This window comes from Ceratotherium simum, chromosome 25 (assembly GCF_057802395.1).
Source record: "Ceratotherium simum simum isolate JZ-2026a chromosome 25, ASM5780239v1, whole genome shotgun sequence".
Lineage (NCBI taxonomy): Eukaryota > Metazoa > Chordata > Mammalia > Perissodactyla > Rhinocerotidae > Ceratotherium > Ceratotherium simum.
This window is the reverse complement of record NC_141924.1, coordinates 18042974-18187152: the sequence shown is the minus strand read 5'-3', so window position 1 is coordinate 18187152 and position 144179 is coordinate 18042974. Positions and strand designations below refer to the sequence as shown.

The 144179-nt window shown below is 45.7% G+C and overlaps 1 protein-coding gene across 1 annotated transcript; it reads right to left on the bottom strand.

Annotated features, from left to right (window-relative positions):
- Window positions 1-65825: 65825 nt before the first annotated feature.
- On the bottom strand, window positions 65826-136674 carry NUAK1 (NUAK family kinase 1). The gene is made up of 7 exons (XM_004418057.2): window positions 135605-136674; window positions 103489-103609; window positions 85842-85993; window positions 82968-83033; window positions 71968-72087; window positions 69995-70127; window positions 65826-67004 (listed from the first exon to the last, which is right to left on the bottom strand). Exons 1-7 carry the CDS (start codon window positions 135857-135859, stop codon window positions 65851-65853), a joined length of 2001 nt encoding a protein of 666 aa, XP_004418114.1. The 5' UTR covers window positions 135860-136674; the 3' UTR covers window positions 65826-65850.
- Between the last annotated feature and the right edge of the window lie 7505 nt (window positions 136675-144179).

Below are 144179 nucleotides of genomic sequence, written 5' to 3'. Positions count from 1 at the left end.
GCACATAGATTCTAAAGACATAAAGACACAGGGCTGTGTTATCAGGGCCCAAGAGCAGGAGTGCAGGGGAACGTCAGATCATTCTGGAATTGGTAATAAGAAAGCTCTTAGGAAAACAGGCAGTGTTTTATGTCTCTCTCTCTTCTTCTCCTTCCATCATTTTCCAGTTCCAAATTCCCAGGGAAAGGCTGTAACTGGCTCAGCTTTGGTCAAAAGCCAACCCCTTAGTTCACTCTACTGGACCAGGGGACAGGAGACTGCTTCGCAGACCCGACTTCCAGGTAGTACATGAAGCTGAGAAGACTCTGTAAAAGAGATCAACCACAAAATATAACTAACATTCTGACTCCATTGGCAAGGCATGATGACACATCAAATAAGTGGTAGAGTCAAATGTTTTCCAAAAGCTCCAAGCAGGGAAAGATAGTCAGGGAAGACTTCCTGGAAGAGGTGATCCTTGAGAGCCTGGCAGACTCTGGATGGAGGCAGAGGAACTGGAAAAGTATTTCAGGAGAAGGGAACAGCGTGAACAAAGGCCAGGAGGCAAGATAAATGAAGTTAAATTGGTCATTCTCATTTATCTTTTGATATTCTCCCATTTAGTCTCATGGTTCTTTATTGTGAAGTCATTTTTTTTGGTAATAATCTGTTTAAGGATTTGAAAGCTTGCTCCCCGTTATCCATCCTCCTGCTCTGTGTGGGTGGGCAGCAGTGGGCGCCTGGCCATAACTGGCATCGTCTACAGGGTCCAGGCTGAGGGACTAATAAGTGAAGCCATTTTTTGAGAAGATGTTGAGGCCATTTGTGAAGATTTCTATAGCAAGAGTGTTTCCAATCATGCACTAGTGGGTCAACCAGCATTTTTTTTAATGACATAAAATACAGTGGAATAGAATATATCAGAATTCATTGCAGGAAGTAAGGGTAAAAATTGCTTTGTGAAACTTTTATTTCAGTCGCACTGACACTAATATGTGGGTCATGGTCACAATATTTAAGAACATTGCCTGAATCAGACTATCCTTTTATTAACTTCTACTCCCAAGGAAATGGATTTACGGGAGAAAGTAAGCTGGTGGTCAATGGTGTTAACTGGAAGCTTTCCTAAGATTTGAAATGCAGACAGAAGAGAATCTTCCAGCTTTTGGTTTTCCAGTTTAAAGAGGTGCCAAAAATATATGTCATGCTAAATTATAAAGTGCTTCTCTTACCTTCCTCTCCTTCTCCATTCTCATCCTCCTTCTATCCATTAATATGTCCTTCATTATGGGCAAGACAAAACAGAAACAACACAGGCTGATATGCGATACTGATGCGTGGAGTGGACAAGAATTTGCTGCTCACCAACCTCTACGTGGATTCCTCTGATGGGCTCGTTTTGGAAATGCCTTAACAGTGACTGATCATGAGACTTGAACTGTCTCTCTAAGATACAAAACAACCAGACCTCCCTCCCAACCGTGAACAGATCAACCCAAATCTTCAGACTGCCATGCCAAGCCAAGCATTCGAGTTCACCAGGCTGCGCAGGGTGAGCCAGCCACTGATTAGCAAGCTAAGCAAATTCCCAGGGCTCCAGCTACTAAGATCCAGCAGATCCTGCCGCACTCTTCCCCACCCATGGAAAGTTGCCTTGTTTGGGTCACTGCAGAGGCCACTGAACAAATGCCCAGTTGGCCCGTGAGCCACGCCTTGATCACTTCACTGTGGGAGGTCAGTTTCCTTTTTCCCTAAGAATCCAACATTGAATTTCCCAGCCCCTCTTTTCTCATTATATAATCCAGCTGTTTCCTGCAGCCGTCTGCTGGGATGAGAGCACTGGGCTGGGAGACCTGGCTCCAGGACCAGCCTCCAGCACTCTCCAGCCATAGCTCAGTTACAAATCCTCTGTCCTCTTGGAACTTGGTTTCTTCATCTGCAAAATGGAAGAACCCTTCATTGCCTTTGCTACAGGGCTATGGAGAGGATCAGGTGGCACGACAGGCACTTAAGGGGAAGTGGCACTTAGAGCTGCTGCTCCTGGCTGCAGTCTGGTGGGAGTCTGAGGGGTGGGGATGAGGGAGAGGCCGAGGCTGATGCTCAGATGAAATGCTGACCCAATGATACCTTTATTCTCCTTGGCCCTTGGCCCACCCACAACTTTCCCAGCTATCTTGCCACTGCCGCACCTTAAAACCACCCAGCAAGAGACGGGGGAAACTATTTGTTTCAGTAAAGCCCTCAGGTCCTCCCTCTGAAACCAGAGCTTCGGGGAGAGCAGCGAGTGAGCGGTGACTCAGTGTTTAGTCTGTGGCATTTCGTGTGCACACGACTGCTCAGGAGAGTCTCGCTAACCGTTCGAAGGAGGCTGTGTGGGAATGAAGCACATTCAAAGGGCAGCTGAGCCCGGGACAGCTGAGGCTGAGATGAGATGCTGGTCCAGAGTGAGTGAGGATGGAAAGGTTTAAAAGGCTGCCCTGATCGTGTGAGCTGGGGTCGGGCATGGGTTGGGCTGGGGTCAACTGGGATGGCCATCCAGGCAGAGGCTTCTGGAGCCAACGTGAGGCAGTTGGGCAATCAGAGAGCTTCTTCCCCAAAGGATCCCTGGAAGGGAATGTAAACAGCAGACTGTGCGTGGTCTCCTCGGGGCCCCATGAGTGACTAAAGCTGAGGAGGGAAAAACTACTGGCCCACCTCAGGCTTCTGGTCAGACCCCCCACCTTGAACCCTGGGGGCAGCCAGGGATGATGCCCCCACATCTCAGCCATTCCAGAAGTGGAAAATACTACATGAGAAACATCTGCTCCTCTTCATGGGAGTAAAATGGCCTCAGCGTGTGCTTCCCTGTTTCCTCCTCATGCCTCCCCTCTCCAATCTCTCTTTCCTCTTGACTTTTATAAACATAAAATGTGATTCCAGGACTTGCAAACCAAATCCCAGAGATATCTGGGCGGGTTTGCCGTGGGGTTCATTTGCTACCATGAAGGCCCGCCTGAAGAGAGGGAGGGAAGGAACAGGGGGCAGAGAGCATGCTGGAGGTGTGAAAGGAACCCAGGCAATGAGGGACAAGCTAGACTCTCACCTGGGAGACGTCACCACCTTCTCAGCCCACGTGCTTAGTGAGAGCTGTGGATGCTTTGATTTGTCCCTTCCTTACACTGAAACCTCCTCAGCCCCAAGCCGTGACTTCCACCTGCACCTTATGTCGTCCAAAGCTTACTGCCAGGACCCAGCAAGTCATAAATAATGGTAAAATCAAGAATACCTAGTGCATGTTAAATAGTAAAATAAATCAAGTTAACTAGACATCTTCCCGCTTTCACTGAAGGGACCAGGCACAGCAAAAGCAGCTCTTCCCGGCTGGCTACAGCTACTCAAGCCATGCATTTTGACCAACATTCAAATTAGATCAAATCTGAACACTCATAATTATTTTCTTCTAATGTTATTGGGAAGTCTAGCTACTCTCTCAGGTTTCATCTTTTATCTCTCAGCCCATATACTGCATAAGAGACCAGAGATCCTCGTGCTGATGTCTTCTGAGGAGTGTCCTGTTGATTCAGAGATTAACACGTGGACAGGGAGTGGTGACTTGAACAAACAGGTCCCTTGCTTACTGCTCTAGATATGGTGGGACACATCCAGGAATAAAATAGTCTTTGTGTGAAGGAGAGAGAGAAGATGCTCAATCCCTTTTCTTCATAACACATCATGTTAGCATTGCCTGACATCATAGTATATACTTTATATGTATCTTCCGGCTCCTTCACTAGAAGGTAAGCTCCATGACGGCAGAGGCCTGGACCTTTAGGGTTGATTGCTCACCACTGTATCCCCAGTGCCCAGGACAGAGTCAGGCACATAGTAGGTGTCCAGGGCATATTTATTCAATGAACGGATGGTTGAGTGAATCTCTCCGATCATACTGGATCGTGGAATGACAAGTGAAATGTCTAACCATAGGAATACAATGGGCACAGACATGCATGCACACCCACATGCAGGGGACACTGAGGGTTTGTGAGTAAATATGATAATGATAATATTAATGCTGATAATAATGGCTAAAAGTCATGCCTTTCTATGCCAGGGACTGTGCTAAGCATTTACAAGCATTGTCTCAGTCAATACTCACAATGTCTTACCCTATTTTAAAGATGACGGAACTTTCAGAGAGATTAAGTATCTTGGCAAAGTCAAGGCTAAGTTAACAGCAAAGGCAAGACGTGAAGTCGTGTCTATCTGCCTATGAAGTCCATGCTTTTTAACCATGATACTTCCTCAAAGTCACCGTCTCATTCGGGCACTCATTTTGTTCAGCAAAACGTTGTTATATGATTATTTGACTTCTTGTGGGTGCCTTATGTCCATCACTAAATTAGACCTTCCTAGAGTTAAGGACTACATCTTATTTCCTTATTATATTCCAAGCAGAACCTAGTACTATGACCTGCACATAGCAGATACCCAATATATGTCTATCCAATTAATTAATTAACATAACCAGAGAGTACAGAACAAAAGAAAAATCAACTATAGGTGACACTCAAAGAAAGAAAGAAATGACAAGACAGAGGTGTCAAAATGGCCCTACCAGGCTGGAAACCTCTCCGCAGTAGGGTCAAGTTTTATTCCTCTTTATATTTTTAATTGTTCACAGAGTTCTTGGCATCATGCCTGTTGCATGAATTAAGAAAAACTGGTTCACAACCTGGGGTCTCACAGAGTAGTAGAAATGAATAGTCTTGAGGAATATTTTACCTAGACTTTTGAAGGTTTTAATGGATAAGACCCTGTGTGATGTCTAGCATAAAGAAAATACTCAAAAAATTCATTGAATACATCAGTGGTGGTCTCATAGTAACTGGCACTGTTATCTGACGTGAAGTGAGTATTCAACAACTGGTTACTAAATTGCATGATGAAATGATTTTTGCTGGTCTAATAAAAATAATTTCCATTTATATAGCCAAGCACTAACTACTTTCCATTTATTATCTCAGCTAATCCTCATATCAACTCTATGGAGCAGGTATTATTATCTGTTTTTTACTGATAAACAAACTGAAGCTCAGAAGGGTTAAGTAATTTGCCTAAGGTCCCACAGATATAAGGAATTGAATTGTTTGACTCCAAAGGTTTAGCCATGATGCTTGGTCCTGCCCTGTCAGCTCCTTCTGGCAGAGGCACCATGTCCTAACAACATGATGGTCCTAGGAAATCCCTACGCTCCCTGAGCCAGCTGCCTGGGAAGAACTTCAAATACATGACAGTGTCTTAAGGTGGCACTCAGTCTCTGACTTCCCCAGTGGCCCACAGACAGAATCCCCCATGTTCTTCCTCCCTTGCAGTAAGAACTTTGAGGCTTGGGTAGAAACACAAAAGAATTGAGGGCTCTTGGTCCACATGGGGTGTCCAATATCCAAGTTCTTTGCTTTCATTATGTAATTTCAGTTTCTCGAAAGCACGTGAAGTAGATGCTGATTTTATTCCCAGATTATGGAGGAAGAAACTGAGGCTTAGGAAGGTTGAGTTACTTGTCCAAGGTCACACAGCTGGTAAGTGGCTGAGCTGGGTTTCAAACTCAGGTCATCTGGCTTCCCAAGCTCTTAGCCACTATGACTCCTTTATTTACATCTTATAGTGTCCAGAAACTAGCAGTTAAGACCTTACTATTGATATAATAATTATAATCATGGCAACCACGTAGTGGGTGCTTACTGTTTGCTAGGCATTGTTCTAAGGGTATATTCCATATTTGATCCGTCTGCCAGTGCCATAGAGTGAGTACATTAGCCACATTTTACTGACAATACAATGGAGGCTAATGCAAAGAAATGGTAGATCTGGGATTTGAACCCAGGCCTGGCTAATTCCAACAGGTGGATACCTCCAGCATCTTTCTGGTATCCATGTCCTTAATCGTTAAACTTTCTGGTGTTCTAAACTTTCTATTTTGACTTTGCTTCTGCCTTTGCTACTCTCTATGTCTTGTACTATGTATTTCTTGGGAAGTACAGTCAGGAAGATTACAGGAAAATACCATCACTTGATGTTGATGCCTCTACTTTCTACCTTGTACTGCACCTATTGGAGGTAGCGCTGGGTTTCTGCCCTTTTCTGCAGAATCATCAGGGTTACACTCTCCCAAGGACTTTAAGATAGACGGACATTGGAAAGATGCTCCTGCTCCACTAGAATACATTTGGTTAGAAAAAGTGTGTGATGGGGCATAATCTCATTAACGAGCAGAATGGCTTCATCAAGTAGAATCTGTTTGAAATCATCCCTTTAACCAACCACCAAGCAACAGAAAGAGAAGTAACATATGTGCAGAGTAAGCAGTGCAGATGCTAAATGGAATGCCCTTTAGCGTGTAGGTTTAGACCCTTTCAAATTATGTTGCAAAACATATAAAAACTTGTTGGAAATTGAATAATTCAAGGAGATGGCTCTAGGTGTTTTCCAGAAATAAGCATGTTCCGCTGTTATCATTAGAAGCAACATTGTCAGAGCGAGTCTTACACGTTAATTGAGCTGGCAAATGCTCTGAGTATAATTTTAGCAATCAAGAAATGATGGTAATAATCTCTAACATCTGAATGAATTTATGGTGTGCAATACTTTTTTTCGCATATATTGTGCTGCTTTGTCCTTAACACAACCCATTGAGATCTACAGGATTGCCATTTAGATACAAGAAAAATAAGGTTCGGATTTTAAGTTTCCTGAATTCAAATCTATTGTTTGTTCTATTACTCTTAAATGTAATAATAATAATTTAGGAAATTAAGCCAATGGCCTGGGAAAGCAGATATACTCCCCCCTCCACAATTCTGCCTGGGCCTTGACCGATGTATTGGTTTCTTGTATTTCATAAGAGATGATGAAAAATGAATTAAACGCATACGGTTCCTCCCTTCTGGATGATTACAGTTAGATAAGCAATAGTGCTGCACATCTAAAGAGTATGCATTTATTCACTCATCAAATACAAGGACATAGGGCTTTGCTGGCACATACGGAGACTTTGCACAAATTACAAAAAACTGCTTCATTCTTTGAGCTGATGCAACTCCAGGCGAAGACACGGCTGCTGACTAGCATGGCACTGGTGGGATTTTAGCTCCTATTTGCCACCCTGCCACTCGGCCAGACACCTTTGTCCAGTGCACATATTGCCCAACCAGAGGCAAAGATTCACACTCTAGAGGAGCAGAAGACATATATAAATGGATCATTACAGCAATGCAATAAATATCATAAAAGCAATTTGAGAAAGGCGCTACAAGAGGGTAAACTAGGAGTTTTTTCAAAATTTCACTTTCAAAACTGTTGTTGAGGTTTGAGAGAGCTCAACTAATAGTGTCCTTTTTCCCTGCCTTTGAACCAGCTGAGAGATAAAATTTTAAAATAAGGTGATATTAGAGAATGTGACTTTAGGTCTATGGGCAAGTAGATTTCTTCATACTAAACCCTAGAATCAGACCAATTTACCCATCTGGTCAGTTGCAGGCAATGTTGGATTTTCATGGCATACAACCTACCTGGACCCTCACTGAGGCCTGGCCAAGTCAAAGTCAATTTTTGGAGAAGCCAAGCAGAATGTGTGCTTCCTGCAAAGTGGGTTACATACCAGGGAAAGAGGGAAGGAAGGATTGAGACACCCATTCCCAGTTCCTTAGCCCAAATTCACCAGTCAAAAATTTGAAAGTCTGGGAACTATAGCAAAGCTTCTCCCACATGGAAAGAAACATAAGGAATGGGGAAGAATTTCCCCTCTACCACACTCCCCTTTTAACAAATATGATGATGTTATCCATCTCTATTCCCAGTACTAGACCACGAGCAGAGACCATGTCTGTTCCACTCTCATCCAGGACCAATCACAGTACTTGGCACAGTACATAGTAGGCAGTCAATAAATATTTTTTGAAAAAATAATGATTAAATGTTGACTGAAAGCTCAGAAAAGTCTTCCAGAAAGGAAATTTGAGTAAGCTTTAAAGAATCAGCAGCCAAGAAAAAGCAGTGATTGAGGGGAATTGCAAGTAGTTCAATAGAGACAGTAGGATCTGTGAAAAGGGAAAGACAGAAGGTGACACGGGAGAAGCCAGATCGTAAGATGTCTTCTGTGACAATCAAACGAATATAGGAATACAAAGAAAATTACACAAGGATGAGCCATGGATTAGTGGAGTTATGTCTGGGTTAACATGACAGCAGTTGACACCTTACAGATATGCCTCCTCCAAACCTAGCCTATTCAAAAGCCTGTGGAAATGTACCCAAAGACAAAAACATATTCAACAGAGTGAATAAAAGATAAGCAAAAGTTGTAAATTACAAAATTTCTGGAAGTTCCACCATCCACTTTATGGAAAGGGATGCCACTGTAAAGCACATTCTAGAGCCTTGTCTCATATGTTCTACCTTGAACCATAGTAGCAGACCCCCCAAAAGGCAGAATCCAACACTCTGACTCACTCACACTGCCTCTCTCTGCAGGACCAAGATCTAAAGAAAGAGGTGTCCCTGCCCCAGCTAGCTGGAAACTGTCTTCTGAGCCAGCCAGAGCCCTGATATCCATCAAACATGTAAGTGGAGGTGTGCATGCAGTTGTATATTTGAGTGCAGAGTTCAGATGAGAAGTCTGGGATGGAGATTTAAATTTCAGAGTTTTCAGCACGTGAATGGCAAAAACCCATGAAGCTGGATGGGATTATCAAGGGAAGGAGTGTACTAGAGAAGAAGACCAAGTCCGATTCTTAGGGCTCTCCAACAATAACAGAAGCGAGGCCAGCAAAGAAAACAGAAGGAATAGCCAGAGGGATAGGAGTAAAACCAAGAGGCTGTGGTACCCTGGAAGCCAAGTGAGGAAGTAAATCAAGGAGAAGAAAGTGATCAGCTGTGTAATCTGCAATCAATAGGCCAAGTAAGATAAGGACGAAGAACTGAGCATTGGATATGGTCTCGGGTTGGGCACTGGGGACCCTGACCACAGTAATTTCAGTGGAATGATGGGGCAGATTGGAGTGGGAGGAGAGGAAGTGGAGACAGCGTAGACAACTCTTCGAAGGAACTTTGCTGCAAAGGGAAGCAAAGAACAGAAAGACTTGGGGAAAGCAGGGTCACAGGAAGTTCATTTGCTTTTAAGATGGAAGGAATAACAGCACGTGTATATGTTTGTGTCTTTGATCTAGCAAAGACCAAAGACTAATAATGCAAGAAAGAGAGCGGAGAACTGATGGAGATATCCTGGAGTGACTGGTTTTAGATTGAAGCCCAAGTAGCACAAGTATAGTGAGAAGAGGGCAAGTGAAGAGAGTGGGCATGGATGCTGGTGTGACGTGGACAGGAGGGTAGAATTGTCATAGATTAAAAATTGGGTGTGAACATGGACTCTAGCTAAATATATTAATGTACATGTGAATAACCACTGTACATATTTTTACTTAAAGCCCAAAACTACCCTGAAAAATAAGATTTAGAAGGTTTACAGAGAAAATAATAAAATAATAGTAGTATAAAGAAGCAGCAGCAGCAGCTGGATTTATAACATCAATTTAAAGTTTAAAAAGACTAGAAAGTGAGTGGTGAGGGGAGGCAGAAGACGAAAGTTAAACAAAAATCCTCGTGTATTCAAGGATTAACAGTAATTGTTTGTCTCTCAACTCTTATACTTAGAGAAATATAGATTTCAAGACATATTTTATCATCTCAAAAACAACAAAACCAGTAGCAGAATATAGCACAGGATTCTTGCTCTGTATTCTACTATATCCCAAATAACTACTGAAGATAAGTACTAAACAAAATCATCTACATCACCTGGAAAAAGTGAGGTGAAAGGAAGTAAGAGTATGTAAAAATCAGAAAGCATAAATAAAATGACACAAGTAATACCCAACCACATCAGTTATATATAAATAAAATAAATGTATTAATTAAGCCTGTTAAAAGGCACAGACTTTTAAGGTGCATAAAAGAGAAAAAAGTATTTAATTATGTGCTGCTTATAAGAGTTTCGCCTAGAAGAAAATGGCCTAAGATGGTTAAAAACAAAAAGATGAATGAACATATTGTTGACCAATTGACTTGCAATGCCTGGGCAAGGGCAGGTGGGAGAGTCGATTCACGAGCCCTCAGTTTGACATCTAACTCCAAGGAAACTCATAACTACATCCGATAAAATCAAATTACCACGGTTGTTACTAATCTTTCCGTCTCTCTCCTGGCTCCTTTCTTTGATCCCTAATGCCACTGTGCCTCTTACCTGCCCCCAGGACCCTGACCCACCTGGGCATGCTGTCATTCATGAAGGTTACAGTTGAAGCTCTTTGACTTAGAACTTGGTATCAGTCCTTTCTTGTACGAGGCCATCCTCCCGTCCTAGCACTGTTCTCTTTTTGCCACAAAGGATCAATCAAATGTGTGGAAGTTGTCCAGCCCTTGTTTTTTCCTACAAACCAATCTGCTAAAACATTTTCAACCAGAGCCCCTGTGTCCTCAGATACACAGGCAGACATGAACAAAGAAAAAGCTGGGATGCCAATAGCCATACCAGATAATGCAGAAAGCAAAGAAAAAGTGCATTGCACATGGGACAAAGGGGGTCATCTTAACCTGACACAAGGTAAACTCCATTACAATGAAATCACTAATTTTTATGGACCTAGTGACAGAGCATCAATACTCATAAGGTGAAAACTGCCACTGCATTATCTCAGTCACTCTCATTTCTATTTGTACTGCGACAGCCTGCCAGCTAGTGTCCTTGCCTCCCCTCTTGCCCTTCTCCCTACTGATTTTTAAATGCAATCTGACCCTGCTAAGAACCTTAACTAGTTTCTATCCCCTCAGTATAAAAGGCCAAATGCCTGAGCATAGATGACCCCTATGATTCCTTCCCCCTCCCTCTCCCTTCTCCCAGCCTCATATCCCACTGTCCCCTGAACCTAACCTCCCCTCTGAACTACAGGTGGTTCCCGGGACCCACTTCCCTAGTTTTCACCTCTATGCCATTGTGCATGTTGCTCTTTCTGCCTGTGATGGACTTCTCAGCCCTCATTTGTCTGGAAAATTCTCACTCATCCTTCACAACCCCTCAGGGATATTTTCTCTTCTAATACACCCTCAGGCTGCGTTAGGGGGCCTCTTTCCCACACAGCCTCCATTGTAGCACTCAGCATCCTGTTATTTAGCTGCTTGTTCGTCTGTAACCATCACTGAGCCGTGATTGTCGGGGCCGTGACAGCAAAGGTTGCACCTTGTGCTGTTCCCTTTTGAATGCTCAGCACCCAGCACCAGTGCCTGGCACCTGTCAGGCCTTCAAAAACGTTTCGAGTAAGTGAGTGAATGAATGAAACACTTGGAAGAGGCAAGGACAGAGAACTAGAGAAGGTCTTCCACAGGAGACAAGAAATGGAGTAAGACCCCATTAGAGAGAAGGGGAGAGTCAGTAGCTGAGGCCCTGGTGTTCTATGAGTCTTTTGTTGGGGAGAGGAGTGGAAATTTTCCAGGGTGAGCGGGACAGACCCTCAAAAGGATGGAGCCAAGCCAGAATACTCTGGCAAATGAACCAAGTATTTGAAATCAGGACACCCTAAAAATCCAGGAATTCTGATCACTTGTCCCTATAACCCACATGGAACAGATCAAAGCTGCACCCAGAATGAGGCACCAGAATTTCAGAGAGCTCCATTGGAGAAGCAGAGGTTAAATAGCTAAACAGCCTATTTCAGTTTCATTTTTCCTTTCAGGGGACATGAATCATTCATGAGATTTGTAAATTTGAAGAGAAGCAGACACCCCCAAGCATTCACTGGGTAAATAGGGACAGGTTCTGTCACCCTGTGGCCACCATCATTGCCATCCAGGATCATAATCATGAGGCTTCTACTGAGAGCATGCTGGAGAACCTTTGTGCTCCTTCTTCAGGAAGAAGCCCACATTCCTAGTCTCTGCATTCCCCCGGAGAGCCCTGCCCCACCCACCCGCCCTCCTTCCCATCCTTCCCCCTCCCTACACACACACACACACACCCCCCCACACACACACACACACAACACCCAGCCCCACTCCTTCCCAACACACAAACAGCTGTATTCTCATGATTGGAATGACACAAGGTCTGTTTATTTTGGGTTAAGAAGAAAATGTTTATAATTCACACAGTCAATGAATGGTTTCCCAGCAACTTTTTGTATAACTATTGTGAAATAATATTTTCTCTCTCTCATTCGCTCTCTCTTTTTTTCTCTTTCTCTCCTCCTTTTCTCTTTCATATCGTCTTCCTGACCACCAAAGTTTCTTTTCTGTTTTAAGTAATGGAACACGTTGAGGGTTTGCTCAAAACTGGGAATCTCTCCCTAGGAAAATACATGTGAACACACACATGTTTACTCACAATTCTGTACATACAATTCAAGGAATTCATAGAACCCTGAAACCTACCCACGGAACCCAGTTAATAATCCTGTCCTATACACAGGTAACATACCATTAGTTTGATCTCTCCCTCATCCAGGCAAGAAAAAAAAATGGCCATGGGGTGGATATCCCTGAACAAAATGGATGAACTCAGCTCACTTCACACTCTTTCTGCCACCCACCCCCCACCCCCAACATGACACAGTCTAATCCCAGAGCATCTGTGCTCCTGCCCAGCAGGATCTGATCTGCCTGCCTCTCCCTGCATTCCCCCAGCTAGCCGGCACTTAGGAAATGCAAACACACTTTATGACGGCCTGAGAAAAATGCCATTAAGATAAGGCACCTCTAAGGCCTTCCAAAGCCAAAGACGAATGGCATTGGTGGTCTCCTCACCAGGCTTCATCCCGCAGGCTCAGCCACCACTGGGTGTTGACCATCAGTGAATGGCCAAGAGTCACCGCCAAGTGCAGAGGCTGAGCTGCCCTCCTCTCCCTCGCCCCTTAACACAGCCAAAGGTTGATTTCATTGCTTCATGACACCCAGGGGCCTCATAAATGTCAGCTGGACTAGGGATAGCCTTAGGTCCCTGACCACTTCAGCATTATCAAGTTGGAACATCTCCTTGATCTAGTCGTTTACAAAATGAGAAACAAATGGGATAAAGGAAGATATGAACAATTATCATTTAGTGCTTGTTGTGTGCCAGGCACTGGGTGAGATCCTTCTTTAGTCCTCATAAACAACCTTCTAGGGTATCACTTCGAGGCGTCACTACGGTGTGGGGATTAAATGGGCAGCCTCTAGAGACAGAGTAACCCGGCTGAAAGCCCACCTCTACTGCATACCAGCTGTGTGACTTTGGACAAGTTGTTTAACCTCTCTCTGTCTCAGTTTCTTCACCTGTCAAAGGAGAATAATAATGTTTAAAACTATCTCTGTTGTAGGGTCACCACGAGGATTAAATAAGCCACGTACATCAGACATTTGGGACAAGCTCTGGCAATAGTGAAGGGCCCAGTGAAGGCAAGCCACTGCCGCTCTTCCCAGTCTACAGATTGGGAAACTAAGTCCTAGAGAGGTGAAGTGACTCTCTCAAGCCCTCACTCCTAAACTGCAGCTCTAGCACGTGATTCTAAGGCCTGGGATCGTAACCGCTCTGTGATGCTTCCAATCTTTCTTGAATGTCAAACCCTCTGAAATGATCGCCTTTTTAAAATCAGTTTTTATGACACTGCATCACTTCTGTGACATTCCTACTAAAACTGCAGATCTTCATCTTGCTACAAGGAAACATCAGATAAACCCAAATCCAGGGCCATTCTCAAAGAAAAAGGCCCATATTCTTGAAAAATGTCAAGGTCATCCAAGACAAAGCCTGAGGACTGTTCCACATTGAAGGAAACTAAAGAGACGTAATAATTAAATTTAACACACGATCTTAGCTTGGATGCAGAACCAGAAAAATGTTTTTTTTCTTTTGCTATAAAGGACATTATTAGGTCAATTCACAAAATTTGAATAAGGTCTGCAGGTTAGAAATAGCATTATATTAACATAAATTGCCTGATTTTGATCACTGTAAGAGAATGTCCTTGTTTCTTGGGGAAATACATGTTGAAATATTTAGAGGTAAAAAGACGTCATGTCTGCAACTTCCTCTCAAGTAGTTCAGAAAAGGAAATGATAATATGTATATATAGAGAGAGAATGATAAAATAAATGTGGTAAAATGTTAACTTTTGGGAAATCTAGGTGAAGAATATCCAGGAATCTTTGTGCTACTCGTGCAAGTTTTCTATAGATCTGGAATTACTTCAAAATAAAAATGTTTTGAACAAAGAAACACAAAGAATCAATCCTTTCACTGTCAATAATTGCTCCTGAGCATACAAAGTGTAGAGAAGAATTGCTCTACAGGCTCACCTCTAGACACAGCTTCATTCCAGAGAAGGCTTCCTTGTTGACATTAGCACAGTGGATTTGCTTTTCCAAGAGAGAAAATACTCCTAAACCATCCATTGGGGGCCTTGTATAAAAAGAGAGAGCTTTTAAAATTAGAAGATGTCGTTCTGTCTTGTCCAAGAGGACATAGCAATTCCTCATCCCTCCCCCCACTTCTAAAAAATGTCCATAGTTACACTCATCATTTGACACCCACTCACAAAACCCTTTTTTGTCTGCCAGATTTTCATAGGCTTCCAAAGAATGCGGTGAATTTGTTGTTGCTGAATGCGGTTCTTTTGCGCAAAATTTCTCCACCCCTTTTTCCATCCACACTTTCATCATTCATGCCCTTTTCTCCTGTAGGCCACTTAAAAACAGAACGAGAGAGTGAGGGCAGCAATGGCAAGGGCTAGAGGGAAGGATGCAGTTCACTGAGTCAGCAAGCATTCATTGAGTGAGCACCTACCATATGCTACCAACTGGGCGAGGGACTCAGCAGGGAAGGAGGCAAGAGCTTGCACTGGAAAAGAGAAGTGGGAGCTGCTAATCAAGGCTTGCAGAGGGTTGCAGAAGGGGAGGTAGAGGGTGCTGGGGGTGGGGTGCATGTAGAAGGGGAGCCAACTTACTCTGCCCACATCAAGGAAAATTTTACACCTGAAGGAGGACTACATGTTAGATCGGAGAGAGTTGAGTAGGGAGAGGGGAGGAAAAAGAATGCTTTTCACTCACAAAAATAAACATCCATACTTTATTAAAGCAAAACAAAACAGCACTGTTGGTGGGATTGTAAAATGGTGCAACTGCTATGGAAAACAGTATGGAGGTTGCTCCAAAAATTAAAAATAGAATTATCATACAATTCAGCAATCCCACTTCTGGGTATATACCCAAAAGAACTGAAAAGCAAGGTCTTGAAGAGATATTTATATACCCATGTTCATAGCAACGTTATTCATAATAGCCGAGAGGTAGAAGTAACCGAGGTGTTCATCAATGAATGAATAGATAAACAAAATGTGGTATATACATACAATGGAATATTATTCAGCCTTAAAAAGGAAGGAAATCTTGTCACATGCTGCAACATGGATGAACCTTGAGGACATTACAGTAAGCGAAATAAGCCAGTCAAATTCATAGAGACAGAAAGTAGAATGGTGGTTGCCAGGGACTGGGAGGAGAAGGGAATGGAAAGTTATTGTTTAACGGGTACAGAGTTTCAGTTTTACAAGATGACAGAGTTTTGGAGATCTGTTTCACAACAATGTGAACATACGTAGTTAATACTACAGGGGGCTGGCCCAATGGCATAGCGGTTAAGTTCCCACGTTCCACTTCAGCGCCCTGGGGTTTGCTGGTTCGGATTCTGGGCGCAGACCTACTCACCGCTCATCAAGCCATGCTGAGGCAGCATCCCACATAGAAGAGCTACAACTCTACAACTATGATATACAACTATGTACTGGGGCTTTGGGGAGAAAAAAGAAAAAAAAAAGGAAGATTGGCAACTAATGTTAGCGCAGGGGCAATCTTCTTCTTCAAAAAAGAGTACTACTGAACTGTACACTGAAAAATGGTGAAGATGGTAAATTTCATGTTATGTATTTTTTACTACAGTAAAAAAAAAAAAAACACCTAATCAATGAATTCTCGCTCAAATCCAAGTAATCCCTTTCAAGCAAAACATTTACAGGGATGATGGTTATGACAATGTCTACACTGTTAGGTGCCATGATACTGTTCTGTGTCTAATTCAGCCACAAGAGGCTGAAAAGTGACTTTGGCAATAAAGAATTAAGATACATTTATGTAACTGGTTGATTCAACATGCTGGATTCAGTAGGGTGCTAAGCAGAGGACACCTTGAGTCTTTCAAAACTTCCCTAGAAGCTCACGGTCCACCCCCAACCTTTGAACCCCTAGATTAGGGTTTGGCAAACAATAGCTCATAGGAGAAATCCAACCAGCTGGTGTTATTGTAAATAAAGTTTTATTGGAACACTGCCACACTATTCATTTCCATATTGTCTGTAGTTGCTTTCATGCTACAAAGGTAGAGTCGAGTAGTTGCAACAGAGACCCTATAGCTCACAAAGCTTAAAATGTTTACTATCTGTCCCCTTTACAGAAAAATTTTGCTGACCCTGCCATAGACAATATCTTGGGAAGAGCCCTTAGCTTTTCTGATTACTATTAGCTAACTAACAGTCTCATTTACCAGGTAACAAAAGTCCAGCCCAGTCTAATATCGAAACCTCAATTTCTCATCCAAGTTAAGATTCTCCCTCATACCCTGGCCCCTCCCCACCACTCAGTTCAAACCACACCCCAGCTAGGAAGCTTCTAGTGAGGAGGTGGGACGGAGGGGGGCTGACTTTTCTATCCCTTGCTCCAGCCCCTCTCTTACTTGCTAATGTTGTTCCTGGTCCCTCCAGGGTGGGGGCAGAGCAGGAATGAGAGGAAGATCCTGCTGGGTTAGTGCTGGCATTGTGGCCATCTGTGTGACACTTGTGTGGTTGTTGGACCCTCTCCTTGGTACTTCCTGTTGCACCATTCTCTGCCAAAGATGACCCACTATGACTGACTTATTACCACCACCACCTTCTCCCATACACCCCACACAGACCTCACCTTGTCTTGCAGTTCCGTGAGAAGGGTGAAGCCTTCCATGATGATCTGGTATGGCTTTCCCATCCCTTCCCTGCCACGGCAGCCCTTGCCCTTTGCTGTCCTGCCACATACCACTCAAGCCAGCTTCTCACCTTTAAACTTCTCCAGCTCAGAGTCTGGCAACAGTCCCTAGATCTCCCAAAACATCTAAGCATCCCAAAGTTCTCCCAAGAACTCTCTAATTACCTTCGACTCTGCCCAGAGGAGGCCTAGAGTCCATGTGTTTGCACAGCTCAGCCAGCGTGGAGGTGGTAGGGATGTATTTGTCTCTTTCCTGGTGGACCTCCCTGTTCTTTGTGACAAATTTTCTTTAAGTCCTCTTGGCTTAAGATGGGAAGGGAAACTCCTGGTCTCTGACAACTTTCTACATAGAAATCTTCCCTCTCCATCTTTTCTTCATCTCTCTCACCTTCTCTTGAACATTGGCTGAAGTGAGTGATTGCTACAGGTCCCAGAACTGGCCTGGGACTAATCCTTATGTGGATGGTCTAGCACAGTCGTTCTCAACCAGGAACAATTTTGTGCCCCCCTCTTCTTCGTTCAGGGAACATGTGACAATGTCTGGAGAAATTTTGGTTGTCACATCTGGAGGGGCACTACCGGCATCTAGAGGGTAGAGAGGTAGAGATGCTGCTAAACATCCTACAATGAGCAGGACAGCCCTTCATAACAAAGAATTATCTGGTCCAGAATGTCAAGAGTACCAAGAGGGAGAAACCCTGGTCTTGTGCTTCCCTTTTTATGATATTGGGGGAAGTGGAGAGGTGCCTATAGTTCTCAGGTTTGGGACTTTAGTCAAGAATAGAAAAAGTCCCATTAGACACCCTTTATTATTTGTATTAAGAGCTCCTGAGGGAGAGTGGCTCTAGGCTGGATTAATCCAGCATCTCAATGATGTCTTCAAGGAATTTTTTTTTTTTGGCTTCTTTCCACTGTTCCATCCTCACTGTGTTGTTCTATCTGCTTAGGCTGGCTCTCCTCATGTTCCCAAGATGGCTGCTCTACCTCCAGATCTCACCCGCTGACCAGAAGTCCAGGGGCAGAAAAGGGAGTGATTCCTCCTTATCTTTTTAATGCACAAGGATAGCCATTCCCAAACCCCCAGCTGATTTCCCCCTCACGTCTCCCTGCCAGCATGGCCTCCTTGGCCACACTCAAACCTGCAGGGCGGATGGACGGACAATAGCTTGACTTTCACCAATCATGACTCATCCCTGGGGCTGGGTGAGGGCCCAGCCTCTCCAGAACAGCACAGCCACAAATTACCTAAAACGAAATTGCTGTCCTGGTAGCAAGGACAAAGCAGGAAGGATGGCTGTTGGGTAGGAAAACCACAGTATCTGCCACATCCTGATCCAGTGTTTCTAGCCTTCTCCTCACACAGCTCAGACAACTTGATTTCACATAGAGGCTATAGGGCAGTGATTCGCCAACTTAAATGTGTATCATTATCACCTGGGGACAGAAGCTTCTGTGCTTAGGACCCTTGTAGATTTTGCCATATGTACCATTTCATCCAGCTCTTCATTTGCATTCTTTATAACAAAACAGCAATCGTTAAGTATAGTACTTTCCTGAGCTCTGTGGATTGTTCTAGTGAATTATCAAATGCGAAGGGGTCCATGGGAACCCCTGAATTTGTAGCCAAGTCAAACAGAAGGGTGAATAGCCTGGGGACCTGACTTACAGCTGGCATCTGAAGTAAGGGCAGTTGTGTTGGGGACTAGACCTTTAGCTTGTGGGATCTGAGTCTAACTTCAGGTAGTCTCAGACCTGAATTGAATTGTAGGACATCCACTTGTCAGAGAATTAGTGTTGGAATGCACTCATATAATCACGACAACAGCTTTATCATCATCCCCATTTTAGAGATGAGATACTGAGAGCGGTTTCATGTTCCCACGATCACATAGGAGGAAGCAGTAGAGCCCAAATTTACATTCAGATTGGTTTTCCTCAGAGCCTGAGCTCTAAGTCTGGGTGACAGTTTAGCACAATGCCAGGAGGTACCATTTACGTTTGTACATGCGAACAATGCTCCTGCTCTTGTGCAATGCGTAGCCCTGGAATCATTTCCCAGTGTTGGCCAAACTTGCCTGATCATCAGAGTCACCTGGGGCATTTATTAAAAATAGGGATTCTCAGGCCCCTCCCCTAATGATTCTGATTCAGTAAGTTTCGGGTGGGGCCTGGGAATTTTTATGTTGAACAAGCTCCCCAGGTGATTCTGACAATCAGGCAAGTTTGGCCAACACTGTACTGTGCTGCATTGACCAGCCCCGCACTCAGGTGTATCCACCTGCCGTATAACTCACCTTTCTGTTGCCCTGTTCTTGTCTGGGTACCTGACACATTTCTGTGCAGAGATTCTAAGAGCTGGATATAGTCTTTTCCAAGCTCCACATTGTTGCTCAGTCTTACAGTGGAAGAATTTTAATGAATCAAGCAATATGAATCCAACTCAGCATGGCCAAATCCAAACCCATCAACAGCCCCACTCCGGCTTCCTGCTCTCCCTCCTACATATTCTAACTCAGCAAATGACCCACCATCCACCCAAACAGCAGAGCCGGGAATCTTTGGCACATCCTCTCTCTTCTTTCTCCTCCAATCATTTCCTGGTCACCGTTTCCTAGAGATTTCCTCCTCCTACATAATGCAAATCAGCCCCTCCGCTTGTTTCCCACTGCCTAAGTGACACCCACTCCACTTTGCACCCAGACCAGCTTACCAACAAGGCTTTCTACCTTCATCCTTTGCCCCTCGCCCTATATATGCCACCTCACAGGAGTCACATCATATATTCCAAAGATGCTTACAATAATATCTCCCATCTCACATGTTCTTTTAGAATCTTTTAGAATCTTGCCCCTACTCCATCAGGAGGTAAGGATCTAATACCACATCTCTTGAATATGGGTGAGCTTTTGTGACTATTTCAATCAATAGAGTACGCAGAAGTGCTGATACATGACTTCCGAGGCTAGTTCCTAAAAGATGATTCAGATAACACTTTGCCCCCTATAACACATATACTTGACACCTTCAGTCTCCAACTATGCCTCCGTGTCAGCCATCAACTGTCCTGGGACTGCCATGGGGGAAGGAAGCCCAAACTATCCCACACAGGGAGACCCCGTGGAATGCTCTGAAACTACACAAAGAAAGAGAGATGTCTGACCAGCCCCCAGCTATTCCCAGCCTGCACTATTCCAACACCAGCCTCTATCTAGCCACAACCACAGGAGAGACCCCAAACTAGAACTGACCAGCAAGGCCCTTCCTAAATTCCTCACTCCCCAAAATCATGAGAGAGAACAAAATTATTGTTTTAAGCCAGGAAGTTTTTGGAGTGATTTTTTTGTGCAGCAATAACTAACCAGAGCCCCATTCAGTGGGCACACAGTGGCCAGAACTGTGTGAAGCAGTGCTACTCAAAGTAGGGCCCAGGTGCCAAGAGTGAACTGTTGGTTCCCAGTCAGTGTGCATATTGAGAGTAAGTGTTTAGAGGCTTTTGACAGGGTGATTTTATGCTTGTTGCATCTAATCATAAAAAAATTTGGACTTAACGTTTTGTCCAGATTTGGAGAGACCTGGGTTCAAAGAACAGAGGGGAAACCACTTTTGATTGGTTGGTCAGATACATCCCCTCTTGGAAACTGCACTGCATTAAAAGGATGAGGAGAGGCTGTGGGTAAGGATTGGGAGGGGAAAGAGCACCAGGCAGAGGCAGTAGTATGAGGGGGTCCCTATCTGATGCAAGAAAGAGCAGCTTGTTCATGGGATGGAAAGAAAGCAAGGTGCCCTTAGACAGGTACTCACCTTGGGAATCCCTTCAGCTGCAAGTAACAGAAACCTCTACTCCAATGGCTTCAACACATTGTGATTTATTTTTCTCATTGTAGCAGAATCTTGTTTCTGACACTTCCATATCTTTGGCACTGGACACTTCCGTGCACACCGGCCAGTCTTCCAAATGCCAGAACTTGCAGCTCTTGGAGGGCTTTCTCCAAAGTTGCAGGTCACTCTGCCCCTGGGTGGGATAAGGGCATGTTCTACACTAGCTCCCACAGTGCCCCAGCGGGATGAAGCTTCAGGTGTCCACGAGGAATTGTACTTCATAACTCACCCTCTATTGTCTTTCTCATCATCCTTGCCTCGTGCCCCCTCTGCCTTATCAGCATTTCCTGGGATCATTTACTAAATAAATTACTTCTATTCTGTGAAGCTAAAGCGGCATAAGCAAGATGGAGAATGGTAGGTAATCATGCTAGAGAAGTAGACAGTGACCAGAGATGCTGAGAGGTGGGGACTTGCCTAAGGACACTCAGAAGTGGTGACACAGCTGGAATTAGACACTGCTCCATCTCCTTGGGCTGCATTGTGCTTACTAAGAAGTCAAGAAGCAAAATTGCAAACTTCACGTTGCCTCCAAGCAATCTTGATGAATCTTTCTACAAATGACCTCACCTGAATTCTTCTCGTGGCTTCCTCCCACAAAGCAGTGCTCATCTCAGAGCATTTCTGATACTGAGGCTATCAGACCAAAACCAAACAATGAAAGGACTTGTAGGAGCTGGGAGTGACCCTACCAGTATATCCATATCAGTCAACTTAAAATGGAAAAAACAGAGCACTTGAAGTCAAACAGACTCTGCTTAGCAGATGCCTCCTCCATTTATTAGCTGTGTGACTAAGGGCAATTTTCTTAACTTCTCTGTGCTTCCTCTGTAAATATGGGTCTGCTCATAATGCTACTCTGCAGGATCATTTCAAAATAAAATGTATAACCTTAAAAAGTGCCTAGGTCCTGCCTGACCCCCAGGAAGTGCTCAGTAATGGCCAATGTCCTCTCATCTCTTCCCACACACTCTCTCTTTCACAACAGAATGCAAGATCAAGTCAAGATGTATTGGCCAAATAATCAACTCCATTTGTCTGGTGTTTCTCAGCCCACTTGCTTCACATGATTATTTCTATGAGGCTAATACCTCATTACAATAACACTGCACTCTAATACCAGTGGGCTCATAAACAGAGGCCCAACTAAAATAAAACCATTATAATCATGGCCCAGATTTAATCACTGGCTAGTGGGCTCCCCAGTGGTTTGACCAAGAGCCAGGCAATAGTCAAATAATCAAACAGCAGATGCTGGGATAGCAAATCGGCTTAAATTTAAACAGTGGCAGAGACCCAAACGACAGTGGGGAGAAAAGAGGGATGAAGGGGGGGTGGGGTGCAGCCTTGCACAATGTTGGAATTTCCCTTCCACAGCCTCCCAAGTTAATTGGCCCATAAAATAACCAGGCTGGTTAATGAATAATAGGCTCGTTCCTGAGAGGCACCTGGGTCAGGCAGTCGCTCGGGTCCTGCTGGCTGTTGACTCTGCTCTTGAGCTGAAAGCGATCCCCAGGGTGACGTGAAGACAGAGGTATTATGATCTCTGTCCTACCGATGGCTCCTGGGCACTCGGCTACTGAGAAAGAGGATCCTGAGTCACAGAACCAATAGTGAGAGGGAAGGAGAGGCAGATCAGTGTGGGGGTTCCTGAAGGTTATGCAATTTGGGGGCTCTCTTTGAGAAAAATAAGACAAAACTCTACATATAAAACATGCTCAGCCATCCAATACCAGCTGGAATGAAAATGTGGTCGTCCCAAGCCCACCCAACCCAAGAGGTGTGAGGGAAAGGAAGTAGAGTGGAAACAGACAGCAGCCTTAGCCCTGCAGTTAAAATATCTCACAAAAACACGCGGCCACGTGAACACGAAGCTAGGGCCACAAATGACAGGCCCCAAAGCTTCATTGGCTTCGTGGTAAACCCACCTCAAATGTGGAACTAAGACCGTGAGTTTTCCACATTTTGCTTCCTGATGTGATTCCATCAAACCAAGAATCCCGGTGCTACCTAACTTCAGAGCTGGCTGCCGCTAGGAGCATGGCCTGACCAGATGTGGTGAGCAGGTCTGAGTACATCTGAGGCTAAATGTCTGAGGACTCATCAGACTCTTTCCAAAACCAAAACAGCAGGGCTTTTTGATTCCCCCAGGCTGCAGTTCTCTCTGCTACCCGCAAGAAACTAGGTATTTTAAAGCTAGGTGCTTCATGAAATAGGCAGACGTCGAAGCCCAGATCCTTCCAAGGAGCCCGAACAGTGAAAGAGAGTTGTGGTTTAGACCCTCACTGGGATAGGCTGTCAGTGGCTGAAAGCATCATAGTTAAGAGTGTAGGTTTTTAAATTAGATTTGGCTCAAGTTCTGGTTCTATGACCTTAGGTAACTTAACTGCCTTCAACCTCGGTTGCCTCTTATATAAAATTGAGGTAATGATAATATCTGTTTCATAGAGGTGGAAAAGGTTAATTAAGATAATTCACATAAAGCACTTAGCCCAGTTTCTGACCCATAATCATAGGAGACTGAGATTCACCAGGACTAAGAATCAATCTATCCTCCCTTCCTATTATGGACTGAATGTTTGTTTCCTCTCAAAATTCATATGTTGAAGACCCAGCCCCCAGTGGAGGTAGGGCTTTCATGGAGGTAATTAAGGTTAAATGATGTTGTAAGGGTGGGTCCCTGATCCAGTGAGATTAGCATCCTTATAAAAAAGACACCAGAGAGCTCTCCACTGTGTGAGGACACAGGGAGAAGGCAGTGGTCTTTAAGACAGGGAGAAGGTCTCTCACCAGGCACCAATCCTGCCAGACTTTGATCTGGGACTTCCAGCCTCCAAAACTGTGAGAAAATAAATGTCTGTTGTTTAAGCCATTCTGGTATTTTGTGATGGCATCCTGAGTGCGTGAACACAGTTCCACAGATCATTCCTCCCTGTAGATAAAATTAGTGGCCAGTAGATCCTGTTGTCTTTTGTTTTCCAGCATAAATAACATCTCCAGTTTCCTTAGTATCCTCATAAGAATAAAATGTCCAGGACCTTTACCAGCTGGGGGAGTGTCTCCAGGATCCAACCAAATAGATTGGATCTAATAGATTGATGAAATATGTCAACGGTCCTCTCAAATATTTGCATCCAACATTGAACTTCCTCTTCCCAACTGTGATCAGATCGGAAGGAAGGAAACATCCAGGAACACTTTAGGCTGAGTTCTCAGAGTCGCAAGAAAGAAATAGAAATAAATAACTTCCAGTGACAGCCTTATTGCAAGGATCCTTGGAAATGTGAGGTAGAAGAAGAAATCAGCACACTCAACATCAACAGTACAATAACCTCATCTTATTCGTTCTACTCTGAGATGGCTTCAAAGCAACAGAAAATGTTACCTACCAATATTCAGAAAGCAACCTAAGTTGAAGGACCTATTTTCTCTAATTGAGCCAGCATTTGTTCTTCCAATTTTGATTGTCCAGGATCCCTCCCATCTGGGGATGCACTCCTCCCCCACTCCAAGCACTATCTGGGGACTGCCAATCCCCCCAACTCAAGCTACAGGGATGGGCCAGTGGTCCAGATGGCCAGTCAACACTTATCTCTCCAGCCGCAGTGATTGGACAAGAAATGGATCCACGACCTGAGCCAAGCAAATCAGTCCTCACTGAGATTTTTCTGCTAAAGCAATCTGGGAAGATGACTTCCCATTTTGGGGGTTCTTGGGAGAATGTGAAATGATGGCTTCTAGTGGTCATCTTCATCAATAACAGGGAGTTAACTTGTCTCTAGAAGGAGAAAATGAAGCCAATGCAGAGAGGGAAAAAGAGCAAAGAGATGAAGAAAGAGAGGATACTCTAAAGATGGTTGAGGCCTGGATCCAGCTATGCCTGAAATCTATTTGGACATCCCAGTTATGTGAGCCAACAAATTTCACTTTTTCCTTAACCTAATTTGACTTGGATGTTTTCTGGATTTTTTTTTTCTGTCATTTTTATCAAAAAGAATCCTAATACACTTCCCATGACGTACGATCTGTCTGGACATTTTTGGCACCATTCGGTCAAGTCACTATTGGGCAGCATTCTCCCACATTACCTCATACTCAAAAGTGGCCAGTCTCTCTTGCTGCCTCATCTTCTGGCTTTCCAGTCCCCAGCTGCCAAGTGGCACAGGTGGTATTGTGCCTGCAGACCTGTGCAAAGCACACTGCCCACATCAGAGCGTTTCAAGCAGGAGAAGCTGAGCTGGGGCTGCTTTGCCTAAGTCTGTTCCGGGCACCTTCAAACCTGCAAATGCAGTTATCTAAGAGAAAGTTAGTGGAGTCTACCAGCTGCATATGTTCAGCAAAACGGAGTGGTTGGAGTTTTCTTGTCGCCCAAACAGGCGGCTTTTAAAGCTGGTACCGTGTGTCCAGTGTTTGCTCTGGAGAGAGATGCAGTTTGTCTGTCTTGGCTCGTCTGTGTGCCAAGGGGAGGCTGGGAGAGGAGGAGCCAGCGCCTCTATCCACAGGACACAGAGAGATGAAGTCAGCTTGATGTGAAGAGTGTCCAAGCCCCGTGACACGGGGCCGGAGGGCACCGGCTTCTGGGGGAAAGACATTCACACAGCTTTGTTTGACAGCCCAGTGCAAACGAAACTGGGCCACTCCTGGTCCTCCACGTCACCGCCCCCACCTTGCTGGTGACAGCACACCTGGGAAACAAGAAACCAGAGCTTGATGGCATTTCCTTCCCTTTTGACCGGTGAGGGGCTTTCACAGATGTCAGCTCATTTGAAATCTCGAACCAAGCTTGAGGACAGGGGGAGGGGACAGGGCAGGGGTGAGTCCCTTCCATGTTTTACGTGGGGAGACAGAGGTTGAGAGAGATTACATTGCTTTCTCAAAGCCGCACTGTCAGTCCTGTGCCTCAATTTTCCTGCCTCAGCCTTTCCCAGCTGTACCTCATCTTGGCCCATGGATCCATCCACCCCCAAAACCCATGAAGGCTTAAGCAATCTTTGCCACGTCCTGCCTGACCAGCCTGGACTGAGGCAAGAATTTCTTCAGTACACACACACATTCTTACACGTATACATACACAGACAAGCATACACTCATTCACATGGTCACATGCATGTACACATATACTATACATTCATGCATATATGCTTATCACAAACACATACGCAAATGCCCACACAGATACAAAACAGGAAGACCCCCACACACATTCACCTACAGTGGAGTTAGTGCACTGGCACCCTCCTTAGGCAAGTTCACAATACTGACCCCCAGAACTCATGCCTGCTTTTCTCCATTGAGCTGAGCCAACCAGCGTGCAAATCGCTCCCCTAAACCCGAAGATTCCAGTGATTTCATCCAGATCAGGATCCGAGTTTTTTTCTTTACTTACAGCCTGTCACTGATGCTTAAGGGCTACAGTTCTGTCATGACAGCTGGCACAAAATCTGTCACTAACATATGTGGAAATGCAACAGAGAGGAGGTGTGATCCAGTGGAAGGACCAGGGACTCATTCGCTTATGCCAAAGTTAGGCAAGGAGAGAGCACAAATAAGAAACCATGGTCCATATTCACTGAAATAGATGACAAATCCCAAATAAATATTAACAGATAAGATTTAGCACCATAATAAAAGAAATACAAGAATCATGAAGTAAGACATCCATTATTGTAATTCACTACATTAACTCATTCAAAAATATTTATTGTATTATTTGAACATTTACTGTTTGCCAATGTAGTGTTGGCTCAAGTACAGAGCAGCAGAACAAAACAGATGGATGAATATGATTAAGCCTACAAATACATTAATGGAACAGGAGATTCCAGAGACAAACCCTTATATAGGGATATACTTTAATGATAAAGATGACAATTTAAATCAGAAAGGGAAAAGACTATCTAATATGTGGTATTGACACAGTTGCTCATTTATAAGAGAAAAAATAAAATTAGATCCTACTCAATGCCATTCAAAACAATAGATCCCGGATGCATTAGACTTGAACATAAAAACCAAAACTACAAAGTATGCCCCGTAACAAACGAATTCAGTTATAACACGACCAGTGATGGGCGATTGATTCTCATCTTCAGCACGATAACACAAACCTCATATCTTAAGTGACAATATTTTGGGAACCCCCTTTCTAGCAGTACAATGGGGTTTTGTAGACTAGAAGAGAACATAGGAGAATATTTGTACAACCTCGAGATGGGGAGAAGGACTTTGTAAGCAAGATGCAAACCTCAGAAGATATCCAAGAAAGACTGACAGCTGTGACCACATCAGAATTCAAATTCCCATCAAATTAACACCAAGTGAAAGTCAAAGTGAAACAAACAATCCAAACATTTTTCAATAAAGAAATCACTAATAAATTTGATTACATAATTTATCATACAGCCATTTTATGGAATCTTAAGTAGTCATTACAAAAAATGATGCAACATTATGTGTACGGGTGTGGAAAAATTTCCAAGACATAGAGCTAAGGGTTAAAAACAAGTTACAAAACTGGCTAGATAGATAGCTAGATCCCATTCATGCTTAAACAGTGTGTGTGAAAATTATTACAAGACATCATAGAAAATGGACAACACTCCTCCATAATGAGCTAAGTGTTGTTGTCTCTGAGGAGGAGAATGGGGTCAATAGATGAGGGATGAGTTTCAATTTTCTACCTATAAGCTTCTGAATTGTTGAGTTTTTACAAGAATGTATGCGTACATTTCATTTGTGTAATATATGAGACAAAGAAAATCATAACATTTAGAAGCAGATCATCGTGCTGTCGTCCTGGCTCCAATGTATATCAGCTTTGTGACCTGCGGCTATTTGCTCAGTCAAAATGGAGCAATAACACTTACCTTACAATCACGTTATGAGCACTGAAAACAATAAGTTATAACTACTGTTTATTGAGCACCTACTCCGTACCAGTCTTTTTAAATGCTCAATTGCCTTTTAAATACACGATCACGCTGAACTGGAGTAGCAGCCTCATAGCTATTGTAAGTGTTTTGCATATAAGGAAACTGAGACCCAGAGAGGTGAAGTAACTTGCCCAAGGTCACAGAGCTGGTAAGCAGCAGAGCTGGGGGTAAACCTGGATAAGATCAATGCCAGTTCCTCCCATGTTCTCCGCTCAAGACCCTTTCTTTTTCTCTCTGAATGGTGGTGCTTACACTGGGCTTAGGCAACACCCCAGAATAACCCTTAGACCAGCTCCAGTAGAGCCCCCAGCCTAGACCCTGCAGAAGGGGGACCAGGAATTACTGACTCATCGCCGCCGCCGATTGCTCACAGACAGCGTCTGGCAGCGCCCATCTCCCACTTCCTCTGAAATAGATAACGACAGCTATTTTAGCCTGAAATGCCACTGGCATGAACACATGAAGAGTAATATGTCTGGACTGAAAAAAACCCCTTGTAAAATAGCAGTGAGAGACTTGCATTGTAAAACCCCTTACTCTGCCTCAGCCAGCTGGGCCCCCCACTCTGGGGACCCCCAGCCAAAGAAAGGTGGGGAAGAAGAGAAGACCAAGAGACAGGTACCACAGACAGTAGGGTCTAAGAAGAACCTTCACCGGCAGAAGCTGAACACATGTTTAAGACCAAGGCATGGCTAATTGGATATTTGAATTTTTTGCAGCAGGGGACATAATCTGTGAACCCAAAATTTTCTGTAAAGTCTAATATACCCACAAATGTTAACTAGCTCCTCTTACAGACTTTTTTTGTGCCAGGAACTGCTCAAGGAAGTTCCACAAATTAGCAAATTTAATCCCCACGACAACTCAATTATTACCCCAATTTTCCAGACGAGGAAACTGAGGCACAGAGAAGTTAGGTAAGCTGTCCAAGGTACCAAAGCTAGTAAGTGACAGGACCAGGCAGTCCGACTTCAGAGCCCGTGCCCTTAACAACCACTCCACATGGCCTCTCAAACACTCGGCATAGGGGAGTTGTTTGCAGTGAAGTCAATGGAGGAGCTGAAAGTCAGGTCCGGGTTGATGTGCAGAGAGATTAGCCTCAAGGCAGAAATGGCCTTGAGAATGTCAAGAATACTCAGAAGTCTGGAGAAGAGAGTTGGATTGCTTAGGGAATGGAATGAGGTTTCAAGCCAATCTTATCTGGATCTCAAGGGTTCCAGAGACCCAGCTGTTGTCTGGGTTGTGTTTGTGAACGACTTTACCACTTCCTCTCCCGAGATCTCTCTGGGAGTGAAGAAGGCCTGATGTGGCTGGGTCTGGTGTCCTCCGCTCCTGGGCAGCTGGGCCCCTCCCTTCCAGGTCTCCTTTCAGGCCCCAGTTCTATTACACCCTGGTCCTTGCTTGGTTGCCTTGGGATTTAAAGGATCAATCTCAACTCTGCCCCACTGCTCTCAGGCAAAATACATCTAGAACTGTAAATACAGAAGTCAGCTGGAGGATGAACTGCCAGCTGTGCTATTGGTATTGCCCGATTGGAGAACATGGCTGATACTCTCTGGCTAATGGGTTTCCTACGACATCCCCTAAGTCTAGCCCAGGGCTGTCCAACAGAACTTTTTGTGGCTATTGAGCAACTGAAATGTGGCTAGTGCAACACAGAGAGTGAATTTTAAATTTGTATTTAATTGTAATTTAAATAGCTACATACTGTACTGGACAACTCGGCTCTAGACCTTGGAGCACACCCCGTGAAGAAGAGTCAGCCACCATGGCGGCAAGAAGGGGAATAGCTGCCTAACACCAATTGAATCTGTGTTTGTTTCCTATTGCTGCTGTAACAAATTAACAAAACTTAGTGGCTTAAAGCAACATAAATGTATTATCTGATGGGCCTGAATGTCAGAAATCCAACATGTATTTATTTCACTGAGCTAAAATCATTGTGTCACTCGGCTGTGTTCCTTTCTGGATGTTCTAGATGAGAATCTGTCCTGCATTTCTTGGCTCATGATCCCTTCCTCCATCTTCAAAGCCAACAGGATAGCTCTTCAAATCTCTATCTTTCTTCATCACCTTCCCTCTTACAAGGACCCTGTGACTACATTGGGCTCACCCATATAATCCAGGATAAGCTTCCCAACTCAAGATCCTTAACATCCGTAAAGAAAGTCTTTACAAATCACGTCTGTAAAGTCCCTTTTGCCATGTAAGGTAGCATATTCAGAGGTTCTGGGGATTAGGACGTGGACATCTTTGGGGATGGGAGTCGTTATTCTGCCTACCACAGAGCCCTATACTAGGACAGCGAGAAATGAACTTCCAGATCTGCCTCTAAAGCCTGCCTCTGTGCCTTGATCCAGAGGTGTTTATCCCACCGGGGGCTGGAGTTGGAGGATAATACAGGGCCAGCACGCTGCTCAACTCTAGGAGATGCCATTTGCTCCCTTTGTGCAGTGGTTTTGCAGTGCAGAACCTGAGCAGCTGTATGTGGGGACTCTGTGAGAAAACCTCTATCCTACAGACAGGCTATCATGAAAAGATAAACAGAGGTAAGGTAAGCATACACATTCAGGTCTTTCTCTGGGTTTGGCCAATCAGAATAGTCCCTCTTCATCCCTTGGGGGAAGATTCAGTGAGCAAAAAGTAGAGAGTGCATTACTTCCAAATATGTTCACCTCCTGGAAAATGGGGCAAAAGTTCCTCGTGGAAACATGAGGATAGGGGAAGAAGTTTCTCCTAAAGTGCAGTCTGGCTTAAAGCATCTAGCTACTAGCTGGCTGGAGTAAAGATTCCTCCCCACACCACAACACATGCCCAACACCTCCCCACCCCCAAGTGCTCCCTGGACTGATGCAACAGAAGACTGATAAGACCAGAAGTCTCTCATTGACTAGGCTCACCACTTACAAATGGCCCACAAAAACGTCCTGTGGGCATGGCCTTTCCCGACTGTGGAGGACCGAGCAAAGGCAGCATTCTTTACATCTCTCTCTGCCTTAAGCCAGGTAACCGTACCCCACTCCCTTAAAGAAGAGGATTTGTCATTTTAGCCACAATTCTCCCGTCTACCCAGTTACTAGTAACAACCAGAATTTTTCTGTCTCCATCCTCACACGGTCAGGGAAGCCCCAACTACCACCAGATTCCCCCAGTGAGTTCTGGGAGTTCTCAGGGGGGCTCAAGTGTGCTCACCAATGTTCCTCCCAGCCACCAGGTAGCATCAGTCACTTGAATCGTGTCCTCCCAAAAAACTTATGTTGGAGGCCTAACACCCAGTAGTACCTCAGAATGTGATATTATATGGAGAGAGAGTCTTTACAGAGGTAATCAAGTTAAAATGAGGCCATTAGGGTGGACCCTAATTCAATATGACTGGTTATATTGTCCTTATAAATATGTCCTTATAAAATGTGTCCTTATAAAATATGTCCTTATAAAAAGGGGAAATTTGGACACAGAGACAGATACACAAAGAGAGAAGGTGATGTGAAGAGACACATGGAGAGGATGGCCATCTACAAGCCAAGGAGAGAGGCCTGGGACAGATCCTTGCTTCACAGCCCTCAGAAGGAACCAACCCAGCTGACAACTCAATTGTGGACTTCCAGCCTCCAGAACTGTGAGACAATAAGTGTCTGTCATTTAAGCCGCCCAGTTTGTGGTATCTTGTCACAGCAGCCCTAGCAAACTAATACAGGACCATCTTAGCTCATTTTCAAGTTTTGGAATGAAACTGATCACGAGTTTCTTTTTCTTTCTTTTTTAACTTGGCACATGATTTGAAATCTGTCTACCACCTGGGGTTAAATGAATCGTGGTATAAGAGAAACCTTTGCAGCTACAGCTACAGAAAAATAGTAGTACAGCAAGCTATTCTCATCTGTTGTTAAATGAGAATACTGGCTACATCACTTACTGCTGTGCCGTCTTATCTAAACTCTCTGTGACTCAGTTTCCTCATCTCTAAATTGGGGATGATCATATTAATACCTACCTCATAGTGTTATGGTGAGGATTAAGTAAACTAGAACATACAAGACATTAGAATAATACCTGCACATAGAAGGTCCTTTATAAATATTAGCTATTACAATTAGTAGGACAGTTGATTCCACATTTGTGAAAACCACTTACCTGTTTACATACATGTAATTTATGTCTATATATCTGTATCTATAAATATTAAAAATCCTAGATAAATAACAGTGATTAGTTTTGGATGATGAGCTACAGGTGATTTCTATTTTCTTCCTTTTGTTTATATTTATTAACTCTTCTACAAGAGGCAAGTGTTGTATACGTAACACATTTTTACAGATGTTTTTATTACTTTAGAAATGTGTCTTCTGACATTCCTAAAATTATATTGTAACACAGCAACACACAAGGGGTTGATTGATAGCCAGTTTACAAAAGAACATTGTCAACCCTGTGACCTGGCCTTGAGTTTTTGGGGAGAGAGAGTGTCAGGGAGAGAGAGATCTGCACATTTGCCATTGGCAGGGCTCAGCTCTCCCTCATGTTCTTGGTCTGATTAGCATGGGGAGGGAGGTGTGGATAGAAAGGGGAAGGGCCCATAAACCACAACCCATGAACAGAGAGAAAAGCCAACCCCTGCCAATAGGTGATGTGACTTTTGATCACTGATCCCTCCATATATGAAGTGTGTCTACACTAAGAAGTTCTCAATTATTTCTTCACTTACATTCATTCTATTTGTGGATTCAAGAAACGTTAAGCACCTACTACACACCAGATCCTGTCTTAAGGATAAAAAGAGAATTCAGATGTGGTCCCTGCCCTCAAAATCTCCCAGCCCAATGCTGAAGACAGATGACAGATGCTGTGCCATGCGCGGTGACAATACCAAGAGCTCAAGCAATGACACACACAGGACAAAAAGACCCTCAGGAAGGCCACCCAGGCCACAGAAGCTGCGGGCAGAGTCTCTTCTCAAGAACTCCCCCAGAGCCTGCTTGGCTGATGCTGAGATTTTATGCCTCATATCTCATAACCCCCTGCACCCCCAACCCAGGGCAAGAGTCACACATTGCCCTTGACATTTTGTTCTCTGATATTTATACAACCAGCTGAGGAGACGACTCAGACATCAAGAACAAAAGCCTTCTAGGCCCACAAAGTGCAAGCATCCCATTGTTTGACGCAGGTATACCCCTGCCAGGTTAAGAAGAGCTAATAAAAAACATTTGTAAAGCTCTTTGCAAATTTGATAAAATGCATTGTAAAAGATCCTGGCTGACATTGAGAGATATGTAACTGTTCCATAACAAGCAATCGTGATTGGATAGCATTCTATAAAGTCACTCCAGAATCGCAAGCCTCAGGCCAAGAAAACTCTGCTGTTTCTGTCACTGTCTCCCACGGCCCTGCGTGCCCCCCACAGGCTGAGCCGTCTCCCTCTAAAAGCCCCATGGGTTGCATTCTTTGCAATCTGCCCTGCCTGGTATCCTCAAGACGCCTCCAAGACCCAGGAGAGGCTCTGAAGCTAAGGCAGGGCAGAAAAGAAGAATATTTCTGAAGCCTGGGAGGGAGGAGATTAACGAGTCCTCAGGACCACCAACATCACTGCCACTGTCACCATCATCATTCTCTCCTTCAGGAAAGTTTATTGAGCGCCAACTAGATGCTCAACACTGCTAGGGCTACAGCATGAGCAACAAGGGGAGGTTTCTGCTCCCGTGGAACTTCTGTCCTCGTGGAAGAGAGACAATAAAAAAAAGTCAGAAAATTCCAGAGAATGATAAATGTTATAAAAGAGATAGAACAGGGTGATGTGGTAGACAGGAATTTGGATGAGAGACCTCAGATAAGGAGATGAGAGGAAGCATCCTGGGAGGTGAGAGCCTAGTGATAAGAAGGGGCCACGAGGCTGAAGATTCGTAAAGAGAGCTCTCCGTGCAGAGGGAACAGCGCATGCAAAGGCTCTGAGGTGGGAATGGGCTTGGCATATTTGAGGGGCTGAAAAAAGATTGCGGTGTGCACTGTGTGCAATAATCCACAGGGAGAGGATAGGAGACGAGATGGGAGAGATACAAGGGGCCAGATCATGTAGGGCTTGTAAACCACAACGAGGAGGTTGAATTTTGCTCATAGCTTTATTGAGCAACTATTATAGTCTGGGCATTTTTTTTTTTTCTTTTTTTACAGACACTATCTCTTTAAATCCTCATGGTAACCACAGAAAGCTGATGTAATGACCACCACGTTATAGATGAGAACAATATGATAGAGTGAGGTTACAGGATGTGTTTTCTAACCCACAGTAAATGACAGAGCTGGAATTTAAATCCATATTTGTCAAACTCCAGAGCCCATGCAGCTAACCACTACATCATGCTGGTAAAAGAATAGGATTTTAGCGGTCACAGTGGCCCTGTGTGTTCCCCTCTCCTCCCTCCTCTTCACTCTCCCCCACTGCGTGTCCCTCCTCATTCCCCCTGCTCTTTCCCTCAGGCATCTATGGTATGTGAACAATTTGAGAGCCAGGGCAAGACAGTCTCCCTGAGCCGACATGACTCTCAGAGCCCAGGACTCTGCATCAACAGGCAATCCTGAATGTTGAGGGGAACCTTCCTTCCCCTCCTGATGCTTCTTCCCAGCAGCGGCAGGAGGTCCCCTAGGTACCACTCTCAGCATCTCTGCCCGCACTCTCACCTCCCCCAGGGAAGAAGGGGTGACTTAACCTGATTGGCGAGGTTGACAGGAAGCCCTTCTCCCTCCCCTCCTCTCACCTCTGCTTTCCTTCTCCTTGTGACCATGTGGCCTACATGGGACACCTCTTCTGCTCTCCCACTGGTAGCAGGCTCTGACCTCACTGGAGTAGGTGGTCCCGGGCTGCCTGTGTCTGCTGAGTAAATCTGTCTATTCCAAGGTTAGTATGAAGATGCCCATGAGTCTGCCATCTGATCCACAACCAACTCACCTCCCACTGCTTTTTGAGAAACAAATCATGGGGGAAATACTTGTAGGGAGACAATTAATGTTCAAGGGTGTGATGCCATTATTAGGCACCCACTGCATGCCACCACCATCAATGAGTCTCTGTTTAGGTCCCCGGAGCTGTGGTTGGCACATGGGTAACAGTTGGGTTAATAATCTTAGCTCCACTCCTCTCCCTAGGTTATTTTGAGAAGCAGCTGAAAGAGAACAGTGAATGGCAAGGTGGTCCACAAACCATAAAGCTCTATTGATAAGGCTGAAGGGAGGAGAACATGATTAATATGAAGATCCTGGGAGTACAAATAGGATGTCAGAACCAGGAGTAGCCAGAGAGTGTGATGAGGAGAAGGCACGGAAAGGGGATGAGGGGCAGCATCCCCTCAGCAGCACGTGGCAGAAAGAGCAGGGCCTTCGGAGTTAGAGAGACCTGGGTCACAAGCTTGGCAGCTCCATTCACCAGCTGTGCCTTGGGCGAGTGACTTAACCTCTTGGTCTAAGTTAGCTTCAGTTTCCTCATCTGTGAAATGGATCAGGCATCTGTTCTGCACGCCGGGCATCCATGTCCTCCTTCTGGTAACAGCCTCCTGATTTTCCTTGTGGAACCACCTGCCTCCACTCTCAGGCCATGTCATGGAGCTGACCTCACCCTCAGGTCCAAGGTGGGCATTTGACAGAGACCTGAACAATCTGAGCATGAAACTCCCATAGCCACAGTGGGTTGTTCAGAAATGGACATGTGAATCTTTTCTCATTCTGAGATCTTTATTGAAACTCTCTTCTCAGGAAGAGAGAATCTCTTCAGATTGTGAAGCGAGTAGATTATAAAACTGGAGCTGCTGAAAGGAAAATTATCATAACAGGCAGACTGGTTAAGAAGCAGATCCAAGCAATGGAGAAAATAAGACTAGGACTTGATGACATTTTATGAACCCCTGGATCTAGCCAGACCTGAAGCCCAAGACTCTTCCAGTGAAAATAAATGAGTTATCTTTATTTTGATGAGGCCAGTTTAAGATATCACCTGTTACCAGAAGTGCCAACTAATAGAGCATTCAATTTAACAATATATTTCAATTGCTTAAAGCCATGCCTGGCACACAGGAGCTACTCAATATCTGAAGGCCATTATTTTCAAGCTCACATGACTCCACCTTGGTGATAAGGCCTGAACCAAAGGTCTTAAGAAGGCCTGTGTTATAGAACGCAAAGGGGACACTAGCCCTCCTCTACAGCTCTTCCTCCTGCAAGGAGCCTGTGAAGTATCTCAACCTAACACTACCTGCCACAATGAGGCAAAAGTCTTACCTCTTCTCATGCTTCAAAGCGGATCCAGTGGCTTCCTCCCCCATGATATCTAAGCCAGGGTTTCTTTTTTTTTTTTTTTTATAATTTTATTTATTTATTTTTCCCCCAAAGCCCCAGTAGATAGTTGTATGTCATAGCTGCACATCCTTCTAGTTGCTGTATGTGGGACGCGGCCTCAGCATGGCCGGAGAAGCAGTGCGTCTGTGCGCGCCCGGGATCCGAACCAGGGCCGCCAGCAGTGGAGCGCGCGCACTTAACCGCTAAGCCACGGGGCCGGCCCATAAGCCAGGGTTTCTTAACCTTGGCAAAAATTGGCATTTTGGACTAGATAATTCTTTGTTGTAAAGGCATTCCTGTGCATTGTAGGATGTTTAGCAACCTCCCGGGCCTCTACCCATTAGATGCCAGCAGCACCCCCAGAGCTGTGACAACGAAAAATGTCTCCAGACATTGACAGATGTCCCGGGGTGGGGGGGGGGATTCATCCCAGTGGAAAACCATTGATCTAGACCAAAGTCAAGAACGTTCAGTCCATTGAGTGACCTTGGTGGTGAAATGTACAACCCAAAGAACCCAAAATTGTCAAGGACACAGCAGTGTGAGGTTTGGAGAATTTCGTGGACAGCCTGGAAATGCAAGTTACATGGTAGTGGTGAAAGCAGCAACATGGGTAAAAAATGAAACAAAGCTTCTAAAGGCGATGTCACCGTCATCATCACTGTCGTAACGAGCCAGCGTGCATTGTGTGCCACCAGGCACTCTTCACTTGTTGTCTCTCTTCATCCTCACCACAGCCCCATAAGAGGAAGGAACGTTAGAGATAAATCACAGACGCGTAAACAGAGGTCTAGAGAAGTTAAGTAACCTGCTCATAGTCACACAGCCAGCAGGGGGCAAGGGGCGTGCCTGGGATTCAAACGCAGGTGGTCTGACTTCACAGCCCACATTTTTAACCACAGTACCATACTTAGATTTTGTCTGAAATTACATCAATTGAGTGCTGAATTTATTTGATAACAATCAGAGGTGACATCAAAGGAATTCCTGAGATATAAGCCTAGATAGATAGATGAGAAATAGACAGATGATAGATAGATGATACATAGATAGATAGATAGATAGATAGATAGATAGATAGATAGATAGATAGATTAGATATAGATAGTTGATAGATAGATAGATAGATAGATAGATAGATAGATAGATAGATATAGATGGATGTAGATTAGATAGATAGATAGATAGATAGATAGATAGATAGATAGATAGATAGATATAGATGGATGTAGGTTAGATAGATAGATAGGTAGATAGATTAGATAGATATAGATAGTTGATATATAATAGATAGATAGATAGATATAGATGGATGTAGATTAGATAGATAGATAGATAGATTAGATAGATATAGATAGTTGACAGATAGACTGATAGATTAGATAGATATAGATAGATAGATAGATAGATAGATAGATAGATAGATAGATAGATAGATAGATAGATAGATAGATATAGATGATAGAATCAGAAATATGGAGGCAGAAAAGGTCTCAGACATTACTGAGGTCTGTGGTCCCATCCTGGAGACCAAGTAGGCCAACACTACTTACCAGATGCTGATTAGAAGCCCTGATTAGCCATCAAGGCCATCATAAGAATTCCTAAAATGTCATTTTATTATATAATCAGAAATATTTATACATCTGAATCATAAACCACAGGAAAAGAAAATTGATCATTATTTAACAAGTAATCTGTTCAGAAAACAGTACCTTGCAAAACATGGAGAGAAAAGAATTTAGAAAAAAGGCCCCAGGCACTGAAAAGTGTGAGACCCTGCTCCAGTCCAATCTCGCTGCTTCTAATGAAAGTGGGAAATTTTGGGAGCCAAGCTGGAGAAAACTGTAAAAGGAAAAACTCAATTTTCCTCAATTCATAGTCCTGAGGACACTGTCAGAGGAAGATGTGCTCATAGAAATGTATTTCTTTTTTCTAACTATATGTGGATTAAGCTTTCCAAAGAACTTACTCTGGCCAGCTAGTTGGCCAGCCTTTCTAGATATGGAAACACATCTACAGAAGATATGAAGATATCTCTATTTCTCTATAGAGACACCCGTAGAGCCTCTTCAAACGATCATGTGACAGCAGGGGATGTGGAGAAGGCAAAAGAACAAAACCACCAGCCTTCTTCATCCTACTCAGACTTGGGCAAGAGTAGGAAGAAAGGCTGGCTTGGCCATTTCGCACAGACCATCCACGTGACACATGCGCATTCACAGGAGGAAACGAAAAAATCCTGACTGTGGTCATTGGCTTTTTTACTGATCTCCCCTCCAAGACTGTAACCTCCTCTTTGTATCTCCACTGCTCAGTGCCTTTCTTGCTATGCAGTAAGCACTCCATAAATGTCTGTTGAATTAATTCATCTTTATAGACTAAGGCATTAGTCAACAATGATGAATATGGCCTTTAAGGACCACGGTTCAAATCCTGGCTCTTAGTGGCAAACTCTGTGACCCCATCTAGGCTTCAGTGCCTTATCTGTAAAATGAGTAAATTCGAAAAGTAAAATGTAGAAATCTATGAAATGAAATGAAAAAGTAAAAATCTATGCCCTGTTGCTGGAAAGGTACATGATTACAGACATTTCAGAGAGCCATCTGTCAGCCCTGAGTGAAATTAAATGTGTATATGTCCTTCTGGGTACATAGATCCCAGAGAAATTCTAGTTTATAGTAATGGGTGACACTAGGCGAAATAACAAAGTTGAGTGTAATGAATGTGGTCTACAGAATGCAGTGCAGCAAAAGAAACAATGTACTATACATCCCTAGAGCAATGTGGATAGATTTCAAAGGTGCGGTATTAATGTGCAAAACAAACAAGCAGCCAAAAACACATGAAAAGACCTACAACCTCACTCACAATAAAAAAAACGCAAATTAAATCTATACTGAGATACCATTTTTCACATATAAAAATATAGAAGTTTGACTTTATTGGCAGGACTGTGGCTTAACTGGCATCTTGTACGTTACAACATGTAAATGATGCAATCCCTATGATGCGGAAATATAAATTTATGAAAATATCTCATAAAGGGATATAGCATTTGTCCTTTGATCCTGCAAGTCCGTTTTTGGGAATCTACCCTCCCAAATGCACCTCCACAAATTCAACATATGTCCAGGGTTATTTACTGTGGCATTGTCTGCAATAAAAAGAGAATGGAAGCAACCTAATTTCCCCACAGTAGTAAACTGGTTGAAGAAACTATTGTACTTTGTCACAACGGAGTACTATGCAACCGTAAAAAGAAAGATCTCTATGCTGACTTGGAGTAACTCCAGGATACATTGTTCAGTGAAAGAAAAGCAAGGTATAGAACGCTGTTTATATGTGTACTACAATTCAAGTAATGAGAAAGAGAAATAACAATATGTATACATATATATGGATATGTAAGCATTTATTTTTGCCAAAAAAAATTTTGCTGGAAACATAAACCAGAAACCAATAATAGTAGTTACTCTTATGGTTATGAGGGCCAGAAATAGGATGGAGGGGTATGGAAAGGAGATATCTCTGAGGAGCATTTTTAATTTAGTTTGTCTTTTGAACTATGTGTTTTACATATTCAAAAAATAAATTAAACCAAAAAGAGGGAGAAAAAAGACAAACCCCAAAATTGAAAACAAACTTTTAAACACAATATCCTAACTATTCATCTTTAGTGGAATATATTCTAAGAACAACAATAAAAGAATTTTGCAGAGAAATCTTAAACTTCACTCAGTAGCTTTATTGTTAGTAATAATATTTGTATTAAAAAAATAGTATTGAATGAGAAAATAAGGAAAGAATAAGATTTATAGCACAATACCATTTGTGAAAACTAAAAACACATACACTGGCAATATTTTACAATAACACACCCATATTTAAGGATATATATATCTATATCTATCTACATAGATATAGATATATATATCTATATAGATAAGGATATAGATATAGATATAAAGATATATCCTTATCTCCATATATATGTATAGGTCACGTTAGAATGAATACCTATTGTTGGGAGAGAGAATGGGCACGGGTGTTTAGGAAAAAGGGGGGAAAATAAAATGAGAGAGTCTTTGCCAGAACTATTGATGGCAACATGCTATGAGCTGAGAGGTATGATGTACCAAATTCTCTGATCATGAGGGGAAAAGTATACAGATATTAAATAAATCAAATGAATGGACTGACTTGAGTAACTGCAGAGGTTTCTCCTAGCTCTAAATTTTAAATAAAGGAAAATTGAGAAGACCATGAGCAACATAATTGCATTCTTTTCTTCCGGAACCCAGCACAATGTCCGGCTCATAAGAGGTGCTCAATAAATGTTTACTAAATAGATGCATATCAGTTATGAATTGCATTTGACTGCTGCTAAGACAGACAGGACATCATAAGAAAGAAGTTTATTTCTCTCATACACAAAAGACGTCTAGAGCCGGGCAGTCCAGGGCAAGTATGGCGGCTCCATGCTCATTAGGGACACAGACATCTATCTTTCTGCTCCCCTGACCTCATCCTATGGTTTCTGTCCTCAAGGTCACATCTTGGTCCAAGATGGTCTAAGATAGCTGCCAGAGTGCGAGTCATTTCATCTACATACAGGCCAGATGATGGGGAAAATGTGAAAGACCCAAGGCAAGGAAGAAGAGTATGTCTCCTTCCTTTTAAGGAAAATTTCCAGAAGCACCAAACACTTGTGATTTCATTTCATTTGGTCACACCTAGTTATAAGGTTGCAGTAAGGAAGGCTGGGAAACATAATCTTCTAGATAATGTGCCCAGCTAGAAATTAGGGTTTGTTACTGAAGAGAGAGAGAGAGAATAGGAGTTGGGAGGGCAGCTAGTCGTCTGCCACGGGAGAAGGAAACTTTTTAAGCACAAACCAGGTGCTAGGTATTTAACGGACTCTTTACACATATTATCCCACAGCCATATCACATGGGACACACTTACACTAAAAAATTATTTGTTGTTTATCTGAAATTCAAATTTAATTGGGTATCCTATATTTCTATTAGCAAAGTCCAGCAATCCTCCACGCTCAGGATGTGATAAAGGCCAGCAGGTGACCAGGAGGCTGTATGGCTTAGTGGTGAGGCAAGCAGACTCTGGAGTCTGAAAGCCAAGTTCAAATCCCCATTCGCGATACAAGCTTGAGCAATTTCTTAGTTTCTTTCTATGCTTCCGTCTCTTCAATGAGACAATAGTCTCTATCTCTGAGGGTAGTTGTTAGGATTGGATGAGTTATGTGAGCAAAATACCTAGGACGGAGTGTGTCTAAATAGATACAGGAAATGGGTTTTGGACAAAGGACTCTGCCCATCAGCTTGTAGTCCCTCCCGACTTGACTTGAGACCCCAACAGGCTGTGGCCCAGATAACATGCGTTATCACTGACCCTCTATATTTCACAGTCACTACTATCATTACTAATGATGATTAATCATCAGAGCAGTAATTATAATCATCCATCCACTGTACTTCACACTGTACGAAAACAATCTCCCTCCCATTAGTGTATGCTCTCAGTCTCCATTTTATCACCTGTCAAATATTAGTGATGAATTGATGTGATTAGTGAATGAGATTGTGTGTTGAGTGCCTGGCACACAGTAGGTGTTCGACAATGCTTGTGCTTAATTCCTATACTCTACTGCATAGCTCTAAGTGTGCAACAAATATGAAATATTTGTATATTGAATATTTATTTTATATATTAGAATGTTGAATTATATTTGTATCTGTATCAATATGTATATGTATTGAATATTTGTGATAAATAAATGCCTAAATGAACCAATTCTTGTCAGTGCTTCTAATCACCCTCACAGATGGCTTTTATTGGGGGTCACCCTGAGGCACTTTTGAACTGGGATTTCCTTGCTAAAGGGTCTGAACTTGGCCTGTTTCCCTTCTTCTGGCCCTCACACCAGTAATAGTAACTCAGAACTCTTTTAATCACTAGCCCGTGCCTGGACCTGCTCCAGAAACCCCAAGTCAGGAAACAGGCTCAAAATGAAAGCTTTTTTGGTTCTTTCTGGTGTTGGGCTGGCTCAGAGATGAGAGGATAGCGGGACGAAGGAGAGAACTACATTAAGGATGCTAGATGAGGCCCGGAGTCTGAACGCACCAGATGGATCCCATGACCTACGGAATGCTGTGATTGGTGTCCGTCAGATCGGGGCAGAATCCTGGGTGACTGGGATACCCAGGACTTCGTCCCATTTCCGTTGCAATGCAAAGTGGAGAGGGACAGCAAACAGGGAGAGGAGAGCTGATGTTCGGTGTGGCTGGGCAAGACAGAGAGAAGGGTGAGGTTTCCCAACGACAGTTTCACTAGAAAGACCTCAGATATCCCCCGACTACACTTGAGGTTGATAGATGGCAGGCTGTGTCACACAATAAACAGTAACAAAGGGGGACCGACTCAGAACAGAAGTTAGAACATATATTTCACCAAACAGGAAAGAATTAAAGTTCTGCCATGCCCAGGCCTCACAAGCAAATGGGTCGAAACTGTGTCTGGTTTGCTGCTGTTCGCATTCAACCCCCCTACCCACAGTCCTCTGAACTAGGGACCAAATGGGATCCACCTGCCTCTTCTTTCCTCAGAAGGGATCTGACCTTTGGCTTTCACCCACCTGAAGTCACAGCGGGGAGAGCCCACATCGTGTAGATGTAGACAACCTGGGCTCAAGTTTTACCCCTGCCCTATACAAGCTCAGCATCTTGGGAAAGTCACTTTACCTCCCCAGGGCCTCAGTTCCCTCATCTATTGAATGGGGATATAGTAGCCCTTTGCTGGGTTGTCATACGGATTAAATGAGATGGTGTAGGATGGTTTGTCTCATTTTTGGCTGCCCAGCATTCAAATCTCTGGGCCTGTGACCCAGGCCAGAGTCATCAGATACTCAGGCCCAGGATTTCAAATCCGAAAGTAAGAATCCACAGAAACAGAGAAGGGGAGAATTCATCTTGGCAATTCTGACCGGGACCATCCCATTTTCTAGGGCCACCCGCTGTACCCAGCGGCCAGAGGCCAGACCTGGCTACAGTAGCAGAACAGCCACAAAGGCAGTGCTCAGCCATGGGATCTGTGGTCTTCTCAGCAAGCTGGCTCTGTGGCCCTATTTTGGCTGAGTTCTGCCCACCTTACTTCCTTTATAGTCCTAAGCCTTTACTTTTCCAAGCCTCGTCTCCAGGTTTCCCAGCGATTCTGGGAGCTGCCCCATGTTCTTTCATAAATTCCTCTTCTGCTTAGATCAGCTGGAGTTCCTTTCTGTTGCGTGCGACTCAGAGGCCCCTCTGGCCCGACAGTGGGGAGGACTTGCCACAGGGCCGGGCAGCAGCAGGTGTGCAGTGCTGGCTCATTTCCCTCGGAATTCGTTTTCTGTTCCTATTGCTAGGGCTGCCATAACAAAGCACCGCAAATTTCAGAGCTTAAAACAACACCCATTTGTAATCTCACAGCTCTGTAGTTCAGACATCTGGCTTGACATGGTTGAACTCTCTGCTCAGGGGATCATGAGGCTGAAATGAAGCCGCTGACAGAGCTGCATTCCTTCCTGGAAGCTCTGGGGAAGAGCCCACTTCTGAGCTCATTCAGGGTGTTGACAGAATTCAGTTCCTTGCAGCTGTAGGACTGAGGTTCCCATTTCCTGGGCCTGTGCCCCGTCCTTCTTCAAGCCAGCAATGGCCTTTGAATCCTTCCCCTGACTTCTCCTTCTGCCCTCCTCTGCTGTGTTAAGGGTTCACGTGATTACACTGGGCCCTCCTGGATAGTCCAGGATCGTCTCCCTGTCTTAACGTCAACTGATTCTAAGCGCAATTACATCTGCAAAGTCCTTTTCAACATTAGGGCTGGAATCGTGGGACCGTAAGCGTGCCCACCACACTCCCCTTCCCAAAGCCACTCTGCAATGCCTCAAATTTCTCTCCTTGCTAAGACTGTTGGTATCACCTAGAAAATGTTTTGAAGCGAAGTCTGATCTGTGTTTTAGAAAAATGACTCAAATGGCAGTGTGCAGGAGTGGAGGAGGGACAAAGCAGCCAGGGAAATCGGCTCCTGGGGGAGAAGATGAGGGTGAAAACTAGGGTGGCGGCAGGGGAAGCAGATGTGACATGGAGAGTGATGGAGAAGCCAGCTGGAGATGGGGGGAGGGAAAGGCGAGGAGAGGCAACCTGCTCGTCCTGGGTTTCTGTCCTGCGCATCTGGTGCCATTAAGCAAAACGGGAAACCAACGAGGAAAAGAAGCAGGTTACTGGGTGGGAAGAAGTGATTTTGATTTGAACGTGTTGAACTTGAGGGGCCTGGAGAATATCAAAGTGAAAATACATCCCCAGGCCCTGGGAGGAGGCAGAGGGAACTGGAGAAAACAAAAGATAGAGCAGAAAACAGTGAAAGCAAAGGAGAGGGAGGGAGGAGGAACGCGGAGGGAGGGGAATGCAGTCACGGGAGGAAGGATGAGAAGCGTCTCCAACGCAGCGACAGCACTGCTGGGGAGTCAGACTCTGCTGGCTGCGCCCACTCCGACACGTGGTTTCAGTTCCCATCTGCCGCATAAGCATACGCGTCAGCCTGTGCTTCCAAAGCGTGAGGATGTTATGCTTCCCTGTGAAGCTGTGGCCCAGCTCAGGCCTGCTCTCGTGATTTTGCAGAGATAGAGGCTGCTTTGGGACTTCATGGAACTCCAGATGGCACCCTGGCATTCCTGCCCACATGCCTTATGCTTCCCAGGCCCGAGAGGGTCACTACCACCTGAATTCTCCTCCGTTCCCGCCTACAATCTGCAAATGTCCTAGACAACAACCTCTTCCTTATCTCCCTCTCATTTCCCTCTTCCTCTCCTTCCCCACACCCCTCCCCTGTGATACAGCAGAAAGATCACGGGCTCTGGAATCTGACAGACCTGCTTAGTACCTTAACCAGCTGTGTGGCCTCAAGCAAGTTACTTAACCTCTCTGAGGTTCAGATTCTTCACACATAGAATGGAATCAGTAATAACTCTCTGAATAGACTTGTTGAAAGTAAATTGCCTAGTACGTTGCCTGGCACAAAATAGAAACCCAACTGATGTCAACCTCCATCCTCCAGCCTGGTGCACAGGCCCGTGGATCTCTTTTCAGAGGCGAGAAGGAACAGCCAAAGGCCCCAGGGCCGGAACAACTACGGTGAGTGCAATCTTTATAGCGAGGGAGACTGAATTGCTGTCTGTCTTGGCCACTTCTTATTGAGAGAACCTTGGGCCCATTATCTATGCAATTTCTCAGAGCCTTGGTTTCCTCATCTAGAAAGTCGGGACAGGAAGAGCATGTGCCTCTGCTGAGTATCTCCCATTTGCCCCTCCAGATGTACCCTCCACCTTTCTCCCCCTGCTCTGGGTCCCTGGAAGGTGACCTGTGTCAACCACATCAATGGATATCCCTGCCCTCTGACTCTACTTGAAGTTCAGCTGAGGGGGTGCACTGACAGATGGGAGGGAGAAGAGTGAGCCCAGGGTCACCGTTTCCGAGTTCCTTCCCTGCACGGTCCCTGTCAGGTAGAGGAGAGACAGAGCAACATCAGCTTCAATAGTGGGTGTGGGTCCCTCACAGCTAGCGGGCCTCTCCCGGGGGCTGCTGCAGGGCAATTGGCCTACGCACACCCCTCTGCGCCACGGCAGAAGGAACTGTCCCCTCCCCCTAGAGACAGGTGCAACCGTGGGGCCGGCCAGGTGCCATGTGACGCGCATGCTTTAGACAAAAGAGCACTCATCGTGCCTGAATGAGGGAAAGCTAGCCCCACACAAGGTGATGAACCCAGCACAGGCTGTGTGGGCTCTTTATCTCTTGGTCAGGAAGTGTTCCAGGTCCAAGAGGGCCCCTTCTCACACGGAGTGGAGGTTGAAAGACTGTGCACAGGAGATGGGCTTTCCCAACAGTCACCTCTGCTGCTGCTTCCCTTGATGACAGCTCCTGTCAAGGAGGCCCTCTCGACACGGCTCTGTCCTTCTAGAGCCCAGGAGCTGCCCCCTTCCTCACACCTTCCTCACCGTCCCTGGGGGCTGCAGCTCCCCGGCGGCTGTGCTACTCCCCACCCACACCTTTGGAAATGCCCTTTTATCAACATCTCCTGTTTTATGCCAGGACCCTGCCTGAAGCTGGTAAGGAATGAATTAAATAATATATGCCAGGGCTTAGAGAATCTTCTGGCATAAACGCTAAATAAGTGTTAGCTCTGATTATGTTATTTTGTAGGGTTTTCATGAAAACTTAATGAGATCATTTTTGTAAAGTGCCTAGTAGTATGTGTTACACAGAAGACGACCCCAATTAATGACCGTATTAGGAGAGTGTTTATTCCTTCCGTTTTGTCAGAGGGGAAGAAAGTCCTCTACTACTTAACAGAAGGGATTCACATCGCATCCTTCTCTTTGCCCCTCTCTGCTACGACACAGAGTCATTATCTAGCTGATGAAACCAGAAAAGGAGCACAGAGCAAGCTCACCCAAGGCCATTTGGGGTCCCTCTCTTGCTCACCACTTGCCCACAGGAATCCCAGGTGCTTCCCTCGGTCTCGAGTGAGGCACCCCGTGTGCGGGGGACTGCATTTGTCCAGCCTCTCTGCCTCTCGCTGCCAGACAAGTTCGCTTGAGGAGAGAAGGAGCAAAGAGCCCAGTTTGGCCTAGAGTCCAAGCCGTAGTCTCTAATTTTGCTTTATCGGGAATAGAGCTAATAATAAAGCCAACACCTGGGTTGATTTCTCAACAGAGTCAGAACCTAGAGTAGAAAAAGTCAAATTATTGTTTACCCTATCAATCCTAAACTAGAAGTTGATTCTGTATCATTTTTATTATTATTCTACTAAGGGATAACTTGCAAGCAAAAGAGAAGCAGCGTTCATTGCGTGGCTTTATGGGGAATATGCCACATGGGCCTCCTTTGCAAAGCCTGTCCAACCTGGGTCTTCCCAGGCAGTGTACTCCACAGTTCTTGTAGTTGGGGCTGAAGATGCTGCATGTTCAAACTTAACCTTCCCTAATATGGTCAACACTGTGGATATTTGTCACCCTATCTGGCTGCCTCATACACCCTATGTCCAAAGAAATCTTCATCTCATGAGGCTTAGTGCGAAGTAGAGGTTACTATAGAAACCAGATAGTCACTTCCCTTGCCACTAGCGTGCAGGCATGTGACCCAGTCCCCACCAATGAGACAAACCCATGCCTCGCTTTGACCCAGATGTGGACCCCACATGGAGTCTATTCCGGGAAGAGAGGTGGCAGCTACCTGTAACTTTCAGAGGCAGCTGTGACAAATATTGTAGCATTAGTGGCCTGTCCCAGCATCACCATGTCAGACGTTGGCAGTGTAAGGGGTCTGTGACCACTGGGGCTGCCCAGGGGGTCTCCACCTGACAAATTCTACAACAGAATTCTGTTTCTGCACCTGCAGTCTCGAAGTCTGGGCCTCCTGAAGGTCTGTGTTTACTGAAGAGGCTTTAATAACTTCCATTTCTGCATAAAGAAAACAGAACTTGATTCTAGTGTTTGAAGCTCAGAACTCTGGCTGATACAAGCCATTGAAATGACAGCCCCTTGGACCATGAACAACATGAGGGCAGAGATCACCACTGTACTACTAAGAGTTTTCTTTGGCTTTTTATCCCATATTTTGCTCAGAAAGTGTATCAGTTGAGACTCCTTCCATTGCAAGTGACAGAAACCCAAATCAAACTAATAAGCCAACAAAAGGGACCAAATCTCATAACTGTGAAGTCTTGAGACAGTGTTTGCTTTAGGGACAGCTGGACCCAGAAGTTCAAATGATGCTACAGTGCACATTTCATTTACTTTCTTAGTTCTGTTTTTCACTCTTGGCTTCATTCTCAGGCCATCTTTGTTTTCACTTGGTGATAAAACTGGCCACCATTAGTATATCTAGGTTTACATCCTTCTTATGGTAATTCCAGACAGAAAAGAAAGAAGAACCCAAACCCCTCTCCCTCAAAGTCCACACCTGACCACTCAAACGGCACTGATTGGCCTTGTTTGAGTTTTGGGGGGAACCCGGGACCAATCTTTGGGTCCAGGAGAAAGAAATCCAACTAGTTAGAGTGGGTGACGAGCTCACCCCTGCAGTGTAGAAGGAGATTACAGAAGCTGATGCCCCACTGGAGTCACGTTGCCTTGGGATGGGCAGTTCCTCAAAGGAAGGGAGGCAGAACTGACAGACAGAGCAGATTTCCACTACAGAACCATTAGTGGCACAGAGTATATAGTCAGTAAAAGCTATTATAATGGAAACTAAAAGCATTCTCCTACTATGATTAATACATTCTCCTCTCTCTCTCTCTCTCTCTCTCTCTCTCTCCATCTCCTGTCTCCTTGTCTCACATACACACACAAGAAAGAGGATTCAAACAGTCCCTGGGGCCCTAACAGAGGAAAATGGCCATGAGGATCAATCCCCGTATTACTCAGGGGACAGAGCTAAAGTCTCTGGTTACATCAAGAGGAAAGGAAAAACCATGAACTGCAGCATAAACTTTCTAATTGTGAGGACCATGATTGGCAGGTAGTGAATACCTCATCATTCTCAAATAGACCCTAAGCTTCAGGAAGCCTTCAATAAATAACCTACTATATTGACATGAATGAAGTTGAGATGGAGTGGGCTGTGGTGAGACAGTAGAACTGAAAGAGAGAGAGAAAAAAGATGGTTTCTGATGTCCCTTTGTATCTCCCACTTATCCAAATACTGAAATTGAACCACCCCAATGAGCCAAGTGTCATATTCCCAAAAAATCTGCCAGACATTTCTGCCATTTCAGCTTCATTGGATTACTATGTAGCGCAGCCTTAGAAATATAAATCACGGAGAAGCAGGAAATGCGCTGATTTCATTAACCCACCCAGCCTTCATATAAGGCCTGCTGGTGCCTCTCTTAGGAACAGCCTTGCAACCTCACCCTGCAAATACATTGCATTTTGCTTTCCAGCAGCAGCAAACCTGACGATGGACTATCTTTTCATTCCTGCTTCTCTCAACAGTCTTTTCTTTCCAATTTAGTGGCCCAGCTGGAGTGCAGAGCTTTAAGATGAAAACATCTTTGTATCCTTTTGTTTGTCGTTTCTTGGTCTCCCAGGCAGCAGTTGGCCAGACTTGTTTTTCACGTCCCTTCCAATCAACCCTCCACGAAGGGGAACAACTCATTCCCAAGACTGGCAACAAACATCTGGACGACATGCAAGAGGCCAGATGACCTTTGGCACAAACTGTGGTCCTCTGTGGAGGGAATGCACATTCAAAATGCTTAATTGATGGCACAAGTAATGAAGACAGAGATTGTTCGGTCACAGCAAGCAACTTCGCATGCTTAGATGACAGGGCAGAATGAAGATTGGAAGCCCTGGAGTTAGGTGGCCTGAGTTCAGATTCAGGCTACGCACTTACAGATGACTTGAGCCCATAAATTTCCTTCTCCAAGCTTCCATTTCCTCAGCAGCGTTAATGTTCCCTCCAGGGACTATTGAGAGGCAGCTTCAAGGAAAAAATGAGTGTGGGGGGACCTGTAACCTGCAAAACATCCCTCAACTTTGTTATCATTATGACACCCAGACCAAAGAAGGCAAGAGACATATAGTTAAGTGGCTCAGCTTGAGGCATAATTTCAGAGTCTCTCCTTGTCACCTTTCCTGTGAGAATTCCCTTGCTTTCTCATCCTGTCCCAGTTCCCAAGGGGCCTATGTTGTTCTCCATGCTTACTCTCAGTTAGCACTTAATAAATCTCTCCTGAAACATTAATGGCTGGCTAAGGTTCAGCTGACTATGGCTTAATGTGTGATTCCTCCCAGGAGCATTGGCATTTATTTTAGTAGGGAAGGAGATTGTAACTTCTCTCCTAACCACTCAGAAGCTCCACCAGGATCCAGGGAGACTCCCTAAAATGTCACCATCTGGGCCTTTCACTCACGATCATGTTGAAGGTTTGGGAGAGCAAGCAAGGAGAAGAAGAATAAAGCAAAAGAAACTCTGTTGGGAGTTACTTCTTGCTCCCCAACATGAAGAAAAGCCTAGTGCCTAGACATGGAAGGTGTTCCATAAGTGATATTGGATGGATAAGTAAATGATAGAATTAATGAATGAGTGAAAAAAGAAACAAAGAGCTGCTCCATACTTTCTCCACTCACTTACAAGGAAGAAAATCAATGAAAGCTCACTTTGTCAGGGCACCTCTGAGAAGTAGCCAACCATAACAGCAAATTCCCCGGCTAGTCCTTTTTACTGGAATTACCAGCAAACAGAATAACAAATTTGCTTTTCACTGATTGGATTTTTACCTGCCTTCTTTCTGGAATGTGATTAAACAGGGGTGGGGTGGAGAATAGAATCTCGATCACCGTGAAACACATAGGCTTTGAAGTCTGTTGTACCTGAGTTTAAGACCCAGTTCTGCCATCAACTATTTCTGTGATTGGGTAAATGACTTAACTTCAACTTTTGCTTCTATCCATGAAGGAGAAACTCTTATGGCATACCCTTTGCCCTGCTATAAAAACAAACTACAAGAGTGCCAGCCCCAGTGAACAAGTGGTTAAGTTCAGTGTGCTCTGCTTCAGCGGCCTGGGTTTGGCTCCTGGGCATGGACCTACACCACTCTGTTAGTGGCCATGCAGTGCCGGCAGCCCATATACTAAAAAAAATAGAGAAAGATTGGCATGATTGTTAGCTCAGGGTGAATCTTCCTCAGCAAAAAAAAAAAAAACAAACAACTACAAGAGAGAACAAAATATATTAAACAATTGTTTTCAGACATGAGACAACAAGCAACATAGGACTATAATCCTCAGTAGAAAGGGAAAAACAAGGTAAACTCTACAACTGCCCCAGCTTAACCTGGGGGCGGTTTCTGGTGAGAATCACCAGGAGGCAAAACTAGTGACAGAAATCAGGGAGACCAGGGAGGCCAAGGAAGCTAGATTTGGGAGCACAGAGTACCAGAGAGAAGGGCACTATACAACAAAAGAGCTCCAGAAATCTGCGTGGGAACACTCTGAATCTTTAGCTAAATGCTAATCTGCTAATGTGTGGGGGGAAATTCTATGAAGCTGAGCAAAGAAAAAGAACAATCCCTGGGGAGCAGCAAGCTGAACAACTCCCAGAGCTCACCTAAGGCTGGAAATATTCAAGTTCCCCACCAGCCAGAGTACAGAGACACTGCTGAATGCATATACATACCAAACGCAAATGTTACGGACTAAAAACACAATTTCTGAAATAAAATTTCACTGGACGGAATTAAAAGCAGATTAAACACTACCAAAGAAAAGATCACTGAACTTGAAGACACACCAAAACAAAAATCTAAAACAAAGCACAGGGAGAAAAAAAGACTGAAAAATGTCAACAGAGTCTCATTGTCACAAAACATGTTAACCATATCAAGTGCCGTAAAATATATGTAACTGGAGTTCAAGAGGAGAGGAAGGAGACGAATCAACAGAAAAAGTATTTGAATATATAATGGCAATTTTAAAAATTCAAATTTTGATGAAAACTATCAACTTATAGATGCCAGGTCTATAAACCCAAAGAATGATAAACACAAAGAAAATCATGCTAAGAGAAATCACAACTGAATTGCTAAAGGAAAAAGCAATAAATAGAAAATATGAAATATCGCACAGAAAAAAAGATGTTACACACAGAGAACAGAGAGAAAAATTATTACAGACTTCTCATCAGAAACTATGCAAACCAGAAGACAGTGGAATGATATCCTTGAGAGACAAGAGATAAAAACTGTCACCTAAAATGTTATAACCAGAGACAATATCTTTCCAAAATAAAATTGAAATAAAGAATTTTTTTTCAGACAAACCAAAGCTGAGAGACATTGACACCAGCTGACCTTCACTAAAAGAAATGTTAATGAAAGATCTTCGTGAAGAAGTCACATGATACCACAGGGAAACTTGGAACACAGAGAAGTGAAAACACAGCAAACATAAATATATGGGTAAATATAAAAGATAATGTCTGATTTTTAGTTTTTAAAATAATTCCATTTATTTATTTATTTGAAAGATAGTTTTAAGATAATTTAAAAGAAAAACAGTAATAATGTATGGTGGGGTTTTTATATACTTCGATGTATGTAAAAGTAAAATGTGTGAAAAGGATAACATAAAGAACAGGAGGAGGAAATGAAAGTACACTGTTGTGATGTTTTTAGGTTATATATCAAGTGGCATAGTATTATTTGAAAATAGATGTGATTCATTAAAGATGGATATTGTACACTCTAGAGCCATCAGTTTAAAAAAATAATAAAACAATGAGAAATAGCTAATATCTAAAATAGTAGAGATAAAAGGGAATACTAAAAAATATTCAATTAATCCAAAAGAAAGCAGGAAAAAAACAGGAGTAAGGAACAGAAAAACAAATGAGACAAACAGAAAACAAATAGCAAGATGATCAGTATCAATTGTGTGGTCTATTTCTGACTGTATTCTTTTCTGTTAATTTATCTATCGTTTTGCCAAGTCACACTTGTCTTGATTACTGTAACTTTATTGTAAATCTTGAAATCAGATCATTTCTTCAGTTTTGTTCCTCTTTTCAAAATTGTTTCGGATATTTTCGGTCCTTTGCATTTCCAAATAAAATTTAGAATCAGCTTGTCCATCTCTACAAAGCAGACTAAGATTTTGTGATTACCATGAGTCTATAGATCATCTGGGGAGAACTGACATTCTTTAATTTCTTTCAGGACTATTTTGTATTTTCAGTGTATAGGTGTTGTACTGTTTTGTTAAATTTATTCCTAAGAATATCACATTTCTTATAGTATTATAATTGGTATTCTTTTCAATTCATTTTCCAATTTTTTGCTGATAGTATGTAGAGATATAATCGAATTTTATGACTTTGCTAAATTCAGTTGATAGTCAGAAATAGACCACAATAGATAGATTTATTTATCTGTCTATCAACAAGAGTGCTATGTCAATTTAGCAAGGAAAGAGTACTCTTTTCCATAAGTCACACTCCATCAACTGAAGATCTATATGCAAAAAAAATGAAACTTAACCCTTTCTCCACATGGTAAACAAAAATTACCTCAAAATGGATCGTACACCTAAATGTAAAAACTCAAATATAAAGCCTCTAGAAGAAAACATAGAGAAAATCTTTGCAACTTTGGTGTAGGCAAAAATTTCTTAAGACATGAACAGCACAAACCATTAAAAATTATATAAAATGGACTTCACCAAAATTCAAAACTTCTCCTTTTCAAATCACTCTATTAAGAAATAAAAAGGCAAACCCACCGACTAGAAAAAATATTTGCAAACAAATATCTCACAAAAGCCTTGTGTCTAGTATATACAAAGAAGTCAACTCATAATATGAAGATGACCAACCGAATTTTAAAAATAGCCAAAATATTGGAGAGACACTTTACAAAAAAAGATAAGCAGCCCAGAAGCGCATGAAAAGATGCTCAACGTCATTAGCCATCAGAGAAATGCACTTTAAGACTACGATGAGATACCACTACATACCAACTAGAATGACTAAAATTAAAAATGCTGACAATGTCACGTGTTGAAGTGGTTGTGGAGCAATTGGAACTCTCACATGTTTTTGGTAATAATGTAAAATGGTACAACCACCATGGAAAACTCTGTGGTTCTTTTCAAGTTAAGTGTACATTTACCATATAACCCAGCAATTCTACTCCTAGGTGTTCACCCAAGAAAATGCTAACATATTCCACATAAGGATTTTTCCACAAATGTTCACAGCAGCTTAATTCATAATGACAAGTTGTAGTATGTTCATACGATGGAATATCACACAGCAATCAAAAAGAATGAACTACAGATACCTGTAGCAATGTGGACGGATCTGAAAAATATTGTGCTGAGTTAAAGAAGCTAGACACAAAAGAATATAAACTATATACCTCCATTTACATGAAATGGTAAATCTAATCTACAGTGTCAGAAAGCAGATTCACCTGGCACCAAAAGTGTGGCGAGTGGACGAACTGCAGTGGGGCATTAGAAAGCCTTTCGGGATAATGAAAGGGTTCTGTGTCTTGATTGTGGTGGTGGTCATAAATGGACAAAAATTGACAAATGCATTTTTCAAAACATCTCAAAACACATTAAAAAGATTTGTGTTTTATTGTATGTAAATTATACTTTAGTAGAGACTTTTTTTTAAATGACAACTTCATAATTATATGTATAATGGGAAGGATAATATTCTCTAGCCCTCTAGGTTGCGGTGATGAGGAGAGAAGGAAAATGCGTACAACATACAGTAAATGTCAGAATAGAAAGTGAGTTTTTCCCCCAAAAATTTTCACTCCGAAAAGAGATGGTTGCCTATTATAGGGATTAGTGCTATTCACTCAGCATTTCCACTCTCCCAGAACACAGTAGGATTGCATTTCCCTGTCCCTCTTCAAAGTTGGATATGTCTGTGTGACTTGCTTTGCTCCATGAAATGTGAGCACAGTGCCATGAGTCATTTCCAATGAAATTTGAAAAGCCAGGATGCATCTCCCACCTTCCCCTTCCACGGATGCAGTGGACATGGAAGCACATATCAAGATGAAACATTGGTCAGCTTGGGTCCCTGAGTGACAACAATAAGCAGACCCCGCTGACTCATGTTGCAGTGCAGCATGAGTGAATAATAAACATTCATGGTGCTAAGCCACTGAGATTGGAGAGTTGTTTATTATAACAGCATGATCTAGCCCATCCTGATTAACACAATATCATCCTTAAAATGTCTCTCATACTATAGTGTACTCTTTTAATTGACAAACTTAGAAAAATGAAATACAATTTGGGGTCAACGTTTTAGCTTGAAGTTATCTTGATTTTTTGTTAATTTTTTAAAAGAACCATTTTTTAAAGAGAAAGAGTAAAGAAACAGGACATAGACTTAGTCATTATTTCTGGGGATATTCTCACATATACAAGTCGTGGATCCCTTACAAAACAATATAGTGAGTCGTTTTGGAGGCCGTGAGTATTCACCTACAGCAGCGATTCTCAAATTTCTTGGTCTCAGAACACATTCACACTTTTAACATTATTGGGGATCTCAAGGAGCTTTTGCTTTTGTGAGTTATATTTATAGATATTTATTATAAATAAAAACTGATTATTTTTAACATTTATTTATTTTAAAATAGCAATGATAAACCCAATAAATGCCCACATTTCACAACGTTTTATGAAAGTAACTAGATTTTTCAAAAGACTATATAGAAGGGTGGCACTGTTTTATATGTATACAAATCTCTTTAATGCATGGCTTAATTCTAGCTTCCCTTGCCTATATTCTTAGCTGGATTCTCCTATCCGCTTCTCCACTCAATATCATGTTATATGTTGTTTTGCTAGAAGTATGTGAAGAACATCTGGCCTCATGCAGATATGTAGTTGTAGAAGAAGGTCCAGGGGATTTTCAGCAGTCCCCAAACCACACTTTACAAATTACAAGGAAAAAACAGCTCTTCTTACGTTCCACAAATGGGTTCTGCAGCTTGGGAGGCGCCAGATACCTCTTTGACATCGTCTCCAGCCATCCTTCCTATCGCTTACTCCGCTCCAGCCTCTCCAGTCCTCACTGTTTCTTGAGCCCCTCGAGTGTGCTCCTTCCTCAAGGCCTTTGCACTTGCTGCTTCCTCTGGCTGAAGGCTTTTTCAATACACAGCTATAGGGCTTAATGCTTAAGTGTCACCTAATCAATGAAGCTTTCCCTGACCACTCTACAAAAAATACTGCTCCTCACACACACTCCCATTTCCTTGCCCTGCTTTATTTCTTCCTTCCTCTGTCATATTATGTATTTCTGTTTGTTTATTGTCTGCCTTCTCCCCCCACCTCTGGAGGTCATCTCCATGAAGGCAAGGACCATCTCTGTCTGTTCACTGCTGGATCTCCTGCACCTACATCAGGGTACACAATAAATATGTGTTGAATGAATCAACTTTAAAAGTGGGGCGAGAAGCGTTCCCATAAAAAGAGGTAGAGGGTTTCTGATCCTAAAAGAAATAGGGAGCAGTGCTATAAAAATTAACCAATGTGTAACCACTTCACCCATGCAGTGAAAAACCAAGTGATGCCCCTTGGACTAGCTCTTTCCATTTGTGCGGTCTTAGGAGAGACCACTACGACCAGCAGGGTGCTGGAGAAGGCACACTGGCTCACAAGAGCCAATTGTTCAATCTCCAGGAATTTTGCTAGCTCATTGATATCACATTGGTATCTTGAAATTGATCACAGTGGGAGAATTTACACTATGGAAATTGGCAAACTCTACAAATCAGTGCATCTCCCACACTCCTCCCTCCCCCACTGCCCCACTGCCCCGACCCCAGAGATCCGGTTGTTAGGCACTTACCAGAACACCAATGACTAAAGCTATACGGCCCAGTGCTTTTTTGAAAATTTTCTAGCCGTGAAGTTTACTCTTCAAACAAAAACCTTTCAGAAAGCACAATACACAAACAAAATGAAACAGTTTGGGTTGAGGTGCGGGTAGGTTTTCTAAATCTCAGCAGCTCAGATTTCTTGTTTCCCCCACTCTCCTTGACCCAGGTGGGTATTCTTTAAGATGATCCCAAGAACACAGTTTGAAAATCACTGCTTCAGTCCAAGCCTCCCCTTACAGAAGAGGAAAATGGAGTCCAGAAAGATAAAAACTACCGGGTCAAGACCACAAACACGAGGACTAAGTTCTCCAGACTCCCAGCTCAGCATTGGCATCTATGTTGGACCAAGACCCCTGATTTCCTTTGGCTCGAAAGGATGATTCTCAGTCATTTATTAGGCATTGGGTCAGGCGACAAGGTCGCCCAGTACAGGTAAAGGGTGCAGGATGATCCAGGGGTCCATGCTAGGAAGTCACAGCAGTGCTCACATTCAAGGAATGATAAGAGGCTAAAATCAAAGGCAAGCAAGAGTTCAAGGGCCAGACGAAGGCAGAAATGGCTCGGCAGGTGAGGTGGAGGAAGAAACAAAGCAAATGAGGACCAAGACTTTGGCTGTGAGCAATGCGGTTGGCGTTGGATGAAGCGGCAGGATCATGAATAGATCAGCCAGAATGGAAAAGGCAAGGACAGGAAAGACCTCAAATGAAACATCAGTCAAAGCACCAATGTGGGAATGCACTGGAAACTTAGAGGATGACTTGCCTCTTTTAATCTGTCCCTTCACTTCGGAATCCTCTTCTCAACAAGGAACACTCTCACCAGCTCCAACTTAGCCTCATGGGCAATGTTATCCCACTATTCTGAATCCCAAAAGGACCTGAGCATGCTATTATGAGTTGTCTCTCTAAAAGGGGAGGCAATTTTTCCCAAGCCCTCCGTGTCTTTTTACTTTATCATCATGGTGGCCAGCAATGTGTGTTTATGAGAAGCCAGTCTAAGCAGCGCCCACTGCCAGGGACCATCTGTACTTCACAGGGGTTGAACCCACAATCACGGCCTCTTTGGAGCTGACCAGCAGGCCTAGTTCTAAGATCTGCATCTGGCTCTCTGCTTTGCACACATCCTTTTGTCTGTGCTCCAAAGCCTGATGGCTGAAGCTTCTGGAATGCCCCAGGCACTGCTGAATCAGATGTTTTTCAGTTTCAATGATTCACAAATCCCAATTTGCAAAACTTTCTCAAGATAACTATTTTTTTGGAGCCCTTTTTCTCCAGCTGCCTCCAAAATGAACTGTTCCCCACCCTCAGTTGCAGCTGACAGTGAGTGTTCCTCTGGAAGTCTGATCTGGGGTCATGACATGTCACCGCCCTGCTCTGGGCTTTGAAGACACGGCAATGCTGTGCTTTTTGTGTGATGGAAGTTGCTGTTGCAGCGTCTGACCCCAGGGAGGTCCACACAGCCCAGTCTGGCATCCTGTGTTTCCATATGGCTCCAAGCAGTTGCTTTGAGCTCTCAGCCCCATAGAAGCAGAGTCTTCTGAGGCACACCAGCACAGGAAAGAGCATGTGGAGCCCTGTTGGGGGGTGCGTGTGAACACACAGCTTGGGTCAGAAGACACCCAGCCACTGAAGTCCTACTGTCCCCTCTACCGAGTTCTGAGCCACAGCAGGTGCTCAGGATGGAGACTCACTCCCTCAACCCACGCCACCCTAGAGGAGTGAAGAAATCTGAATCAATTGTATTAATGCCATTTACTGAGACTGGACCTTCTAGAACCTGACACTAATGGGATATTGGTGGACAGTTGCTCTCCTCTCCATGTTTGTTTGCAGAGTGCATTGACTTGGGCCAGTGTCTTCATTCCTGATGGTTTTCTGTTTAGCTCCTGCAGAAAAGGTTGTTTCCGTGAACAGGGATGTCTATGGGATTGGGCATTATGATCAAGGAGCCTGACTTGAAGAGGGATCATCCCAGGGGCCCAATAGATCTTGGGCCTGGAAGCCAGTCACCTGGGTCTGTACTTGAATCCAGCTCCACATTTAATAGTTGGGTGACTCCGGCAAGTTACTGCAACGTTTCCAACACTCAGTTTCCTCATCTGTGAAAATGGAGCTAAGGGACCATGAGGAGCATTAAAAGAGATGATGTATGTAAAGAGTAGGCACACTGCCTGCAGCTCAGTAAGCTCTTGATTAATGTTAACAACAGTGATTTTTCTTAGCACTGGGACCTAAGCTAGGTAGGAAGCAGACATAAGCTATGACAGAGACATTGTTATGTCTTCATCTGATTCCACTTGATTTTCCACTTTTTACGTACTATCGACTTGCAGACTATCCAGGAAGTTAGGTTGGGGTCAAGTGACTGAGTTCTGGCCATGGGATGCAGGCATAAATGATATACACCACCTCCAGGCCTGATCCTTACAAGGTCCTGGCTTGTGCTCTCTCTCTCATTTGCACAGCTAGAAATGAAGGACCCCAGGAAGGCAGAACCACAGGATGGAAGAAGCTCAGATCCCCGAGTGTCTGTGTGGAGATGGCATGACAGCGAGAGCTGCCCAACCTGTATTGGACGTGGTGAGAATAAGAAATAATTATTGATTATATAAAGCCACTGACATTTCAGGGATTACTTGTTACTTTAGCATAACATAACCTATCCAGACTAATTTATGAAAACTAGCACAGGGAGTGGACAGGGGAACCAGCTGGTCAAGACACAAGGGATATTCCTAGTCAGGTAGAAACAGGCAGCGTAAATTTTCCATCAATAGGAAAATAATTGTCACAATTGTAAAACAAAGTTGATTGCTAATTTTCCACACAATTCCCTGCTGGAACCAGACGGTTGTGAAAGCATGGGGCAGGTTTTGTGACATGAAAACCTTAGTCTGCACTTTCTGGTCCTCACAGAGCATCACTGCTGCTCTACTTCCAAGCCCCAAACTTTGCATGATTCTTTGGATTAAAAAATCCTCTCCTTAAATTGCAATGAATTTCTGCGGTGGAAAAATATTCTTGTTTAAAATTGCAAATCATGGTATGTACCTATCTGGGGACCACCTGTTGAAGTAAGCAGCCATTTGTAATTAAGGGCACACAAAGTCATAAATGATCACACAAGTCCGTGTTAAAATGTGGCCATACGTGGTTTAACAAAACACCACACTCCCTGGACCATGGTGGTCCTATTCCAATGGACCAGAAATTAACCTTGTAAAATCAACCTCTATTTTCAAGACCCCAGGGCCTTTGCATATACTGTTCCCTCTACCTGGAATGCTCACTCTTCATAAAGTTAGTTCTTCGTCTTCAGGCCTCTACCCAAAGGTCACCTCTTCAGAGATGACTTCCCTGACTACTCTTCCTACAGGAGGTACCCCCCTCCCTTAATGCTCTATCTCTATACCCTATCCATTTCCTTCATAGCACTTGTTACAATCTGTACTTTTGGGGAGGCTTATTTGTTTACTTGTTTATTACCTATTTCTCCCACTAAGTAACGGTGACATCTACCCCATCTCTAGAATTCCACATATATGAGCTAATAAATTCCCTGGAGGGTTTAAACCAGTTTCATCTGGATTTTATGATATTATAGCTGATTTTACAGCTAAAATCTTCCTAACAAATATATCTCCTGTCTACAGTGTTATACTGTTGTTTTCCCTGATGTTATCAGTATAAATTAAAAATCTTCTATGCGTCAGACCCTGCACTAGGTACTTTATTTCATTTAATCGTCACCATAACTCTGAAAGTTAGGAATTATTTAAAGCTATTTTATAGATGAGGAAATTGAGGCCCAAAAGATGTAACCAACATGGGTTGATTTTTGTCAGCGCTGCATCCCTTCCTTTGAGGGAGCTGTCCTCCCCCACTCTGTGTGATTCTGAAGGAGCTGTCATTCAAGCTTACCAAAAGGGTGGGCACATGATCTGGGCAGGCCAATCAGAGCATCTCTTCACCTGGACTCTGTGACTGGGCCAGAGGGAGACATGTGACCTCAGCAAAGCCCATCACAGTCCTCCCTTGGCACATAAATGCTAGGAAAGTAAGAATCTCCCTCTGACTCTAGGATCACACACTAAGAGGACCTTATAACCCCACTACTCCCAGGAGCTATCTTGCTGCCATGTAGAGCAAGTCTGCCTAATAATGAAGCCCACATCCAGTGAGAGTGAGTGAAGAGGAGGCCAATGACATGCTTGAACCCCTGGATCCAGCTGTGCCTGAGACATACGCCTTGGACTTCTCAGTTACAGGAAGCAGTAAATTCATCTTGTTACTTAACATGGTCTAAGTTGGGTTTCTGCCACTTTCCGCTGAATAAGGATGAAGTAACTCAATAAATGTAAGTTCTCTCAGTTTTCTCCCTTAAAGTGACCACTCCCCATTAACCTCACAGACCTTTCAGTTCACATGTCAACTGTGCCAATCCAGCCACCCTTACTTCCTCCCTACCCCTTATAGGTCACATTTGGTCCAGCCTCTAGGCCATGCACATCCTATTCCCTGTCTCTGGCTGCAGAATTATGTCTTTCCAAAGAGGTTTACTTTTAAGTAAAGTTCCCCTTAGTCTTTTACCCTGCAAATAACTGACAGGCCCATTTGTTAATAGTGGCGGCAAGAATTAAGAGCCTCCAGTCCAGGTAGATTGCCTTAAAAATGTCCTATTTTAAAAGTCAGTGAATATTGCCCTGTTTCATCAGATTAGGTTCCAGATAAAATTCATGATGCCCAGTTACATTTGAATTTCAGATAAATATTTTTCTTAGTATAAGCATGACCCAAATATTGCACGGGACACACTTATACTAAAAAATTATCCATTGTTTAACTGAGTGTCCTGTAGTTTTATTTGCTAAATTTGACAACGCTACATCAGATGTCCTCCCAGGAGACCATAAGGGGTGAAAGTTGTAATTTCTTTGGGAAGTCAGACTTCTCTCGCATGGATCCCCTAACACCACTATTCGGTGCAGAGCATGACTCTCTAATGTTTGATACTACGTTGGGGTTTAATGTCATTTGATATTGTGACCAGGATCCAGGAACTCCTCAGTCTTACCCTATTGTTCATCCTCTTTCCAAGAGCTTCCTGGAGGGTCTGTTCACACAAGGAACAATGGCAAAATGGGACTCTGCCATTTTATTATAGGCAGAGCAGTTGCCTTCCCCAGCAGGAAATTGGCCCATTGGTCTTGGACTCTGAGCAATCGGATGAGCCATTTGTCTGCTGTGGGACAGAGAAAAGTGCCAAGAAAGGGGGCAGGCAGAGGAAGGGAAGCATGGGGGGAGCACAGCTGAGTGTTAATCTTTGATGGTGTCTCTACTCCAGAGTGAAGGAACCGGGTCAGAAGTCTCTTTTGGAAACCAGAACTAAGAACATGTAAAGTTGGAAGCTATGGAATAAGCTAAGGTGGTGACAAAATCGGGGAGGAGAAAGCTAGGCTACAAAAGGAGGGGAAAAGCAAAGCTGGCCTGAAAAGAGGAGCAGAAAAGAGGGCCCTTAGTTCTCTTGGATCCCACTTCTCCAGTTCCTGGTTCCAGCTGCACCACCAGCTGCATTTCTTCTTCTGAGAACTTGGAATAAATTCCCCTTGTGTGCTTAAGCTAGCTTGGGTGGGTTTCTGGTACTTATACCCATTCTGTCACTTTGTTAACTAAGAGAAAAACAACCAAATAAAAAGGCAAGGTCCCACTTGAGTTCAGTTCATTGCAATTTATTTAATTTAAAAATAAAAACAGAAACAAAAAAAAAAACAAAAAACAAAACAAAAATCAGTTTCCAATGAAAATACAAACACTTTGGGTGGTTATCTAGCTTTTTTTTTTTTTCCCTGTAGGCTGTTCTGGGCTCAAACCAATCAAATGAGTGAAAACCAATGTTTACTGGAGCCATAAAGCATGTTGCACCAATTAAATTACACCAATATATTATTATAATACCTTTGAAATGCCTTTCAGACCAATAAATAAAAAAAGACAAATTCAAATAAAAAAAAAGTCAACTTTTTATTACCAAAAAAAAAAAAAATAGAAATTAAATAAAAGTCACAACATGGATTTTTTAAAAAAAAATGTGCAGTCAAGTTTCTCTCTCTTTTTTTTTTTTTCATCTAGGAATGATACCATCCAGTAAGTCCCTACAGAACATTTCCAGTTTGGCAATAAGCAGTCAGTCGATCATTCACATTTGTACTCAAGACAGCAGGCCTGGGCAACACATACCTGAATTTCCCCCTGAAAAGTGGCCCCCATCATCTGAAGAAGCAGCACCTTATCACAGGGATGGAAATTCAGAGAGTACTTAGCATTTTTCGTTTCGCCTGGGGTCTTGAAGCACTTCCTGAAAACTGATCATGCCTTGAAATTTACCTGTAAAAAGAAGTATAATTCTACTCCTTTGGCAGACGTGTAAACTAAGACACCGAGAGGCCCCAAGGCAAGGAGAGGACCAGGAGAGCTGACATCGAATCTCCCATTTGGTCCACCAGGTCATAAAAGTGTCTTTCCCTTGTAATTCCATGGAAATGAATCAAGCATGACTTCCTCGGCTGGGGATTGGCTGGTCGGGACGACAGGACTTAATTAGGAAGAGCGAAGCTGCTTTTTAGGGCTTTTCCCTCTATTTCCAAGTTTTTCCTTGAAAGGACAGTCGACATCACATCTAGAATCAGAGGATGCTGGCAGAATGTCAGAAGTAGGCGGGGCCTGAGAGACCAGCTAATCCACCCCTCCAGCCCTCACTGAAGGGGAACACTTAGCCCTCAAAACACTGCAGTGCGTAAGGCCGCCAGCTAGTTAGCAGCATAGCAGGACTCAACTCAGAATCTCTGCCTGAGTGGAGGACTGTCTGCCACAATCCACTGAGTGGGTTTATTGACAAAAGAGAACACACACGTGGGGTTTTTTTAGGGAGGGGGATTATTTTCCTTAATAGTGTCATTTTTTACTTAACGATTAGAAGGATGGAAAACACTAAACAGACGTAATCACTTGGCAACAGGAAAAAACACATCAACCAGTAGGTAGGTGTTCTACCTAAGTCACACTGACAGCTACCCACAAGGCCAGCTGCCATGCAAGAGGGGCCAGCAGTGTGGCAGTAGAGGCTGTTCAGAAAAGGTTGCATAAAATGAGTTAAGGAGCAGGGAGCTCAGAGGTTGCAGAATGCCATCCAGGCACCCACACACCCCACACACACAATTTGCTATTTATAGATTTTTTTTTTTCCCTTTGAACCTATACTGGAGTTCAGGAAAGAGGGGGAATTAAAGAAAGGAAAATAGGAGGCTTCCCATAATACATTACTCAACTCAACCCGAAGGAATGCACAAGCCAAAACCCTAGAGTTGGTGGGAAGGGGAGAAATGGAGCCATCTTCTTGGGGCAAGGTCAGCTTCATTCAACTTAATGTTCTTAGTGCCTTAAGGTGAATTCTTTCTCATCTCCCTATGAACTATTGTCTGTTGGTTTTCCCCAAAACACTCCCAAGACTGGTCCTTCTTATGCATCTAGGTGGCTATCGGAAGTCAGCCATCTTGAAACAAGGGTTTTGATTTGCCCAGGGCAGTAGAATCTGAAGTCATCCCAGATTCCCAAATAAGACTATTTGGATTTCAAACCCAGTATCTGAAGATGCCCCTTTGTCTTGTGACGTGGAAGTGACATCTTGTCACCTGTAATCTGGGTGTCTAGAAGTTAAAGACCTAGCTTTGCTACTTTTTAAGATGAGTCCTGTCATACCTCTTTTCTGCCTCCTCCAGAATCATTTCGATGACTTCTAAGAAAATGTTCCCTCTCCTCTATGCTTCTCCCAACCCACTCTACTCTTTCAACACCTTATTCACCTGAATGGATGGAACTTTCTTTTCCCCCAAAGCCTAGGAGTTCAAAACCATGACATAGAATACCTATATTTGTGGGGAAAGTACCTTCTGCCTGACTTCCCTGTCCTCATCCAAATACCCAACCTACACACTAACTCCCTAAAAGCAAACTCGCCTACCTCTGAGGATTCTACACTTGGTGAATGGGGAAACCTTTTGCTATCAATAAACAGGGCAAATGGCTGAGCCAGCCACTCTTTTGGAGACTATGGACAGTATCACATCCAATTCAAAGCATTCATGCAGGTGAGAACACAGGAGGCAGCATTCCAATTAAGATTGAGACATTAAAGAAATTGGCAAGTTGTCCCTTGCTGGTGTGGATCAACTTCCATTCATCTGCACAAAGACCACAGAGGGTCCTGAGCTCTGTTATATACCATAGTTTTGACCTCTGACACCACCATCTTTTTCCGTGTCCACCCTTGGGAGGTTACGCTGAAGAGCAAGGCAGACATGAGGAAAGAAGAGGTGGAGAGCAAGGAGCCAAAAAAATCATCATGGGCTGACTCTATGTCCTTAGCAGAATTCAGAGCATTCTCTCTCTGACCAAGGCTCTTCCTTCCATTCAAGGTGGAGTAGCAAATTAACAAATGCCATGCCAGAGACATGCAAGAGTTAACATAGATCCCACAGGATGCCTTAACCTAACTCCCAGGGCTTAGCTAGGTCAAGGATGGCAACTACATGGCATGAGTGCTACTGCCCCACTTCCCATCCCCATGGCAGCCATTACTATTCAATCACAGCACGCCTTCCCCAGGTGCCTGGGCTACTCAAACTAGCACATCCAGCAGCCACTATCAATCAATCGCCGATTCAAGATCAGGTTGCTGAAATCTATTTGCTAGCCCCATGCACTCAGACCAAGCTCGCTACTGCAAGGAGAGAAGGAGCCAGCTCTTTGAGCTCACCCAAAGCAGATGGCCCCAGTCTCTCCTGACCTTCCTCCAGAAGCATTTGGATGCTTCTAGGGAAATGCTTCCTCTCCCACATGCTTCCTCCCCACCCTCTAAGTGCTGGCCAACACCACCTCCCAGAGACAGCTGGTCCTCTAGGAGGTGCCATAAAGCAAATGCCAATTAGGACCCAAATTCTGCCTGGCAGTTGGCAGGACTGGCAGAGAGCCCACTTCTCCCTTTTAGGTGCTGGCTCAAGGCTGCAAACCTGGCCAAGCAAGACGGCAGCACCAATCCTTTTACAGTCTCTTGTCATGGCCAGCGAAGAGGTAACCAGCTCATCAGCGCAAGTCATTGCTCCCCTTCCTCCCTCGTACCCACCCCCACCCCGCCCTGCACCCTGGGGGAGCTAGTTGAGCTTGTTGCAGATCTCCAGCGCTTTCTTGTAGACCTGAGTCACGTCATCCATGTCCGCGAGGAGGGAGAAGCTGCTGTCTCCCAGCCGGTTCCGGTACCGCTTTAGGTACTGGGGCCGGGGTCGGTTCTGGAGCCCCTCAAAGTCCTGGATCTGAAGGAAGTTTTCGGCAGAGACGCAGCTGCGGATGCGCTGGCGGGCGGGGCGATTCTCCTGCAAATCCAGCAAGTCGAAGGAGTCGCTGGACAGGACGCTGTCGTCGCTGATGACGCTGGAAGGCCGGCTGTAGCTCCGGGAAAGGCCCTCGGCGGGGACGCCGGGCTCCAGCAAGGATTCCAGTGTGGGCATTTCGGGGCTTGCGAGGGCCGGGTCCATGGCGCCTGCTGAGTACTTGCTGCTGTGTTTCAAGATGCCCTTCCTGCGGCAGGAGAGGCTGTGGGAAGCCACCCTGTCTGGGTCCGGGGGACTGGGGGAGGGGATGCTGCTGCCCATCCCATCGTTACTGTCCAACAGCTCCGAAGACTCGCTGCGCTCTGGGGAGGAGTAGTAACCCGATTCTCTCTGCTGGGTCTTTTTCAAGATGCCTTTCTTGGGCATCGTGGCTGACTGTTTGGGGCTGAGTTTACCTGGCACCTCTGCCTCGGGGGAGCTTGGGAGGGGCACGCCAGTCCGGCACAAGTCCTGCTCCATCTTGAAAGCAGAGGGTAAGGCAGGACTGACCACACCTTCGATGAAGCCAGTGCTGTGAGAGCGATGCTCACTGTTGCTTCGCTTCTTCAGGATCCCTTTGGGCCTCTTAGAACTCAGCTTGGATGGGCTTTCGGGCACCGAGTCCTGGCCGGACTGGGCAAAGTCATTCTCTTTCTTGGACTTCTTCAGCGACCGCTGCCGCTCCAGCATGACCTCAGAGGCCCCGGGTTTAGCCAGGCCCTTAATTTTGGCTTCAGCCTCAGCCTGCAGCCCCGTGGAACGGTGGTGCCAATCAATAATGCGAGCCAAGAGCGGGGACTCGGAGTTGTGAAGGGCATCGCAGTCGCAGACGCTGCTCTTGTAGCCCCAGTTCACCCACCAGTGGTTGGCTATGTCCTCGATGGTGGCCCGGCGATCCGGGTTCACCATCAGCATCCACCGAATGAGTCCTCGAGCATCTGTGGGTCAAGAAACAAGAAGAACGATGCATTACACGGGAGCTTTTGGCTTTGCGAGAGGCCTGACCCTCCAGGAGTGGCTAAGGAGACAGGCTCACTTCAAGAAAACTCCACCTGGAACCTTCGTCCAGCCACACTATAGAGTAGGAGGCCAAAGTCTTCCAGACTGTACATGAAAAGCATCGTCAAGGCTCTGAACCACAGGCCAGTGCGCTGTCACATCCTGGCACGTTTTTCCAGATGAGCGAAGGGAAGTCATGAGCTACTGAACTTTCCATCAACTCAGATCTTTAAAAATGGGGAAGGCCAGGTAACTGGGAAAGAATCCAGAAAGAATCCAGACCCAACCCCGAGCAAGGCCCCACCATTCCTTTGGTGGATATCATTTTACCAAAAGGGAAAACAGGTGTAGATCACCCTGGATTTCTTTAGTCCCTCAAACGTAAGCTTGTATAAACACGCAGTGCTCAGGGTCACCGGGAAGGTACGTAGGCATGAAAAGGAAATTTGGGGCTGAGACGGAGAGAAAAAAGCCTCCTCATCAGAGAGGGAAAGACAGAGAAGGATGGAGAGAAGCTCGTACCTGGCACACCTGGGCATGAGAGGGGCTGTGCCCAAGGCTGGCCTGACCCCCAGCCTTGGCCGGGCTCTGAGACCCACACCCAGTGAGCTCACGTCTTTCCTCTTTCTGACATAAGCCGTAGCCGACCGAGCTGTCAGATCAGAGGGCTGATCTATATCTGCTATCCGTTTACAGTCTCTCTGAAAAATTCCATTTGCAAATTTCTGCTGCCAGAGAATTAGGGGAAAGCCCCAAAGGGATGTTGAGGAGGCCACAGGAACCAACTGACTCTCATAGCTTATAAATTGACTTTCAAGATCAAACTGTGCTCCCCCAATGGGGGTTGAATTATATCCTGGGAAGGCACCACCTCCCCTCAGCTGCTTATGGAGGCTAATGAGTAGCCGGCAAGGCCTGGCAATGGGGCCGGGAGTGAGGTGTACCCCTGAAAGTAACAGGATGATCATTCATTCAGTCATTCAATAAATATTTTCTGAACCCTTGTCATGTGCCAGGAATTGTGCTGGCACCAATTAGCTGGTGAGGCAAATAAGACCCCCATAGAGGTCACCCTGAAATTTCTCCAAAGAAAGGGTTGACTTATTGAAAAAATATAGAGATATGCATATCTACATATATATATACACACATGAAACAGTCAGTCCTCACTATTCACAGATTCTATACTTGCAAATTCACCTACTCACTAAAATTTATTTGTAGCCCCAAAACCAATATTCGAGGTGCTTTCCTGGTCATTTGATGATCTTCATAGAGTGGCAAAAAATCTGAGTTGCCCCCAATGCATAGGTGTGTCACTGGGTGAGGTCAAACAAGACAAGGACACTCTGCTATCTTATTTCTGCTCTCAGACTAACAAGTGTCCTTTTCACAGCCTATTTAATCCATGTTTTTCATATTTTTTGTACTTTTTGTGGTTGAATTCGCTGTTTAAAATGGCCCCAAGAGGGGCTGGCCCGATGGTTAAGTGTGTGCGCTCTGCTGCGGCGGCCCAGGGTTCGCCGGTTCGGATCCCGGGCGCGCACCGACGCACCAGTTGTCAAGCCATGCTGTGGCGGTGTCCCATATAAAGTAGAGGAAGATGGGCATGATGTTAGCCCAGGGCCAGTCTTCCTCAGCAAAAAGAGGAGGATAGGCAGATGTTAGCTCAGGGCCGATCTTCCTCACAAACATAAATAAATAAATAAATAAAATGGCCCCAAGCATAGTGCAGAAGTGTTGTCTTGAGTTCCTGAATGCAAGAAGGCTGTCATGTGCCTCAGGGAGAAAGTAAGTGTGTTAGGTAAGCTTTGTTCAGGCGTGAGTTACAGTGCCGTTGGTTGTGAGTTTGATGTTAATGAATCAACAATATATTTTAAATGAGGTGCTTTAAACAGAAACATACATAAAACAAGGTTGTGTACTGATCAGTTAACAAAAGTATTGTCACCAGAGGCTCATAGGAATTGAGCCCTGTATTTCCACTAGGAGCAATCGTTCAGGATTCACCAGCTTAGAGTTCGTAGCAACTTTATAGAACATAACTACCATGAATAATGAGAATCAATTATGTGTATGTGTGTGTGCACAGTATGTACACATATGAAGTGTCTGTGTCAACTACATTCCAAACACAGCCACCTGTACACACCCTTTCCACACGTGATGCACTCCTATCAAGAGATGGAGCTTATGGCCTCGGCTGCTTTGACCAATAGAACATGGCAGAAGTGACGTTATCTGGCTTCCAAGCACAGACATTAAGACGGCCTGGCAGCTTCTTCTTTCTCCATCTCTGAGCTGCCATGTAAGAAGTCCAGGCTCCCTCCTGCAGAGAGAAACCTGGGAAGGTTCCTCATAGAACATGATTGTCCCACGATCAGCCCCAGCCCAGCTGCCATCTGATTCCAACTGTAGGAGAAACCACTGAGTTTGTTCTACGGGGGGATGTGAGCATCTGTTGCTTATGAGCAACAGATAATGAAACAGTGCCCATGTGCCATACCCCCTGCCAGGGGCACAGGAGTGAAAAAGAGCAGCTGCCACCCTCATGGCACTTACAGTCCAGTGAAGGTGGTTTATATGTCTACATGGACTAGAAGAGACTTCATGTAATACCTTTTCCAAAATTTTAACTTACAGTGAGAAACTGAATCCAAACAGGGTAAGGGACTTGCCCAAGTTCACACAGCAAGCAAACAGGACTCCTAGCCTACCTGCCGTGTAGAACATTTGTGCTGAAAATTCCATTTGGGAAAGTCTGGGCAAAGCAGACCTCCAAGCCAGCTTTGCCAGAAGGCAAAGATCTGGAGAGAAGATGGAGGGAAAGCAACAGACCTCTTACAGACATTAAAACAGAAGCAAGTGTGAGCTGGGGCAGGTACACCGAACAGTCCCGCCCAACCTCTGCCCCTCCGCGGGCACGCACCTGAGGGCTGCGTGGGCTCCCGGTACTCTCCGCTGCTGATCTGCCGAATGAGGTTTTTGTGATCGAAACCATCAAAGGGCATTGTTCCATAAACGAGAGTGTAAAGCAACACGCCCAGGGCCCAGCTGTCCACCTGGAGCAGAGAGATGGGATGCTTAGGAGCTGGGAAGTAGATTCCAGGATGCCTTCCAAACCCTGAGCATCATAGCCTGTGAGCAGCCAACCCCAACGACCCCAGGAACTGAATTTAGCACCTGGCAGACAGGTTCCCACTGCAGCCTGACAAGTGATATGCAGGGCAGCTGGGGCCTGCTTCAGAGCCTGACCTTTCTATTTCAAACAGAGGCCAACAGTCCCAATCTAGATAAGAACGTTCTTAAATAGATTATCTTCTTTGATCCTCAATATAGTTTTGTGAAACAGGTAGGGCCTGGATTATTTTCAATCCCATTTGACAGATGAGAATACTGAGGCACAAGGAAGCTAAATGGTTTCTCCAGAGCCTCATCCCAGTGATGGAGAGAAGACTAGGACACAGGGCCCTTCGTTCCTAATCCAGAAATCAAGTCCTTCCTGCACCTTCTTCAAATGAGTCAGGGGCTGCAAACTCAAATGCTTACAAGAGCCAGGCAGACAGCAAACACGAACAAAGCAAGAGAGAATCTGGGGTACAACATGGAGTGTTGAGGACGGAGACAAACTGTAGAGTGCATTCACCCATCTTAAGCAGGCAGCCTCCTCTTTGCTAGTTGCTGCAATCCCAATATAGGCCCAGCACTGCTAGATCCTTTGGTTTTTCAAGAAAAGTCAGAAACCAGACTTTCATGTGAAATATCCCAATTATTAGATGTTTGTTCCATTTTTTTTTTTAGAAAGACTAATGTGGCCAAATAAAGCATGCTTGCTGGCCAGATCACAGGCTGCCAGCTTGTAACCTCGGAAACAGATCGTGGAAGATCAAAGAAGCATTCATTATCAATGATAAATGTACAGTGTCGAGTTTCTACAATTTTGTAAATCGAATCCTATGCTCCTCCCTTACATTCTTACTTTAGGAAGACTTTCTCTTCACTGTAATTGGTTGAGGCTGTTGGCATCCGTCTCTTCACCCTCCAGGCCAGCCCCCAAACACTCTCAAACAGATAAATATTTGGAAGAAAACATTTCAACCCACTGAGCAGCTGCTATTTAAAGGATACCGAGTGGATGAATCTCTCTGTAAGAGAACCATCTTTTTAAAAGAGAATAATCACTCACAACTCATCCATTTTCCAAATAACGTTTTTACATACACATCTTTTACAGTGGCCCTGGAAGCTTTAAGCATATAGAAAAATGCATCTTTCATGAATTAGAAGATGCAATTAAAATGTACTTCCTTAATCAAAAGTGCATGTTGTCAAAAATATATGCAAAAAGGTATTCACTGCAGAATTAGGGGGTTTTTGTTTGTTTTTGTTTTGTCTGTTTTGTTCAATAGGGAAAAACTGAAAACAATCTGACTGTCTAAATCTAGGGAAGTGATTAAATAAATGATGGTACATTCATACAATAAAATATTATGTTGTCATTAAAAACCATGTTTTTAATAATAATGAATTCAGAAAATGCCACAATATAATTTAAAGTTAATAAAAGGCAAGATATACATATGCATATACATATATAATAATCTCAATTATTTTTGAAATGCAAAGATCTACACTGGAAAAAAGTCTAAAAGAAAAGTCACAAAAATATTAAGTGGTATTCTCTTGTGGGGAGATTGCAGGTAACTTTATTTTCTGGATTTTTCAAATTTTCTCCCAGGTGTGTATATTATGGCTTTTATAATTATATAAGGAAAAGTTTTCTTTGTTTGCTTGCTTGTTGGTTTTTTTTTTTAAGTATTTCCTAGATTCAATTCTTGCCCTTCCCCATTTTCCTCCCCTCACCACCCCCCACCCCCCATACACACCAGGCAACCTGCTCACCTCTGGCCCTCGGTAAGGCCTCCCATTGACAATTTCAGGAGATGCGTAGAGGGGGCTCCCACAAAATGTTTGCAAGAACTTGTCCTTCTGGTACAGGTTGGAAAGCCCAAAGTCAGCAATCTACAAAGAGAAGCAAGACCCAGGGAAGCTTGTTAGCGTCCAGTAAGTGTCTGCACTGGATCAACTCTGACCACACAGCACGAGAGCACCGGAGGGTCTGCCCGCTGGGTCACCATTTTCTCTCCAGTCCTGAGCCTTCATGAAAGGGCCAGTCAACACCCTGGGCCAGTGATGCCCACCTGCAGTCCACAGCATCCACCACACGTTCTGCCGTACCTGCAGACTACATGCTCTATGACGCACTCAACATTACTCCCTACGTGGACTCTCTATTTTCACTCAGTTTATACTTGCCCTGAGAAGTAGCCACAAAACCAGAGGCTTGATGTTTCTGATGAACATTAAAGTGCATAACTATTCATCTGAAAATTAGCCATCTGGGGCCTACCTAAAATTCTGTTACATCCATGGTGGTGTGCATATCACACTTTGGAAAACCCTGACCTGGGCAACTGACACCACCACCGTTTTAGCCACCCACACTCTGATCAGAACTATACTTTGCCTGCCTTGTGACCTAGAGGAAATGGGCCCAGAGCACTGGGTTTTGAGTCATCCTTTTTCAGTCCAAACTCTGCCACTAGCCATCTGTGTGACTTGGAGCAAGTCACTTAGCTACTCTCAGTTTTCCCACCAGAAAATGGGATCCCAGGATCTCTATCCTGTTCTAGATCACAGGATGATTGTGAGAAGAAAAAAGAAAATCACTCAATCAAGATGAGACTATGAATGCAACAGTGCTTTATAATCTTAAGTCTCAGGTTCCATGCAAATGTTTTACCTAACCTTGCTTCTCTTGTATTGCACACACCTTAAAGTCATTCTCTTCTCCTTTGGTTTCTAGAAGTGTTTTATTTATTATCCGTGATGGCAGCACTCTTCCCTGTATATACACATATATATTATCACATATACACATATAACTTATATATATTATATGTATGTACATATATACATGTATATGTAAATATATATATAAATTCTCCTTGCCTACTAGACTCCGTGTCCCCTGAGGCAGATGGCAGGTTCCACATCTTCCCCTCATCTTTGTATCATCCACACTTAGCACCTGCGCCCACCCAAGAAACACTTGTCACTAGAATAGGCAATATATTTTGAAAAGCACAAGATCAGTAATAGATAATGCAAAATAATAATAATAATAAACTTAGTTGCCACTTACTGAACAACCTCCAATTATCAGGCACTGTTCTAAGAACTTTACACTCTCTATTCTAATCCTATCTAAAACCCCATTTACGCCACAACATGAATGCATTTCATGCCACTGAACTGTACACCTAAAAATGGTTAAAATGGTCAATTTTATGTTATGGATATTTTACCACAATTTTTTAAAAACCCATTTAACAGATGAGGAAACTGAGGTTTAGGGAGATGGGGTTATTTATCTCAGGAGAGCTAAGTACTAAGGAGCAATGTAAACGCCTGTCCCTACAGCCCCAGGCCACTGCACAGCACCACCGCCTTTGAGCAATCCAGACTCCACTCCAGCCTAAGCCTTTCACTGTAGGCTCGCAAGCTGAGCCACTGAGGGCTCCTGCCATTCCCCACGCTGATTTCCATTTGAGCCTTCTAAATAGGTTGAGTGATTCACAGGCCCAGAGAACAGCCCAGCCCAGACGCAGCTGACGCTCTCTTTTGAACGCAGGCCCCAGAATAAGCCTATTCTGTAAAAGTTGTCCCTGAATGAATGGAATGTCATTGAAAGCAGCTGGTGTACAACCGCCCGCAGAAAACGCATTCTCGGGGCTCAGATTGCACTTAATTGCCCTGAATTCCACTTTCTTATCAGGGCCCCTGACTTGCTTGCAGGAAGTTGGTGGGAAACTTTATGAAGTGTGCCCTGTCAATCAGAAGAGGAATGGAATGGCTGCAGCCCTGGAATATCCCAAGAAGTCCCCGGGCTTAGTCCTCTCCGACGGCAGCTCAGGCAGGGACAGACACAGCACAGTGCGCGTCCCGGAAAAATACATTCCCTTCCCACCCCGCGAAGTCTGCAGAGTCTGGGACACCGTATGAGCTTGCAAATACACATGTGTGAGAGGCCCCTGCCGCCACCATGTGCAAATACACACACATATACACGCGCACACACACACACACACAATCGCACCGGGAGTTCTTCAAGTCTGGGCATCTTTGCTTTTCTTTGTGGCCGTTCTGGGGAGTGTGTTTATGTTACGGCCCACTCCCATCCTCACAGACTGATGTGTATCAGCCTCTCCCAGTAAAACTGTCACTGCCGCTGACATAAGATTAATAGAAATCTAGATTAGTCTATGTTCCTGGCACTTCAACAGTGCAGCAATAATATTGCTTAATATTAAAGCAATATTAATCAACACATACATACACACATAGTTCTCAAACCTTGAGCCCTAAACTTGGGCTGCAGCTCTAGGATTTAATGCCATATGGAGCTTAGATCAACCAAAAGAGGGGAAATGGCCACCAGTTATGAAACTTCTCAAAGCCTCAGTTTTCTCATCTGTAAAATGGAGATAGGAATAGTATCTACCCCACAGTGTCATGGTGAAGATTAGATGACATAAAGTATATAAACCGCTTAGCACAGTAATTGGCACAGAGTTGGAGCTCAAGAAATATTCACTTCCCACCACTAAATCCATATAGGTGACTTTATTAACTTCATGATACTCAAAACGAGACTGGTTTTCCATTTAAGGTAATGTAAGGTTTCTTTTTCAAATATAATTTTAAAAAGTGAATTGAAGTAAATAAAAAATATTAAGTAAAATAGCACAGAAGATAGTCGGAAAAGGCAAAAATCCATGAACAGAGTGAAAGAAAGCCAAAATGTGGGAAATATTGATTTAAAACAAAATAACCAAGTCCCAGAATTGGTTTTGATCTGAAAGAGCCCTGAGAGATGAGCTAATCCTGCCCCTCGCTCTGTAAGTGAAGGAACTGAAGGTTAGAGGACTTAAGAAGCTTTGCTGAAGGTCACAGAGATGAGAACAACTACGTAGGCATTAGGGTCTTCCCAACCTCGATGCTTTCTCTGTAACGGGACACAGTGGTCTATCGAGGGTGACGTTCCAGCAAGGAGGCAACTGGGCTTTGCTTTTTAAGTCATATTTCGCTGACACACTGGTAATCTCTGGAGAAAGGTAACTACTTTGCATTTTTGCTGGTGGTGGATTGTTCCCCTTCCCCGTATTAGTTCAGAACCACCCTTTGTTCCCACACTGGGCTATTCAGTTCAGCCTGGGCTCTGAAAAGAAATCTGGGAAGTCAACACTTATGTCCTTAATTGTTGGAGTTTTTGTTGTTAGCAAGCCTTTCTAGAGGTGTGCCCTGCTGGATGAAAATCAGAGTTAAAAAGATAAACTAGTAAGTGACTATTCACATTTCAAAAGGATTAACCTCACTACAACATGGATGAACCTTGAAGAGGTTCTGCTAAGTGAAACAAGCCAGACACAAAAGGATAAATATTACATGATTCCACTCATATGCAGTACCTAGAAGAGTCAAATTCATAGAGAGAGAAAGTAGAATGGTGGTTATCAGGGGCTGGGGAGAGGAGTTGTTTTTGAATGGGTACAGACTTTCAGTTTGGGAAGATACAAAAGTTCTAGAGATGGATGGTGGTGATGGTTGCACAACGATGTGAATGTACTCAGTGCCACTGAAACATACACCTAAAAATGGTAAATTTTATGTTATGCACATTTTACCACCATTATAAAAAAAAGGATTAACCTCAGATCATTGTGAATAATCAGTGTGAGCTCACCGGATGAAAAGGAAGTATCAGCTTGCTGATGATTAACGGCTGGGAAAGGATGCTGATGACAACGATAATACAAGCGATCCTCTGATGGTCATCTGCAATGTCTAAGAGGCAGTGCAGTGGACTGGACCGATCAGAGCTTTTGCAGCCAGAAGAACCTGGGGCTAACCTTGGCCTTGGTACCACTAGGTGATTGGTGGGACCTGTCAAGTCACTCAATTTCCTCATTTGCAAAATGGGAATGCTAACAGAACCCACCTCATAAAGGTGTGGATGTGAGGATTAAAGAACATGCATGTAGGGCCCCTGGAATAGTCCTGGTACTGCTGACTCTTTATAAATTACAGCTGTTATGATAATGTTGATGGTTTGGTTTATTTAACAATTATTTGCTAAGAGCCACTGCCCACCAGATTCAAGAGAAATGACCATCATCCCTTTCTGAAATAACCGTGTCCAGCACGAGAGGCTGCATGGCATGGCAGGAAAAGTTAAGAGATGTAGGGTTTGAGGGTTTGAGTTCAAATCCCGGCCTCACCTCTTACCAGGCCCAACCTCAGGCACGTTAGTTAACCCCTCCCTACTCCACTGAGGCCCGTGCAACAACAGCACCACCAGCCGGATCACATCAGAAACTGAGATCGCGGGCCCCACCCCAGGCCTGCTGAGTTAGAGTCTGCATTTTAACAACAACCCCAGGGGATCTGATGCACATTAGCCAATCTGAACCTGGGTTTCTGCTTCTGTAAAATAGGGGATGATGATAATAATGTAACCTACCTTGCAAGGTGATATGAAATCAAATGAATTGAGAGATGGAAAGTGCTTTTAAACCATGCCTCGCACATAGTAGGCCTTCAACAAATGTTAGCAATTTCTACTTTAACCTCTGAGTCTCAGTTTCCTTTGTTGGAAAATGGAATTGCAACAGCACCATTCACAACAGTGTTGTGAAAACCAAAATCAGGGCCGGCCCCGTGGCTTAGTGGTTAGGTGTGCGCGCTCCACTGCTGGCGGCCCGGGTTCGGATCCCAGGCGCGCACTGACGCACCACTTGTCCGGCCATGCTGAGGCTACGTCCCACATACAGCAACTAGAAGGATGTGCAACTATGACATACAGCTATCTACTGGGGCTTTGGGGGAAAAATAAATAAATAAATAAAATTATAAAAAAAAAAAAAGAAAACCAAAATCAGACTAAATGAGATGATAATAATAATAATAATAACGAACACAGCATTGCTACATGCCAGTTGCTGTTCTGTGAGTGCTACATATTTTTGTATTAAATCCTCAGAACAACCCTATGAGGAGGGTACCATTATTACTCCCATTTTGCAGATGGGGAAACTGAGGCACAAGGCGGCAATGGCCTGAGATGAGGGGGAAGAGCAGCCTTGGCGGTAGAGCAGGGAGAGCACGCCCCACTCTCAGGTGGCTGAGGAGGAACCGGGCTTTCTGCGGAACTCTTCAGGAAAACAGCAACCTCATCGAGGAAGACACACTCCATAGCTCCTTTCCGGCCCTGGAGTTAATTGCTGTGGCTTTACCCATGATGGCCTCGCTCCTGGGCCATCAGGAAGTGAAGGTAGAGAGTGGAACAATGAGCAGAAATGAGACGGGTCGGCTTTCATCTTCAGAAGATCTGAGCTCACACACCTCGAGAGACAGACTAGAAACGACCGACCCTGAGTGACCTGGGGATGGCTTAACTGAGGGCGCCTCCGTGAAGCAGCCTCGCAGGGGACGCTACGGAGCAACCCGTCCCGGCTCACTGCACATTCAACTCAGGCGTCTCTGCACAGTGCTCTGGCCACCAGCAGCACTTGGAGAGTCTCCCCCAGGGGCAGCTGTCTGCAGGCTGCTTACAAACAAGGTAAGAGCAAAAAGCGAGCACCCAACAAGTGCCCTCGTGTGATGTTCCCTTGGATTTAGGCCAGATTTGGGAGGTAGTGATAGAGGGTAGAACGTATCAGTGCCTGGTCTTGCGAGCCAAACAGCCACGGGTTTGTAGCCAGCCCCATAGCTTATTAGCTGCGAGAGCCTCTTCATTTGTAAAATGGGGGCAATCAGACCCTCCCCGGTGGAGACATTCTGAAAACCAAGTGAAATCAGGCCTGTGGAAGGTCTGGCACAGGGCTCTGGCTTCTAGCAGAGGTTCAATAAAGGTTATTTTCCTTTTCTAGCCTCCAGGCCCCGTTCCTGTGCTTGCTGCTCCTTCCCCTTGAACAGCCTTCACCACATTCCTTTCTATTGAACTCCTACCCATCCTTCAAAACCCAGTTCAATCACCACTTCCTCAGCAAAGGCTTTCTGGTCATCTACCTAACAGACCCACCACTTCCTGCTCAGCACTTCCACAACACATTACACAGGGCACTGTGAGGTACACAGCAGGGCCACCTGGCCCTGCCAAGGGATGAGGATCAAGGAAGGCTTCCTGGAAGAAGAGGCATTCAAGCTGAGACTCAAAGGAGGAGTAGGCTAAGAGCAGTGGGAAGAACATTCCAGGCAGAGGGAACCGTGTGTGCAAAGGCCAGGTAGCCAGAGAAAGCTTGGTGGATTTGAGGAGTTTGAGTCCTATGCAAGGGGCCTTCTCTGACCACCCTAGCTAAGAGAGCACCTGCCACTCTCCATCCTCCCCCTGCATGCATTTTCTTCACCACGGGACAATTACATTATGTATTTACTTGTTTATACAAACCGCTGACTTAACAACTGCTAGATTCTGAGCTGCCAGAGGACAGGCACCTGCCCATCTACTTCATTATTACATCCCCAGCATCCTGCGCAGGGCCAGGTACACAGCAGAACTTAGCAAATATTTGTGGTTGAATCAATATTGCCCATGGGAGATACTCAATTTGCTGAATGACTAAGTGCAGGAATGGATGAGTGAGTGCAGGCATGCATGCATATATATGTACACACACACACACACACGAATGAACAAATGAATGGATTCACTAACGCACGAATGCAGAGTTCTCACATTCATATAATCAAAGCCCAGAGGCCCATATCCTGAGCTGCCTCACTTGGTCTTATTAAGCCTCAGAGGTTTTTATCTCGTCTTAGCCCTGGCCATTCAAAGCTTCTTTTCTTATCCACAGCAGCCGCGTCTCCATTGTCATCAGGGCCAACAGGCTATTTTTCCTACACCCCTCTACTCTGAGCCCTGGGAGCTCATCAAATTCCCAGCCCTCTTTGAGGAGGTCGGCTGACCCTGGTGCCTGGCCCTCTTCTCATTGTAAGGTATTTGTACAGGAGCCTTCTATGGGAATTGTCGGCATTCCATTCTCCCAGAGAGTGGGATGTGAATCTGGCCCGTTTTTATTAATTGCAAATTAATGCTAGGCTGGGTGTCTATTTTAGTAGACATGCTTCTCCACAGAGGACGGAATGCGACCCAAAGAAGCACATTGCTCTCATTCTTTCTGCCGACCGACTGTGTGAATATTTTTAGAAGCCACACCCTCTTGCAGTGGCCAGATAAATAATTCCCAGTGCCAGATGTGCTCTTTGCAAATCAACATCAGGCGGGGAAGGGGAGAGGAAGAGCTGCATGGCTCACACCAAAACTGCAGGGACATGTGACAAGTTTAAACCGGCAGCATTGTTACAGTCTTCCTGGGCAAAGCCCTCCATGCTCAGAATTGGGAAGATGGGTCCATATTTAGAGAAACACCAGATGGGGACATCACTGCTCATATCCCGTTGGTTGGGAATAGGCCACCAGTGTCAATGGTCCTCCAGTCCAGACACTGACGACATGGGCTCTCTTGAACGTGGAGGCCAGCTTGCGGGCATGTGTCTGCCCGCCTTTTTCACACGTGCCCTGTCTAAATATGGTTTCAGCAAAATGCTGAGTCAGGAAGAGCTGAGCAGACACAGCCGGAAGACAAATCAACACCAGCTGAAACACATCTTAAAAAACATTGGAAGTGGGTGTGAGATGATGAAAAGAGAATCTGGAAGTCAGACATGTGAGTTCTACTCCTGGCTGTCATCCCCTCACTCCAAAATCAAACCGTTTATGAGTCCCTACTGCATGACAAGCACTGTGCCACCATCATATCGTCTATACTGACTCACTGAGTGAGCCTGGGCACATAATCATTAGAACAAGAGGTTCAAACTGACTTGCAAGGTTCTTTCGAGCTCTAGGATGCTCAGATCCTCGCAGCATTCCTACAACAAGCAGGAGAAGGATTAGTGTCAGAGAATGGGAAGGTTTGGTTTCTGTTTAGATGTATGTGGGTGTTTTTACCTTGAGAAATGCCAGGAGTGGAAATTCTTAAGGAAAAAGATATGATCAAGCCTTAATTTTTATAACGTTCTATGTGTCTGCTATTTCCCTGCATCACGGACAGGGGTCCAAGATGCAAGGTCTTGGTCCTGGGGCGCCTGTGAGGCCCAACATCATTGCTCTGTTGCTTACGCAAATGAGCCGTTTTCCTGGGCTCCTGCCCATTGTTCCTAGCACAATTGCTTTCAGAATTCTAACTATTCTTTTCCTCCATTGGGGAATTCGATGACTCCGTAGAAAGCTATGTGCCTTATCACTTCTGGTCCGACATCATGGGACCAAGAGGTCACGCTGTGCCACAGAACCCAATCCCCGAGCAAGAGGCTCGCATTCCAGGCCTTGTAAAGATGACATTTCATTGTGAGAGCTCTGGGGGCAGGTGGCAAGAAGAATCCGCAGAGAAAGTTACCAGAGCAGGTGACACAAGCCCTCAGAATGTGTCCCAGACCACAACCCTGTTCTCCAGCCATGGCCTGACCACCACTCCCCAGGACCCAGGCCCCTTCAAAGCAGCTGACTTCCTGTTCTATTTCCTCTCTGGTGACCCGCCACTGAAGTAGGCGCCTTGGATATTAAGAGCACTTAAGTGCTAAGTGCTTTGACTATAGTATTGTCTAAAATCCTCATGTTTGTCATTGACTCCTCAGGACTGAGCACAGGGCATGGCACACAGTAACTACTCAGGAAATTCTGTTAGTGCCGTTGAATCCATTCCGACTCCTAGCCATCCCGTGGACAGCAGAGCAGAACCCTGCCTGGCCTTTCTGCACCATCCTCTCACCTTCCGGCGCTAAATCAGACAGTGCTCTGCTGCTATTCATAGGATTTTCATGGCCAATTTTTTCGGAAGTGAGCAGCCAGGTCCTTCTTCCTAGTCTGTCTTAGTCTAGAAGCTCCGCTGAAGCCTGTCCACCATGGTGACCCTGCTGGTATTTGAAATACCAGTGGCAAAGCTCTCAGCATCACAGCAACACAGACACCACAGTATGACAACCGACAGATGGGTGGTGTGGTTCCCTGACCAGGAAATGAACCTGGGCCACGGAGGTGAGAGCACCAAATCTTAACCACTAGACCACCGGGGCTGGCTGCTCCAGAAACACTCATTGAAAAAATGAACAAATAAACAACAATCCCCAGAAACAGGGACTGGCATCCCTACCAGAGGAAGAAACTGAGGCTTAGATAGGCGAGTACTTTATCCAAAATATTGCATTAGTAAGGTGCAGTGTTGCAATTCAAACCCAGGCTATCACACTCCAAAGCCACTGGTGTGAACCTTGACTCATCACACAGTGCTCAGCAGTTTATAAAGACAAACACAGAGTGTCTCATTTAGTTCTCAAAACAAGCCTGTGGGTATTATGGTCCCTAGTTTATACTTGAGGAAACAGGGGTAAGTGCCTTTCCCAATGTCAAGCAGCTAACAAGCCACACAGGATTGAATTTTCTAACTCTACAGCCGGTGCTCCTGCTGGAACAATCCAGCCACTTTGCCAGAAATGGAGAGACCCTGAGATGTCACTTCCTGTTCCTGGGATGAACTGCTTTGACCGTTTCCTCCTCACTCTACGGACTACAGAGAAATATGTGATCACGGTCAATCACTCACAAAAGCAGAGGTCACCCGGACATGGCTTCCAGGGGCCTCTCAAAGGATGATGGTGACTAATGGTGGCCATCATGATCTGCAAACAGAATCCAAACACCCAAGCAACTCCATCCTTCTAGCCAAGGAAACAGTCTCCCCGTGATGCCCCCCTCTGCTGACAGCAACAACAGAAAGTGAGGACGATGCAAGGTCATTCCCGTACTTTGTCTAGGGACCAGGGACAAGGCACTAACGTCACCAGCGGCCAATTAGAGGGATCCCCGGGTGCCGGGAGTGCTGAGGCCATTTCATAACGAAACCCATGCGGCGAGCTCCGTTTATTTTGAAACCATATTTGCTTATTTTGCAGACGTGATCAAAAGGACCTTCGGAGCACTCCGCAGGAGGCACTTGAACCCTGTCGGCCGGGAGAGCTCTCTCCAGCTCCGGGAGCAGCCAGCAATAACACTCTCCATAAAAGTAAACTCATCGTTTGAGGGTATGCTCTTTCCCAACGGCAAACACCACCATCGTTTAGTCAGCTTCCCAGTTCCACAGCTGGTTTCAGGGGTGGGAGGGTTGGGAGGGAGAAGGAGGGGACACAGGGTGGCAGTGACAGAAAAGTGGCAGGAAAAGAGTTCCAACTCTAACATAATCTGGGGCCCTGCTGGTGAATTGCATGTAGTGGTTTGAACCTGGCCTCATGAGTCAGACTGACATGAGTTCAACCCCAACTCCACTACTTACCACCGTGTTACCTTGGGTAAGTTACTTAACTTCTCTGTGCCTCAGCCTCCTGTCTGCAAAATGACGTAAATAACAGCATCAAACTCATCGGGGTTTTGTGAAGATTGAATTTAAGTGATATCAGGCAAATATGATATGAAATACACATGCAATGTGTTGTTGTGATACGCATTTTTATAGTGATAGTTATAGACGATCAGCTTCCTGAGGACAGGGACTGTGCCTTTGTCATCTCTTTTTATCCCAGCATGAAGAACAACGTCTCGCAGGTAGATGGATAAACGCTTGTTGAATTTAATTGTCTGAACTGAACTGAGGGCTCAAGCCCACCCACCTGCCAGGGAAGGAAGTGGCTGCCTCATTTCTAGGCTGCAGCTTGGAGCAGCCTAAGCTCCCACCAGGCTGCAATCTCCAGACCCTGAATATCAATCAACGAGGCAAGAGCTTTACCTTAATATTGCAGTTGTCATCAAGCAGTATATTTTCCAGCTTCAAGTCTCGGTGGACCACGCCGTTCTGAAATGAGAAGACAGGCAGGGAACTGAATGGGAGCAGTTCGGATGAGACAGAGAGAAAGAGGAAGGAGGAGGGCGAGCAAAGGGAGATGTCTGACAGATTAAAGAAATGCACCAGCCCGGTGGTCTTCGCCTCCATCCTTCAGGGCTGCTCTCACTGTCATGAAGCTCCCTGCCAGCGACTAGCGACAGGAGAGCATTAGTCACTTGCTGTGTGGTTAAAGGAAAAATGACTGGAATCCATTCTCCCCCAGAGCCTGTAAAACAGCAGGGGGATTCTTTGTCGGAATGTAATTCCGCTGTGTGAAAGCAATATAGTCCCAGGCAGAGGCAAACAATGTCTGTCTGTGATGTGATTCCCAGGGAAGAAGCTGATTTCTCTGCTGGGGACTCAGAAAGTGGGGCTCACAGACCTTGCTTGTCTGTCTATCTGTCTGCCTGCCTCCCCAGGGCTGGAAAGGGGCCTGGCTCAATCTATTGTGACTCCTGAAACCAATCCAGATCTGTCTTGAGGGTAACAGAAGCAATCCCAAGAGGTATTTCATAAGCAGCTGGGAGGGAAGGCTCTGAAAGTCCCTCTCTGCTCGGCAGGACTCAACGCGGGGTGAAGGGTGATGGTGGGAGAGGCCAATGAGCCTGCAGCCACTGAGCTGACCAAAGCAGGTCGCTGCCATACTGGGTGACCTTTCCATTCACGGAGACTCTGGCAAGGCTAGAAGCTGAACTGCGGTGACAAGCAGACAGCCAGCTAAGGTGAAAAGGAGTCGTTAACCAATAAGCTGTGGTCTATACAGCAGTAACAACTGGCTTGCTCTACACTTTTTAAAACCCGATGATCTTTTAAGGGGGTGGGTGGGCATGGGAAGAGAGCAGAACTGAAAGAACGGGCTACTTTGGGCTCGGCAGATAAATGGCAGGGAGTATGTTTTTAACATCATTCAGCATAAAGGACATTTGCAATTAAATCTGCTCTTTTTAAGAAAATCAACTGGCTGGAAATTCATCTTTCATTCAAGATTTCTTTAGTTCAGAATCTGCACGTTTAGAGTTGGTGATTTATTGTTTATTTTCCTTTCCATTTGACAGTTCCTCATATCTCCAAAAGCATTGATTGGAGAGATGAAACCATGTATTTCTACTACTCTTTTTCTAACCCAAACCTTCGAGGATGTGTTTTGAATTCAGACATATACAAACCAGGGCTCCTGGAGGAAAGATATGGAATATGGAGGTACGTGATTTTGTTTAGTTTAAATATTGGGAGTAGTCTGGTTTACATTGTTGCATTCCTAGTTTTCATAAAAAGATGGAATGAGTCTAGTAAAGCCCCATTCATACAAAAACCATGTATTCACACAGTTCAAATAATGAAAATATGATCCGTAGTGCTTTACGATGATACAATACAAAATACTGAATCATCAATGCCTTTGAGACAGCAAGGAGAAGTCAAACAATGTTTACGTGGACTAAGGGTTTTAGATTTGAATTATCATCTTCTAATCACTTACAGAGCCACTCTCAGCTAACCAGAACATTTAACAAACCAGAAGGCCCAGGATGCAATCATCTGAATGAAGAATCTGACTCTATTTTGGATGCCATGTTGGATTCAAGTCACTATTGTCCTCAAAGTGAATGATGGTTCCAGGTACGACAGTTCTAGGGAAAAGTATGAAGGGGATGTAAATCATGATTAAAATGAGTTGGCTGAAATTTGGCTTGGAATCATCTATGTACTTCATTTCCTTCTCCAGAGACCAAGGGTAGCTAAACTGGCTGTATTATGAGCACATCCCATTACGTGCGTTGCAATAAAATGTGTGTGTATGTAGGTAACCTATGTGGATGTAACCCCTACAAGAAAAGGTACCAAGAGCATAGAAACGTTCAGAACCTATGGCCTAGCAATTCCACTTCTGGAATGTCTCTTAAGCAAATTACTCAAATGAGAGGAACAGGTTAATGGATAAAGATGTCAATCGCTATTTATAATAAACAGATGGGGCCGGCCCTGTGGCTTAGCGGTTAAGTGCGTGCGCTCCGCTGCTGGCGGCCCAGGTTCAGATCCCAGGCGCGCACCGACGCACCACTTCTCCAGCCATGCTGGAGATGCGTCCCACATACAGCAACTAGAAGGATGTGCAGCTATGACATACAACTATCTACTGGGGCTTTAGGTGGAAAAATAAATAAATAAATAAAATTATAATAAACAAATTCGAACGAGCCTAAATGTCCAACAATCACAATAATTACAGACAATTTTTAGCAACATAGGAAAATGTTTAGACTAAAATACCTAGTGGAAAAGCAAGACACAAATGTAAACAAACATGCAATGTGGTACTCTGGATTAGACCCTGCAACGGAGAAATGTCATTGGTGGAAAAACTGGTGAAATCCAGATAAAATCTGGAGTTTCATTAATAGCAACACACGAATGTTGCTGTCTCAGTTTTTACAAATATACTACAGTAATGTAAGATATTACCATCAGGGTAAACTGAGTAAAGGGTATATGAAACTCTCTGTACTATCTTGGAAACTCTGCTTAAACCTAAAATTATTCAAAATAAAAAGTTTACTTAAAAAATAAATGTTAGGAGTGGAAGGAAGAAGATTGGAAAGAAACAAACAAAAATGTCAATAGTGTTGGATTCTGGAATTATGGGCAATGGAGATTTTCTTCTATTTTATAAATTCTCTATATACTGCAATGAACAGATATCACCTTTATAATATGAAAAGAATCATGTGGTGCCATAAAAACCATCTGTGGCCCAAGCTGTGGCCAGGCTCGGCGCACCTTGTGACAATAGTGCACAGCGGAGACGATCTGCCGGAAGAAGTGTCTGGTCTCCCTCTCGCTGAGGCGTCGCCGCTCGCTGATGAAATCGTACAGCTCCCCTTTGCTTGCGTACTCCATGATGATCACAATCTTATCTTTGTTCTCAAACACTGTGGGGGAAACAGCAAGATACAAATAGTCTGTTTATCCAACAAGCTCACTTATGACTACAGAGAGTGTGAGAGAGGACGATGGAGATGTCACTGAGCGGGGTGGGGGGCGAACAGCTACCGGCCAGGACACAAGTCAGGCCATTCAACATCACGAGGGGTTGGGCAAGTTTTCCGGCCAGGTGGACAACGACGTCATCACTTTGGACATGCCTTTGGAACATTAGGGGGAACCTGCCTCTCTTTTCTGAGGACCCCACCCCTTTACCAGGATCGTTTCTCACAAGCCCCTCACCCCCAGAACAGCTCCCCTGCAGAGAGGATAATGGGTAATAACACACACAACTACCATTTATTAACCATATAAACCTTCCAGACTTTCCATCTCACTCAAAATAAAACCCAAATTTCCAAATGTGGCCCATCAGGTCCAACACGATCCTGTGGACCCTTCTTAGCCCTTTAATGCATCCAGTCTGTATATTTATTTATTTAATCTCCCCAACTAGAACATAGCCAGCCCTGGTGGTCCAGTGGTTAAGATTCAGCACTCTTACCGCCTCAGCCCAGGGTGGTTTCTGGGTCAGGGAACCACACCACCCGTCTGTTGGTTGTCATACTGTGGTGGCTGAGTGTTGCTGTGATGCTGAAAGCTGTGCCACCAGTATTTCAAATACGAGCAGGGTCACCCATGGTGGACAGGTTTCAGCAGAGCTTCCGGACTAAGACAGACTAGGAAGAAGGACCTGGCCACCCACTTCCAAAAAATTGGCCACAAAAACCCTATGATTAGCAGTGGAGCATTGTCTGATATAGCGCCAGAAGGTGAGAGGATGGCGCAAAAAGACTGGGCAAGGTTCCGCCCTGCTGTACACAGAGTTGCTAGGAGTCAGAATTGACTCAACAACACTAACAAACTAGAATATAAATGAGAGGTGGTCTGTTTCATCCACTGATGTATCCCCAGCACTCAGAACGCTATTTGGCGTAGGGGGTCCCTTAATGTTTATTAAAAGTGTGAACTCAAAACTTCATAAATGCATTCTGGACAATTATAGTAAATAATTACATAGCACTTCCTATGCACCAGGCTCCCGTACAGTTTTGAGTACCTGACACGTAATGACTCATTTAAATCTTACAACAAACTCTCGGAGAAATATTTATAATTTTACCACTTGAAAAATGAGGACAGTGAGGCCTAGAGAACTTAAGAAACTTGCACAGCCTGCAATCAGGCAGTCTGGCTGAACCACTAGACTAGGGGGCTTCTAAGTCGGCCCATTTCTGGCTTCCCGCGTGGGTGGGGAACCGTGACACCACAGTCTGGTGTCCCACTAGGACCACTGCAGTCACCTCAAGCTGGGCTCCCTGCCTTAGCCCCTTCCCACCCCTTCCCTCCATGCCACCATGGAAATCGTCTTCCAGAATGCTTGTAAATGCTTCTCTCTCCCCAACCCGAGCAGTGATGTTCAAACTCCGCTGGACTCAGTCCTTGGGAGTTCCAGGCAGATGCCCATCCATGCAGGCGGGTTAGAGGAGGCATGAAGGACGAGCTCCAGGTCCTAAGCACCCCCCAACCAAAGCCACTCCACTGCGGTCTGTTTCCTACTCTGGGCTTTCACATAAGATGTCCTTTGAGCAAAGACAAATTAATAATAACTGTTTTGAAATCCATTACTCCTGAGGGATATGGTATAAAAACCTTTGTAGGGGACCCAAGACCCTCCCTGAAGGATCCTGCCTACCTCCCTCCATCTCATCAGCTTCTATCATTTCCCCTCAAGACCCCTATGCCCACCGATGCAGGAATGTCTGCTGTTTCTCACAATCACACACACACGCATACACACACACACACGGCTGTTTCCCACCTCCATGCTCTTCCCTCTGCCTTGACTCCTACCTGTCTTACGTGCCAGGGAAACTCCAACACATCAGTCAAGACTGAACTCAAATATGGCTGCCGTTGTGGCTCCCTTCTGCCTCTCCCTGTACTAATCAATCCATTTCCTCTGCCTGGACTCTGAGAGGTAAAAACTGCAGTTTTAGAATCAGACACTCCTAAACAGGATTCCTGGATCTGCCTCTTACTTGCTGTGTGACTCTGGGGGAGTTGCTTGCCCTCTCTGTGCCTCAGATTAGTCAACTGTAAAACATAAATAATATTAGTAAGTACTTCTTAGAACTATTGGGAGGGTTTGATATCGGGTATGTTAAAATGCTTAGAACAAGGCCTGCACTTCGGCACGCACTCAATAACGTTAGCTCTTCTTGTTGGTATTAATATTATTGGACCCCAGGGCCTAGCACTGAGCCAGACACATTCAGTGAGAACCGAGCTGAACTGGAACACGCCCCAGGCCTGGGTCCCCTGTCCTCCCACACCTTGTCACTGGCTGCTAGAAGCACAGGCCCCTCCAGTTCCTTTTTGGCTCCTTCAAGTCCAGCCAAAGCTCTCTGATAAAATGAAGGGGGAAGGAGGAGGGCTGGGAGGAGGCGGAGAGAGAACAGCCAGATAAAATTGGCTGCTCCCGCGTCTGCTGGCCTCGGTGTACCCTGCAGCCGTGGCTCCAGCCAGGGATTTCAGCCTGTCGTGCACTTTTCATTAACAATAAACTCTGGAAAAGGCAAAAGCTGCCTTGGGATGCATGGCCCAGGCTCCAAAACGATAAAGCAATATGCCCTGGAGAGGGCAGCGGGTTTTCTAATTTTAAAAGGGGGAAGGAAGAAAGAGGGAAAGTACAGAGAAATAAACAAGGAGCCTCATACCCCAAAAAGTCTGATGCGTCCTTAAAGGAGGCCAAAGCCACTGGCCCTTTGGTGACTGTCAGAGGGTGGGGGTCGCGTGCCTCGTGCAGACAAAGGGACTGTTTCAGTGACTGGAGTCTTCCCTTTCCAACTGGCTAACTTGGTCTCAAGGAGACTTAAACATAATTCATTTCAACACAGTTCAATACACCAAATATTTCACTCAGCAGCTCCCATCAGTAAGGCCTGCTGGTCCTACCTCTAAAACATCGCCCGATTCTGTCCACCTGTCTCACATTCCCTGCCACCCCTTGCTCCAATCCCCCACCCCATTGGGCTCCCGCCTTCACTCTGGCCTTCTGCTGACTGCATTTGGAGGGGCCAGGGAACAGTTCCAAATGCATGTTCCATAGAGCATTAGGCCTGCAAGATATCCTGGAGAAAAAAAGGGTTTTGTGGTCAAACATAGGTAAAATGTTTGGAAAATGCTAATACCTGATTGCCCTTGGAGAGTCTGGCTTTACCTTAGAGTTTTGCAGGTTGATTGGCTATTTCCACATCCTACTGACATCCAGAGGAACTAGGCAGGAGCCAGTTTGGGAAACACCGGATGAATGAAACGACATCCGAGTGATAAAATCAACACCTCACGCGGCAGGCGGGGCTGGTGGGCAGCCAGGTGAGAGAACCGTCCACGTGGCCAGGGCTAGCTCTGGGACACCACCGCCACCCCTCCCAGAGGAAGCGGGCTGAGTCTCATGGTCAAGGCCCTGATCGTAACCCTAGATTACTAACAATATCTCTAGATTTGGAGCATCAATGATTCATCGAGGAGGCCGTGTGGTGTTTTTCTTGAAGCTTCTTGAGCCCTTCCTAAACAGAAAGCATTTACTGAAGGCCTACTATGTGCAGGCACTGTGCTAACAGTATTTGCATGAATTATGTCACACGGCTTTGGTCCTATGAGAAGCCTCGTTCTACAGACGAGAAAGCCTGGGTACAATGAGCTCAATAACTGCCACAGCCTCAGAGCAAGCAGGAGGCAGAGCCAGGCCCGGGCCCGCAGTCAGACTGCACACTCCATGCTCTTAGCCACCATCGTATTATTCACATACATTAACCTCCCTGACTCTCAGTTTCCTCATCAGTCAAATGAGGCTAACAATTTCCTCACACGGTAAGGGGGGGTGGGGTGGTTCAATGAGCTCACAGGTCTAGAGCCCTCAGCACGGTACCTCGGCCAATGCTCAATAAATGGAAGCTATTCTCATAATTACTTCACCTGCCTATTCAGCCGCTCTGGCAAAACGAACCCTGAGACTTTCCTCTCCTCACCGGCATCGCTCTTTAAAACACGCCGCGGCTGCCGCAGAATCACAGGATTTTCGAGCAGGAAGAACCTTAGAGATCAGCTATTATTTTTCCAGAATAGCCCAGGATTTATAATGTATAAGAACAAGGCCTTGGGAATTTGTCCTGAAGAATGACCGGCTTCCGCCCCCTTGGCCCAAGGCTCCTTGCCCACCGTAAGGTCACTATCAACGAGGTGATAGGAACACTCTCAGCCATTCTTCTGGCAGAAAGGGCCGCTTCCCTTGGGCACTTTTACAACTGGTTATTTATAAGCCCAGAAATCTTGTCTGTGTTTATGTTATTAGTCACTAAGCAAAAGCTTATTTTCCACCAGTTGGGAAGGGTTTCCTTTCTGAAAAATGAAAGCCTGTGTCTCTTGGCTAGACAGTTTTACCCAGAAGCCCGATGGCTCCGGAATGGTAAGGCAAACTATAGCCCTTGACATGCCAGGCGTACCAGGGAAATTAAAACCCGGAATAGAAACTTAGCTCAGCTTGAGTCAGCCCATAGCACCGCGGCCTTGTCCATTCGGCGCGGATCCTGGTTTTCAGTATAGCAACAAATTTTCATAAAGCACCCGCTATGCGGATGGCACTGCGGACCCGGGAAGAAGTAGTTCCCAGGTGAAGAAGGGGAGGAGGGGCAGGCCCAGCAGAAGGGGCAGCATGGCTAAGGGCAGAAACAGGAACACTACAGGCAGAACTGCCAGCAGTGGGCAGGTGCCAGGGATTAAGAGAAGAGAAGCAAGAACAGGCTATGAATGAAACAGACGCCTCGAACGCACACAGGAGCTCTGGGTGGGGAGGAGTCAGACACACGACCAAACACTGCCAAGAACAATAAACAGATGGAACAAAGGAACGGGTAGCATCCAGGATCCTGAACCTGTGAAGTAGTCCAGGGCTCACTACTTCCCAAGAGCCTCCCCAGACAGTGATCTCTCCTTCCCTAGAAGGTTTATTTATAATAATAGTTAACATTTATTGAACAAACACCACATGCCACGGATTGTCACATTTAATCCTGACACTCCTACGAGGTAGGTATTAATATTATCCCTCCCTCATAAATAGGGACCCAGCACTCAGATAGAGAAGCAAGATGGCCAGCACCCCGCAAGTGTCCCCATGTCCTCTTTCTGCCACTAACCATCTCCCCAAGGATGTACATAAGCCAATATCATAGGTTAGTTTTGCCGATTTTGAGTTTTCTAAAAACGGAATCATGCAGTATATATTCTTTTGTGTCTGACTTCATTAGCTCAACATTATATTGCTAAGAGTAATCCATGTTGTTCCATGTAGTCAAAGATTGTTCATCCTCACTGCTGTAGAGTACTCCATTTTGTGAATGTGTCATGGCTTAATTATCCACTCTACTGTTGACAGACATTTGGGCTGCTTCCAGGTGAAGGTCATCATGAACATGTTGCTGTGAATATTCTTGTCCATATCTTTTGATGCATTTCTGTTGGGTAGACAACTAGTAAGGATTTGATCCCAAATTTGTGTGATTCAAAGTTGTTCTTGCCACAACTCTCCACCACCTTCCTCCATCATCTGCGTACTCTCCTTGCATAATTCTCAATAAAGATTCTCCTTCATTAGAACCAACATCACTACCTTTTCTGAAAAGGCTTTTTTATCAGCCAATCTGAAGCATTTATCTGAGCATTTTGCTCTGTGTTAAAGGGCGTACAAAATCAGCATAAGGCACAGGCTTCGTCCTGGAGGAGTTGCTACCTAGTTGTATACAACTAGTTCTTATAAAATAATTCAAGAGCTAACCTGTCTGAAACAGACTTGAAGTCCCTAGATGATCAGAGAGAAGGATTAGTGAGGTACCTTGAATGGGCCTGAAAAGATTCCTAGACAAAACAGGCGTGGAACTGAACCATCAAAAATGACAGGTTTTGCTTGCATATAAGATGGTTTTACTATCGTTTCGACATATCCTAAAATATCCAAACTCTGTTTTCTTCTACTGTTCCACAGAAGGGCCTTCTTCCCAGACACCAACTTGAGTTATTTTTCTTGTTTTCTATTTGTTTTCCACTTCAAGGGAGAGTGGGGACTGGTTGCTATAGCAACACCTACTTCTCCAAATTAATTCTGAATTTCATCAGATGTTCAGTTTGACAGTCCAGTTCTGCCTTCTGATTGTCTGGCTTTCACAACCACACTAATTACCCAACTCCTAACAATTCCCTCCTGCTGCCCTCGGGGTTAATAATATAACTTGTATAACTTGAGAAAATGTGTATTATAAAAACAATGCTCGAGCCTGGGAGAAATGCTGATGAGTGAGGAGATCTTGGGATTTTAACCATCCATTGGCCATTTTAGAGCCAAATGAGGCCATTTAGGAAGAAAATGAGCTTGGGAAGGGAGAGAGTGGGGATCAATTTGCAGGACGCTTCGTGAAGAGCAGCTTATAAAAAATGGAGGGGATCCTTCTGGTCTACATGTAACTTCAAGAGAGGAAGATTCGTTTGTCGGTTTTAAGCCAAAAGACCAAGGGCCTAGAGTGGACCAGTCAGAATTCTCTTCATGACTTTGCCTTCTATCAACTCCATCTCATAAATTAGTTCCAGGATGCTACCATTCCTTCCATGGTGTTCCCTCCCCACATGGCAGCATTTTTATTACCTTCCTAAAACCTCAGACAGAAGTCCCATTCCACTCCTCAGAGGTGCTCTTTTTATTAAAAGTCAGTAGGATCCTCACAGAAAGTAACTTATTTTTCATTGTAGAAACGGATTGATCTTTCCTTTGCAAGAATTGTCTGCAACCTAATTAGGTCATTTAGTCAATACAAGATTCATTTTTCAAGAGTTTCCTCCCCAGAACTAAATTTCAAACACCTCATGGGCTCACAGCTTCACAAAATAGTCCTCCGATCCCTTCAGTCTGAATGCCCAGGGCAGTGAGAGTGCGAAAATTAAACTGGACTGGCAGCTCTCCCATCGTCAATGAGTCGGTCCGAGTTGAGTCAATGTGTTTTCTGGTTTGGACAATGAAAGCCTCTTTAGCTCACTAACTGTCTTTTCTTAAACCAAAACTCTTTCTGGATGTTGGCTGGCATGCCCAAGGTGAACCATAGCCAACGAGGCCACCCACCGCCAGCAGTGGACTCCACAGAAGGCAGAAGAAATGGTAAGAAAGTGGATAAGCTACCTGCAGAAAAGGGGATGCAGAAGGCTTGCCAAGAACCATTCATTCCTGCTAAGATCCTTAGTGCTATTTGGGGAGACCAATATCAAATCCTAAGAGGACAAGGGATACGGCCAGGATAAGAGAGGAGATGTGTGGGAGAGGGAATCCAGGGCACCATGTTGGATTGGCATTGGACTCCACCCTCCTTCCACAACCATCCCTGGAGGCACTGCCATGGAAACAAGCAGGGCTCTGAGGGGATGGGCTCCATCAACCATCCCCACTCACTCATCAGTCTCCCTGATCACTCCCTCCATTGCTGTCTCAGCCTTTCTGTCACACACACACACTCACTCCCACAATCATAAATCTGAGAGATCATGGACAATTGATCAGAGCCACCCCAGGCTGAAGCTCAGGCTCTTGCACTTGAAACAGTGAACTTCTGAAAAAAGCATGCTTCCCCAATTTGGGCAATGAAGTGGGTAGAAATCTCTCCCTCCGTGAAGACAGCCTTAGTCTTCCCCTCCCCACAGAGGGCTTTGCTACGGGGGCTCATCCCACGCTTACCATCAGTCAGAGTGGAAAAGCCAGGCCTGTGGTTATCACGCCTCCCCTTCTAGCCACTACTTGACCCACGTGGCTCAGGAATACCTTGTCATCTCTGAATTCCACTCCACCTCATCAGCAACATAGTGCAGTGACAGCCTGACCCTGGGAGCCAGGCTACCTGGGTTCCAATCCAGGCTCTGCCACTTACCAGCTGAGTGACCTTGGCAAGTTACTTAACCTTTCTGTGCCTCAGTTTCTTCATCTGTTAAAATGAAGACTATCTACCCTCGTTGTGAAGATTATCACAGCACACAGCAGTAAGCATACGTATAAGTGTTAGCCTGTTCTTATTAGGCAGCAAGTCTCAGTTTAAGAACTGAGAACAAATGAAGACACGCCTGGATCAAATCCAGGATTATTAAGGATATGTATCGGAATAAGAATTCGCACCTGAGATTACACGTGTGCCCTTGAGGGATGGGAGGGAGGTGGGAGAATGGAGGAGACAGTAAACTAACACTCAAAGGATTCACAGCAAAGCCTGAGATAGAGGCAAGCCTAGCTCTCTTAACTAGGGTCCATTCTTCAGACCCCAGTGGTGTTCCAAGGCCTGGATCTCAATCTCAGAGCCGTACCTACCAGATGAACCCACTGTCAGAAATCGCGGGGGACAGGAGCCCTTTGCTATACTCTATGAGCCTTCCTAAATGCATGCTGTTGACTGCCCAGGCAAATTAACAGCGCCATCCTGGTTAATTTCCAAAGACCCTATATTAAAACGCCAACACGGTTCTATTTTTTTCTTTAAAAATTAGCTTCAAGTCCAACTGGTATTATTTGAGGCACTAGAAAAGACTGAATTCCAGGAAACCCAAGAGGGCGAGGCAGGACAACCAGGGAGCAGCATTAGTTTTTCGTTGTTTTATTTCTAATCTCCAGCCTCTAGAAAAATGACTTGGGTGTAATCAAATGAAAACAATGAAAGTAATACACTTGAAGGTCAAATAGCTAACTTAATAGGAAACTCATTAGAAACGCGGCTGGACAGATTCACAGCTGAAGAGCTCGTTCCTATGATTAAACGTGAAGAAAACTCTCTGGTGTCGTGTTATTAACAGGGGCGAGGCCTTAATTTGGATCCAGTCTGCAGAGGCTTCATGCGGAACTTGTGAATCTGGCAGCAAAGGGAGTGTGTTAAAATACTCAGCAATTCGCCATGGGTTCAAAAGAGTAAACACAAGCATAATACACCACTTTGCCAAGTTCAACAAGCTGTTTCATGGGGCTCTGAGTCCCTGATGAGGGCAGCAAGCAAATGGCTAAGTATACCCAAGCCCAAAGGTGTCACTCGAGGCTCACTGGTGACTGTTGCCAGACACACGTTCTTCTCTGGAATTCACTGACGACAAATGATCAGACCAAGACAAGTTTCTGGAGCAGGGCTCATTTCCTCCTGGTTGCAGGATTAAGTCCACATTTCTCAGCCTGGCCAATTAAACTGGAATGCCCAGGGGTGAGGCCCAGGCATCAGCATTTCATACAAATGCCCAATGAGATTCTAATGCACATCCAGTGTTCAGAATCCCTGCAATGGGCAATCTGGCCTCAACCTTCCTACCACCTCCCACTAGAAGTTTCTACTCAGCCAGAAAGGACCTCTCAGATCCCTAAAATCACATCAGGAACAATCAATATCCACTCTGCTTATCAATTTTATTCATTATCTCATTTAATCCTCACAACCTTATCTATAAAGTAACTTATCTATTGGCCCCATTTTATAGATAAGGGAACTGAACCTCAGAGAGGTTAAGTCGCTAGCCCAAGGTCACACAGTAGCAACTGGCAGAGCAATTGGCTCATTCAAATCTAAGCCTATTTGGACAATAAAAATATACTCACCCTCCTAGAACAGTACTTGGAACATAAGTGCTCAACAGATTTTTGTAAAATGAATAAATGATTGAATGAATGAATGACTAAATAAGCGAATGAATGAGAACAGTGGGTAGTATTAATGACCAACAGACCTCGTTAGATCAATTCAGCCGGCCCCTGCCTGCCTTGGAAAGGGTGTAAATCAGGACCTGCTTGCTGCCTGAGAACCCAGGATGAAGACACTTGAGCCTGAGGAGAAAAATGTAAACTGCTTCCACTGTAGGTATTTCCAAATAATTAACACTGGCCACACAGCCTGCTTTGGTTTCTGACCTGCTGAGCACGGGTTTCTCCAACACGGCGGTTCTCAAATTGAAAGTGCTTCAGAGCCTCCGGGAGGGCTGGTTCCGTCACAGAACACCGGGCCCACCCCCAGGGTTCTGATCAGTGATGCTGATGCTGCTGGTCCTGGATCGCGCTCTGAGAACTGCTGCTCAAATGCATTATTAGGCAGTTTATCAGGGTCCTGCCATCCTCAAGGGGTTATTTTCCAGGGGCAAGTTACGGTCTCCGGGACCTCTGCTGGGTTCTGTGGGAACATCCTGCACCGGCCCCCGTGTCCCTGCCACAAGCTGACGGGGAGGAGAAGGCAAGAGGTGGAATGCCCCGTCCCCTGAGCCTGCAGTGCACCATACAGGCCATGGGCTTTTCCAGACCCTGTCTCTTCGCGTCTCTTCTGCATCTCTGGCTGGATTTTCAGAGCAGTGATTTTGACCAGGAGGCAAGAACGATATCCCCTTCCAGAAAGATCTATCAGAATCTCAGGAGGCACAGGTAGCTTGAAAAAGCATATCGTAATGTAACTTCTAGGAAGACAGGAGGAGCTTTTAACTGATGGTAAACTCATCCAAGTGTCTCCATGGTAGGAATTCAGAGAATTTTCTAGAATATAGCCTCTTTTACCCATCTTGTGCCCATCTTCTTATAGGCAGCAGGGTTAAGACTCACAGGGCCAGGGCATGAGACTCACACACTTATGGACCGAGGCACATCCATTTGTCTGTTTTGTTTTTTAAAGTTTGAGAAACTCTTCCAAAGGCCGAGAGATCACAGCTGACGAATGCCACACAGGCTCCCTACTTCATCCCAGAAAGCCAGGATCACCCTCACCTAAGATAGGAGAGGGGAGGAAAGGGCCCATGGGTTCTAGCATATCGCAATGCAAAGAGCCAATAAAGAGATGTAATCTTGCATGGCCAGGAAGAGAGATTTCCAGGAACAAAAAACAAGGGCAGGAAAGTAAAGGCTCACGCTGGTCTCCCCGGCGTCCCTGCCTTTCCCTTTCACACCGGGACTGACACCAGATGGGGTGCGAAGCATCCCTCAAGTGTCGTGTGTGTGTGCACACGGGGCAAGACGTTCATCCTTGTGGTTTTGCAGACCAGGGCTCCCAGGCTTTCAAAGGGGAAACGAGAGTGAGACACCGAGCCTTTGATGTTGGCTTGGGCCCTGAAATCAGAACTTCAGGCAAAAAACGTTTTTATCTCTTCCATCCAAAGCAAGTTGAAAGCTCCTGTGGGCACTTCCTTCTCAGCTGTTCTTTCCATACTGTCAATTACCTTCCTGCTGAGAGAACGGAATGCCTTTGACTAAAAACGGGTCCATCCCGAGATGGGGCGGCCCTTAGTATCACACACTGGAAGGTGCCTTTCTAGCCTCTTTTATTTTACTTAGCATTAGAAGCCGGTTATGTTTTGAGTTTACACAGAGTTGACAAATTTGAGGGTTAATCACCTTCACCCACGGGTCGACAGGAGAGTAACTCCAGTCTCTGGTTCGAGAAAGAAACATTTGAAAGGAATTATTTTTGAGGTTTGGTGAACGGCAGCATTGATTCAGTGAAGCTGCAGATTTTATGAGCCTGCGGGTACTGTGAATAATATATAAACGACTTACATTTCCTTGGACTCCAGCGCAGAAAACACTTGACCTGTGGGTTTACTGGATTTGAGCCCCAAGCTTCTTCCTGAGATGTGTGCAGAAATATTTTCTAAAATACCCACAAAGCTGGGATTTAATACTCTCCCGTATTGAATCAGCAACCTCTGTGAAGGCCAGGAATTCTCTGTATCACAGGGTCTAGGACAATGCTTGCCCCCAGTTAGGGGTCACGGCAGACCACCAAATGACCCGGTCAGTCTGAGGGGCACCAGCCTTGGAGTACTGCTGACTGGGTTTGACTCTGAGACCCACCACTTATTAGTTGGTGTAACCTAGGAAACTTAGAATTTTCCTTACTGTAAAATACTGATAACAGTTTGTATCAGGGATGTAAGGACTAAATGAGATAATACACGCACACATCTTAGTCTAGGGTAAACACTCAACAACTCCTAGCTATTATTAGTATTATTTTAAAGTGTAAATTAAAAGATACTACTTCCGGGGCCAGCCTGGTGGCGTAGTGGTTAAGTTCACACGCTCCGCTTCTGGCTGCCCGGGGTTCACAGGTTCGGATCCTGGGTGCGCACCAATGCACTGCTTATCAAGGCATGCTGTGGTAGGCGTCCCATATAAAGTAGAGGAAGACGGGCACGCATGTTAGCCCAGGGCCTATCTTCCTCAGCAAAAAAGAGGAGGATTGGCCACAGGTGTTAGCTCAGGGCTAATCTTCCTCCCAAAATAAAAAATACTACTTCCCTCTTCAAAACCAATGGCTTCCCCTCATTCCTGGTATAAAATCCACACTTCCTCCTTTAGCCAATGTGGTCAAGATCTGGCCCTCTCCAACCTCCTCTCTCCTGCCACCATCCTACTCACTCACTCCCGCAGACTCACAGGCCCTCTGTCACTTCTACCAACATAAGATCCTTCCCTCCTCTGAGCACTCACACTTGCTGTTCTCTTTGCCTGGAATGCGCCTGGAACACCCAGGTCTTCTAAGGGCTCACTCCCTACTCCATTCAGGTCTCAGCTCAAGTCACTTATCCATTCATTTGTCTACTCACTGAATCTCAGCTCCATGAGACCAGAGCCTGTCTTGTTCACCCTTGTATTCCTAGCTCCTAGAACAGGGCCTGGTACAGAGTAAGCACTTAATTAGTATTTTTTTTTTTTGATGAAGGAATTACTTTTTCTCTGGAACTAGTATTTCAATATCACCAGATAGTACAGTCCAAGATGGCGCCTTCCCCTCATGAAAGCCCAAAATTCCTAAACATACAGGGTTGGGCACATCATTACTTTGCCATGTTGCTGCCATTATTGTTACTGCTGCTGCTGCTGTGTTTTAAATCATAAAGGTCCTTGTTGAAGAAGAAATTGTAAAGTTATTTAACAGCTTCTATTCACTTGGCTAATGTCCAAACAGCCACTTAGATGCCTTGACATTTTCACTAGGCAAATTAATGCACCTCTGCACTCAACTAAGGCTCTTGATTGGCCTATCAAACAACCAATCAGCTTTCAGAGAGAAGGTTCCCCTTTCACTCTATGAGTGGCAGAGAGACCAGCGTATTAACTCACAGACTTGGGGCCTGCCACCACACTGCCCCTACCACGCCCCAAGGTTGAAAAGGATCAAAAAAGACAGGCTGAGGGGGATGCCTGGGGCAGAGAGGTGGGCTGCAGAGCCAGCAAAACAAGACACAAGGTCAGAAATACAGGGCCGAGGCCTGGCAGAGGGAAAAAACAAACGGGGTCAGGAGACCATGTGCCAGGGCCATCAACTAGCTGTGATACCAGTGTTATGAGCTGAACTGGGTCCCCCAAATCCCTATGTAGAAGTCCTAATGCCCAGTACCCCATCATGTGATGCTATTTGGAGAGAAAGTCTTTACAGAGGTAATTAAGGTTAAATGAGGTCATTAGGGTGGGCCCTAATCCAGTAGACTAGTGTCCTTACAAAAAGGGGGAATTTGGACATGGACACAGACACATACAAAGGGAAGACCATATGAAGACTTAGAGAGAAGACAGCCATCTACAAGCCATTTCGGAAAGAGGCCTTCAAAGAAAGCAACTCTGCTGACACTTTGGTCTTGGACTTCTAGCCTCCAGAATTGTGACACAATAAATTTCTGTTGTTTAATCCACCCAGGCTGTGGTATATAGTCGTGGCAGCCCAGCAAACTAATACACCCAGCAAGTCACTAACCTTCCAGAGCCTCAGTTTTCACAACTGCAAAATGGGAACACCTGGCCTGCCCACCTCACAGGTTTGCTGTGGGGGTCAAATGAGACTGGATGTGGCAGAGCTTTGTCAACTATACAGAGTTCTTCAGACAACAGCAGGATGTCTGACTTCACCTGCAGAGTCCTGGGGTCCTGGGCAGTGAAGCAGATAAAGTCCTAAGACCTGGAGATCGTGGGGTCACAGTTAGTGTACAGCTGGAACAGCACCTTGGAGAGCGCATTCCTAATCCCCGGGGGAAGGGAGGGGAGCTGCCCTCCTCCACAGTTATGTAGTGGATGTGGGAGAAACAGAACTTGCGTGGGAGAAGGGAAATAGAACAGAAACTGGAGACCTCTAAGAAATTAAAAGGAAAAAAAAGCCACATTTAAGTCCCTGGGAGTTTTCCGGATAGAAACAATTCGTTTTTTTTTGTACGGTACTCTGTAGGTCACAAAATACTTGATGGCAGTGGGGTTTCTTAAACCTATTTGAAGTCAGGCATCCCTTTGAGAGTCTGATGAATGTTATGCGCCCTCTCCCCAGAAAATAATCCATGTACTTAACACATAAAACATTATACACCAGCATGGTCCTATCCTGCAATGATGAAAAAGTTCTATATCTACATTATCCACTATGGCAGCCACTAACCACATACGGCTAGTGAGCACTTGAAATGTGGGTAGTGTGACTGAGGAAATGATTTTTTAATTATTTTATTTTACTAATTTTAATTTAAATATTCATCTGCAGCTAGTGGCTTCTGTATTAGACAACACAGTTAATATACTATTCCAGAGGATTTACAGACCCCCTGCAGCTCACCCATGAAATACCTTGTCAATGGGCCCCAGGTTAGGAACCACTTATAATGACTATACTATCTTCACAATAATTATCTTTTTCTGAGCTTACCAGAACATGTATCATCTCATTTAATCCTATCAACAACCCTATGAGAAAGGTAGAACAGTTATCCCCATTTTATAGGTGTGGTTATTGAGGCACTAAGAGGCCCACCATCTTGCCCAAAGTCTCATGTTCAGGCCACAGTGGAGGATTTGGGACTGAAAGCCAAGACTGTCTGATGTGAGAACCCAAGCTCTTTCCCGACTCCCTAAAACCTGTCCATAGGGATTTATGAACTGAGGCCCAAGCTTCCACCGGAGGCCTTGATGGAAATTATTTCTAGTCAGCCAAAGAACTTTAATTCGTTCTGGTACCCATCTTTCAAGTTACAAGCAAGGGCTTCTCTTCTTCTTGAAGCCTCCAGCAGGGGCTGGACTGAGGCCAACTTGACCTTGATAATAGAACATTCTTCGACTAAGTTTCATCTCTGGCCTTCCCTTGAGGGGAGGACAGATTCCTGTTCCCCATTCAGCCTGTAGGATTCCCAAGGCCAAAGATGGCATGATGCTGATGAAGAAGCCAAGCTTTTCCGGGTCAGGCTTCAGTTACTACAGAACATCTCCCAGATGAAGAATCTGGAAACTTCCTGCTGGGATAACACTCTCTCTGCCTTCCTGATAAAGAAGGTTCCAGCTCTAGGCCAAGAAATCCCAAACACAACAGTGCTCACAGAGCACGTGACCCACACTGGTCCATACACATCACCCTTCACCACTGCCTTCAGGTTTCCATGGAAACCAGGCCGCATGGAGCAAAACACCCAGAATTTAATAAAACTCACTCTCATCCTACAGTTTGTACCTCTACTCACTTCTAACTTCTAGAAGTTCCCCTCATTCACCAGGCATATTCAGATTTGTTTTATCAGCCTGGAATTCTACTTTTGCCGATTCTTCCCCAAAAACCTCCTTCAAAGGCCCAGCCTGGATGTCGTACATCTCCATGAAAATTTCTAACCCCCTGCCCTCCACGGTCCCAGAATATGCTGCTTACATATCTACACAATACTTTTTCTATCATGCCTTGTCTTGCTTCTTGAGTATGAGATCCACGGCATATTCCTCCTTAATTTCTAACCACATTTAACACAGTGCTTAAGGAGAAGTAGACACTCAGTAGACCAATGGTTCCCAAACTTGTTAAAACACAGATTGCTGGGCCCCACCCCTAGAGCTGCTGATGCAGCAGGTCCTGGGTGAAACCTGGGAATCTGCATTTCTAACAATCCCAATTTATGCCAATGCTGCTAGTCCAGCACTTTGAGAATCACTGCAAGAGATGTTTGTGGAATGAATACATGATCAAATGAATGAAAATTTCCCTTAAAAATCCTATCCCCAAGGATTCCAAAAATGAGCTTTAGAAAAATCAAGATAAAAAATTTTACCGACCTTTACTTCTAGATGAGGAACAAAAATAGAAACAGCAGAAAAAAGAATGGCAAAAAAAAACAGCAGGGAACCAGAAGAAGGAAAATTTAAAATATCAGAAAAATTTAGGGTTACCATCTGGTTTCCTCCTAGCCCTTATTAGGGCTCCATAACTTATTATGATCAGACCAGAAATTAAAAATAGGCTCATTTTTCTGACTCAACCATATATTAAAAAATATTCTGGAGAAACACTTTGACTCAGTAATTCCAAGTCTAGGAATTTTTCATAAGAAAATAATCAGAAATGAATTTAAAAATGATGTACAAGGAGGGTCACTAAAGCCCTGTTTAATAACCAGAAATTTGAAACAACTTAAATGTTTGACAAAAGGAATTAGATTCAATAAACTACGGTATGTCCATAAATGGAATACTATAAAGCCTTTTTAAATGTCCTTACAGGGGAATATTTATCGACATAGGTAGAGATGCATGATATAAAAAGTGAAAAAACTCAAACTAAAAAATACTATAAACAGTATGATCTAACTTTGGATAAAAACCACATGCAGATATAGAGAAGTATATGAAAATATAAATATGGCTAGAGAGCTATTTATCAAACTGGGAGTTAGAAGAGATATTATTGTTTTAATTTTAACATTTGTATTTCAATCATTTCTACAAAAAACATATTGCTTGTGTAATTTTTTTAAGGATTTTTTTTTAAATGATAGACTAGGAAGTTTATACTTTCCATTTCTTCCTATGAAGGACCAAAGAGTTAAAGCATGAGCATTTTTATAAGCTTTTCCCCATCCTGCCTTTCTACAAACACGAACTACGACTTGGATTCCATTTATGAAGCATCTGTCACATCCGTGGCTCCCTCTTCTTTCTTGGTATTTCCTGGACCTGCTCAAAGTTAATTCCTAACTCAAAGAGCCTAACTTTGAATAACTCATGACACCACCACCAGAGCATCAGCTTTGGGGAATAACATTTACAGGGGTTCTACCATTATTTGGTCACCCAGCAAAGTGCCATTCTCAGAAACCATGGCTGTCTCACATACCAGCTCAACAAGGCAGGTTGCTTAGCAACCGCCAAGGAACTGGAAAGACGGAAGAAGGCACCCGCCAGAGCTATTTTATGACTAAAGTGAGCTGCGCTACGTGTGTCTGGTTGCATTCAAGGTAACCAAACAAGAGATAACACCCGGCTATTTTTGCATCATGAGGAAAAATACTTGGCTCCTGTCCAGACGGGCAATTACCTTAAAAATCTTGGCAGGCCCTATGGTATGAGAAATGGTAACTGATACGGAGGTGAAAAAAAAAAATCACTGACCTTCATAAATACTGATGATATGAGGGTGGCTGAGGGATGACATGATCTCAATCTCTCGTCTGATGTGAACCATGTCTTGTTCATCCTTAATTTTGTCCTTACGAATGGATTTTATAGCAACCTATAAAGTCAGGAAATGAAATGTTACTCAGAGAACTAAACAGATGCAAATCAGCCATGGGGAGACTTTGGAAAATAAATACAGATGTTCCTCGTTGGCAGAACCGACAATAACCAAAACAAAGCTTCGAAATACCCCCTGCCACATCTTTCATTTATAGCAAAAACCCCTCTTCTCCCGGCAACAGAAAACATCAGGTTTTAACAGCCTGGGGTTTGGGATGGTGGGTTGTTTTCATAAAAGCGGAGACTGCTTCGCGTGGCCAGATTCATTTACTCCAGGAATCCTGATCCTTTGAAAAAAGGAAAAAAGGAGAGCTCGGTTTACAGGATATCGGCGACTGCACATGGATAGGTGAAATTAGTATCGCTCAGCTCCACCGTGCAGCTGCCACGGCGATGGCTAAGAAAAACATTATTGGCCCATCTCAAGGCCAGTTCTGCCTCAAACCTTGGGTTTTAAGACTCCAGTCTCTGCTGTGTTTATGCAACTGCTCGGAAGCCAAATCCTTCCTACATCCTTCCTCTTGCCCAAGGCACCTTCGATAGCACGTGATGTGACAAAAAGTCTCTGCCAGAGAAAAATTAGGATAAAACAAAGAGAGTGACAGCTAGACTCCCTGCCCAGCCCCAGGGGATTCCAAAAGCTCCGTGCCAATGTCGCCTGCAAATCCAAACTGGAGAGAATTGCCAGGGCCAACGCACAGAGCAATTACTCAAAAGAAACACATAAATAAAAAGGAATTAGATGACAATGGGAATCTAATAAGGAAAAATATGTTTGCCAATGGATTCATCTTTGCTCATAAACAAGTTACTGGGTAATTTAATCCGCCTTGGCTGTAAGGGGGACAAAAATGACTTTGGTGGGGGGAGGTATCCATGGGTGACAAGGAAGCCTGCCAACCAATTTGCTGCCAGCTCCGAACGCCTGCTCAGTCCCCTCCAAACTGGTCCTCCTGTGACCTCAACTCTCACCTGTACCACCCTTTCCTGGATGAAAGGCAGTTAAATAATCCCTCTGGATTACAAAGCCATGAAGTGCTCTGGAGGAAAAAATATGCTTGTTATCAGCGGCCCAAGAGACACATCTCGACCATCACAGGGTGAACCACAGTCAACTTCAGCAGGAATATATTCACATCTGTGAACATTTGCAAGTTCTGACTTGCACCAGGTCCCCACCAAGCACTATACCTGGAAACACTTCTAAAATACAATCAGTCCATCGATGACTCCACAAGAACTGGGGAGCTATTATTACTATTGTTTTTGCTATTTGCTCATCTCCCAAAAACAGGGTGAGTTGACTAGCAGCTCCTTGTATTTCTCCTTTGCAGAACCTTCCCCAGTTGTAATTAAATCAGTATTTGTGTTGCTACTTGACTCTACATGAGTGGGGATCTTCTTCACCGCTTTATCTCTAGTGCTTAACACCGTGCTGGGCACGTGGCAGGCCTGAGAAAACCACAGGTGTGGGCAGGCAGATGGGAGTAGGTAGATAGAAAGGGAGGAGAGAAGGGGGGCAGGAGGGAGGAGAGATGGGAGAGGTTGATGTTATTAGGTGATGAGTGGTCAGACCAGAGAAGTGATGCGGTATTAAAGCAAAAAAGGAGGGACCATACAGCCAAACCATACGGCCAAAACAGGCACAATAGGAAAACGATTTAGGATTTCTCTGGCATCCTACCTACATGGGCAATCAAGGAATGGAGAAGGCAGATAGGAAACACAGGATGCCCTGCTGTAAACCCAGGGGCAGGCACCACCCTCCCTTAGACTGCAGGGAGACCACGTGGCTGGATGAAAGGAGGCTGCACAGAGATGAATGAGCTTCCAGCTTCAAGGCCCCTTCTGACCACGGTGCCAGGCTCAGAGCTACCCCAGGCCCTCACGACAGCCCCATTTGTATGTAGCAAGAAAAAGCCTCCCTCGGCTTACGTCAAACATAAAGATATGACTGGAAGGCTTTATTTTATCTGAGTAGAGGCTGCGATCCTGGGAGCTTGTTCTTGGAGGAAGCAGACAGTGAACACACACAGGCCGTGGAGGATGTGGGTGGCTGTTGGACCAACTCCTACATTCCTCCATGAACTAAAGATGGGCCAAGGAGAGAAACCACCCCTTTGATTATACAGCAGGCTGAACTTGGCCTGGAGGAGGCCCCATTGTCAAATTACAATAGAAATAAATTCTTTCACCATCCAGGGTCAGGGGAGGGTAGCACCATTCTAGAGAGTAAGAAAATAAGCCCACTTGTCAATTCCCCCCAACAGTGGAGCGAGAGGCCGCCGGTCCCACGGTGCATTTGCCAGGGCGATGCTTCCTGCCCAGGATGAAAAGGAGAGTGCCCACATTCTAATCAAACCCCGCTCAGCACTGAGGAAACTAAAAGGGCCCCACAAATGTTAATAACCATAGTGGCTGTCCCTCCACAAAAGCTTCCCTCTTCCGACAATGAATCTTCTACCGAAAATGTAAAAGAGGGCTCATTCTGCCCCCTGTTTCAAAGGGGCTAGTGGGGAGTCAGGAGGAGACAAAGGCTAGAAATCACTTACAACTGTGCAACCGCAAGGCCAGAGGGAAGACCTTCAGTTCAACTCCCAAGAGCCGTGAGACAACTCACCCAAGCTCGTGGAGCCAGTTGACTGCAACCCACGATAACAATAGCAACGACAGTAATAATAGCATGCATTCTTGGAGCAGTTAAGACACAGTACAGACACTGTGCTCAGTGCCTCACACAGGGCAGATCTTTACATCCTTCTCATCATTCAAGCCTCAGCTTCACACCACCCCCTTAGGGAGGCCCTCCCCGGCCCCTCCAGCTGATAAGGTCACCCCTGGCCACCCCCTTCTCTCTACACCTGTCCCCATTTTATCTTCTTCGGGGCATTTCCCACCATCTGAAATTATCTTGCTTCTTTGTTTGCTGCATATTCAGACTGTAGGCCAATTCCAGCTCCAGGCCTGTTTCTGCAGGGCCCAGAGAGCTAAGAATGGTTGTCACATTTTTAAAGAGTTGTTTAGAAACAAGGAGGAGATCTATAAATGTAGCCCTTGTCATGTAATACAGGGCCTGCTTCATGAAGTTGAAGGACTAGCTAAGCCAGTGCACAGTGAAGCAGTACTGCAGGATGGCTAGGGACGTGGCTGTGAGTCCTAGCTAAAACCGCTCACCAGCTGTGTGACCTTGGGCAGGTTGCATAACCTCTCTGCGCTCTAGTTGCCTCATCCTTCAAGTAGGGAAATAACAGTACCTGCCGCACAGGTCCCTGTGAGGATTATGTCAGGTGCTTAGAATGTGCCTGGCCCGGGCCGAGTGCTCAGTAAATGTGAGCCATGTTTACCCTGGAGAAAATGCCCCATAAATAGGGCCTGCCTTCCTTCCCTTCATCCTCAGAGCAAACTTGAATTCCTCCTGGTTCCTCATGAGGCAGTGACTGAAGGCCTTGGGACTGGAGACCACATTTGTTCCCAAAGCACAGAAAGGTCAAAAGAACCTCTCTCCTGGGTCTTTAAATTGCACCCTCATCTGAAATGTCAGGAAGCCCAGAGCAGCTGGACCCACCCAGCACGATCATCATGGCACCTGAGGCTGAGATCAGACAGAAGGATGAACAACGTGAACCCAGGACCATCTTCCCCTATCTCCTTCTTACGGTTGCCCATCCAGGTGAAGAGGGGAATAAAATGTTCCTACTTAGAATATAAAAATCTGACCCAAGATACTCCCTTTTGCCTTTCTGGATTTTGACTGTTCATTCACTTATTCCTTTTGAGCACCTACCAGGTACCAAGCGCAGTGCCGACACCACACAAGAGGGATCCAACACGATTTGGCCCCAGCCCTCAAGATAGGGAGAATGGGGAGAGAAGGCAACAAGCAAAACTTACACAATATATGACGTAATTACCCTCACAGCGAGGGCTACTAAAGAAACGCCCAGAGATGCCCTGCATTGTGGAGGAAATCTCCTTTCCAGTTTTCCTCAATCCTCACCCAAATCTACAAAGAAAGACTAAGGTAAGGAAAGAGCCCAGCAGGAAGAGATTACCAAATGTCTGAAATCATACACCCTCCAAAAAAAAATTCAATTTGTGCCTGCACAGGTCAGAGATTTCACAGCCCACCCTCAAAATGACGGAGGCCGGGAACTCAGGTGTTTGAGCCCATCGTGTAGTACAGCCACTTTCATAAATGCTCCCGAGTCTAGACGGCACCGTGCGCCTATAAAAGAGTCTGCTTTTAAATAAGGCCACCCTATAGCTTAATGTTTATACCATATGCAGCAGAGGTCTGGCCGTGGACCTGCGAATTCTGCCCTGTGGTGCCTGCCTATTTAAGAGACAAACTCAGCCCGGCCAACCCCATCTATTGTTAAATGTAACAGGCCCAGCCTCCTCTTCTGCTGTGGTAGTTTTTCCTTTTTTGAATAATCACCAAAAACCATCTGCTCTGCAGCCTGCATGGCGTCCTTTGCCACAGTGGCCACTGTGAATGTTGAGCGCTTGGTGATCTAGGCAGGGTGATGTGGAGCAGAGCGGTATGGGGGAAGGTCAGGTTTTTACTGGCAGGGGGACCTCAGGCAAGCCCGAACCTCACGGGGCTCAGTTTCTTCATCTGTAAAATGGGCTTAGCAAGTCCTACCTCTTGGGGCTGTCGTAAGAAGTGGAAATAATGTAAGTAAATGCCTGGCACACAGTAGGTGTTCACTGAATGGCAGTAACGAGGCCTGTCAGAGCGATACAGTGGTACAGGGTCTTGGACCATGTTTAAGGGCTCTTGAGCCCACAGCACATCATCTCAGATGCCTCTCCCCTCTCCATTCCTCCTACACATCCTCACCTTCCCTGCACTTGTACTAAGACAAGAACAGGTTAAAATTAATATCCAGTCTGCAGGCCTGCACAGAGCAGAGCAGCCAGCTGCCTTCCCGGTCTGCTTTGGGGAGTGGGGGAATTCCAGGTTGTATGTATTTGAGGCTCTAACTAAGAGAATCACTGTCCTCTTCCCTCCACAGCCACCTCCCAGGGATGCTCATTCATTGACATATGTCAGCCTGCAGGGAGTGTTCTAGAACAGTGTCTCTCAAACAGGGGTCATGGGCATCTTGTTAAAATGCAGATTTTCAACCCAAACGTCTAAGGTGGGGCCTGGGATTCTGCATTTCTAGCAAGCTCCCAGGTGATGCCAGAGATGCTGGTCTGGGGAACCACACTTTGAGTAGCGAGACCACAGTGTCCTGCCTTTGGCCCCGACATATCAACATTTTTAAACCAGTGGCAATATTCTTAATAATAACAGTAACTAACATTTATGATATGCCAGTGGACCTTATCTCACTTAATCCCAACTACAACCCCATTTTACAAGGGGAGGAAACTGAGGCACAGAGAAGATAAATGTCATCCAAAATCACACAGTATGTAAACGATGGAGCTAGGACTTGAACCCAGGCAGGCTGAGCCCACAGGCTGCTGATTCTTGAGGCTGTGGATAAAGCTGGGATGGACAGCAAACATGGCAGGTAACAGAATCGCTCAAAGGATCCCTCCACAGCCCAGTGTGATGGGCCCCTTCTAAACAGAAGAAGTTTTCCAGAGTCACATGTGAGGTCCCGGGAGGCGGGATTGGGGGGCTGAGCAGCAGGGAAGAAACACAGCCATAAACACGGCCTTAGCATCACTTAGTGAGAACAAGTTTGCGTTCTAATCCCGGCAACAGGAGCTGGCAGCCTCCCTGCCGTTCACAAGGTGTGATCTCACACTGGCCACGCTCCCCGGGAGCTGCAGGGCACTGAGTCAGAGGCAGCTTCGGGGACCTTTTCTCACCAAAGGGCCCAGAGGCCACTTGCAGCTCAGAACGGGCAGCTAAGTCAAGTTGGCAGCCAGGGTAGGGGTTCCTGCTCTCGTCCGGTTGATGGTCAGAGTCCAGGGCAAGGCACAGCTCCACACGGGACACGTGGGACAAAGCGCCCCAAGATCACCAAATGGCTTTCCCTCACAAAGGCTGTGCCTGGGCACCACGGTGATGCCACCCAGGAGGCCATCCTGCAGCCAAAGCCATTAATTAAATGACCCCAGCTCCTTGTGAGCAGCCTGGCCAACTCCGGACAACACGCTAACAAGGCGCTGTGATGCAACCGGCCCCACAGGGACCTAAGCCAGCTCCGCTGTGGGGCCCAAGGGCCTCTTCCTCTCCGGCCTGTTGATTCATGTCAGTACATGGATGTTTTTTCAGACAGAAGCAGGTTGGAAGCCAAGCGCTGTATCAACAGGCTCTGAGGAGAGGCACCCTGATGCCGGGGAGCACGGCATGTGTAAGAAGGAGCTTTTTCTTCAAAGAATGGCATCCCAGCATTCACTGCCACCGGCCCTTTAATCTTGTAAGAGGTTCTGAAAATATAATCCTCTGTAACTCAGTTCTCAATCTTCTATTTCCCAAAACTCCCCATAAGAGATGATGTTTCCTCAATGATACTGATTTTTTCCTCCTGCCATGAAAAATGTGTTCTATTTCCAGAATTTAAACAGCAAATCAGACTCTTACTGGACTGGGCCAGGGCCTGCTTAGGAGGACCTCTGAGAGGCCCAGGATGTTTTTATCTACTTGTATAGTCATTCCTTGCTCGCCACCCCCCCTCTTCAAGGATGGAGCAAAGAATGCCATAATTGCACGTGGTGACGCCACAAGGGAAGTGGAATTAGTGACTAAGAAATCACGGGCAGATTTTCACTCCCTGTATGGCGTTGGGGTTTGTAAACACGAGATAGTGGCCATGGCCGACCAGGCGAGGACCAAAAAAGCAGTGAAAAGGCGGCCAATGGAAAGTTAACGCCCGGGCAATGCAAAAAGCAAGCAGCAACCAGCCCGGAGCGCACAGTTAGATCCTCGGAGAGAGCCATTTGCCAAAGTGTGGTCAGCGCACCACCTGCATCAGATCCCCTGGTTGGGGAGGAAAGGGGAAACTGAGGGTCAAAATGCAGATCCTGGGGCCCACCCCAAATCTGTTGAATTCGAGGGTGGGGGACAAGCTGGTATCAGCATTTTTTACAAGCTTCCCAGGTGATTCTGCTGCACTCTGAAGTTCGACAACTGCCATCTTAAACCAGAGTAAATGTGACCAGGATGCCACTTATTTGGTAACTTAAATATTATACAGCCATATTAAACATTAGATGATTAATGAAAATTAACGAACTGCCCATCTATAGAAAGTGGAATTTAAAACAAGCTGCTTCCTTGAGGGCGCTGAGTGATCCGAATTAATTTACCCCTGGCTAACGGAAGGTTTGCTCCCAGAGGACATGTCGCTTATCCCAACCCAAGGCAGGCCTGTGGATGCTGTAAGGCCACGGAAGCCGGCTGATGATGCTCTCCAGACAACCTGGGGCTCCCGCAGCTGGTAAAAGTGAATGTGTCTGAAGGAGGAGAGAGGAAGTGAGCTCTGGAGCCTCACATCCCGCCTGCTCTGTGAGAGAGAGTCTGGCTGAGGCTGTGAGGGGTCTTCTCTTACCAGGATCCTCTGGAAGTCTCTCCAGGCTCTGCTCTCAGAAATGACCCCAAGGCCCCCTACATGAAAAGGCCTCTGGGAGCACAAGAGAGCTACACCAGAGTCACAGACAGACAGAAAACTCAAGGGTGTTTAGCTGGGGCTCGCGTAGCCAAGCAGCTGTTTATTTCTGACTTGCACGTTTCCGAAAGCCAAATGCAACACCCGCTCAGAATTCCACAGTGCAACTGCTTTTCTTCCAGGTTACGACTGTCCTGGGGAGGAAGGGAAAGGGCTGGACCAGAGGGCTGAGGTTACTTGTACGTTGGACAGCCTCAACTGGTAGCATCTGATAGCGCTGACACTGTTTATAACATGGCTTGGATAAGCTCAGGGTTGTGCAACTTTTATTTATCAACCTCTAAGCCCAGCAGAGGCCCGGCCAGAACTGCTAAGAAACTCAGCATCGGTGCACTGGCCTTGTCATCAGTCACAGCAACTGGGCCCAAGCAGCCCCTGCACAGAGAAGCACTCAGGCAAGCACCTCGCAGGCCTCAGTTTCCTCATCTGCAAATGAGGATGACAAGAGTACCAACCCCACGAGGTGGATGTGGGGAGCCTATCAGATTGTGTATATGATGGAGGGCAGAGAAGGCAGACAGTCACTGCTGGCAGAAGGCATAATGAGCACCATCATCGTCAGCAGATCTCAGAGCTGCAAGGACCTCAGAATGTTCTATGCCAACCCCTCATTTTACAGATAAGGAAATTGAGTCCCAGGGAGGTTAAAGCACAGGCCCAAGTTTACGAAATTAACACAGCACCAGAATTCCAACAAGAGTCCTGCGTCCCACTCCAGTCCAGGAATAATACTCCAGGCAAGGAGTCCCAACCAAATTCCAAGCCACAGCCAGCAGCACGACTGAAGCGGCCACCAAAAGGTTTCACATTTACATGGGAGGCAAGCCCCGGCGGGGCCAAGTCCCCAGAACTGCTGCATTATTAATAAACAGAGATGGGGAATGATAAACACTCCTAAGCATGCTGGCAAATCACGACCCATTTCGCACACGGTGCGTCATTTCACCTCCATCTAATGCCAGGGGGCTGTCCCCACACAGACATGCCAGGGACACTGTTTTCAGTCCAACTCAGTCCAAACTTTGTTCCAGGTTCTGAAGCCTGATTTGATATCACACATGAATGGGCATACTTGGGAGGTCTTGATCCCATTATTTCTTAATTCACTGAAAACACTGCTTTTAAATATTAACCTCAGGCTGCTTCTGAATCACTGACCTGGGGAACAATGAACAAAGACACCAAAAGACCTACGAAACAAAATTAGTTTTCCGAAAGGAAAGGAAATTAGTCCATTGAGTTTAGCTGCTCCAGGTGAGCAGAACAAAGGAAAAAAGCTTTGAATTTCTTAAGGTGGCAGAACACAATATGCGAAAACATGGGCCCGGCTTCAAATTTTCTTTTATATTTTAACCACAGATGATTTTATGGGTAAGTGAAAGGGAAGATTCTCCAGAAGTTATTTTTATCCTGATAGACTCCCTCTTATTCAGAAATCTGATTTATAGCAATTAGTGTGTGCAAAGGCATATCAGACGGGGAAGGAACAATAGCCCAGGCTGCAGCCTGTGCCCCGGTGGCCTCTGGAGGCCTCATTCATCATCTCCTCACAAGCAGCACCTTCTTTTCCTTGCAAGGGAAGCTCTCATTGTCCATTACCCAGAGAGGTAACAGGCTGGTCCCTGCTCCACAGCCCCACTGCAAAATCCATGTGGATGCTTGTCAGCCAGCTAATTACCGCCCCACAGACCTGCTGGGGATGTGTGTCACAGCAGCACCTCCGGCTACAAATGCAGAGCCCCAAGCAATGACAGCCTGACCCCCAAGGAGCATGCTCAGTCCCAGGGGGGCATTTACCGCCACCCCATCAGGCAGGTTGCCTCCGTGAGCCTTAGCCAACACCCATCACTCAGTTCCTACCCTCGGGGAGACTGGAGCAGGGGTCTGTGTTCATTACAGGGACCCCAGGAGCAGCCCAGGTGGAGGAGTGTGCGCATGCCCTTGGAAGTTTGTGATTATCGTTTTCTCTGGCAGGATTCCCTCACACCCTATAGTCTGCAACTTCTTCAGCTGACCAACCCTCCGCATCCATCTCCTGCAGTGAGCCCCCATAATGCATATATAGGTCCCCTTTCACAGCCCCACTCACCATTACTTGCAGGCTTCATTTGCACAGAGACCATTTCTGTTTTATTCACTACAACAACTCCAGTGCCCACCAGATGCCTGGTCTGTAATATACACCAAAAAGCTGTTACTAAGACAGACTCCAAGTATTAAAAAGGACCCTTATAAAACAATAAAATCATAGTAGGACATCTTATCATCCCACCTTACCTAACACCCAGCCACCTGCCACTGAGTCTTCTTCTGTTTGCTAATCTCTCAAGTGTTGAATCCCTACTTGTCTCGAAGTCACTGAGCCTAAACTTGCTCATCTTTAAAACGGAGATACTAGTGCCCACTCCAGAAGGGCTAGGAGGTGATTCACAACAATAGCTAATAGTTATCATAATAATTACCAGTTATGAAGCCCTCACTCTGTGCCAGGCACTGGGCACCAACCTGTTTAACCTCTCAACCTGTCATTCATTAAATTCTTGCAAAAACATTACTACTTCTACTTTCTCCATGAATATAAACTGAGTCTGAGGGAGGTTAAGTAATTTGCCCTAGGGCACGTACCTAATAAATAGGACAGCTAGGTCTCGCTAAACCCAAAGACCACACTGCTAACCTCTGTGCCACACTGACAAAGCAAGTAGCACAGTCCCTGGCACTTAGTAGGTGTCTGATAAATATGAGCTGAATCCAAGTCTCTGGAGGTGGAGGCCTCACCAAAGCCACACTGCCTTGTCCCCACCCTAAGTCTTTTTTAAGCTAATATTTAAGCCTCTTCCATCTTCAGAAGCACATCCCCTGGTGTTCCTTGCTGCTCTCTATGGGGCCGGCCAATGCAGTTGGGTAAAAAGTCAGAACCAGACAGGAGGGTCTGGGAGGTATGTCCCTAAAATGATGCAATAATGAGTCAATTCTCCAGAAAGCAATTTTGGGAAATCCACTCTAGATAAGGCATTGATCCAGGTCCTGTAAAACATGACCCAGACCGGCCCTTCAATTTCCTTACTATCTAGCTGGAGAGGCAGTGGACACTGGGCTCCTCTCTGCCCTGCATCCATTCGCCCTTCTATTAGCAGGAACACTCTGACTTTGCTCTAGGGACTACCCCTACCCCATTGGATGCAGTTTTAAAGAGACTGTCAGTCAAGATACTTCACCCTCCCCACACCAATGAGTAGATACATAATCCAAAAGTTTGGCCAAGGAGATGCTCTTTCCCCAGAATGGAATTTTGAGTGGTCTGAAAATGTCTGGGGCATTCACCCTGACAACATTCATCCCAACAACAGTCTCTGAAGAGAGCATCTGCTAGTAGTTCCTGCTACCGAGTTCCTCAGGGCTTCCTTAGTTTTGTCGTTTCCCAAGCCTGGTCCTGTGGGTTATACCTCATACCGTATAAATTCATTTTCCCCTTAAATGAGTCACAGAGTTCATTTCTGTCACTTGCAACCAAGACTCCTAACTTCTCCCTGGAGATGTCAATGAATAGGCATGGGAAGAGAGAACAAGGTTACTAAGCAAGCAAGCACTCAGCTATGTGGTGGGCTAGAGAAGTCAGGGAGGGCTCCAGGGAGCAGGTGGGACTTGACAGGACCAGGAGATGAGCAGGCTTTGGCACAAAGAGACTGTCAGTCAAGATGCTTCACCCTCCCACTCATGCCAGTGAGTAGACACATGACCCTAGAGTTCGTGGGTCACGGAGATGCTCTTTCTAAGACTCTTAAGACCTAACAGCAAAGTGTTCTTTTGTGAGATCAGAGGCAAACTGATGTATGTGTGCAGAGGTGGGGCCTCCTGAGCAGTCCTTTCATTCGTAGCTCCCCTTTTCACCCCCGTTTTCTCACTCACGCTCCTAAATAAGATCAGAATTGAGTCTCATTTTGCTCAGAGTATTCATTTTTCCACCCCTAAAAAGAGCCAGGATACAATCTCCCTTCTCTTTTGCTCATTCATATTGCATGCCTTACACTCAGTCACCTCCTCCATAAAATCTCCCTGTGACTATTTCACTTCATGGTACGAGTCGAAATGTCATCTCCAGGACCCATCCAGATGTAACTTTTACAATAATTTCCTCTCACACCACAATAAAGCCATAGTAAATTATCGTGGTGTTTTGTCTTTCTTTCTGGCTGATTGGGGGTTCGGTAAGGATCATTTCAACCTTTCTTGCAGAAAGGTGCAGGAAGTCTAGTCATACTCTCTGCCAAATAATGTTCACACCTATAAAATATTTACCAGTTGTTATAGACTGAATTGTGTCCCCCCAAAATTCATATGTTTAAGCCCTAATCCCCAATGACCCAAATATGGTCATTAAGGTTAATGAGGTAATTAAGGTTAAAGGAGGTCATAAGGGTGCGGCCCTGATCCAACAGGTCTGGTGTCCTTATAAGAAGAGGAAGAGACACCAACAGCATACACACACTGAGGAAAAGCCAGATGAGGACACAGCAAGTACGTGGCTGTCTGCAAGCCAGGAAGAGAGCTCTCTCAAGAAACCAACCCTGCCGGCACCTTAATCTTGGACTTCCAGCCTCCAGAACTATAAGAAAATAAATTTCTGTTGTTTAGGCCCCTCAGTCTGTGGTATTCTGTTATGGCAGCCCAAGCAGACTAATACACCAGTCATTGTCCATGCTACCTAAATCACAGTCAATATATAACCTAACAAGAGGGAGAGTCATTCATGGTCATTGAATGACCAGGCATAGCAAGCAGAGACTGTAAGACAGGAACCCTGACTGCCTTGTTCACCCATGTGTCCCCAATAGCTAGGAGACAGTCTGGCATCATAGTAGACAGTCAATAAATATTTGTTGCGTTGAACTGAATCAAACATGATGAATATCATAAGTCTTAATTTTGATAAGGATGATTCCTTTCTCACCCATCCACCCATTACCACAACCTGGCCCAGGATCTACAAGTTGCTGAAGTCAGACAACCTACCCAGATGACTTCTCAGATTCTACTCTAGTCCACACCGCTTCTGTACTTGTGGATAAGACACAAAACCATGGCTGCAATACCATGGTGTGTGAATGACCCCCTCCTTGGTATACAGTGCCATCCCACTTTATTTCATTCTCCCCACCACCCCATGAGACAGGCTACTTATTTTCCAGGAGAAGGACACCGAAACTGAGAAAAGAAACTCCGCAAGTCCCTACAGGTCATAAAGGCAACACTCCAGTTTTGACCTAGGTACTTGTGGCCAATGCTGCTTCCACTGGGGCACACCTGTCTCCACATTTCGTCAAATCTATAGAACCACAGGGTAAAGAAGAAACACCTTGAAGCATTGTGATTCTTCCTTTATTTGGAGTTTAAACCTTGGGGAAAACTAGCTCAGATATCAGACTGTCCAAATATAGATAATCTGGCCGAGGAGCTAATCAGAACAATTTGAGTGTACGGCTAAACGAGGACATCCCTTCCTGGATGGAGCATTGCCTTTATGGCAACACTTCATAAGAACCATTCCCTTACAACAAAACTGTCGAATCCAGCAACCACAGGCCAGAAACATCCCAGCTGAACCCCGCCAAGCTGCCTTCTGATGTACTGTACACACAAATACCAATATTCCCCAGATGTTCTCCCTGTAAAACATTTGGTTTGAGACATAGCCCTTCTTTCCCAAAAACTCTTACATTTGTTTAATGGACTCATACAGCTAAAATATCCTGGAGCAGACATCTGAAGCCAGGCCGGCTCTGATGCAAACATCCCATCTGTAGAAAAGAGGAACAAGTAAATAAGACAGTCCTCCTCAAGATTTATGCTCCCTGCATCTTTAAGCAGGTCATAAAATGTAAGCTATGTAGGGATAATAATGTATGTTGCTTTCAAGTGTGTTTCTGAGTCCATCTCGGTATTAATCTAAGACTGATGTTCAAACAGACACGGGGTCTGGCAGGCTGAAGAGGAGACGCCATTCTGCTTCTGGCTCCCTCAGAAAAGAAGTTTGAAAATCTGTCACTCAAGCAACCCAGATGACTGAGGTACAGGTAGATTTTTCTCAGTTTTAGTTATCCAAATAGAGCAATAGCTCCTTCATTCCAAAGCCACTTAGCCCTTAAAGCACAATCTAGAACACAGGTAAGAGGTGGCAAGGTGGGAAATGCACTGGACCTTGAGTCAAGAGACGCAGCTTGGCCACATACTAACTGGGTGACCTGGGCCAGCCCTGCTGCTCGAAAGTGGCTCATCCTGTTACATGAGAAAATGGAACTTCACTTAGATTCACTGTCAGGGCCTGTTCAGCTGTGAAGACTGTATGAATAAGAGAAATAAACCCTTAGAAAAGCCACCCCAAGAAATGTCAGCAGATCCACGCACTGGGACCCCACGGATGGTCACCCATAGTTTCCCTACTAACAATTCTAACAAGCTCGGTCACAGCCAATCTGTGGGGAAGTGGAAAAACGGAACTGGAAAGCTGCTGGGGACAGCCTCACTGACAGAATCAGGACAGGACAATTGACTTTACCTTTCATCTTTTTTTTTTTTTTTAATAATTTTATTTATTTTTCCCCCAAAGCCCCAGTAGATAGTTGTATGTCATAGTTGCACATCCTTCTAGTTGCTGTATGTGGGAGGCGGCCTCAGCATGGCCTGACAAGCGGTGCGTCGGTGCACGCCCGGGATCCGAACCCGGGCCGCCAGCAGCGGAGCACACGCACTTAACCGCTAAGCCACGGGGCCGGCCCTTTACCTTTCATCTTTAATTTTTCTGTGTCTTGTGAGTTTTCAGTATTGAGCATGCATTATTTTTGCTATAGGAAAAAGAATTTTATCTTTTAAAAATGTCACAAAAAGGAATGAAAGTTGATGAGGCGTAAGACAGACAAACCATAGATAGCAGACATGAGAACTCCAAAACACAGTACTGAGAACCTTGAAGACAGTTGCCCAAAGACATCAAGAAAAGTCTTAACCACCTTCAACGCACTTTGTTTTAAGAAGGCAAGAAAGTGCATCCACTTAAGAAAGATTTCCATAATAAATGGCTACAATTTTTTAAAAGATTAGCTTTTAAGTGGGGTGTGTGCTTCAGTCACCTGGAAAAATATATTTAGAGCTCTCTCTCATAACTTATTAGTATTTCCACTTAACCAACGCATCAGATTAACCAGTGGTCTCCATTTCCTTGACTGAGGCTCGTGGCAGGTTGAACACTAGGGGCTGTCAGGCTACTGTCTGTTTTTCCCACACCCTTCTGTTCAGTTAGCCCACTACCCACCGCCATACCAGCCAAGCCAACTGCCCCAAGATGGCAGCCTCTACCATCCGTGGCACACCTCACCCTCTAACGAGGCCAGCAAATGGCACGATTAAAAATTCCTCCATTCTAAAGATAAAAAGCCCCAGATTTCAGACACGTGTTTACTCTCATCACTGCCAAGAAAAGGCAAAATGCAATGAGATAACATACAAAAATGCCCAATAGTGTGCCCAACATACAGTATATGCTCCAAAACCACTTTTATTATTATTATTATTATTAACAAATAGACCGTATATAGAGATGTATGTAAGTAAGAACACTAAACGAGACCTTCAAAGTATGAGGCTGAGAGGACGATGTCAGAGGGCAGAGTGAGACGAGGGCTGGGAGACAGGGAGCAGCTGTAGCCTCTTTTAAGAGGACATTTCAGGTCACCTCGCTAAAAGAAGTCCCTCGAAATGTACTTCTGTAGCCCCCAGGGAATCGATTTTGCAGGAAGGAATTATTTCCCTGAAATAAACAGACACACAAAGGTCGCTACAATTGGGGCCCAAAAGGAAAACAAGCCGGCTGCCGATTTACGGGCAGCCTCTGATGCAACAGAGCCAAAGGTCCCAGCGCAGGTCCGGTGGGACGGCTTTGGACACACCAGGCCTCCCTGGAGAAAGCATACCGGGGGCAAGGCTGGGGGAGGGGACTTCCTGTGAGCAAGGTCACAGCTTGACCGGGCGCTGATGGGAACACCTTCAGGAGGGCAGCCCCTTGGACCTCTGCAGTCAGCATGCGCCAGCCAGTGGCTCTGAACTCCAGCAGCGCTTTGCAGCGACCCAGGGGTCTGTTTAAAAATACTGATGCCTGGGAGCCAGCCCGGTTGCATAGCAGTTGGGTGTGCGCACTCCACTGCGGCGGCCCGGGGTTCGCAGGTTCGGATCCTGGCAGGGACTGACGCACCCGCTTGTCAAGCCACGCTGCAGCAGCGTCCCATATAAAGTGGAGGAAGATGGGCACAGATGTTAGCCCAGGGCCCGTCTTCCTCAGCAAAAAGAGGAGGATTGGCAACGGATGTTAGCTCTGGGCTACTCTTCCTCACAAAAAAAAAAAAAAAAATACTGATGCCTGGGTCCCATCCCCAGAGAGCTTTTAAAACGTCCCCACCTTGAGTGTATTACGCTAAACAAAATAAGTCAGACGGAGAAAGATAAATACCGTATGATTTCACTCATATGTGGAAGATAAGCAAACACACACACACATAGATACGGAGAATAGGCTGGCGGTTACCAGACGGGAAGGAGGCAGGGGGAGGGCCAAAGGGGTAAAGGGGCACAATTGTACGGTGACAGACGGCAACTGGACTTCTGATGGTGAACACGATATAGTCCATACAGAAGTCAAAATATAATGATGTGCACCTGAAATGTATATTGTGTTATACGCCAATGTCACCTCAATAAAAAAAAAATTTAAAAAGGTCTCCAGTTTATTCGAATGCTCACCCAGGACACAGAACCAGTGGTAGAGCGGGAAGAGCCCACGGGGGTCAGAGGGACCTGAGTTTTGAACTCAGGAGCTACCTTGGTCGCTTGAGAAGATCAGTTACTCTTTCTGAGCACCAACTGCTTTAACTGTAAAGTGGGAATAAGAGTCACTGCAGGTCACAGCGCTGCTGTGAAACGAGATGATGCACGTAACCGCCTCCCGGAGTGTGTCCTGCAGAAGGCATACACTAAGTATTCTATAAATGTTCCCTCCTCTCCTTCTCACTCTCCTTTTTTCAAGGTTCTCCCAAGTGGGTCAGGAGTTCTGGGCAGCTCCCAACTCTAAGGGGCGTCCTGCCTTGCTAAGTGGTTAAGGGTGGGAGGGAGACACACCTTTCCTTACACTGGACCCCCACCACACACACACACACACACACACACACACCCTCCTGGGTGAAACAGGCAGATTCTACAGCAAAACTACATAAAAAATTGTCGCAAGCAGCAAAACGAGAGAATACCTAGTTTTTAAGATTCGCTTGGCTTTTCCTGTCCAGAAGAAAATGTCTCTTAGCTGTGGCACTTTCTGGAGAAGTCCCTGCCCATGCCTCTGTCTCCCCCATTAGGCCAAGGGAAGGCTCTTTCACCTGGGAGCACCGCACAGGGCTGGCGTATAGTAGGCCCACAGAAACGTCTGCCAAAGGAATGAATTCTGCTCCTCAAGGCCAGGGATGGGCATTTGTAGATCAACAAAGCTCCTAATGTCCTCACATGTTAATCCCCTAACCAGGCATTTCATAAATACGCCTGACCTTTGATTCCGAGCCACTGGCAGAAGAGGACATAAAGGCCCACTGGGCATTTGGGAGGCAGCTGCTCAGAGTCCAGCGGCTGTGAGTGGCAGTATCGCTGCCCTTCAGGGTTTGAATTCCACTGACGAGTGCTGTGAACGTGGGCAAGTGACTTAATTTTCTATGCCTCAGTTTATCCACTGTAAAATGAGGATAACAATGGTGTGCAGCTCTTAGGGTTACCATGAGGATGACTTTAGGTCAGTGATTTAATGGGCTCAGACTCTTGCCTGGCACAGTTACTGCTATGTAATTGTTTGCTATTATTATCACTCCATGGGAGGATACCAGGGAAAACCATCTCAAGCTTCAGGCCCAATATAAGAACCCCGGGGTCTTAGGGCCCTCCAGTTATCACAAGAGAAGGTGTGGACTGAAAAAAGTGGGTGGCATATCCCCAGATGAATATATTGTCCAGAGCTGTGTTTCTCAAAGTACAGAGCGTGGACCAACACCATCACGTTCACTTGCATTGCCTGATTAAAATGCTGAAGATTCTCAGGTCTCCCTAAGTCCCACCCCAACCCTGAGGGATCAGACTCTCTGGGGCGGGTGCCAAGGATGGTGCATTTTAACAAGCATGCCGAGGAGATTGACATGTCCCCACAAATGCAAGAACCACTGGACTGGTCAAGCTCCTTAACTAGAGGAACCATGTCTGTCTGCTCATCACCGTATCCCCAGAGCCCCACATGATGCCTGACACATAGAACGTGCTCAACAAACATCAGATGAATCCATTCAATGGTTACAACTCTATAAGTATTCGTTCAATTTTTCTGAAGGCCCACTATGTGTCAGGCATACGCAAAGCAACTGTTGAATCATACAACTTCATTCATTCATTCTAAAAAATCTTTACTGGGGGCTTACTACATACCAGGCACTGTTCTAGACCCGGGAGATACAGAAAAGATGATGAATGAGATTGCTTAGAGATAATTACAGAGAGCCACAAGTGCTATGTGCGGAGCTAATTAAGCAAGGCAAGGGGCGGAGCATGTCGCTGCTGTCATTCAACTCTACAGCATCTACAGCAGCGTTGTCCTTCAGAACTTTGTGTGAGGATGGAAATGATCTTTTCTGCACCATCCAGCGGTAGCCACTAGCCACACAGTTATCAGGCACTTAAAAAGCAGCTAGTGTGATCGAGGAACTGAAGTTTTCATTTTAACTGTAATTAACTTTAATTTTAATAGCCACATGCATCCATAGTAGTGCAGATCTAGAGGGAGAACAAGATACGTAAACTGGAAATTATAACATCAGGCAATATGTGCGATGGGGTGGGGGTGGAGTACAGAGCACCGTGTGTTATCAAATGCCTGTCACCCAATTACCAGCTGCCCGAATGTTCTCTGGCTCCGAGAATTGAAAGGGCAGGTACCCGGCATTGCACTTGGGCTGGAATTTTTATAGCCCATGATTAGTTGAAAGTGGTATGTGGCCCGGTCAAGCCCCAGGGACTGAGGTTCAAGAACACACCACTACCCGCAAAGCCTGCCCACAGCTGCCAGAGAGATCTCTTTCTCCCGCCGTCATGCGTTGATGGTCATTTTGTCCTTGGCTGGAACGTCCCACTGGGCCTGAGACACTGCACAGATTTTATGAGATTCCTCCGCTTCAAGCCTAAGTATGAATACAAGCCTCCTAAATTCCACCGGAAAATTGGTGGCTAATCCAAACATTTCATAAAATTAGAACTCATTGTGGAGCTGAAAGGAATTCAGACTGTGCCGCCACCAGAGAAATGCAAAATATTTGTTATAATGTTTTCCTTCACAAGCTGTTTTAAGAAGCAAGTGCTTTTTCTGCCTGAAGGGAAGGAGGGGGAAAAACGGGAGAGTTTTTGTTTTTGTTTGGTTTTTCTCTGTGGTTTGTGAAACAGCATCCCCAGAGGAAAAGTCGAGGAATCCGGCCTGACTCCCTAATCCCTCAGCTAGCAGAGATAACAACCCTTCCTAATCTCCGCTGCATCTCGCCTTTATAAAGACACTGTTTTTCCTGGAAAATGGTTCTTTTGCCCCTTAATTTTCTTCTTGGGCTTTAGCCCTAGAATTTTTATATCCTGAGATTTCATTAGCAAGAGAGATACCACAATCATTCATTCAGGCCTGCATGCATGCACGCATGTCACCAATATTTATTTCCAGGCACTGTCCCAGGCACTTGAGAGACATCAGTAATCAAAATTGATGAAAATCCCTGCCCTGGTGGAACATGCCTTCTAGTGAGGGAAGATAAACAAGGGAGGATTCAGCAATGCTGCTTTGAAGCAAGAAAGACTCACCAAATGCAGAATCTGGAAGGTTCCAGGCCAGAATGTAAGTTCCAAGAGAGCAGGAACCTCATTTGTCTCCTGGTCACCCTCTTCCTATCGCCCAGAGCAGAGTGGTGTCTGACACATGGCAGGCACTCAATAAATATTTGTCAAATGAATAATGAATCCTAAAACAAAAATCTGCCCCAGAGCTCTCATCTTACAGATAAGTTAGTGGAAGCCATAGAAGGGACGCAGCATCTTGCCCGAGGTCACACACCTCTAGTGGTGGCCATGGTAGGACTGGCCCCCAAGTCTCCTGAAAACATCCCGAGACTCATAATACCCCACAGCCATTCAACAAATGTTTACTGCATTCTTATTGTGTGCCAGGCACGGAACTAGGCATCGGGAGGACATATATGAGTAAGACACAGAATAACTGAGATCACGGAACAAAGTTCCTCCAGTGGCTATTTTCACAAGCCTGGAGACAACTTCTCTGAGCTTTAAGTCTGGGTTCACTGGGAGTCTACCATCCAGTGTGTGGGTGAAGAACCACAGCAGGAAGCTGCAGAATCTTCCAAGAATCCGTACCCATGAGAGGCCATGGCGCCCAGTGGTTACGACCACGACCCTGAAGTCAGACAGCCCATCCCTAAATCCCAGCTCTGTGACTTTGGACAAGTCATTTGACCTCTCTCAGCCTCTCCTTCCTCGTCTGCAAAATGAACATACAAATAATACAGGCTCAGAGCAGAGAAGGGATGTGAAGCAGTTAGAACAGTACCTGGCACACCCTTGTCACTCAATAAATGTTTCCTGCTCTTATGACTGATAGAGAAAGGATCCTCCTGCTCTGGACCTCCCTACACATTCAAGAAGGTGCAAACAACTCAGTGGAGATTTCCACTGAATTCCTCCCCTCTCCAGGATTTCTGCTACCAGCTGCCTGCACACCCACTCACACACTGGTTCCCTCCCTGAGCATTCCTTTGAGTCCGCCTGGGAAACAGATATCAATTAACTACAAGGAAGACACAAAGCAGGGTTCTCCCCACAGCCAGCGCATCACTGCCCCGCCTTTCCATCCAAACCCCTGCACGTGCTGGGCTCTGAACTCACCAGATGGAGCGAGGATCAGCCTCTTCCCTCCCACTGCTTTTGCTAGTTGCAGAAAGAGTTCACCTACAAATGTACCGAGAACTATACAAGTCAATAATGTTGCATCGAGGACCACTGAGAGCTTCTCAAAGTTTCCTGGCATCTGTTTTAACTGATACTGAGAAAGTCAAGGCTGCAAAACGGATGTGCTTGATGCAAAGGGCTGAAATTCTGAGAGATTAAAGCAAACACAAGGAAAAAATATGGCAGGGAATTCATCTCCTTAAATGGGCCAGCAAGGAGGGCTAAGCGTGGACCACAAGGATGGGGATCTAGAAATGACAAGGAGTAGATGCACGTTCTAGAACCAAAAGGTGGCTGAGCTCTTTTGGGGCAGAGGTCATGTCTTGTTCCCTGTGGTCGCCCCAGGGCCTAGCGCAGTGCCTGGCATAGAGGAGAAGCTCACCAAATATCTGATAAATATTTTTAAACGTGCTACCTGGGAGAGGCAGAAGGAACACCTGCCACAAGAAAAAATGACCGAGATATTTCTACTCCTTCTTGGGAATCAGTCTAGGGTCGTAGCTGGAGCTCAGAGAGACGTGAGTTTCATTCCTGCCGTCACCCCAGGTTACAAACAGTGTCGCGCCCTGCGGTAAAGTGGGGATAGCAAGAGAATCTCTCTCATAGGATGGGGCTAAGGAGGACAAGGGAGTCAGTGAGATGATACAGGCAACGCACTTACCCCAAGGCCTGGCAAAGATGATAAAGTGCTCCATGAAGGTGAGCTTGCTTGATTGAGTTCATCTTTAAGGATGAAACAGTAGGAAACATATATGAGTCAAATCTTCCTTTTAAGCGAGGCTGCCAAAAACATACCTTGCCCTAGGAAGAGGGCCCCTCCTCAGTCTTTTTCTTATCCGAAGTCTTGCCTCCACCTCACCTCCACCAAGATGAAGAAGCTGAGATCTCCCTAGATGCTGAATCTAGAACATGAGCCTGCCCTCCTCTGAATCCCAAATAATAAGAGCTTACATTTATTGAGAACTGGCCACAGATCAGGCACTGTTCTCAGCACTGTGCTTGAGTCCTTACAGAACCTAGAAGGCAGGTTCTACTATTATCATCCCATTTTACAGATGAGAAAACTGAGAGGTTCTTTGAAAGCTAGAATTTTCGATCTCTCACAGAGCCTAGTTCAGAACCCACCTCATAGACGTGCTTAAGAAAGCAGGGCCTGCCTTGAGCTGAATAGGAATGCATTTGCATCCCACGGAACTAGAGCAGGGAAGTCAAGAAGGCCACTCCCACACAGGCTGACACTCGACTAGAAGACTCTCCTGACCCTTGATAAAGCTTGCACCAAACAATCAGGAAAGGGTTTTGAGAACTGAAGATGCTTCCCCTTCCCCCCAACAAGAAGTCCTTCTGCAAAAACCAGGTAACGGGAAACGAAGTTTACATTTCACCAATTCCATTCAGCGAATCCCAGGATTCTCTTCCCTGAGCTGGCAGGGACCTTGGAGAACATTTTGTCTCAGCCCCTTAACTTACAGGTGGAGAAACGGGGTTCCACACGGGGCACCTGCTATGTACAATGCACTGTGCCCAGGCCGCCCGAGGTACAAAGATGGCCAAGGCCCGTCCTGCCTTTCCCAAAAGGGATCCTTTCAAGAACGGCACTTAGAGAACGTTTGCTGTGGGCCACACGCTTCTCTAAGAACTCGACATACAACTCATTTATCCTCACAGCCACTCCCATTTCACGGATGAAGAAACTGAGTCAAGCTGACCATCTCCAGGTTACATGGGAGGTTCAAGGGTGGAGGGGTTCTCAAACCCAGGCAGCCTGGCTCCAGAGGCATGCTCAGAACCCCCAGGCTCCCTTTTAGATTCCTAGACCGGATCGTCCACTTCCCTCCCACCCTCCTGTAGAAGACCGGGATGTGAGTGTCCTTTGGTGGGTTGGGGTGAATCATACATGAACCGAGCCCAATTCACAGTGAAATGACAACAGGCAGCAAGGATTCCGTCTAACCTGCAGCAATCAGCTGCCTTCATGGCTTTTGAGCCACATGAATATGAGGAGCTTAACACACCACACGCGGGAGGGAATGGGGAAGGAATGGGCCGTTAGGAACTACTAAGACAAAGCAGCACCTCCCTTTTTTTTTTTTTACTGGGAAATTGCCCTTTGGCCAAATAGATTCAAGTCACCCCTGAGCCACTTGAACACCACGGGTCTCCTCCCTTCCCGGGAAGGGGGGGAACCTACCACAGCGGCCTCTTAGCACCTTCCCCCAGGAGGACCTCATGCTGCCTCTCGATATCTCTAATGAAAGTAAACGAAGTGGAATTCTTTTCTCGAGTTTAAAAGGCAAATCACGATGGTGTGTTTTCCAGACATACATTAACTCCGCACTCCAACCGGTTTACAATTCTTTAAGTACTTGATTTACAACCCAGGGAGAAAATGTTTTAAAAACCTTGCAAATGCATTGTGCATCGAAAGCTCGCCTACTCTGCAGAGCTGATCGCCAGGGCTTCTCAGATGGGGGCTGGAGTGTCGCGGGAAGATGTAAAAGTATGGGAGCAACTCAAGGAGGCCATGGAGCTCCAGAGACCCGCGGCGAGCAGAGGCCCAGGGTGGGAAGCAGGCTCCCTCCTCCTCTCCAGCCACGGTGCACTTGAGGCACTTGGCAATGCTGTCCACACGGTGGGGAGGCGAGGGGTGACCCAGGAAGGGAGGAGGATGGAGTGCCAAGGGGCCTTCCCTGTGCCTCCCACCTTCACAGAACTCCCCCTTCTCAGCATTGCTGGTGCACTCTCCATGCAGTTCTTCATTCATTCATTCATTCTTTCATTCATTCATTCATACTCACTGAGCACCATATGCCCGGCAGCAGCCTACAGGCCAGGAGGCAGTGGTGAGTAAGACAGGTCCCCGGCTTCCCTTCTAATGGGGGAGGAGGGGAAGGGTGTAGACAGACAGATCATTAAATCCACACAGTTTGAGTGCTCTGAAGGAAAGAGACACAGGGCTGAGACAGAGGAATAAGGGAGTGGGAGTCTGGACACCCAGGCAGGAGCCTTGAAGGACGTGACAAATCGAGAGTTTAGTTCCCACACAACCCATGGGAGGGTTATAAGCAGGGAGAGCCACGATCCGAAATGAGACCCCCAAGTGCTCAATACTAGTACCTCTCACCAAAATAATAATACTCGTCTAACTGTCAAGAGCCTACCATGCACCAGGCTCTGTGCTGGAAGCTTCCAAATCTTATTTCTCATAGCAATCCCACTTCAGAGGATATTGGTAGCCGCACTTTCTAGATAAGAAAATAGAAGTTTGGAGAAAACATGCAGCCTGCCTGGGATCGTCTGGCTACTGAGTAGCAGGGAGGGATCTGAACCTAAGTCTGTCTGACTTTACAGCCGTGATGTCTTCCTCTACGCCTCATTTATATACAACCTCGCCTTGTCCTCAGATTACTCCAGATGGATAAATTACATGCCCCCACTAAATTCTAGGTATCTCAACGGCAGGACTTACATTCTCCTCTGAAATGTCCCACAGTCCTGGGCACATTAGTAAGCACTCGTTAAATACATCTGACTTATTGCTAGACTGAAAGGAAAAGATGTGCCAACCCCCATGTATGTTGTCTTCATTACGGGGACTCTTCAGCCACTCAGTGATGTGGTAGCTAATAATAAGAATGACGAAAGCCACCACCAGGGCCCGAAACGGGGCCGTGCAGGTTGTACACACACAAGGCGCCCAGTTTGGGGGCAAGTGAATGGCATCCAGCCCACTCATTCCTCACAGAGCCACCCATCTAGGGGCTGCTTCAGGCCAGGAGGGAAGCTTTCTCAAATTCGTCCATCTAGAGGGAGGCCTTTTTCTAATTCACACAGATGTGCCTTTTAGTCTAGCAATGGCCCTGGTGGCATTTACGATGCACCTACTATGTGCCAAGCACTGGGCTAAAGGCTCAGTGACATTACAACATTTTATTGAATCCTCTCAACAACCCATAAAATAAGAACTATGATGAGCCCCAGATGAGAAACAGAGGTTTAAAGGAGATTAGTGACCAGCTCAAGGTTACACGGCTGTCAGGGGCTGGGATGGAATGTGGACCCAGGCCGTCCGGTTCCAGGGATCTCTCAATCATGGCACACAGGACGCGGCTTTCCAGTTCTTGCACAAAACGAGCCTGAGAGCTCTGTGGACCCGTAGGTTGGAATCTTGGGGGCCTGACAGATATGGCTTCCACCCCCATCCCCACTCCCCACCCACCACCCCAGGCCCCAGGGGTTTTTTTAATCACAGCTTTATCGAGATAGAATTCACATATCACACAATTCACCCATTTAAAATGTACAGTTCACGGGTTTTTAGTATGTTCACAGAGCTGTACAACTGTCATCACAATTCGTTTTAGAACATTTTCATCACCCCAAAAAGAAACTTCATACCCGTTAGCAGCCACTCCCCATTTACTTCCAACCCACCCCAGCCCTAGGCCACCATTAATCTACTTCCTGTCTCTATGGATTTGCCTACATTTCATAGAAATGGAATCACACAATATATGATCTTTTCTTTCACTTAGCATATTTTCAAGGTTCATCCATGTTGTAGCATGTATTTCATTTCTTTTTATTGCTGAATAATAATCTGTAAATATCCCATAAATAGAATTATGGAATGGATCACAAATAATATTCCATAAATAAAATGAACATACCCTATTTTATTTATCCATTCATCAGTTGATGGACATTTGGGTTGCTTCTACTTTTGGGCCCTTAGGAATAATGCTGCTGGGAACATTTGTGTGCAAGTTTCTGTGTGGACATGTGTTTGCACTTCTCCTAGGTGGACCTAGGGGTGGAACTGCCCATCCCTGTTTTAACATACAGTTAAAAGTTTACCGAAGAGTCTTGCCGTGAAGCCAACATCTGGCTGCTCCTGGGCTGTTTCCAGAGAATTTTATCAATACAGCCAGACTTCACTCACGGGTGGGTCATCTGGCTCGGCCCCTCCTATTCCGGGGCCTGGGATCTTCTCATTCCTGCACTGTATAGTGTCGTCTGGGCCAGCGCGATGATAAATGCATTCTGCTTTAAAGCAGATACTTCACAAATCATAGCTTACAGACGCTCCAGGACTTTCATGTGGGAAAGACAAATGAGACTTATGCTGTCTGACTCCGGAGCCACTGAGGACAGGAAGCCATGGCCAGGAAGCCAACCCACCCTGGAGAGATGTCTCTCTCTCCCTAACGCATGCATGCAAATGTCACAGAAAGGGAATTCGGGCAGGGAGGGGTCTGCCTAGCTTTGTAGGCTTTGCTATGTAACCCTCCATTCATTTCCAACCATTGTCTTTTCTTCCCAACAAATCAGAAAGTTCCTTGAGGTCAGGGATGATGACCTACAGCCTCGACATCTCCTAACATAGTCCCTTGCTCAATATATTCACTTCAGTTTGCTGAGGACCTACTATGTGCTTGGCACAATGCCAGGTGCTGAGAGTAGGTTTAGGATGGTTAGACAGGGCTTGCCAACAGACAAGATACATGGACTTATCTTATCTCCTGCTGCTTCCCAGGAGGAAGCACAATCACGAGGTCCTGGCGTGGTGTGGGTGCACTTCTGTCTGCAGACGGGGAAGTGAACCAGGTGACCTCTCCAGGCCCCCTACGGATTCCAGAATCTGAGGCTGCTTAAGACACAAAGAACTCAGTGTGTGTCCAGGTAGAGAGCTCCCTGACCAGATCCATTAAAACATATTCAAGGCCCAACAAGCGGACAGTTCGCCAGGAGCTGACATATCTCTCTCCCAATGTGGTTCCTATCCTTACCTTCTCATACCTCAACTCTTGTGAAAACCTCCAGGCTGGCCTCCCTGCTCCAGGCCGCCACGCCAGACTGAAGGGCTCAGAGCCCTGCTGTGATCAGAACCCAGCTCGGCCCACCCAGAGGAAGAGAGTCGCTCGAGGTCTCTGCATCCACACTGCCTGGGTCCAAACCCTGATTCTGCTGCTGTATGTGACCTTGGGCAGGCTAGCCACAGTTTCTTCACTAGAAAATGGGATGATAACAGGATTGTTATGAGGATTCAATCAGTTAATATGTACCTGGCATGTTATAAGCACTCAAGAAGTGTTGGCTGATATTATTGTCATTATTAAATATTATTATTACCCCCTATCCTACCTAAGCAATCTTGCCTCCTTCTGTGTCCCAGCACAAACTCTGCATTCCAGGCCATCTGGCCGGCCCACCCTGGAATCTGGCCTCAGTCTGAAATGCCCCATATTTCAGTCTTCTGAATCCCAAATCCAGGGTCATCTTCAACAGCATTTGCCCTCCTAATCCTACAGTAAGTATTCCATGGCTCCTTCTCTACATCTCCTTCCTGAAGAGCAACAAGAAACTCCCCAGAAAAAGAATCACCCCCTGGCTGGTCTTCAGGTACCATGAATGAAGTACCATGCCTGAGTCCAGAGGTCACCAGCTGTGCAATATAAGGAATGTTCTCCATTTCTCCAGCAGCAATGGGCTGCAAAATAGATACAGCTGTTTGACACTGTCTAGCTGTATGACCCTGGGCAAGTGATTGACCTCCCTAAGCATCTTTTTCCCCATCCGTTAAATGGACCTAACCAGAGTGCACACCTCTTAGGGTTATTGTAGGGATTAAGTGAGAGAAAATGTCTGTAAAGCACTTAGCACGTGTGACACACCCCAAGCTCTCAAAATATCAGCTGGTAGAAATAACAGCAGCAGAGGCAATACGGGGAGAGGGTGTTCCTATCCAGGATTGAATGCAATTTAATGAGCTAAGCTTCAATGAGCTACACTCCAACTTGAAAATCACCTGAAATAATTGAGTCCTGCATAGAAGAGGTACCCACGGCCTAGTCGCTGCTTACTCTCTCTTTCACCAGACTAGAAGCTCCTTGGGTTTATTTGTGTCTATGTCCCATGAATAACATGGCGAGAAGCACATGGCAGATGGCAATAAATCTTTGTTCAAGTGAACAGAATTAGCTCAATATTTGTAAATACATTTCATCTTCGCTACTAGATTGTAAGTTCTTTAAGATTGAGGATCATGTCTGTTACATGAGTGATGGAAAAATACTAACTCTAGAATCAGGTTGCTTAGACCCAGGTCAGTCACCTACCAGCTGGGCAACCTCAGGAAAGTCACTTAACACTTCTATGCCTTATTGTTCCCACCTCCAGGATGAGAAGTTCGGACTATACATTTGCCAAGGTCCCTTGCTCCCTGAAACTGGGTTTGGGCCTTAGCTGCAACATGGCGGCACCTCAGCCACCATGCATATGACAGCCACACACTCCCTGGTTCGGCAGGCCAGCTTACTAAATTGCCCCACTGATCTGCAGTTTTCCAGCGCCAGGCTATGAATGACTTTGGGCCAGTGATTAAAACACCCATTCTTGGTCAAATCAGTTCCCTTGCTGAATGAAGATGCCTCCTTATCCAATCTAGAGCTCTGGTACCCAAGGACCCCCTGGCAAACTGGGAGCACACTCTGCCTGCCAGTCCTCTACTCCCATGCCAGACCCCTCCCAGAGGCCTCGCCCCCTGCTCACACCGCACCACACTGCTCACAAGAGAAAACCTAGTGCAGAGGGAAAGTTGAACTTGGCCCTTGACAGTGAGGTGATCACATGACACCTCTCCCCAAAATGTTGTTTTTGGTTTGGGTTTTTTTGGCAATACTTTGTGCAGCCTAAAGGGCCAGGGAGCTTGGCTCAAAGAACACGCACACCACTTTATGACATGGGGGCACCACTCCACAGCCCTGCCCAAAATTGTATCAAAACAAAAGTTGTACAATAAACAAAGCCAAATTCAAGGCTTTAGAAATGCGTTCAGATCCTATCAGAATCTGGCTGATTGTCTTGGCTTCCTACGGGCCCACTTCCCTAATTAACCTAGCATTCCCTAATTAACCTGAAAAGTTGATTATTCCCCTGCCTCTCCCTGAGTGATACAGGGCTAACTGTCCATTGCATCATGTCTCTCTGATGGTCATAAATCTAAATGAAAGTCCAAGGGAGATGAGAAAACAAACCTGCTGAAAGGGGAAACTACACTGGCTTATTTCCCCTTTGAGGCTTTCTACAGATTATTCCGTTCTTACAAGTCCATGAAGTTGGTACTATTAGTAGCCCATTTTACAGGTGGGGAAGCTGAGGTTTCAAAGTTACATAGCTTGTGCAGGGTCACAAAACTAGTAAAGGGTCAGTTAGGATTTGCACATAAGCCAGAGCTCTTAGCCCTTCTGCAAGAGGGCCTCATTGTTGCACTTGCTAATCTCTGGAACAAGCCACATTGAGTCCTCATCACGTGGACATGCTCAGGCAGTGGCCACAAGACCACATGTGGGAATGAAGTGGGGGGATGCCCGGACCACGCAAAGAGCTGGACTCCAAGTTCCTAACACTTCAACTTTCTTCAGAACTGCCTTTCACAGAACATAGAAGACGATGGCGTATGGTTTTGTTTCATCCAGAAGGCCCTTCCAGACGTGCAATTAAAAGCCACAACATTCTCATTTTTAAACACTTTTCTGACTCTGAGCTGCTTTCAATCAGCTGTGCTGATTCCACAGCATCTCATGCACCAGACTTCGGCCACTCACATCAGCAAAGTGGCTTCAAGCCGCTGCTCCTCTTGCAAGGTGCTATAAAAGGCAGGGCAACAAATCAAATGAAAACAAAACACCACTTCGGAACTCTCCCCGAAGACTGAAAAGGCAGAACTGAGACAGCACTCTCTCAGCTCTCCTCAACTGCACCTCAAAAGCAAGCTGTATATATTTTGTGCATCCTTAGAACCAGAAGAAAACTCCAGGTTCATACATCAGATGAAAATGTCTTGCAGCTCTTGACAGATTCTGAGTCACCAAACAGCCTACAGGCAAGAACAACTTGCTGACCAATTTTTTGTGGCTTTGTTTTATTTTCTGTCGAGCCAGGCACAGGGAATTTTCCACCTGACAATCCCTGTTTCTCACTTAAGTTCTTACAGCATCTGTGAGCACTGCGCTCAGCAGGCAGCCTTGCCATCACCCAACCTCAGTTTTCCCATCTGTTTAATGCCAAGTCTTCACCAGCTGATTCTGCTAACATTCGAAACTTATCTATCAAGTAGAAAGCAGTCTGGGGATTGCCAACTTCTGGGCCTGGATCTGCTACCAGATTCAAAATCTTTACCTACTTTTTGAGTAAAACAAGAGATTTAGCTGAAATTAATAACAATGGGAAACCGCACTAGAAATGGACAATAAGAGAGCAGGGCTCAAGTCTGGCGGCAAAGAGCCTCTTCCGTTCTCAGGGCGCCCCCTAGTGGCCATTCCACTAAATCCCGACGGAATGTTCAGCGTTTCTGCAAATAAAGAGAGAGACACCCAGCAAGAGAGAAAGGCAGGCTCCCGTCTACTGGTGCAATCCCTTTCACTGTAACCTAGTCTGAGGGTCAGGCAGCGAGACGAATGCCTGACAGGAAGCCCCAGTGAAGCTCAAAAGGTGTCTGCCATAAGACAAGGTTTCATTCTTTCAAACAGTTTGCAGCAGCTCCCCAGCCTTCAGGCTTCTTGTGTCCCCTCACAGAGCCCAGACACACCCTTGCCACTCAACCCCTCACAAGCCCACATCCTCAACCTGCAGCTAGAACCGCGTCTGTTTTTCATTATTCTGCTTTCCAACTTCCCAGCGCGATTCTTCAACAGCTATTAAGACAACATGAGCAAGGAGCTAAGCTTAGCTTTTACTTATTCAACATCCAGCCTGGGGAATATCACCTCAGAAGGAAAGTATGAATGAAGTGCACGTTTCTCAGCATCTTCTTCCACAAACCCAAAAGTGTGCTCCTCAAAAGGACATCTTTACATCCATCTTCTCCTTAAAATTTTCAACCTACAAAAATGACACCTGCGCAGTGAATTCTCAACTACTAGCTTGTTATAGAATTTCTTTATGGGAGACAGCTTAAAAATACAATGTACCATGTCTCAAATTTCCAATTAACCCACAACAGACTTTCTTTTTAAAGCTAAAGGATAAAGTTGTATCAACCCAAACAGTGAAGCTTAGAATGAGGGAGCTACCCAAGTATCCAAATATTTGGGAATTTGGGGGCTGAACTTCCCGATTGGTGCCCCATTTTTTCCACAGGACTGTTCCTGCACAGATGCAAAAGAAAAAGATCAACATCAACCTACAACTTCATCTGACAGTTCATTTTGCTTTTTCCCTGTGGTCATCTAAGTATATAAGCAACCCTGGGCCCCGAAACATCCCCAAAAGTGTACACAAGGAGTCCTATAATTAGTTCCTGACTTTGGCTCTAAATTGATTAAAATTCATCTAAGATGCTGCAAATCAAAGAACCGTGTTAATTTTCTGCCACACACCACTCAAAATCTTTCTGCAACAGTCAGTCACTTTGAACCTAACCCTCTAGCCACAAGCAGTGTGGATTTCAACAGCTTGTTCTGCAGAAAGGAAAATGACAACAAACCAAGTTTGGGACAACGCAGAGACCCCAAGGCACTCAAGGGGGTTCCTTGGGCATGTGCAAATGGCGCTGGGACTCTGGCAAGGTTTCAGCTGTCACAAAGAGTGGGGGGGCTGGGCTAGACCCCTGAAGCAATTTAGTAGCCCTGCAGTCAGGACCTGAAATGCAACTGAGTCGGCTGCAACTCAGCGTCTGTGCAGCTACTCATGCCCTGGGCGTTTTAGTCTTGCCAGAAGGCAGACGCTAACTGTCACAATCCTCAGGTGTGCAGCAGCCTTCTTCGCTTTTGCTCCCTAACCTAAACAGGCAGGAGTCTGCCCTCCCATGCAGCAGACACCAGCACCAGCGTGATGAGGAGTACGAATGGGAAGATGCAGGGGGAGAGGGAGTCGCATTCATCCACAGGACACGGGACTTGGGGGACCAGCTCCGAGCTGAGGACGTGGGTCTGTTTGGAGTTAGAGCAATAAGGCATTCCAGGGCATGGTCTGAATGCGTGCCCGCGAGGGAGACTACGCCGGTCCCAACGCTGCAAAGTGTTTGCAAATCATAAACACTACTTTGCTGCTGGGATAAAAACCCCCAAAATATGCGCAGACAGGATGTAACAAGTGTTTCGGGAGAGAGACACGCCTGAGTCACGGGGAGCTGGGGGGAGAATGAGGAGTCTGTCTGGGGGTTCCCGGGAAGCCCCTCTCGGATAAGAGAGCCTCAGTGCCCAAGACCCCCGCCCCGCGCGCCCTCGGTCCCCAGTCGCGTCTAGCCCGCGCCCCGCCGCCCCCCCCCCCGGGGTCTCCCCACTCACCACTCGGCCCGAAAACCTCTCGGTGGCCCTCTTGACTTTGCCGTAGGTGCCTTTGCCCAGGGTCTCCTGCAGCTCGTAGCGGTGCTTCAAGTTGTGCTTGTGGTGATGCCGCTTCACCCCGTGCGGCTTCCTGGGCTCCGGGGCCGCCGCCGCGGGGGCTGCGGTGGCCCCCGCCACCGCCTCAGGGAGAGAGCCCGGCGCCCCCGGCCCCAAGTCCGGGCCGTCCCCCGCCGCGGGCGCAGCGGCCCCCTCCATGTCCAAACGCGGGGCGAGCCGGGCTGCAGAGGGCAGGTCCGGGCACAGCGCTCGGGGTGTCGGGGTCCCCGCCGAGGCAAGCCGGGGTGCGCTCAAGGTCGCCCCCGCAGCATTGGGGAGGCGGCCCGATCCCGCTCGGGCTGCGGCTCGGTCACTGGCGGCGGCGGGGACTGCACATCTGGCGCCCCCGGCGCGCACGGTCCGCGCACCGCCCACCGGCCGCGGCGAGCTGCGGAGCGTCGGGCGAGGTGGCGGCGGTGGCAGGGGAGGCGGTGGTGTTTGCAGGAGGGAGGGGAGAGGGGTGGCTCCGAGCGCCGGAGGGGGAGTGTTATGTGGGGCGCCGCGCCCCCGACCCCTCCCCCGGAGGACGGGCAGACGGGGCGGGGGCGGGGGCGGCGCGCTCGCCCGGCCCGGGGGAGGGGGAGCCAGGGGCGGCGTGGCCGGGGCTTCCCCCACCTCCCCGCCGCCGCCCGGGGCCACCCCGCGCTGGGAGGGGGATGGGTGCGTGTCGCGGCGCGCCCTTTGTGCCGCGCGGTGTAGGCCGCAGCGGCGGCCAGGGGGCTTTGTCCTCGCTCGGCCGGGACGGGGACGCGGGGTTCCAAGCCCGGGCGCCCCCTCCCCGGGCTCGCCCGCCGCAGCTACCGCGGGCCCTCCGCCGCCGCCGCCTCCTGCTCCGGCCGCCCGGCCTCCCTTCCTGCTCGCGCCCGGGCGGCGGCGGCGGCTCGCCGAGCTCCGGGGCCAGGGAAGCGAGAGAGCTCCGAGCTGGGGGCCGCCGGGAGCCGCTCGCGATCCGGCCGGGGGCGCCACGGGCCCGGGCGCCCCTTCATTTTCTTTTAGGTGTCGCCGCGGCCGCCAGGCCGGAGACGGGGGAGCGTGGGGGGGGGAAGGGAGGCTGGGCGGGTGTTGGGTTACAGGCGGTGAGTCACGGTCCCCCTCCCGCCGCAGTGCGCACACCCCCCCCCCCGCGCGCCGCTGGGGCTGGCACCCCCGCCGCGCGGGCCCCCACCTCCGGCTGGGGAAGGGCTGTCCGCCTGGGGCAGCTGCGCGCCCCGGAGAGCCCCGAGAGGGGCGCTGTGACCCCGGCCCCGCGCCCTCCCCGAAGAGAGGCGGGGTCAGGGAGGAAGGGAGGCTCGGAGGCTGAACCCGGGGCCCGCCGCCGGACTGCCGGCCCTCCGACACCATCCAGGACTCCGGCCGGGCAGCCGCCTGGGAAAAGAGGAGAGTTGGGGGCTTGGAAGAGATGGGGCGCTAGAGGCGCCAGGGAGGAGATGGGCGCCCACGCTGCCCGCCAAGGCTGCCTTCGGAGGTGGGCAAACCAGGGACCTCGGATGGCGCAGAGCCCATGGCCTGCAACTTGCAGGCCTCTTGGCCCCTTGAACCTTGGGAGTTTTCTTTTAACTGGAAGGGCCTGGAGATGGTAACATAGAACATACGCCCACAAACTGAGGGTCAGGCAGGGAGGGCCTCCAACAGCGGCGGCGAGGCTGCCTCGGTTCTCCTAAGAAGCGGCAAGGAAAAATAAGGCGGCAAGCGAAAAAGAGGCCTTAGGGAATTTTTTTTTTTTTAATAAACGGTGCAGTATACCAGACTGGAAGAGTGAGGTATGAAGAATGTCTGGTGCGTTCTGCACGTGGATTGGGGGTTCTTTACTTTTCCACCAGTGAGCCAGCTCTCTTCCGCTGCAGCTCTCAAGTTCATTCCTTCTGCATTCCTGCTGTCTTCACTCCTGTCTCCCCCTTATCACCTTACCCTGGACTCCTGGAAAAGCGGGTCCTCCCAGAGAGCCCCCTCCCTGCTGCCAGAGTAATGGCCTAAAGCACTGCAGTCATATCCTCCATGCGTGTGCCTCTGCCACACGCCGGTGCTTGGTATTCTTGTCTGTCCAAACTTTTCTGCTGATGCTTGACATAAGCCCCTCTGCCCCTTCCTGCATTCCCCAGCAGCACACTGGTTATTGCATCATACAAACACAAAGACCTTGTTTATTCAATTCCTAGTCTGCCCTCCACACTTGCAGGGCTTCCCTGCCCCCATCCTGAAACTATACTCTGCTTTTATACAAAGTCTAGACATTGTGCATGCACGTTAGAGTCACAGTGAGTAACATGCAGGTTGAGCCTGGCACCCCAGGGCATAGGCTGTGTGACCTTGGTCAAATGACTTAACCTCTCAGAACTTCAGTTTCCCTTTCTTAAAATATGGATTAGCAGATCTGTGTACAGGTAAACAGATTGTGTCCTAGTGGTAATTAAAACTGTTCACCAAACATCTTCTGGTTCTTTCCCTCCCCCAGGATGCAGTAGGAATCCACTACCCCGCCCTCTTGAAATTAGATGAGGGCATATGACTTGCATAGGCCAGTGGAATGAGAGCAAAAGTGATATGCATTGCTATCAGGTGGAAAGTTTTAAGAGCTCATGGACAAATCCCCATGTCTCGATGATTCTGAAAGTACAGTCTTGGCAATCCTATCTTGACACCCATGGAAGTACAGAGATAGAGCCTCCCAGCCAGCCTGGGTCTCCAAAGATGGCAGAGCAGTCCCAGCTAACCTGCAATGGAAAAGTGGTTTGAACAAATATTAAACCTGTGTTGTGTTAAACCAGTGAGATTTGGGGGGTTGTTTGTTACAGCAGCATAACCTAACTTCCTCTGGCTGATAGTGTTGCTCCCATGGCCCTGGGACTTAATCAGTATTTGTTGAATGAGTAGCACCTACCAGATGCTGGTACCTTTTTATGACAGTGAACTCTCCTCTGTAAAGTGGTTGTTATAATCCCTATTTTCAATAGAAGAAACCATATCAGAAAGGTTGAGTAATTTGCCTGAGATTACACAGGTTGTTAATAGCGGCGTCGGGATTTAAACCCTACCTGTCCAGTTCCAAAGCTGGTGCCCTTCCTCTTACCCATGTGCTGTGCTACCTCTCCTTAAATGGGAAGGATGGAAACACCCAGTCTTTGCCTGGCACACAGTCACGCCCCAGCCCCGGGAGTTCCTCTCCAGACCGAATTCCTATAGCATTTATAATCTGAACCGCACTTCAGCACAATGTTATCATGCATTGTGTTCGAGTGTTTTCACGTAGACAAAGCATTTCCTCCAACAAGATCCCACGCTCCTTGATTTAGAGCTTGAGTTCTGGAGTCAGACACCCTGGGTTCAAATCGCTGTTCCACACTAGCAATTGACCATCTTGGACAATTCTTTTCCCTCTCTATGCTTGGGTTCTCTCAGCTGCACAATGGCGATGGTCATAACATAGGTGGTGTCGGTGGTGGTAATAATATGTCCCATGAGGTTGGTGTGAAGATTAAGGGATATAATATATACACTCAATAAATCATGGCTATAAATATTGTACTTACTTTTCATCTTCCACAGCTCCCCCTAGAATTCAGGCAATTACAAGCAGTTTAATCACACTGCTCGATTAGACTCTGATTTCTGGCTTCCTTCTGGATACGGGACAGATGTTGTAACATCTGCAGTTGGAAGCATGACATCCACACTGTCCTACAACTTATATTTACATCAGGCTCATTACTTGTTCTTTATTACGCCTTCCATTCTCAAAGCAATTTGAAAGAAAGGAGCTATGTTGCTTCTTGAGAAATCTTTGTTCAGAAAACATAGTAATACCAGTTATCGTTGATCTACTATCTACTGTCTGCCAGGACCTTTATATGTATTATCTCTAATCATTATAACACTGCAGGGTGGATGTTATGATACCCATTCTGCTGTTAGGAACACTCAGTCTCAAAGAGGTAAGTTGCTTATGATCAGGCAGTGTGTAACTGCCTGAATAAAGATTTGAACTCAAGTCTCTGACTCTAAGACTTTGCTCTGACCCCTGTTCCAAGCTGCCTGACATCCCCGCTCACATCAGTGAATGCCCGTGCTTTGATTGGCACTAGTCTTCCATTTGTCTAGATGAGGTTTTGCAAAGTTACCTAAGGTTGTGACATTTCTAACTAAAGTATGTTGTCTGGTAGACAGCTTACATTAAAGAGCGACCCAAGAAAGTGCTTATTCTTCAGTGTGGCAGAAGAGTGCTAGCTGCCCACTGAAAATTCGTGCTTCTCCTTCCATGGGGGAGCTGACGGACAGCTGCTCAGCTGGGGATATATTTCCCAGCCTCCCTTGCAGGCAAGCATGGCCATGTGACTTGTTCTCTCTAATGGAATATGAGCAAAAGTAACGTTCATTACTTCCAGGCCAGTAATTAAAAAATGGGTGTGCCTTCTCCACTTTGCCTAGCTGGAGGCAGAGGACTCCAAAGCCCCAGAGTACCGTGGAGTCCCGAGATAAAAGAAGCCTCTGACTCTGCATCACCTTGAGGAATAAAGCCACCCCCTAGCCTGACATTGGGCTGGTACATGAGTGAGAAATAAACTTCTATTGTGTTAAGCCCCTGAAATCGGAGGGTTTGTTACAGCAGCTGAAACTGCTCTAACTAATACATGCAGCTTACACTAAGTTTGTACTTACATATAAAAAGCAAAAGGGAAGATTATAACAACCATCTGAATAGTTTGAACCAAAAATGCCACTTTTATATTCTCTGTCTACTAAACTTAAGGGGAAAGCAGATTATTTGGGGCCAGAGTTTTCCTTTAATTTTTCCTGGGTTACGTGTATCGGAGATCAAATAAGAGGAGTATTCAATAGTTGTAAAACGGTAAGAAACAAATTTACTCTTTCAACAATATTTCTTATTTTCCTACTACATACCAGGCATCCAGGGCTGAGGATGTGCTGGAAAAGACAGGCGTGGTCTCATCTTGATGAAGATGAGTCTGTGGGTAATAAACACAATTTATAGCATTCAGCTGACCTCCGGCCACCAAACTTCTTGGGAGAACCCAGGCTATTTGAATGTGGACTAGACAACTAAAATAAAAACTAATATTTACTCACAAATCAAAACAGAGAGCTATGTTTCTCCCCCTGCTAAGTGACTAGAGAAACAGTTAGAATGGTGGTTAAGAGCATAGACTCCAGAATCAAAACCAGCTGAGTTCAAATCCTGCCTCTACCACTGTCAAGCTGTGGGATCTTGGGCAGCTTCCTCTGTGTTTCTCAGCTTCTTCATCTTTAAAATGGGGACATTAATCATACCGAGCTCAAAGGATTGTTGTTGAGGATTAGATTGAGTTAATGCAAAAAAAAAAAAAAATCCCTAAGAAGTGCATAAGATGCATCGTAGCACCCAATAAGTATGGGCTGTTAATGTTATTTGCCACCTTCCCTCTGGTGTTAGCTTTTATGTATAAAAGGATACAAGGGAAGACCTTTTCATGGAGGTTGATAGATGACACCAAGAAACAGGATTATGAGTAGAATCAGTCAATGTTACAAGGATTCAACTGAAATAACCCAGACTGAGATCTTGCTGTCCTTTTTTCTCGTCTGTTTGGTGACTGAGAGGACAGAAGGATCCTGTTTCGGAAGAGCATCAGTGTGAGTATCCTCCGTAGTAGGGGGACAATCACAGGACAAGAGACAGGGCTTCCAGGCCCTGCTGTAGTGGTGGTGCTACCCTGGGCAGGTGCCTTCACCTCTCTGTGGAATGAGGTCATGAGGCGAGATGACCTATGATGACCTCTGCCCCTGACAATTCTTGATTCCTGGAGACTCAGTTTTACGTTCCTTGCACATTCCTTCTTTTCCTCCCTTCTCTGTGCCTGTGTGAAGAGGACGGGGCAGGCGGATGATTGGCAGCAGCTCCATTTGCTTTGTTTTCTCTGTCCTAAACTTTATGCTGAAAAATAAGATAGTGTCTTCCTGAGAGAATAAAGCAGCGGAGATCCACTGGAAGGTTCTGTTATCGAGAAAAGAAACTGAAATGTGATAAACTCCCCGTCAACAGGGGAAGCACTGGCAGGACTCCAGACACGGAAAACAACACTGTGCCACCCTGGAAAGAGTGGCCACCAGAAAGTCAAGAGAGCAAATACCTCACGTGCAGGGATGCGCTGGAGTCATGTGGGAGAACAACTCTAATTGGCTACAACGGAAGAGCCTTTGGGTCTCATTGAGCTTAAAGGAGGGGTTCTGGGCAGGATAAGAGGAGGTATAAAGAGCTCTTCTCTACATTTTGCTCCCCGAATGGGCGGAGACATTCAACCATGTTAGCTAAGTGCTTACCATGGGCCCATTGTGATTCTAGGTACAGGGGATACAGAAGTGAACCGAAACGAAGTCCCTGCCTTCATTAGGTTTACAGATAGACGACGAACCCTGGACGAGTAAATGTATTACCTGTCAGGTAATGGTAAGGGCTGGCAGGAAGAATAAGGCAGGTTAAGGAGGTAGAGAATGATGAGGGTGGCGAGAAGACTTTCTGATAAGGTGACATTTAAACAGAGGCCCCAAGAAAGTGAGAGAGTGTACAATCTGGATATCTGGGGGACAGTATGGATATCTGAGAGAAGAGCCTCCCAGGCATAGTACATGCAAAGGCCCTGAGGCAGGAATATCCTTGACGAGTTCATGAAACAGTGAGGAGGTCATTGTGAGTGGAGTGAATAGGAGGAGAGTAGCAGGAGTTGAAGCCAGAGAGTTAACAAAGGACCAAATCCTGTAAGGCTTTGTGGAATAATGTAAGAAATTTGGGTTTTATTCTGAGTCAGGCAGGAAGCCATTGGCCAATTCTGATTAGAGCAATGACCTAATCGGACTTGGGTTTGAAAAGTCTTCCTCTAGCCACTGTATTGACAATAGACTTGGGGAGACAGGGTTATGATTGGGGGGGAGGGGAGTGGGGACCATGACAGATGCAAGGAGAGGCATCTACAAGAACTACAAAGCAAGAATTCCAGCACTTAGTCAATCTCCTCATGCATCCCTCCTCCATGTGGTCACCATAGTTCATGCCTAAAACACATATCTATCTGACCCTGTGTCTCCCTCCTATGGGACGCTGCTGATCTCCTCCGGTCTTTGGGACGAAGTCCAAACTCCTTAGCCTGACACACAGGTCAGCGTGACAGAGTAACAAGAGCATTGGCATTAGCATCAGAAAGACGTGGATTAGAACCCTGCCCTATCGTTCACCAGCAGTGTGACTTGGCCCAAGTCACTCGACCTCTCTGACCTTGGTTAGTTCTCTTTCCTCCTTATCCTGGATATTGTTACCTGCGTGTCAACTCCATGAGGGCGGGGCCTTTGTCCTGTTCCCTGCTGTATATTCAGCCCCAGGAACAATGCCTAGCATGTAGTGGGCAGTCAACATTATATGTGTGGAGTCAACGAATGAGCTGATGTAGGAGAAAGCATCTGGCAGAGTGGCTGGCACACCAGCGCGCCTTTCATCTGCCAAGTAACGCTCGTTTCCTTTCCCTCCACGGTTTGACCCTAACGGTACTCTCCTGATTCGTGTCCACACCGCCTCATCCCACTGAGCACTGGACGTTCCAGGGGCACTTCTGACTGTTTCATGCCTCTCTGCCTTTGCACATGCTGTGCCCGATGCCTGGGATGCCTCCTTTCCTGTCCTCCAGATGACAGGCTCCTACTCATCTTGGAGACCTAGCTTAAGATGTCACCTCTCCTCTGATCCTGCACTAGACAGAACTGAAGGCTCAGTTCTCTGTCCCCAGAGCACTCAGTTCCTGGGTCTACTATAGCACTTACCTCATGGTATTACAATTATTGGATTATGTGCTCAGCTCTGCCCAGTTGCCCGGGAGCTCCAGGATGGTCAAGCCTAGAAGCGCTGTCCAATAGAAATATAATGTGAGCCACGTATATCAGTTAAACTTTTCTAGCAGCCACATTAAAAACAAGTAAAAACAAAGAGAAGGAAATTAAGTTCAATAATATATTTTATTTAACGTAATATGTCCAAAATATTACCATTTCAATAGACAATCAATATGTAATCAATATAAAAACTCATTGATGGGGTATTTTACATTTTCCTTTGGTACTGTCTTTGAAAGCTGTTGTGTATTTTACACTTACAGTAAATCTCAATTCAGAGCTAAGTTTTCAATGGTAAAACTGAAATGTAACCCTAGCAAAATAGTAAAGTTGTATTTAAGAGAAAAATATTTTAAACTGCTCCAGGGTTTTCTAATTTAAATTTTAGTTAATGGCATAAAATTAAAATTTTACTTCCCCAGTCACAGAGGCACATTTCAAGTGATCAATAGCCCCATGTGGCTAGTGGTTACTGTAACCAACAGTACAGATCCAGATCTTATTCTTCTTTCTCAGAGAGGTATAGATCTGGCTTGTAATGTGCCATATAAATATTGAATGGATGGATGGATGATGGATAAATGGAGGGATGGATGATGGATAAATGGAT

Coding starts and splice junctions, on each gene's coding strand:
- NUAK1 (XM_004418057.2), bottom strand. CDS start 135,859: ATGGAGGGGGCCGCTGCGCCCGCGGCGGGGGACGGCCCGGACTTGGGG. Junction 72,088..82,967: donor ATGACAACTGCAATATTAAG/GTAAAGCTCTTG, acceptor TTCTCTTTGTAG/ATTGCTGACTTTGGGCTTTC. Junction 67,005..69,994: donor GGAGCCCACGCAGCCCTCAG/GTGCGTGCCCGC, acceptor CTTGACCCACAG/ATGCTCGAGGACTCATTCGG.